The sequence below is a fragment of the Dasypus novemcinctus genome, chromosome 9 (genome assembly GCF_030445035.2).
Source record: "Dasypus novemcinctus isolate mDasNov1 chromosome 9, mDasNov1.1.hap2, whole genome shotgun sequence".
NCBI classification, from domain to species: Eukaryota; Metazoa; Chordata; class Mammalia; order Cingulata; family Dasypodidae; genus Dasypus; species Dasypus novemcinctus.
The window spans coordinates 121685830-121823553 of NC_080681.1; the positions used below are offsets into that span (position 1 = coordinate 121685830).

The 137724-nt window shown below is 53.1% G+C and overlaps 6 protein-coding genes and 1 non-coding gene across 15 annotated transcripts in view; 3 read left to right on the top strand and 4 right to left on the bottom strand.

The window, feature by feature from the left end:
* Positions 1–5305: 5305 nt before the first annotated feature.
* NPPA (natriuretic peptide A) lies at positions 5306–6648 on the top strand. Its single transcript, XM_004482525.5, has 3 exons — positions 5306–5542; positions 5658–5984; positions 6541–6648. Exons 1-3 carry the CDS (start codon positions 5420–5422, stop codon positions 6550–6552), a joined length of 462 nt encoding a protein of 153 aa, XP_004482582.3. The 5' UTR covers positions 5306–5419; the 3' UTR covers positions 6553–6648.
* A 2295-nt stretch (positions 6649–8943) lies between these two features.
* Positions 8944–46081, bottom strand: CLCN6 (chloride voltage-gated channel 6). 3 transcript variants are annotated; one of them, XR_009187321.2, is made up of 23 exons: positions 45030–45347; positions 44195–44254; positions 29947–30012; positions 29391–29456; positions 27420–27486; positions 25425–25531; positions 24792–24918; positions 24088–24155; positions 22924–22982; positions 21932–22064; positions 20966–21079; positions 20509–20675; positions 19849–19975; positions 19022–19148; positions 18577–18730; positions 18296–18455; positions 18102–18208; positions 17317–17503; positions 16373–16530; positions 15998–16120; positions 14759–14866; positions 14478–14603; positions 8944–12262 (listed from the first exon to the last, which is right to left on the bottom strand). XR_009187321.2 is itself a non-coding variant. In XM_058304393.1 (23 exons), exons 1-23 carry the CDS (start codon positions 45114–45116, stop codon positions 12182–12184), a joined length of 2613 nt encoding a protein of 870 aa, XP_058160376.1. In that variant the 5' UTR covers positions 45117–46081; the 3' UTR covers positions 8944–12181. The 3 variants fall into 3 exon arrangements, 2 of the variants coding, with proteins under 2 accessions (XP_058160376.1, XP_058160378.1); XM_058304393.1 differs by having other exon boundaries at positions 15998–16154; positions 45030–46081; XM_058304395.2 differs by lacking the exons at positions 44195–44254; positions 45030–45347 and adding an exon at positions 36005–36165 and having other exon boundaries at positions 15998–16154.
* On the top strand, positions 45368–62598 carry MTHFR (methylenetetrahydrofolate reductase). Of its 4 annotated transcripts, XM_071217786.1 has the most exons (13): positions 45415–45470; positions 45709–46021; positions 47872–48102; positions 49194–49432; positions 50118–50228; positions 53143–53336; positions 54031–54281; positions 54520–54654; positions 54863–55043; positions 55354–55536; positions 56449–56550; positions 57853–57972; positions 58366–62598. In XM_071217786.1, exons 3-13 carry the CDS (start codon positions 47885–47887, stop codon positions 58561–58563), a joined length of 1932 nt encoding a protein of 643 aa, XP_071073887.1. In that variant the 5' UTR covers positions 45415–45470; positions 45709–46021; positions 47872–47884; the 3' UTR covers positions 58564–62598. The 4 variants fall into 4 exon arrangements, with proteins under 4 accessions (XP_004482589.1, XP_071073887.1, XP_058160381.1 ...); XM_004482532.5 differs by lacking the exon at positions 45709–46021 and having other exon boundaries at positions 45368–45470; XM_058304398.2 differs by lacking the exon at positions 45415–45470 and having other exon boundaries at positions 45571–46021.
* Positions 52562–52663, top strand: LOC111761672 (U6 spliceosomal RNA). The gene has a single exon (XR_002794965.1). It is a non-coding gene; the product is annotated as a U6 spliceosomal RNA (small nuclear RNA).
* On the bottom strand, positions 59626–99750 carry C9H1orf167 (chromosome 9 C1orf167 homolog). Its single transcript, XM_071217175.1, has 21 exons — positions 99652–99750; positions 76916–78148; positions 76766–76809; positions 75743–75950; positions 75016–75152; positions 73942–74048; positions 72928–73114; positions 71337–71579; positions 70370–70585; positions 68943–69031; positions 68599–68863; positions 67559–67767; positions 66061–66280; positions 65749–65879; positions 64710–64804; positions 63885–64259; positions 61618–61852; positions 61072–61284; positions 60642–60889; positions 60298–60492; positions 59626–59925 (listed from the first exon to the last, which is right to left on the bottom strand). The coding sequence occupies exons 1-21, from the start codon at positions 99748–99750 to the stop codon at positions 59626–59628; spliced, it is 5049 nt and encodes a 1682-aa protein (XP_071073276.1).
* Positions 99751–100629: 879 nt separating this feature from the next.
* Positions 100630–113645, bottom strand: AGTRAP (angiotensin II receptor associated protein). Of its 2 annotated transcripts, none has more exons than XM_004482535.4 (5): positions 113550–113645; positions 106528–106562; positions 105289–105394; positions 104311–104506; positions 100630–101905 (listed from the first exon to the last, which is right to left on the bottom strand). In XM_004482535.4, exons 1-5 carry the CDS (start codon positions 113574–113576, stop codon positions 101790–101792), a joined length of 480 nt encoding a protein of 159 aa, XP_004482592.1. In that variant the 5' UTR covers positions 113577–113645; the 3' UTR covers positions 100630–101789. The 2 variants fall into 2 exon arrangements, with proteins under 2 accessions (XP_004482592.1, XP_004482593.1); XM_004482536.4 differs by having other exon boundaries at positions 104332–104506; positions 113550–113640.
* Positions 113646–123999: 10354 nt separating this feature from the next.
* Positions 124000–137724, bottom strand: part of DRAXIN (dorsal inhibitory axon guidance protein) — a 24480-nt gene continuing 10755 nt past the window's right edge. For 2 of the 3 annotated variants that reach the window (XM_023585777.3, XM_058304399.2), the window contains exons 2-7: positions 135065–135525; positions 133603–133793; positions 132311–132422; positions 131585–131674; positions 130162–130251; positions 124000–126359 (exon numbers count right to left, since the gene is read on the bottom strand). In XM_023585777.3, the coding sequence (XP_023441545.1) occupies positions 126247–126359; positions 130162–130251; positions 131585–131674; positions 132311–132422; positions 133603–133793; positions 135065–135515 (1047 nt within the window). In that variant the 5' untranslated portion in view covers positions 135516–135525 and the 3' untranslated portion in view covers positions 124000–126246. Of the gene's footprint in view, positions 126360–130161; positions 130252–131584; positions 131675–132310; positions 132423–133602; positions 133794–135064; positions 135526–136868; positions 136958–137724 lie in introns of those variants that run through there. The other variant, XM_004482537.3, reaches the window with a different exon arrangement.

Sequence of the window (137724 nt, forward strand, 5' to 3'; positions counted from 1 at the left end):
GTGTCACTTCCCCACTCTCCTGCCCATGTTTCCTGGGATTGTCTCCCAAATAAACTATTTATATTTGAACACTTGTCTTGGAGTCCGAAGAACCCAAACGAAGGCTCCCGAAGGAAACCTCCCAGCACCCGCCCTTGATGACCCACCCGAGCAGGCACCATGTCCACACCCCGCCCTTTCAGCAGCTCCAGCACAAGAGCCTTCCCTTCACTCCTGGTTTGGACCCACACCATTCATTGGCGCATCAGCTTCCCAACTGGCCTCTCCACTCCAGACTCCAGTCCTTTCTACGTCAGGGGAGAGGGCAGCATTGGGTGAGGGGAGCACAGGGAGATCAAGGTGTAGCGGTGAACCCTTGGGTATATGCCTGGGTGGAGAGAGGGTAGGAGAGTCACTGAAAGCAAATTCATTGATTCAGTCATTCAGGAAATATTCTCTAAAGTATGTGCCAGGCTCTGTGCTCAGCGAGAGGAAACAGTGACAGCCTGGAGCTGATTCAGGCGCTGCCTCATGTCCGCTCTGCCAGCCTATACTTCGGACTTCCCAGCAAATGCAGCCTTAGCAAAGACTGGCATGGTTCCCATGGCTGCTACCCAACTCCCACCCCCACCTCCACACACCAGACGCCCCAGATGCCCACATGAGCAGCGTAAACTGGCAAGGAGAGCTTGCCAGACCCAAGGAATCCAGCTTCCCCAGCCGCCTGGAGGGACTGGAGACGACAGTCCAGAGTGCAGGGGAGTTAAGAGCTGGGACAGGGGAGTGGGCTTTGGTCAGTGAGAGACAGGAGATGGGAAGGCGCTGCAGTTGAGATGCTCATCCCTGGTCCCCTCATAGATAGCTCCAATGTGCTGTGTTCCACGAACCTCTCAGGACTGATGTCCAGGAGGACCCACCCACCAACCGCTAAGACAGTTTTGCAAAGCTTTGGCCATTTTGTAACTCTGTCCTTCCCTGCCTGGGGTGGGCAGACTCCGTGATTGTCCCCAGTGATCCCTGGGCCTTGGTGTGATTCCCTCCCTTTGAGTGAGCTGAACCTTTGACTCACTTCTAATGAATGGAGCAGGAAAAAAGTGATAGAAGTCACTTCTGTGATTGTATAATGTTGCTAAGTTTGGGGGTAGTTTGTTATGCAGTAATAACTAACTGATACACTATTTACTTTCCTTTTTCCCTTCCTCTAGCTTCCCTTGGATTGGAACCCCTATAAAATTTTGCCAAGTGAGTTTTTGCTTCAGACTTTGTTCTCTGGGGAACCTGGTCTGATTCACGGCACTCATGGAGCTCACCATCCAGCTGAGGAAGCAGCTTTTCCTGTTTCCTTGTTCTGCTTTGAGCCCTGCCTCCAACTTCCAGTCTCCAGTGGCTTCCACATGGTACCAAAGAAACAGAGCATTGCTTTTAAAGTCAGAAACACCTATCTTTAAGTATGCAACAGGGTGCCCCCAATTTCTCCCCTATGAGGTATCTGCTTTAGACCATTTGGGTCTAACAGAATCATGTCATGAATGTGATGGTTTTTCCTTCCAGTTCTGCTCATATGTGACATTGCTGGGACCTCTTGGAGGGTGAGAAACCAAACCCTGAGCTAGAAATGGGAGATGCCCAAATCCTGGATTCTCCCACCCACATGCAACACTAACATATGACTAAGACGACTTCTTTCTGGAGATAAGGAAATAAAGGCTTCTGATTTTTCAGCTAGTAGGAGCCTTGGGGGCGGGAGGTGGGTCTGATTCTGTGTCTTTCGCTCTTCTTTCTCACTCCTACAGGCTTTTGAACACTCCACTAAATAGTAACTCCTCCATACGCACACCGAAGCTGAGCAGGGGGTGGAAATGGAGAGAATTTTACATCCAGTCATTTCCACTTCAGGCTTTCTGGGGTCTGTGATGGACTGTGCCTTGAGGGTTTTCTGTGTTTCACTCCGTCCTGTTAGAGCAGGGCGCGATGCTGGTTCTGCACAAAGCCTTCAGCGCAGCGAAACAAACCCCCTTTCTCTTGCCTGTGATAACAAATAGCAATAATAGAGGCCTGGCTAATAGAAGAAACTCGGCGAATGAAGCTCATGTCTCATTCCACTTCCACTCTGAAAGAGGAGAAGTGACTTTAAAAAAAGGAGGGGGGCAACTTCTGAAATTCTCTTTCTGGAACCGCGGGTGGGACTTCCGCTTCTCCTTGGGCCGCCCGCAGACTTCAGAAGTGGCTCAAGACAGAGATGCGGCAGCGGCTCTCGGAGCCGAGCCACTGCAGAGCCCACCTGCCACGATGCCGTCCCGGAAGTCTTTGCCTGCATCAAAGGCCCTTTGAAGGGCATCTCCAGGAGACGGGGAGTGTGATGCTGCAGGAGCGTCAGTTCCCCCAGTGGGCTGCTCGCTGGCTCCCCTTTGCTAATAATAGCCCTGCCGACTGAGCAATTATGCTGCGCGCGCATTCCAGGGACTCATCAGGACACAACCATTTATGCCCCCAGAGCTCCGACTGGGAATTGTACCCACTTCAGATTTCAAGTTGCGTTTGGCTGGCCCATGTTAGTTACCCAAACTCCAAGCATGCTGATGAGGCCCCCTTTTCCTTCAGTCTTAGAATAAAATCACCCTGCACACCTCTGGTGACTTTTTTTTTTTAAATTTCTCCCCCCTTCCCCCACCCACTCCCCTCCGCTCCACTTGTCTGTTCTCTGTGTCCATTTGCTGCATGTTCTTCTTTGTCCATTTCCGTTGTTGTCAGCTGCACGGGAATCTGTGTTTTTTGTTGTTGTTGTCGCATCATCTTGTTGTGTCAGCTCTCCGTGTGTGCAGTGTCATTCCTGGGCAGGCTGAACTTTCTTTTGCACTGGGCAACTCTCCTTACGGGGCACACTCCTTGCGCGTGGGGCTCCCCTACACGGGGACACCCCTGCGTGGCACAGCACTCCTTGCGTGCATCAGCACTGCGCATGGGCCAGCTCCACACGGGTCAAGGAGGCTCCGGGTTTGAACCACAGACCTCCCATGTGGTAGACGGACGCCCTAACCACTGGGCCAAGTCCGCTTCCCTCTGGTGACTTCTGATCACTCTCTGCCTTGCTTTCCCATCTCATCGTGGCAGAGCCACCTGTCCAACCTGCTCAGCCAGGGAGTGAGCACTGCTGGGGAGGGATTTGGCAAGGGCCGAGCTGGCTGTTAACACACATTTCCTGAGCTTCCAGACAGTAGATAAAAGCATGTTAGTTGTGTAAACAAGTCCTGGGATGGAGCCCTTTCCTTGAGACTAAAAACAGAGAGAACAGCCCAGCACATAGGCTCGTCAGACACAGAGCTACAGCCCCGGGGCACGGGGAAGGCAGAGCTGCTGCTCAGGGGTACTCAGAAATATTGAGTGGGTGTGTGTGTGTGTAATCAGAGTGTGCGCCTTGGTTCCCTAGAGCTGGCGTCACCAAGTCCCACAGACTGGGTGGCTTAAAGCAACAGGGATTTATTGTCTCATGGTCTGGAAGGTGTCGACAGGTTGTGCTTTCTCTGAAGGGTATAGGGCTCTGGTGGTGGCTTGCCCGCAATTCATGGCTTCACGACCTGTTTCCTCTCTTCTTGTGTCCAAATCTCCCGTTCCTGTAAGGACAGCAGTCAGAGTGGATTCGGGTCCACCCCGATCCAGTTTTGCCTCTTCCTAACTAGCCACATCTTCAAAGGCCCTGTTTCCAAATAGAGTTACATTCATAGGTCCAGGGCTTGGGACTTGAACGTGTCTTTTGAGAGGACAGGGTTCAATCTCTAAGAGCTTGTTCAGAAACAGGCGATCTACTTGAAATAGGTTAAGAATCTGGGTGTTAGTGTCAGAGCCGGGGTTCAAGTCCTGATTCTGCCCCTTGGGCAAGGATGTGCCCTCTTGAAGTCTCAGTTCTGTCCCTCAGTAAATGGCAACAACACTACCCACTTCCTGGGGGTGGTGATGAGAATGAAATAATCCACATGAAGCTCTCAGCCCATCGCCAGGTGCGGCATCACTCATCAGTGAGGGCCACCATCCCAACCACCTTGCAAGTGTGCAGCACTTCACCCTTCACAATGCCTTGGTGCGTGGTGAGCTCGTTTGAGCCTCACAAAAGTCCCTGCGGGGTGAGCAGAGCGGATTTCTGCATTTTCCTCATTTTATGAATGAGGAAACTAAGACTCCACAGACTTATGTGACTGCTTTGTTTTGGGCTACAGTTTACATTTCTCAGCCCATCCAATTTAGTGTTCCCCTGCCAACCAGACATTTTGTTGAACGGTGGACTAATGTTGAGGCAAGTGCTTAGCAAATGGGGCGGGGAACGTTCATTAAATGCAGACCATCTAGCTGTCCAGTATTTCTCTTTCAGGGATCAGGCAAATGGAGCTCTAGGTGGTTCGGTCACGTTCCTGCACTGTGAACCTGGCGTGGAGGACATTCAGGGAGCCTGTACGTCATGGTGACCTCCCATCTCATTCCACCAGCCAACTTGCCAACGAAGCTCTCCTGGGAAGGGTGCTGGGAGGCCGTGATACCTTCAAACTCAAAGAATCTCAGCTGCTATATGCAGCAAATGAAAACCCCGGAATCCTGTAAGCTCCCATCTCCCTTAACACTCAGGGAGGGACGGTTTGGAGGGGGTGTGAAGAAGAGAGAGTTTGGAGAGGAAGGACTGTGTTCCCAAAACTTTTCTTGGTGTTTATTTTGGGAGCTGAGTTCTTGGGACATTCATCACATTTGGTTCCCGGCTGATTTAATACTCTAAAAAAGAACTCCCTCTTCACCTGACTGCTGGGAGGAGCTGCCAGAGAGAGGGCAACCCCGTTAGAGGGGGAGGTCGCCCGCTCCCATTGATGAGTCAGGTGTGAAGTCAGCCTCAGCATCTGGACGAATTTATCCTGAGCTGCCGGCTGCCTGCCATTTCCTCCTCTCCCGCCCTTATTTGGAGGCCCTGACAGCTGAGCCACAATCAAACCGGGGGAGCTGGGCGCAGGCCAACCCCCACCCTCTGTTTTCCTGCATGGGTGCCATGGCCCAGGAGAAAGAATCCTGAGGCATCGCTGGGAGATAACCAAAGATTCTTTTTTGCTCTTCTCACACCTTTGAAGTGGGAGCCTCTTGAGGCAAATCAGCAAGAATGTGGCTCTTGCAGCCGAGGACCTGGGGGCTGGAGGGGCTGCTCAAGGCTGAGGGCCGTGACAAACTCTGCTGGGCTGATAACTTTAAAAGGGCATCTTCTGCTGGCTCCTCACTCAGCTGCTTTATCGCTGCAAGTGATGGAATGGGGAGGGTTCCATCCTCTTGCGTTCTCAGAGAGCTGGAAGGAGGGGCTATAAAAAGAGGAGGCACAGGGCAGCTGGGAGACAGAGACGGACAAAGGACGAACGAGGGAAGGAGAGAAGCCAGAGGAGAGGCGACGAGCTTCGGGCCACCGACCCACGCCAGCATGGGCCTCTTCTCCACCGTCACCGCAGGCGTCCTTCTCTTTCTGGCATTTCAGATCCCAGGTCAAAGCAGAGCTAACCCTGTGTACAACCCTGTGTCCACCGCAGACCTGATGGATTTCAAGGTAGGGCCAAGAAAGGGGTTTATTCTGGTACCAGGGGGGTTTCTGACATTGGGCCCATTCTTGTTGATTTTCCATAAGTCGGTGAGCTCTCTCCCTGTATTTTCCCTTTGTAAAGAATTTGCTGGACCATTTGGAGGAGAAGATGCCTTTGGAAGATGTGGTTATGCCCCCACAAGTACTAAGTGATCAGAATGATGACGCTGGGGCAGCTCTCAACCCCCTCCCCGAGGTGCCTCCCTGGACCGGGGAGCTCAACTCAGCCCAGAGAGAGGGGGGTGTCACTGGACGGGGCCCCTGGGACTCCTCCGAAAGATCTGCCCTTCTGAAAAACAAGCTGAGGGCACTGCTCACTGCCCCGCGGAGCCTGCGGAGGTCCAGCTGCTTCGGGGGCAGGATAGACAGAATTGGAGCTCAGAGTGGACTGGGGTGCAACAGCTTCCGGGTAAGTGGATGGAGAGGGCAACAGGATGGGGAAGGAAGACATTATGGGTTTTTTTGAGACTCAAGCATTGTCAAAGAACACTCTTGTCAAAGAAACTTCAGCAGGAAGGGAACCAGCATAGAAGCTTGTTCCCTTTGAATTTTCTGCCCCAACTTGGTGGATGGCCCATGAGCCTCAGGATGATGCCAGCTCCTCAGCTAGAGCATGCTGAGAAAATGCTAAAAAAGCAACACCTTCCACTAGCTCTGGGAAACTGAAATGTTCACAGAGCCACATCATCTTTGTACTGCTGGCTGGCAGTTCAGTACCTCCCCTAGAGTTCCAAGATCGTGAAAGAGCAATTGAAATTGACAAGGTCTGCTTTCATTAGCTTCTAGTGAGTAGGTTCTTTACCAATTTATGAAACACAGAGGGTCATCAGGCTGGGAGTTTGGGGTGGAGCTGGGAAGTAGTGGGTCAGGGGTCAAGTTAAGAGGTTTAACACTGTCATTCTAAACTGACTTCTCCAGGAGAGCCAGGTCACCAAGCCAAACTTGTTTCTGTGTTCTCTTTGTAGTACCAAAGATAACAGCGAGGGAGGAAAAGGTGGGCCAGGCCCTGGCAGCCTGCAAGAGACCTTCAGCCCTGGGGTCTCTCATGCAACCTTGTCCCATCTCATTCTCAACTTGAGTTGTGATGAACACCTTATTCAACCTGCAACTTCCTGTCAACATTTCTCACATTTTATGCTAGATGTAGATAAAATGGTTTAATTGTGGCATCCCCACCTCTCCCACCCCATGCATTAAATTTTGGGGTAAACTCTCACCTGTTACTGAAAGCAGTTTAAAAAATGAATAAACTTCAGCACCATGGACAGATGGCAAAGGCTTGGGTTGGTGTGATTCTTTCGTTTTCAGGGGAAGAGAAGTCAGTCCAATATTCCTTGTCATATTATCTCCTTTGTCAGAGAGAATGCCCCGTTTCCTCCTTCATCCCTCTGTTTCCCTTGCCCTCCCTTCTTTTTAAAATTATTATTTTCCTCAAACTACAGTTCTCAACCTGTACTGCTTGTCATTCAGCCTTAGTCAGGGGTCCTGGAAAAAAAGTATGACACCTAAAGAGCATTATTTTAATTAGGTTTGCTCACACCCAGGACACTTAATTGAAAAGCAAACTTGAGAACATCTGAGCTGACTCCCTGGTTACATCTAATGTAGCTTATATTCAAAAGATAACTTTTGCTCTCATAGTGCTTTGCAGTTATTTTTTAAAAGACATTTATAAAATTAACTAGATTTTCATATACATTTTGAGAGAGGAGCTGAGTGAGTTGCACTTTTAGTTCTGAAAACAAAAGTAGGCAGAGTGCTATGCAGAAAAGTTGAGCAGAGTAAAGAAAGAAATGTTTGCTATGCTTCCATTTATGTGCTGCTTTATGTGCCTTTTGGGTAGAACACATGTGTAAAAAGTAGCCAATTTTCCCTAATTCACACCAAAGGGCCTGGACTTGCAGATTTTAGTGAAAATAGAAGAGCTTCCAGAAAAGACATAACTCCTTTGTATCTGCTTCTGAAAGGGTGCTATCCTCAGCAGAAAATGCCGGGCAGTGAGTTCACCTAAAATGGGGAGTAGTATTCTATTTTCCCACCCATCATCCTCATACACCCCACTCTCCCCACCGGATCCTACCACAGTCCAGCACCCCTTAGGCCGACCCTTCTCTGTGCCTTTATGTACGCTGCTCCTTCCACCTGGAACACCCTTTATCCAGTCCTCTTGAGGACATGCTACTCATTCCTCAAGGCTTCTCAAATGCCACTTCTTCCCTGAAGCCTTCCCTGACTCCATGTACCCTGTAAAAAGTGATCCTCCCCTCTCCCTGGGCAGTGCTTTGTATGTAACTCTTATGACACAATTTGCTGTGGTATCCAGTTATGTGTCTGTAGCCCTGGATCGCAAGCTCCTTGGGGTGAAAGGCCCCTTGGCCCGTCCTGCTGCACATGGCAGTAGATGCTGCATAAATGTTGCTCAAATTGTCTTGGTCTTGCACAGAAATTGGGAAAAAAGAAAATAAAAACAATTTGCTCCTTGTAAAGGGGAAGGGAGGCTAGAGAATTGATTAGAGAGTGGGGTGGGAGGAAGAGCTCTAAATGAATCTAACCACTTCCAATTAAAAAAAATGTTCCTTATTTGCACTTAAATCACTGAAGGGCAGAAAACCAAGAAGCAGAAAATGACTAACAGGACAGAGAAAAGGGACAGAAAAAAGCTTGTCCAAATCTGGTCCCCGAGGTGTGGCCCTGCAGGGTGTGTTCCTATGAAGGGGATGGACTCGAAGATGTCACTGTAGCACAGTGGATTCTCACCGGAATCGACTTAAAGTGCTAAATTCAAACTGGAGAAAATGCCCCCGGGGACTTAGAGGCCACTTGGAGGTGGGGGAGCCGGAATTGACTGTTGCCACCGCTTGTGGATTGGCAATTTGAGGCAAATCAAATAGAGAACAAAGGCAGTCCCATTTCTTGCAAAACAAAAAGCAAGCTAACAGAAAGCAGTGACAGCTGGCACTGACAGAAGCCAGTCACCAGGTCCAAACATCTACAGACCTGGCGTCAATTTCATTTCTTCTGGCTGGATCTCAGGGGAATCTGTGGGGCAAATTCCTAAACACATCGCTCTCAGGAACCGGAAGGGCTTCTCCATCTATTGTATGGGAAGCAGCAGCTGGGGGGAATAGGTGGATTTTAGAGGAAAGAATCTGTGAGCAAGATGTCAAGGAAGAGAACAGAGGTAACCTGCTGATTTTTGCTGGGAGGCACAATGAGCTTGTCTTCTAGTAGAGATGAGTGAATCGAAGGCCCACAGAGAGAGCCATGTAAGGGGAGTACTGAGTAGGAGTGCACTTTCTAGTTTTGCAGTTTTGCACAGAAGAGGGAGGGAATAAATGAAAAATCAAGAACCACCCTAAAGAGCTCCATGGAGAAGGATGAAGGTATTTTATTCTGACATGTTACAGTTACGACGAGAACTTCCAAGTTGCGAAAATTCAAATAAAAATAGATTTTTACAAATTAAAAAATAATACAATTTATATACACAGCAAAGTTAGCTAACATGACCGTACAAACAGTGCAAACAGAAAACAGGAAGCTGTGACCATCCACAGGCGCCGTGGGGCCACACTGCCCGGGCCCCCGAGGGTGGCCCTTGCGGAGGCGTTCTTGTCAGCGAGGACCAAGTCCCTGCCCAATTTTGCCTCAAAATGTGATACGGTCGGCTGGGTCAAGCAAGTGACGGTCCATTCCGGCCGGGAACCGTGAGCTAAGCCAGGTCATGTCCATAAGTCACAGTGGGGAGCAGCCTCTTGGGCCCCTTCCCCAGTTGCCTGGGCGGGGGTGGGGCGAGACCTGAAACCATAAGCCGGGGAGGAAACACGGAAACCCACGCCTGCCGAAGCCCAGACCCCTCTCTTTTTGGCTTTTGGTTTATTGGGGGCAGCATCACTGGGGATGATGGAAATCCAGCTCTGGGGCTGGGCGACAAGGTGTTGAAAATGCTGGTTTTTAACTGACAGAAATCCAAGGAGCAGGGCTTGCAGTTCTTTAGCTGCAAGTGGAGAAACTGTTGTCTTTGGATGTATCTGGAAAGGGCAGTCGAGGACAGAGGAGGGAAGGAAACAGGAGGTGCTTTTCCAGAGGGTCCTGGGCCCCTGGGCCTGGCTCTCCGTGGCGGCCCTCCGCGGGGGCCAGGGGACCGGGTGCTGTACTCCACTGTGTGTTTCTGGGCTGAACTGACAGGAAGCGAGTATCTGGTGACTGAAATGGAACACGAGGCGCCCGAGGGATGAGTTCCCTCAACACTGGCCTGTGCAGGCCAGCGTCCTCCCGCGGGCCTCGATCCGCCAGTTCAGTAAGAGGAGGACTGAGCTTCTGGGACAGACTGCCTGCCACACCGTTCTCCTGACTCAGGCAAGTGGTCTCCTTCTTCAGAAAAGACAGAAACAATGTGGTAAAGCCTGGGACACCCCTGTAAAAGGGGCAGCTAGCCGAGCACAATCACCCTGTGATTTCCCAAACTATTTATTGGGAATATCATCCCTGTGTCACAGGGCATGTGCATCCAGGGAAGCTGAGAAATTGAGAAGTTATGTCATTTTTGCCAAAGACATTAAGAAAATGGGGGTGGGACGGAGGGGGTAACTGGCAGCTGGACAAGACCCTGAAGCAGCTTCCTCACTCCAGTGCAATTACTCCTTCGAGTGTGCTAAGCTGGAGCCCTGAAGTGGCAAAGCCTGGCACCCACCCCAGCCTGAAAGGTGGTGGAAGCCGGCACAGGGCCGACAGTGAGAGGCCCTGGCAACTTCTGTGGTTTTAAAACTAAATGCAAATGAATGCTGCTTTGAGTTCCAAAGCAATTCTGCCACAGGCTTCTTGATGGAATGAAGATGTGGAGGAAAGAGCAGAAGAAAGAAGGAAGTACAGGGAAACGGACTTTGGCCCAGTGGTTAGGGCGTCCGTCTACCACATGGGAGGTCTGCGGTTCAAGCCCCGGGCCTCCTTGACCCGTGTGGAGCTGGCCCATGCGCAGTGCTGATGCGCGCAAGGAGTGCCGTGCTACACAGGGGTGTCCCCCGCATAGGGGAGCCCCACGCGCAAGGAGTGCACCCATAAGGAGAGCCGCCCAGCGCGAAGGAGGGGGAGCAGCCTGCCGAGGAATGGCGCCGCCCACACTTCCCGTGCCACTGACACAACAGAAGCGGACAAAGAAACAAGACGCAGCAAATAGACACAGAGAACAGACAACGGGGGGGGGGGGATTAAATAAATAAAAATAAATCTTTGGAAAAAAAAAAAAAGAAAGAAGGAAGTACAAATGTCTGACACCTAAACGTTCACCTTGGGTGCCAAGTCAGAGGGAGCCAATTGTAAACAGCCTGGAGAGAAACTAAGTCACAGAAAGAAATGGGGGTGGGGGGAGGGGCTCCTATGCCTCCAGCTGACACCTCGGGGCATATCTACCCTGCAGACCTTCCTAAAGTACCCATTTCTGGGCCCCTAGGAAGTGGGGGATGGTGGCTACCAGCAGGGAAGGGAGAGACTCGTGAAAGGCTGACACCCTCTTCCTCAAATAAACCACGTGCCTTTTCGCAACACTCTGGCTTTAAAGGCACATCACATTCCTTTTAATAAGTCACTGGCTCAAGAGCTTACTCCTTTGCATTTCATTAACAACTGTATCAGCCTCCAAGCTAAGGGAAGCAATTTTACAGAGGGGTGCCCATCATGCTTTTCATTTGCTTTGGGGGGTGATGCCAACATCCTCTGGGCTCTGGCTGCTTCACCAGGAAAATACAGATCAAAGTTCAGGAAAGTTGAGGGATTCATGGAGGTGAAAAGGGCCAGGGATGGAGCAGGTAAAGATGTGTGAGTGGGAAGCCACAAGTAATTTGCAAAATGCAGAGAAAGCTGAAACGTTAAGGGGAGATGTACTCTGACCTTCCTCGAGAGATTTCTCATTCAGAGACGATTACTGGGATTTAATGTTTTGTGCTTCCAGAGGGAGCGAGTTCTAAGGAGATTCAAACCATAGGGGCAAGCAAGGGTTTGTCTGCTCCCACCCAGGAAGCAGAATATTCCCTAAAATGAACCAGAGAAGCTATTAAGAGTCTCAGTGAAGGAAGGCCTTCCTGAAACATGGATGGTTTGATGAGTGACCAGTTCCTAAATTTAGTAATTAGCTGAATTTTGCAGCTGGCGTCCCTCCAGTGTTTGCCTTGGCCAAAGGCCCTCCCATGGTTTAAGGCAACAGCTGGGTTCTCTAAGAAAGCAGCAAAGAGGGGGCAGAAAACACATCTGAATGTCACCTCCGTGGTTTAGGCCCAACAGCCACCTCTGGCCCTGGCACTGGCAGGGGGAGCTGGGGCAGGCCTGAGCCAACACTGGATGGTAGAAATATGGGCGCAGGAAATGGGCAGATGCTTGCTGAGAAAGTCAGAATAGTCCAAACTGATGTCCAAACTGATGGTTCAATACCATCTCCCAGATCTTGGACCAGCAAAGCATTCAATGATTCCAGGCTTTCCAAGTGAGTGGGTAACTGGGAGCCTTTCACGCCCTGCAACGGCCCCCGCCAGCTGTGCAGGCTGGGTGTGAGCCGCCTCTGCAGGGGCTCCGGCAGCGAGCGCTGGCCCAAGGAGCATGGGGCCAAGCAGGCCGTCAGATGGTCTGGTAGTGCTGCCTCAGTCGGGCCTGGAGAAATTCGTACGTCAGGTTGTGCCGGGTGATAATCCCAACGATCTAGGGCAAGAGGAAAAGACCCAGGTCAGCCGCCGGATCAAATGCGTTGGCAAGAACTTGAGCAAAGAGCTCGTCCAGATTGCCCTGATAAGCTGAGGGAGAATGATCCACTTGCAGCTCAATGCACACTTTTTAATGACGACAGAAGATTGGCACACTCATTTCAAAGGCTTCCTCATCTCTGATGAGAAAAGATGAACAGATACTAGGGTTTGGAAACTGGAGGCCGATGGGACAAATTTAGCTCCAGAAAAGGTTTTAGTTGGGCCAGCTAAAACCTGTACTTGAATGTCTTTTCAAACAGGGGACACACACAGGCTCTCTCCAGCTTTCTTGGTTTCCATCACACCCAGCCTCCTTCACATACGTGTGCAACAGCTGTGGCCCCTGAAGGCTTCTGGGAGGTTGTGACCCCTGCTGAACCTTGTAATCCCCACCTGTCAGAGCTACCTAACAGTCATTATAGTGGTTCATGTTTGTCACTGATGCAGGGAGACAGCAAAGCAACCTTATACACTGAGTCAGAACTGGTCGGTGTAACTGGCAGTTATCTTTCAAGGAAACAATTTGATCTACTACAAATAAGGCTGTGTAAAAACAATCTGTGCTATGCCAGGGTTCTGCTGACTGAGGCTATTTTATTTTAAAGAGGTATAATCTCCTGGGGGCAAGCTGGCAATGGCAATATCTACGAAAAGCCTCAAAAGGATGATCACTGCAGTGAAAAAAAAATTTTTTTTTTAGGTATCGGGGCCGGGGATTGAACGCAAGACCTCTTATGTGGGAAGTAGGCACTCAACCACTGAACTCCCCTGAGTGGGTTTTTTCGTTTGTTTTGCTTGTTTGTTTTTAGGAGGTACTGGGAATTGAACTCGGGACCTTGTAAAGGGGAAGCAGGCACTCAACCACTTGAGCAATGTCTACATCCTTGCAGTTAAATTTAATTATTTAAATATCCGACAATAGAGAATTAGTGAATAAGTGATTGCTATGGTGTGCTTGCTATATAGGAGATAAAATATTATCATAGGCAAATATTTTCTGCCATAGAAAGGCATTTTCTATATAATAAGTGAGCAATCAGGCTATTAAACAGGAGGAACAGTGATTCCATTTTCATTAAAGTCTGACATACAAAATCTCTTTCTAAATGCATAAAAAAGACGACTGAAATGACTTGAAATGTTAACATGGATTGGAAAGACAAGGGTTTGATTTTAGGTTTTTTTTTTGTGGGGGGTCTTTTTGGTTTTCTCCCTCATCTATATTTTCTTATTTTTCTACAAAGAAAAAACAGTATTTGGGCAATAGGAAAAAAGTTCTAAAAATAAGTAAAATATGGAAAAGTTTTCAGTAATAATTACTAGGTGTTATACCTTTTTAAACCCTCCAAGTATTTTGCTTTAAATTCTCTCATTTAATGTGACAAATTCCTCTAACAGGTGGGGAACTGGGGAACACCAAGAATAGGTACCCTGCTCCAGGAGGCAACAGGTCAAGGGTAAAGAAAGTTTCGAATAAAAAAGGAAAAAGAATAAAGAAGAGCACTGGTAAGCAGGGGGATGGTGGGCACTAGCGACACCTGCTGGTCAAGAGGAGTCAGGCTGCAACAAACAGGCAGGGCAGAGCCCAACCACAGGGCAGATATGCAGGGCAGAGCCCAACCACGAGAGAGAAAGGCAGGGCAGAGCCCAACCATAGAGAACAAGCAGGGGAAACTAAGCCGGCATAGCCTGGCCACACGGGAGACCTAGCAGGGCAGAGCCCAACCACCAGAGAGAAAGGCAGGACAGAGCCTAACGAGGGAGAACAAGCAGGGGAGATGAAGCAGGGCAGAGTCCAACCACATGGGAGACCTAGCAGGGCAGAGTCCAACCAGGGGAGACCAAGCAGCGCAGAGCCCAACCACCAGAGAGAAAGGCAGGGCAGAGGCCAACCACCTGGAAGGGTTTTCAAAAGGACCAAGGCCACCTGACCACTCCCCCTCCTGATGCACCCACTTCCTCCCTGGCTCTAAATGGGGGAGACCCAGCAGGGAACTAGTTTGAGAAAAGGCCCTGTGGGATCCTAATGTTTCCTCCTGGCTGAGAAGCCCCAACTCAAAAACAGAGCTATCATTGGAAGGACTCCTTTTAGAAGGCTGGTAGACAGGCAACCGAGGTGCAGAGCTGCAAATACAGAGGTCTTCCTTTCTGCACCCAGAACTAAGACCCACCTCTCCCACGGCGTTCACCACCGGCAAGTGCCGCAGGCCCATCGTCCTAAAGAGATTGAAGACCTGGGAGACGTGCGCATTGGGTGAAACGGTAAAGGGTGAAGGGTTCATGTATGGGGTGACATCCTGCAGAGAAGAGACAAACTCAAGTTATTCAAGGCTGATGTGACTGCCAGGATCAGACAAGGAGAGCTCAGAAGAGGCCTCAGTCACATCCCAGACAGGAAAGTGCTGCTGGCCTCCTTTCCTGGTGCCCTGGTCCCAGGGACAGCCCTTCTCACCACAATCATCCGGGGGTTCAGCAGCGTCAGATCCAGGTCATGGATATCAGGATACCGTGGGTAATCCTCGGCCATCTCAGCATAAGAAAGGCGTGGCTGGCTGGCACTCTGCAATTCCAACCAGGACACCGGCGTTGTACCTGGAGCATGACTGGGGGGGCCATATTTAGGCCCTTTCCCCTTTATGTCTGCATCCCCCCCAGTCCCAGCCCTGCTGAGGGAGGCATGGGTGGCAGATGCCAGCAGCAGGTGCTTTGGAGTCAAGACACCCTGACTGTGGGCCAATTCCCAGCTGTGGACTCTGGCCAAGTTTCCTAAGCTCACTCAACTTCCCTTTCTTCATCTGTTGAATGGAAATGGGTTATTTTCAAGTTTCAGGGAGGAAAGTGCCGGTCCACAGGAGCTTTGTTACTATTTCTCCATCCCAAGCCTTCTGCATCTCCCCCCGCTCTCCACTGCTGCTAACCCTCCCAGGGCTGTGGGCCAAGCATGGGGTCACAGGTGCTGGGCACTGCTCTCCCCACCCTCACCTTCCACCCCAACACCACTCTGCGCGCACTACCTGGAGCACGACGTTCTCTGTGTCACCTGTCTGCCACCTGCCGAGCAGCACCCAATGCCTGGCACTCTATCAGGCCAGGTGTAGCTGGTCCAGCCAGGCTGGTCCTCCCCACAGACCAGCCCTGGCCCGGCCAGCCCACCCTGGGCCCTTCCCGCTCCGCCTCCTGTTAACTGAGGGCCAGCCCCCAACCCGGGCCTCTGACAACTTTTCAGTCTCCTTTTTAAGAGCTGAGTGTGTGGGGTGAGTGGGTCTCAGGCGGCGAGGCCCCACTTTGAACAGCAGACCCCAGCCTCTCCTGCTTATTGCGACAACAACAAAAGGGAAAAAAGAAAACTACAATAGAATTCATGGAAAGAATTGGACTTCTTCCAATAACACATGTAAAGAAGTTCATTTATAGCAGAAGTTAAAATACAGAAATTGTATTAAAGTTTCAATACTGTAAGGCCACAGACAAGCAGGACGCTTGAGAACTGGTCCAGAGACTGAATGAAAACTGACCAGGAGACGCAGACTGCAGCAGAGGGAGCTGGGAGGCCTACACTGCTTACTCGACAGCCCCCCGTTTACATGTGAACACCCAGAAACCCCTCTGTTCTCTCCCTAGAGTACAGGGAGTTGTTCCTATCACCTCTGTACCTTCGACAATCCCAATGCTAACAAGAAGCAAGACTTACTGACTGGCTTTCAGAATAACAGACTCCTCGGACGAGCAGTGTGACAAGCTGTGACCGAAGGATCAGGCCGTGGAAGGTCAAAGGGCGGAAGCGCTCCTCCATGGTCCAGTCTTCACTCGGGGACTGGTCGGGGTAGAGGTTGGGGTAGGGAGTGTATCTGTTACACAAAAACCAGACACTGCCTAGTGTACCCTCAGCAGGATCACTCCTCGCCCACATCCCCAGCCTACTTTCCAATTCCCACGAACCCGGGAGACGGGCGATAACCTCTGAGCCCCTCTGAGCCAAGGGCTGACTCCTTCCAGAGCCTCAGAAGGCACTGGCGCCCCTCGCAGAGGAGCAGCTCGCCGGTCCCGCGGCAGCCTCCCCGCTCACCGTCTCTCCAGCATCTGCTGGAGGAGGTCCTCCTTCTCGGCCGGCTCTTCGGAGGCCATGTGGTCGTCGCACATGTTCCGCAGCTCACTTGAAGGGTAGGATTTCATCGACTGGCTCCGTTTGCGCTGCTCACCGGCTCGGGTGAGGATGCTGGATTTCTGTGGACGGGAGGCAGGAAGTGCTGCGCGCGGGCCTCCCAACACAGCAGCACCAACTGTGGCTGACAGTGAGGGTCAGAAGCACATCTCGACATAGGAATTGCAAGGCATCTTCTCGGGGGCTCAGGGACTTAGAGTTCAAAGAGGTTTCTTGGAGTCGCATGACTTGGGTGGAGACCCCCAGGTTTTGCCGGCCCAACCTCCCTGTCCTGGTGACCAGGATGGGTCAACCCAAGTGCCCCCCAACCCCAGCCACCAAAGCCAAGGGATGGGCACATGACCCAGAAGGCAATCAGACCCTCAGTTTCTCTGGAGTCTGAACCTAGAATAACCCAAGGGTGGAGAAGGGCTGGTGCCAATCCCTCCTGGGACCCTAGGGAGCACCATTAACCCCTGGCACTTGCACCCTGGCACCGCTCCAGTCTGGCTCTTCAGCTTTCCGGTCAGTCCTGGTGCTCCCAATGGATCTTTTTCTTGCTTAAATGGGTCAGAGTCCATGTCTGTTTTTGGCAACTCTAGAACCCTCATTCAACTTGCACTCGGTAAATAACGAATAACAAAGCCTGCAGGTTACGACCACATGCCTGCTAGCAAGAACGAACGCACGTTTTGCTAGCCTGTAAAGTCTGTAGGTGCTGTCCAGTCCGTGTTCACGGTCGTGGATCCTGAAATCAACATGCTGATTTTCCACAAGGGGAACCAAGTCCACCCCTTGACAGGTGCATGGCAAGCACTAGATCACTGCAAGTCTCCTTGCCCGCCTTTCCCCTGGAACCGTTCTCCTACCTTGAACTTGATGTTGTTACTGATAAGCTGGTTGCCCTTCATGAACTCCTTCTCGTTGCCCCGGTTCTCTGTGACCACCGGGAAGGCGTGATGGACCGTGGTGCGCAGGATGCTGACCAAACTCTGGATGCGGGTGTGCGGGTAGACGTAGGTCAGGTTGGGCTCCATGACGTCGCTGGCCCGCAGTCTGGGGAGGGAGGGGGAAGCCGTCCAGCCTCACAACAGAGCCCACGGCTCCCTGGGGGCAAGCCGCGAGGGGGCCATGCCTGAGCCCTTGGGGCCCCTGTCCTGGACCGTCTCCAGTGGGCCCTTAAACCCGATGCTTTCCTTTGCAGCTCCGCCCCACTCATACATGCTGCTCCCTCTGACTGGGATGCCCCTCCCCTTGTTGTCAAATGGGCTGGCCTTTCCGCATCCCTCAGCTCAATACAGATGCCCCCTTGCCACGTGCCCCCCACCAGCTCGCCCGGGAGTTGGCCACTTCTGCACTCCATGCATGTGCCACGTACTACCATCGAGCTACTCATTATACCACCAGAGTTTTAAAAAATACATGTGAAGACCCCTTCAGACCAGAGGCTGGCAGATTACAGCACAGAGGTCAAACCGAGTCATACTCATTTGGCGACATATACGTCTGTCACTGCTTGTTGAGCCTTCTTCTAACCCAGGAACAATTTGCTACTGTTCCAAAGCTGACTGTTTCCCATCCTGACACAAACATTCCTTAGGCCCTAGAGCATATACATTTGGAAACGAGGACAAGAAGGGGATCATGGCCTTACTTGTCCATTTCCACCTCTGTCTCCCACTCCAGAAGGGGCACTCCCCGTAGGCCCACATGGATATCATAAATGCCCTTGTTGAAAAAGTCCCCGGTCCATTTGGCCACCTGGAATGCAAAGCAAGGACTGAAAACATACACTTGTGTGTGAACTTCACCCTGAACCTCTAAGAGGCCTAGGAAGGAGGAGCTCACCATCAGGGTGATCATAATGGGAAGCCCATAGGTGATTTCGTTGGTGGACTCAATCAGGATGACTGTGAGGCTGATGGTCATCCGGACGACCCCACCCAAGAAAGCCGCAGCACCGATCAGGGCAAAGGTCCCCGAATAGATGTGGCTCAATCCAATATAGCTGTTGAAGAAGGAAACCGAGACTGAAGCTTAGAATCACAGTGGTAGATGGTGGGGGGAGCCTAAGGTTTGCACACCTGCGCACAGGTACACATGGGCCCGCGCTGGCACACGCATTATACCTTTTTAGGACATTGGCAACTAAACGTCCAAAAGCCGCCCCGCACAGCAGAGAAGGCACAAAAAGGCCACTTGGCACAGATATGCCATACGTCCAGCACGCAAGCAGGAAATAGAGGACAAAGAACAAGGCCAAGGTGATGGGGCTGAAAGTACCTGCAAGGCAAGAAGCGCCCTGAGTCCCACCACCAGGTGCCTGCCAAGGCTGACCAGACCCTCAGCTCCTACCAGGCCCTTCCACACCCCAATCAGCCCACCTCCCGACACTGGAGGCAGAAACCTCCACTTTTTTTGGAGTTGGTATTAAAAGGGAAAAGTCCTGTTCTTGCTCCAATGAAGGGTAAGCTGGGCTGTATCTGAGAGCCAACCAAGGGGCCGAGGAATAATAAATCGCTCCCTGCAGAAGAAACCAACCAGCCAGGACTGGGCTGAAGCAAAGACCCTCACCATCCTGGTGGAAGAGCTGCAGGATGGCAGACTCCTGCGGGTTGAAGAAGAGCGTGGCCATGTCGTTGTAGGTCTCATTGGGACAGAAAAAGGTCTTGATACTTGAGTTCACATCTTCTGATGTAACCTAAGAAGCAGAACTCAAAAATTCAGTACAAAGGCATGTGACCAGTCTTTAAGAAAGAACTTTTCAGCAAGGCTGAACCTCTGGCTTGAGATTACCCATACATTACACGGGTAGCAAAAAATGGGTCTAGATCTGATCGCAGCTGACCGTGACGAGAGTGTGCATTTCATAAAGGAAAGAACCAGGATGAGGGCCTTTGTCCATCCACACTGAGAACGAAAAAGGAACTACAACTGTGCCTCACCATAGGCCTGGCTGTGCTGATTTCCTACGGGGTAGTGCTGGTTGCCTGAGAGGCCCAGGGATTGAGGGAAGATGTGGCAGGTACGAGACAAAGGGCTAGGAGGTGATGGGTTCTGGAGAGGAGAGGCAGAAGGGTTAAACCGAGACTGGGAGAAGCAGCAGACGGTCAGCTTCTTGAGCTGCTGCTTCCAATTTCTGTTCAGCAGAGAGGAGTTCCCTCCTCTAACAGTCAGTGTTGTTTACAAAGGTGGGAAAAAGAGGGAATTTGGTGCTCATACTCTCTTAGGAGAAAAGACAACCATGGGTTCCTGTATCTTTAAAAATCTGATAGAGGTGTAGAACAATGAACCCGACGGCCGACGCACCTATGAGCGCTAAGCAGAAGCAAGCCAGACATTCCTGGCTCCTCCTCCTTTGAGTGTATAATATGATAAAGGTGTGGGCGTGCCGAGGTTACCTGGAGCTGGAACGAGTCGTTACTGATTTGACTGGAAGACGACATCTGTCGGCACTCCCCGAGCACCATCGAGGCCATGAACAGCACCACGGTGGTTACCAGAGACACCAAGAGGCTCTCCAGGACTCTAGGAAAGAGCACCCGTTACTGCATGAAAGAAAGGGCCCTGGTCTGGGGACTCAACAACACAACCCGGCCTACGCCCACCGTCAACCAGTACACGGGTCTTTTACATGTTCCAGCAATTTTCCCATGAAAAATGAGGTCAGTAAAGTGGGCTGCTGCAGCCACACCATCTCTCCCCAAGGAGCAGAAGGGCCTTCTGACCAAGTCCCAGGGACGAGCGAGTCTCTGTACATGAGAGAGCCCCCCAGCGGCCACACTGACCCTTCCAAATTTGTCACATGCCCTAGTGCATGTCAAGAGAGGCTCCGGTCCAACCAGGTGCCCTGACATAAATGAAGGGCAGCCATGGCCTTGCTGCCTGTCTGACCAAGAGTGGACTTAAGACCCTGGGTCCGTTCTCAGTCTTAGGCGGGACATCCAAGCTGGGCTGGGAAGCAGGGCCTGGTCCCATAATATCTTTCTCGGGGGAGACGGTCCAGCTCACACAAAGCTCAGGGAGCCACGGCAGGCTGGGGAAGGCGACTGCTCAGGTACCTGACAAGCTTAGGTTTCGGGTGCACGTTCCGCATACGGTACTTTGCGAGTCTCTTGTTCAGGCAGTTGAATGTGGCTCCTAGGAGGCCCCCAATGACCCCCATCACGATGAAGAAACCCAAATCCATAGCTGTCCAGAGATGACATTTTTTATCAGAGTCAGAGCACTGAGAGACAGGGAAGGGAGAGAGAGAAAAAACAGAGCCAGTGAGAACAGGAAGGGGCAGAAGAGGGAAGACAGAAATGAGCTGACGCTACCTTCCCTCTAAAGGGGCCCATCCCAGGCTGGAACTCTGCCCACACCGACAATGGGGCGTGCGCTGGAGAGAGACGCAAGGTGCAGAGATGCCCCCACTAGAAGCTGTACTTGCCCTCTGGTTACTCATCCCTGGTATTTTACTTAAGAGCAATTTTTATGGGTCAAATAAGAAATTCTGGGGGAAAGGACAAAACATACCTTAAACTCGCCAAAGTTCAGTAATCCAGGGAGCTGGAAGGAACCCCAACTTCCAAACTGAATCCCAGAACGGAAGAAGTTGAGGGTGAAGGTGGCCGACATGGAACAGAAAAGCTAGGGGACAGTAACAAAAACAACACGCAATAGTGACAAGCCTCTTTTTTCCTTGACACGTCTTCAAAAAAAAGAAAGCTCTACAGAGAAACCTGCAGCTGGAGGTTTAGAGACAGGGACCTGAAAACGACAAGAGCAAACACCACTCCTGAAAAAACTTAAGTTAGGCTACTGGAAGTTTTCTTTCCAATAGCCAACGTGTGTTTCTTGAGAGCCTATTGTGGACCAGACCTCGTATCAAAGAGGAACAGCACAGGAGCGGATGTAGCTCGAGTGGTTGAGCGCCTGCTTCCAATATGCAAGGTCCTGGGTTCAAACCCCGGTACCTAACAACACAAGCCAACGATCGAAAAAACCAACTCAGGGGAGCCAGTGTAGTTCAGTGGCTGAACACTCCACATATGAAGTCTGGGGGCCAGAACCTCCAAAAACACTCAAAAAATAAATAAAAGAGGAACCATAAACCCAAAAGGAAGAACCGTCTGCTCTGAGGGAGGAGGCTTGAGTTCAAATCCTGCCTCTGCCACTTCCTACATATGACTACAGCCAGTTTCACATTTCATTGTCCCATTTTCAACAAGGGAGGATAATAGATTAATTAGGGGGGTGTTGCTGGGTGATGGGGACAGTGCTAATGTGAAAAGGATCAAAAAGTACTTTTAAAACGCATCACTAATCCTCATGTCTATAGTCTGGAGGTTACGGGTGTCTGAAACAAAGAAATTCCCAATATAGTCAACCCTCCTGGTCTCATCAAAACCAGAGTTAACTGTAATGAGTACAAGACGCCCAGTGTAATTTTTGGGGTGTGGTTAAGGCTAGGGTAGGATTCCCACTGAAGTCTCTCCTCACCACTTTCCACGTCAGTCCTTGGTTCCAGAAGGACGAGCCCTCCTCCAAACTGAACAAGGTACCCCCAATTGGAGCCCCAAAAGCTGCAGCAACTCCAGCAGCCGCCCCTGCTGATACAAAGTCTCGCTTGTCTCTACAGAGAGGAGAGAGAGAGAGGGATTATGGGGGAAAGAACCTTCAGGCCACAAAAAGCCAGTTTTTCATTTCCCTATTCAGGAATGTTTCATCTCATGACCCAAGGGCAGTCAGGGGCTGGGAAAGGGCAGTTCTCTGGCGAGGCCACTCCAGAGCAAACAGAGCTGACAAGCCAAATGCTCTCTCCATCAGTTCCTCCAGGTGCTCCGACTCCTCTGCCTGGGGAGCAGGAGCGCCTAACGTCAGTCCACTATGCAAACATGGGCCCCAGAGCCTGTCTAGCCGCCCCCTCCAGGGGCAGGTCAAGGGACTTCCTGCAGTCACTGCTGAACCACGCTCCCTTCCTTCCAGAAAATCACAGCATCGGTGAAAATGTCAAAGGGCTGAGTACTCCTAGAGGAGTAACAGAGAGAACGACAAAGACCAGAGGGTGGGCTCGACCTCTGACCCTGGGCTGCAGAGTCCACGGTCCTTACAAGGTATGCAACTGATTACCACACACCAGTCTCACAGGCCTAACAAGTCTCCTGGGAACAGCTTCTTCCAACCTAGAAAGGCAGCTGACCAGTGTAATCATTTGAGAATACCAAACACATTCCACAACATGCCTGCAGACCGTGTCATGTTTCTGATGTTGGCATCGTTGCACAAGTGGTTTCTAGGCCTTCTGTCTTGAGGAAATAGGTAAGGCCAGCTTGGTCCTTTTGCTTCTTTTCAGAAGAGTAATACAAACCCTGCCTGCTTTTCTGACACACAGCCAGCCTAAGCTAGCCAGGCTAGAGCAGGTAGAAGGTCTGACAGGCAGTAAATGAACATTTTTGCTTTTTAAAGAGAAACAATTCCTCATCTTTCCTTACCTGTCACTTCGGAAATAGGGGAAGTTAAACTGGATCTTCTGTAAGGAGATGCTCTGAAACTAACACAAGAGAAAACAAAATCAGAGAGGTTGACAAGGACCAAAGCCACAGGAACCCACTGCCCCTGGGGGTCCCCTTTGCTTGAGCCCACCTGGGCAGATGTGCTGCAAGAAGGAAGAGCCCAGGAAGGTGAGACAGGATGAGGCTATCCCCTTTGGGAGGGAATTATCTTCCCTACGCCCTCATTTCTAGGATCTTCTGAAACTGTACTTACGTATCCTCAACAAGTCAGCAACAAAAGGGGAAACAACTGAGCAATGGGTTGGGAAGAACTGAAAGCAGCTGTAGAAGATAAAATTAGCTCTTCTCAGGGGATGTCAAGAAGCGAGGAGGCCGGAACAGCAATTTCAACGTGTTCAATAAATTCTCACGCTGATACCCAATCCCAGCCCGTGCTTGGCTTCCCTCTGCCTCTCGGCTCAGAGGCATCTGATGGAGAGGAGTTGAGGCAGTAGCGAGAAAATATCAGAAGATGGGCTCTGGAAGAACGAAATCTTCTCTGCTTTGCCTCAACAACTCACAGCCATAGGAACTTCCTCCCCTCAGAACTCAAGGGGTAAAAAGTCTAAAAATAGACTTTGAGGCTTCTCAAACCTGCAGCCTTAGAATATAGAAAAGCCCATAAAAATGGGGGGTTTGGAGTCCTGAGTCACTACCTTAACCTCTCTAAGCCTCAATGTCCTCATCTGAAAAATGGGGGTGATGGTAATGACTAAAGACCTGGGGTGGCTACAAAGGAAGGAAGTGGTATTTAGGGGCATAGCATGGTCTGTCAGAATCAGCACCAAACAAAAGAAGCTGCTTTTGTTACTGTGCTACTTTCAAGGGAATCAGCACAGAGCTGGGCCTAGAACCTTCTTGGTTGACACTTTCAGCCTCTTGAGATTTGATGGCCCTGGGATGACCGACCCGGCCACCCCAGGTGGAGGTGCTTGGCAATGACTGGTGGAGCACCCCGCTGGCTTGCCTTTCAACAGAGGTCTCACCAGGGCACTGCCAAAACTTTGCTGTGCAAAGTGGCAGACAACACATTCTTCATACCAACCCAAACTGCCATCAGAGTCCAAAGCCATGGGATGCGGGAGTGAGGACAGCAGCCCTTACCTGAGGGAGGCCGGCTCCCACCACCGCGCCGCTGTGGATCATGGGGCCTTCCTTCCCCACAAAGAGCCCTGGGAAGAAGTGAGGAAGGGAGCCCGTCAGCACGGAAAGGCTCCTTGGTCAGGAGACCTTTGCCATATGGGCCTTTTTCTTGAGATATACAGAATGGAAACAATTACATGAGGAAAAGAAAGAGCCAAATTCTTATCAAATAAACTGTGTTTAAAGTCTTGCTAAGGGACATACTCTTTAAACTCCGTATCAGGGGTCAGCAAACTATAGCCCATGGGTCAAAGTCTGACCAGATGCTTGTTTCTGGATGCCCAAGAGATCAGAACAGTCTTTACAATCATAAATGGACACATTTCAAATGCTTATGTAAAGTGCCTGTATCATCTCCTCAAGCTTGCCCTTTGGCCCACAAAGCCTGTAATATTTACTATCTGGCCATTTGAAGAAAAAGCTTGCTGCCCCTTCTCTAGGGGCTTGAAAATCCTTTTGCTAAAAGCAAACCCCAAAGACAGACTAGAAAGTTATTCTACTTCCACGTGGAATGGTATGCTGGGTCAAGACAGCTCTAGAAAATAACATGCTAGCAATGTCTGCTGGGGCAGGCCCTAAAGTCCAAACTGAATTAATTCACATATATCCTTCTTCCAGCCCTCTTTACCCCCTGAAAAGATACAAAGCTGAAGGACCCTCCTCACCTCCAGCCACACTGAACAGCACGCCAAACACTTTGCAGAGCAGGGTCCGGAGACGGACAATCCCCGGCACCTTCACACCGTTCAGGTAGCATTTGATCTCAGGAATACCAGAACCCGCTGCCACTGGCTGGTGGGGGAGAGGAGGCAGACCCATCAGCATGGCCTGGGGGGCTGGTGAGGACACAGATGCTGGGTCCCGCCCCCAGCCTTGCTGATTCTGTAGGTCGAGATGGACCCCAAGGCTCTGCATTTCCAACGAGTTCCCAGGAGATTCAGCATCACCTAGGGAGCCTGTCAACAACCAGTCCCGGGACTCAAAGATTCTGATCTAATTGGCTGTGTTGGACCCCAGCTATAAGTGTTTTTTCAAAAGTATCCATGGTGATGCCAATGTGTAGTCAAGGTGGAGAAGCACTGCCCCAATCTAGATTTTCCTTCTTAATCAATCTCAGCAGAGGCTGAAAACTTAACTTTTGGAAACATCTTCTCTAAATGAACAAGAGGTCACTTTTAGCAGAAATCTATATAAATATATTCTAAATCTAATTCAATCTTAGGCGTTCTGGAAACTAGAGATGCAGAGCAGGAATCGGAAACCTCATAAACCAAGAGGCCACTCCCAAACCACCTCACCTCAATGAGGACCAGAAGGCTTGCCAAAAAGACGAAGGTCAGGTTAAAACCCAAGAGTTCCAGAAGGGACAGGGCCAGGCAGCCTTTCTTGCTGCACTCCTCCACCGCTACAGAAAGCAAGTTAAGGAAAGTGTGTTCACCACCCAAGAGGCCTTCCTGCAAGCACCTGAAGGCATACGGTTTCTCCTCTCCTAAACCATGGTGGCTACTTACTACCCATCTTCCCGTTCTCCATTTATAGATTTAAAAAACAAAACAAACAAAAAAACCCTGCCTGAGATGTGTTTACATTAGGAATCATTCTTAAATTACAAAATAATTCAAAAATTACAAAAAGGAACAAACACCCATATTCCCACTAGCTTTAAGAAATCTCAGCATTCTGCCATACTTGCTTCAGAACTTTCAAAAAAATAAAATATCAGATACCATTAAAAACCCTTTGTATTTCTCCATCTCCTCCCCTGGGAGAAACCACTCATCTGAAATTATTGTGCATTCTTCCTGCCATACTTTTATGTGCATCCATATTGTTCTATATGTTTTTAAAATGAAAATAAACGGGGGGTATACGGACCTCATATTTTTTAATGTAACATTATAAAAAATAAAGACAAAGAAATTTTTTAAAAAAAGAAAAATGGTATTGTACTTTATGTACATTCTACCACTTACTTCTCTCTCTCAACATGAAGTTTTTGAGAATTAGTCACGTTGATACGTATTGCAGCTCTGGTTCATTCATTTTAACTTCTGGATAAAATTGTTGTTTCAACACACCCACAATTTTGCCATTCTCCCATTTATTTTGGTTCCAATTTTCTGCTGTCACAAAGCTACAATAATGAACACCTTTGTGTACACTGAAGGTACATATTTAAAGAAGTACAGATGCCTATTTGCTTTCATTTATATTTACTGAGCAGTGGTGAGGTGAGGTGTTAAGCCATTCCATTTTCCTCCCTGAAAATTGCCTGGTCATACCCTTTGCTCAGTTCTTTATTGGGCTGTTGTATTTTTATTTTTCTTCTGGATCTGAAGTAGTTCGTTCTATATTCTGGATACTAATCATCTCTTATATGTACAGTAGATAACCTCTCCTAGATTATGGGCTTGTTTTTCACTTTATTGTTTTATTGTTGTCTTCTTGCTGCTTGCAGTTTGGATTTTGTTTGTTTTTGTAAACAAAATATTTACTTTGGTATGGTTGAGTTTATCAGTCTTTTCCTTTACTGTCTGTGCCATTTGGGATTTTGTTTAAGAAGTTATTTCCTACTCTTAACATCACAGTCTTATATTTCAAAGTTTTGCTTTGCCCATTTATTTTGACAATCCATCTAGAATTTACCTTTATTTATAGTAGAAAGTAGAACTCTGATTTTGTATTTTTCCATACACATAAGGAAATGTCCCAGCATCTTTTACTGAATCATCATCCCTTCCTCACTGATTTGTAACATTAACTCTGTCATTCATCAAATTGATCTCTCTCTGTATGGCCAGTTGCTGCTTCCCTATTATTTTCTATTGGTCTAACTGGGTATTCCTGTACCAATACCACACAGTTTCAATGACTAGATCTTAAATGTTATAAGTCTTGACATCTAACAGGGCAGGTTCCTTTACTTGTACTTTAAAATTGTCCAGCCTACTTTGGGCCCTTTACTCTTCCACACATATTTAGAAAGAGAATTTTCAAGTTCCACAATAAATTCTATCGGGATTTTGACAGAAACTATGTTGGATTCATAGACTGAATAGGGAGAACAGGCATCTTTGGTGGCACTTGGGTCTCACCAACCATGAACAAGAGTCTTTCTATTTATGAAGGTCTTCCTTTCTTGTGACCTTCAAAAATAAGTAAAAACCATAAAGCTGAGTGGCTACGGAACAGCCATGCAGAGATCACGTTTACCGTTAAACCCCTTTCCTGACAAGAAGGCCACCTCAGTGCCCACTTGAGTCCGGGAACACCAGGGGCCGTGAAAAGGATACACGTCTGCACCACTCCAAACTTGAGCTGGGTGAAGAGTCGCACAAAAAAATCCACAAGGAGACCCACCTGCAGAGAGTAAGAGGTCTGTCAACAGCCCCGTTCCCAGCTGCATCGGAGGCACTTCTTTCGAGAGGATCTGACTCCCCCGAGTTTATGATGCTGGCCACGTCTCCCGGGCCATCAGGCAGCAATGAACTTTCCGTCAGTCACACTGGCTTTGAGGAGAACCTGCTCCAGCCCGGCTCTGCAAGCCCTCCCAGAGCCAAGGAAGGAGGGGGAGCTCAGGTGAGTGAAGCAAAGTAAAACAAAAAGAGGAAAGGAGAGGGAAAGGAAATGTGAGACCAAGGAAGGGCACCCTGGGATTACAGAGGAAGGGTACCGAGTTTTGTGAGTAACTGCTAGTTTCTTTTTGAGGGCAGTTCCAGAAGAATTCCAAAAATGCTTTCAGCGGGATGAGCACATAGTTTAGGAAATAACTTTGAGAGGAGCATTTATTTAGGTGCATACCGTTAATGGCTGTTTGTTAAAGCTAGTGCTGCTACCAGTATTTATAGTCAATGGGTCCCTGGCAGATGGGAAAACAGTGCTCCTCTATTCCACTCTCCTAAGCCCATGCTCAAGCCTTAAAGGAGAACGGGAAGACTTCCGATTCCGTGGACTCACTACCAAAGGCTTCATGCCTTTAACTATGGCCTTTCCACAAGTCAATGCCTGCATGCTTTTTAATAGTGGTGAGAGAGGCAGAAGGCAGAGGAGCTGGTTACTACACTAGAAAGGCAGGCCTGCTTTCCCATGGTATGAAGCTGTGAGATAAACTGCGTGTACTGATAAATGGCAGATCAAAGATATTTGATATGAAAAGAGCAGAACGACAGAATGCCAGTGACTATGCTTATTAGAGAAATCTGCAACCAGAAACATGACTAGCAAGATAGAAACCCTGAGATTTCAACAAAACAATTCAGTCAACCCAAGTCCCCCCTCCCATCTGCCAATAGCACCCCCGTCAGAATGTTACCAAAGAGCCTCCTAGCCTTACCTAGTAAGACATCCCTTCACATCTGGATCTGTTATAACAAAACTTGACAAGTGCTATGAAAATTAAAACTGTGGTTGGCCCTTGTGGCTACATTAAGTACATGCCTACACTTTATGGGTCTATCATATATAGCTAAGTCTGGGACTTGTGGTCACTTCGAGAGAAAGGTGATGAAGAGGCTGCTGCTGAGGAGCATGCACAGCTCCCCACTCTAAGCCGGTGTCGATGGAAAAACCCATTTTGACGTATATTCTTTTAACTGACTGCTGGTTTTTCCAGGTCCTCTTCTTCAGGTTTAACAATGTTAAGTCAGCAATTTTGTTTCCAGAATGTTTTCTACCATAATCTTCGGCAATGTTTCACAATCTTCCCCTTTTGTGTGATTATCTGTGAACTTGCTGAGCCCAGAAACCCCTGTTCATTAGGCATATTCCTCTACCCACAACTGCCAGGACCACCTTCTAGACAAAATTAGCAACAAGCGGGGAGGAAGCCCAGGACAGCGCAATAAAGTCACTGAGATCCCTGGCAACCCATCCTGCTTACTGGCTTGCTATGCTACAGGGCAGGACACACCAGGCAAAGTTTTGTCCCACTCCTTTGCTTTCTCCCTCCAGAGTGACTCAGCATCCATGACGTGCTCTATCTGACAGGACTAGGACCAGATCAGAGGAGGGAAGTCTTCACCAAACCTTTGACCACTCAAAGACCACCACAGTTAGATGGCTTGCATGCATTTCACAAAGCAGAAACAAAGCAAATGCACTGTTCATATGAAAAAAACCTCTGTTCGGGATTAACTAAACATATCTATATATGAAAAAAATAAAAGGTGTCTTTATCCTAGTGACAGAGGACTTACTTATAGGGCCAGTGTCCCTAGACCCCTGCTCCCTCCCGCCCACTATCTCCCCACTTCCCGTCTGCTCACCAGCCCGGTGCAAACTCCAATGGCAAACACCACCATCCACTTCACCGCCTCATACCTTCGACCTTTCTGTTCGTAAAGGAAAAGGATGATTGTTTGTTACAGGGTTATCTTGGCAGAAGGGAAGGGACACGTCTCGGCCAAACTGTGTCAGGCTAAATCCCACACGGACAGCAAGCCTGGGGAAGACCATCCAGGGGATCACGGGTGCTTTATGATGCACGGATGCTGAATACAGGCCTGGGCCATGCCCTGCCCACTGCCAGCTGGTGCTCTAGCGGGGAGGATGAAAGTCTAGCACAGGGGTTCTTAACCAGGGGTCCCTGAGATTGAATCAAAAATTAAAAAAAACATTATTCTTGCGGGGACATGTTGGAACGGGTGTGATATATAGTGGACTTAGCAACGGGTTCGTGGTTTTCACTGACTGGCAAGGGGGTCCACTGAACAAGACAGGTTCAGAACCTCTAGTGAGTAAATGCTGCTCTCTCATGAAAGGTCTTAAAAGGCCAAGGGTAAGGATAGTGACCAGAGCACTTAGGACAGAACAAGGACTTACCTTATTATCCATGGTCTCCAAAACTTCCAGGTAGGGGTCATTGATACAGCGATCATAATCCAAACTCTGAAAGAGGGACATGCAAGGGAAAACATCACAACCAGGCAGGGAGAATTACCAAAATCTAGGAAGGGACAAAACTTTAGGTTCCTGCCACCCAAAGTGTGCATGGGCAGAGCAGCAGCACCTGCAGGACCCAGGAGGAGCTTGTTAGAGACGCACAGTGTCAGACTGTACAAAACGTATAAAAGTATATTAAAGTTTGAGAAGCACTGCTGTAGGGTAATATTTCATACTTGTGGAATAGTTTTTTTTTAAGATTTATTTATTTATCTCTCTCCTCCCCACCCCCACTGTCTGCTCTCTGTATCCATTTGCTGTATATTCTTCTGTGTCTGCTTGTACTCTCATTAGGAAGCTCTGGGAACCAACCCTGGGACCTTCTGGAGTGGGAGAGAGGTGATCATTCTCTTGCACCACCTCAGGTCCCTGTCCTGCTACGTCTCTTATGATTTCTCCTCTGTGTCTCACTTTGAGTCATCTTGCTGTGCCAACTCTCCACATTGGCTGGCACTCTTGCACAGGGCGGCACTCCTGCACTGTCCAGCATTCCGCATGAGCTGGCACTCTGCGAGGGACAGCTCGCTGCACAGGTCAGCTTGCCTTCACCAGGAGTCCCCGGGCATTAAACCCTGGACCTCCTATATGGCAGACGGAAGCCCAACTGCTTGAGCCACATCCGTTTCCCAGGAACAGTTTTAAATGAGCATATTTTAAACATCCTGTTTCCTCAAAACATTTAAAGGATTTTAGCTATCACCAGTCTTACTTAAACTACTTCGTTAGACATGAAAAAAAGCTAATCAGAAACAAATTGTCTTAGTTTTATTTTTTAAACTTTATATATTGAAATGCTTTCAAATATACAGGGCAGTTAACAAAAAAAAAATGCAAACCCCATACCAAGAAGTCCAACATACTCTTATCTCCCCAACATACCTAGATCTAAATTTTAATATTTTGCTGCATTTGGTGTATTGTTCTATCTCGCCATCATTCTATCAATCCATCTATCTAATCTATCCATCTATTTGTGTATCTATCTGCCTACTTATCAATCCATTATACTTGAGTATAGGCTGCATATGTCATGCTCTTTGAACACTTAATACTGTCATATACATTTCTAAGAACAAGGACATTCACTTACGTATCCCACCTTAAGTACAGTTACCGTGTTCTAGAAATTTAACATTGATATAAAGCTTATGCTTACAATATAATTGAAATTATATTCCAATTTTTTTCATATGTCCCAATAATGTCCCTTTGCACCTTTTCTTCTCCCTTGCTAAATCCCATCCAGGATCATATATTGCATTTAATTTTCATGGTCTCTTTAATTGTTCATTCTTTTCTTTTTTTAATTGTGGGAACATATACATGACATAAATGTTCCCATCTCGACCATTTCCTAATACACCATTCAGTGGGATCACTCGTATTCATACTATTGCGGTCCCCTCACTACCCTCCATTATTAAAACTAGTCTGTTTATACCCATTTTGCATGAATTCCTCGTTTCACCTGCCCCCATAGCCTTGGCAAACTGTACTCTAATTTCTGTTTCTATGAGCTTCTGTATTCTCTAATATTTTCTTTGCAGTTACCATGGGGCTAAAACTAGAACACTCTCATTTGCTTAGATAACTTAACTTCAAAGGTACACACAAACTATGTTCCTGTAACCCATCCCCCTACCTTTATGTAGTTCTTGTCACAAACTGCACATTTATACATTACAAGTCTCAAACAACTGATTTTTCCTTACATTTTATGCATTTGCCTTTAGATCCCAGAGAAAGCAAAAAGTGGAGTTACAAACTAATTATAGAATAGTACCGGCCTTTATGTTTACCTTCATCATTACCCTTAACGGAGATCCATGTTTCTTCATGTAACTTCTAGCTATCATCTATTGCCCTTTCCTTTCAATCTGCAGAACTCTCTTTAGCATCTCTTGTAGGGTCAGTCTAGTGGTGACAAACTCCCTTAGCTTTTTTCTATCTGGGAATGTCTTAATCTCTCCCTTATTTCTCTCTCTCCCTTATTTTTTCAAAGATGGTTTTGCTGAATATAGAATTCTTGTTTGGCAACTTTTTGCTTTCGGCCCTTTGAATGTTATCCCACTACCCTCTTGCCTCCATGGTTTCCAATGAGAAACTGGTACTTAATCTTATTGAGATTCCCTTGTACAGGACATGTTTCTCTCTTGCAGCTTTCAGAACCTCTCTTTATCTTTAGCTTATGATAGTCTGATTATCATATGCTAGGGTGGGTCTATTTGGGACTATCCTGTTTGGAGTTTGTTGAGGGTGTTGGATGTATATATTCAATAAACTTTTTTAGCCATTATTTCTTTAAATATTCTCTCTACTCCCTTCTCTTTCTTCTCCTTCTGGGATCCCCACAATGCATAAATTGGTATGTCTGATGGGGTCCCACAAGTTCCTCCAGCTCTGTTCACTTTTCTTCATTCTTTCTGCTTCTTAGACTGGATGATTTCAATTTTCTTATCTTCTAACTCCCTGATTCTTTCTTCCGTCAGCTTCAATCTGCTGTTCAAACTTTTCGGGGAATTTTACATTTTTGTTACTGTGGTCTTCAGCTATTTGGCTCCTTTTCATAATTTCCATCTCTCTACTGATATTCTCTTTGAATTCATCTATCATTTTCCTAATTTACCTTAGTGCTTTGCCAACGTTTTTCTTTGAGCATATTTAGGACCATTTTTTAAAAGTCTTTGAATGGTATGTCCCAGGTCTGGTCTTCCTTATTTTATATTTTTTTAGAAGGTAAGGGGGATTGAACAGGGACCTCATACATGCGTAGCAGGCACTCAACCGCTGAACTATACCTGCTCTGCACTGAGCTACACCCGCACTGCAGGTCTTCATTGATGGTTTCTAATGCTTTCATCTTCTTTGTCTGGACCATTGCTTCCTATTTCTTTGTATGCTTTGTAATTCTTTTTTTTTTTTTAAAGATTTATTTATCTCGCCCCCCCCCCCACTGTTTGACGTCACTGTCTGTTCTCTGTGTCATTTGCTGCGTGTTCTCTGTGCTCATCTTCTCTTTCGGAGGCACTGGGAACTGAACCTGGGACCTCCCATGTGGAAGAGAGGCGCTCAATCACCTGAGCCACCTCAGCTCCCTGGTTTGTTGTGTTTCTCATTGTCTTTCCTCTGCGTCTCTTTTTGTTGCATAATCCTGTCATATCAGTTTGCTATGCCTGTCCACCATGCCAGCTCACCTTCTCCAAGAGGCATGAGGAACTGAACCTGGGACCTCCCATGTGGTAGGTGGAAGCCCAATTGCTTGAGCCACATCCACTTCCCTGTAATCTCCTGTTGACACCTGGACATTTTAATATATTAATGTGTTATCTCTGGCACTAAGACTCTGAGGCATCTGTTCCTTAAACGTGTATCCAGCTAGTGGTATGACAGGGCTTTCCTTGAGTGCCAGGAGCTAACAAAAAAAAAAAAAAAAAAAAAAAGGAGGAAGGGGAAGAGGGGGAGGGGGAGAAGAGGGAAAAAGAAAAGGCCTTTTCCAGTCTTTGCAGATTGACCTGTCCAAATGCTTTCCTTCAGGACTTATCCATAGAATGAGATGGCCAAAACATTGAGGTCACCCTGATTCTTTCTGTTTATGTGTCTTGTCTGAGGCATGCACGTGTGGCCCTAGCAACTCCTCTGTTTACATGGGTACATGTGTCCCCCTTCCTTGGGAAAGTTTCCTCAGGGTCCCGGGCACTGCGCTGTATCTACAGCCAACAGTCCCTTGCCCCTGGCCGCCACTTGACTGCTCTCCCACAGCGTTCTGTAGGACAGGCCTCGAAGCTGCCTTCCTCACAAAGGGCAAGTTCTGGAACAGCAAGTCCCTCAGGTTGCCACCAGACAGACAGGGCCAGGCATACAAGCTCCCAGCATGTGCACAAGGGTTACTCTGCTCCCTCCAGAACCAGGACCAGGGATCTGCACAGGGAGACCGGTGAGGGATGGGGGAGGGGCGAGTCAGGGCGCCACGAGGTCCTACTGCGCTTCCGTGGCCTTTTTCTTGATTCAGTGCTCTCCCTGTTACTGCGGTCCTTTAACTGTTTTCTGGAACTCTGTGAAAGGTGTTTTTCGCCAGTTCTTGCTAGTCGTTCAGAGCTTCTGTGGGGAGATGGAGCCCTGAAGCATCACAATCTGCCATCAACCCAAATTGGTTTTTAAGGTCAATTAATGATACTTTCCTTGTATGGGTTAGCTTCTACGAGAAAGATCCGTCACAAGACAAATTGGTCTGGAGACTACTTTAAAAAGCAACTTCCAGTTTGTTAGGCAGAAAACACAGCTTCAGCCCAGTTCCTTTAACTTCATCTAAAGCAGAGTTTCTTAAGCCACTCTTTACAGAACCCAGATACTTTCCAAACAATTTGCGGTTTGTGCCAAAGAAATTCAGAATAACAATTCAAATACAATAACTTTATTTCTCTGACTTGTAAGTGAAGCAGCAGTTTGACAACAAAGGAAAATGGTCTACCATTACGCTCTCTCCTTCTGTGACATACCCATAACCACACATCAGCTAAAGAACAAGTTGGACACTGGCCTGGTGGCAGTGCTTCCAGGCAAGAGTCTGAAATCAGCACAACACAGGTGTGGCATGTGCTGCTTTATGCAGCTGAGGCAGGTTAGTATGGGAAAGAGGGAAGGCAGCTGGTCAGAACAGCATAGCTGAGACCCTGCCGGGAAACCGCCTGAGGGAAGGCAGCTGTTCAAGAACAAAGCCAAACTGTCAGCTACAGCTGAAAAGCCCACCAAGAACCTGATCACCAGGTCCCCTTTGAAATTCCTGGGCTCAAAGGAAGTGCCAGAAAACTCCAAGCAGAAAGCCTCCCCAGTGTTTTGTCTTATAAGCGGGTCCCCCAGGACTCCCACCCTTGCCTGTGCTGGGTGGCTGGTCTCTTCCTCAGTTCCCAGGAGGCCCTGAGATCCCTGTTAATCCACCACCTCCAGGGCCCCCCAGGCTGTCTGCCTGCAAGCAGGAGAACAACCAGTCTCTGGCCCCTTATGTCTGGTGTCACTGCAAACCTCGGTCCCTGGCAGCGGGCATAAAATGAATTCTCTCCCATGGCTACTTCCTGAGACCCCCAGGATGCTGGGGCACAAGCAGCTCCCTTTGGTCAGGTCTAGGAGAGGGACACCGCTAAGACTGCCAAAAGCGTTTATCCTCCCCTAGGATAATGGGCGGCTCCTCCAGCATTCCCGCACACTTCCCATCAGGGTGTCTTCTCAGGAACTGGGACACCCAGCCTACTGAGAGTTTAAAAAGGAAGAGGCTTATTTTTTTCTGTAACACCATGGGCCGCAATACAAATTAAAGGACAGCCAAGAGTGGCCCCCGACTTTGTTAGACCTCCCGTGTAGAGGGAAGGAGGGGACAGGCAGATCTGAGGGCCAGAGACTGTGTGGTCACATGTCTCCTCAAAGGGGTAAGGACGTGTACAACCAAACCATCAGTTATAATAAGCTCAGGGAAATGGCGCAGAGGCAGGATTTGAAAACCCAGCCTTATTTCAAGGAAGGCTTGCAGAGGCAATAAAAAATATACTCTTAAAAATAAACAAACAAAAAATATCCATACTCTGGGAAGCTGATGTGGCTCAGTAGTTGAACGCCAGCTTCCCACATACAAGGTCCCGGCTTCAATCCCTGACACGGTACCTCAAAAAATTTTTTTAATATATTTATGTATAAATTCTTGTAGATTCTGACTCTAGGGAAGGACAGATCCTCCTAGGAACTCACTTCATTACTGAGTTCTGCCTCACTCACTTCACTAGTCTGCCTCAGATATCCACAGGAAGCTGCAAAAGCTTTCCATGCATGGGTCCCTAAACTTCCATGAACTCTTTTAGAAAAAGCCTTTTCAGTTTTCAACAATTGTGGTCGTGCCGCAGAGAAGGAACAGGTAAGGGGGGGCAGGCAAAGGGCTGGGGCACAGGCTCACCTTGTTGTCTCCAAGGACTGGGAGGTGGGGGAGCCTCCCATTCTAAGCACTGAGGATCCTGAAAGCAGCAAGTCATGAGAAAAACCAGTGTTCGCTGAGACTTCAGTGACCTCTGTGAGTGTATACCAGAACTGGTATTGCTAATCAGAGGTCTGTCAAAGCTGAAATGGGAAATAAGCAGAGCTCTGAAGTAAAGGAAAATGTAGATTGTATTGATAAACCAGTAACCAAAAAGAATGAATTTTTTCATGTAAAACTGCACGGTCACAGTACATTTTAGAAAAATCTGAAAGAGATTTCAAAGAGATCTTCTGAATATAATGTTCTTTTACAGTTAAACTTATTTTGTAGGAGAATGAAAAACTTAACATTAGTAAGTTGTATATTTTTATTTCTGTGTTTAACTCTGTATTTGTCTTTTTGTTCAGTGTATGTTTTCATACATAGGGATGGTAATATCAAATTAACTAATGAAAATTCTACAAGAGCCCTATTCAAATTATTAAAAATTAAGTAAGTGCTTATATATGTAAATGAATACTCCAGGAGCCCAAATTAGAGAAGCTAAGCAGGATGGAAAGGTGATACAGAAATCTGAATATAGAAAATCCTGGGAGAGGAAAAAAGTTTTTCCTAAGCTTCTTGACCTATGCTGCCCCTAAGGACCTTCTCTTTGAGAGAACTATGGGGGAAGCACTAGGTATGATAGGATAGGGTGATGTAAGTTTAGCTTAAAACTCTATTAGGCTAGGGAATTGAGAATCACAGTTTGTCCTGTAATTCCCCAATTTAAATCTTTTAACAGCCTTAAAAATAATGGTAATTAATAATCCAATTGCCAAATTTCAGTAAGGAAAAAGTCCTTAAAAGCTATGGAAAGATTTTTCTAGATTGATTAAAACAAATTAAACAATTATAATATATTCCAGAACCTGGCAGTAAGTATGGTTTCAAGGTTATTCACAATTTTAGAATATTATTATTAGAAAAAAAAGTGGGGAGCAGATGTAGCTCAAGTGTTTGTGCATCTGCTTCCCATGTATGAGGTCCCGGGTTCACTCCCTGGTATCTCTTAAAAACAAACAAAATAAATAAATGAAAAAACCAACTCTCACTGGGCAGTGGATGTAGTTCAGTAGTTAACACCTGCTTCCCATGTACAAGGTCCTGGGTTCAATTCCAGGTACCACCTAAAAAAATTAAAAATTTAAATTTAAATTTAAAAAAGAGAGGTTTTAGCCTCCTGTAGAGGAAAGAAAAAAGAACATTTCTTACATAAACTATAATTGTTCCAATTTTATTTGGTTTGGGTATAATCTCCCTAGGCTTATAGAATATTAATAAAATAAATTAGCACTATATTTATTAAATATTTAAAGTGATGAAAATTATAAGTTTGTATTTAATGAAATTAAGGTAAAGAAGATCTGTTCTAAAGTGAAATAACTAGTTTTCACAGAACTGAATGAGGGAGGTAACACAAGGCTTAAACGGATAGAAGTAAATTTCACTGGTTGCTAACTGTAATTTAATACGCTTATTTAAAGGTAAAGTAACTAGTCTGTGTGGTTATGGTTGGTTATAGGAAGTTTGTAAAAGTATCTTCTAAATGGAAGTATTTGAATGACTAATTCCAGGAAGCCATTATTAAATAGAAACCTGAGTTGATAATGGTAATAAAAAATAATGTTATAACAGAGACACCTGTCAGAGGCCACCTCAATCTGCATATTAAGGTGGTGGTATGGGAAAGATAATCCAGTTTCCACTGAGAATCTTAGGTTTTCATAAAACCATGGAGAAAGTAGTTTTTTCCTGTAGTGCTAAAGTAAAATATCTGTTAATTAGCATAATCATGGTAAAAGTGCAAAAGTACAAAATAAAATGGTAAAATAGTTAAGCTCATTTGATATGTTATAGATTGCATTGAGTATTTAGAAAGTGTATAAAAATTAAAAGGGATAGACTTCAGTATTGTCAAACTCTCTTGCACATTCAAACCAGGCCCCCAGTACCCTGCGTGGTGCCTCTCCATTTGAATTACTGGCTAGTTGGTCACCGTGACCACTAAAACAATAAAATTATCTACCATATTTCCTGGTCATGTTCCTGAAGTAGATGGAAATACACTGCTGGTTTGGACTCCTGTGGCAGCCGGTGATGGCTTGATATTACTAGATTACAAAGAACACTGTTTCCAGACTGGCTCTGTTTCATAGTGCCCTTTGGCACCAGACAGGTGAAACACTAGAGTTTCTCTCCAGGACCAACGGTGCTGCAGTGTGCTAGCTTTGTGAAGGATATACCAAATGGAGCAATTACCAGAGTAATGTGAGTAGAATCTAAACAAACACAGTTGGCATTATGGCCTGCACCCACAGGGAGAGAACATATATGGTATAAAAAACCTAGAGCGTAGATACATTAACTGCAGCTAAAGAGGAACTTGTGCATTGATTTTTACTAAGTACTGTACCTATATACCTGATGAATAATATCTTTTCTATTCTAGATCATATGCAAAGGGATACTGAACATGTTAAAAGTCTTAGAAAAAAATAGTCTTAGCAAACTTGATTCATTTTCTAAGTAATGAATGTTCTATAAAATAAAAGAATGGCTCTCTTAAGTACGGTCTTTATTTTGCTGGTCATATGCTTGTCTTGTTGCTTATATCATCTTTGTGAATTTCTATCTAGGGCATCCCCCAAAATTATCTAAAGGTTTTCCTCACCCATAATCAGCAGGAAGTAACTTCAAAAGATGAAACCTCTGTCCATTCTCACATTTGCTGCTACTTTAAACTATCGAAATGGAATTTTCTTTCCTTGCAGAAACAAGGCTTACCTCTTACCTCCCCTCTGGACAGGCCTATGCTCACTGGTGTACATTGCCCCCTCCACATCTTATGGACCAACCAACTTCCTAACCTTTCCTGGCTCATACTGCTTTCAGATCCACTCTCAACCTTTGTCTTTATTCTCCTAATAGGTCCTTGTGTTTTTAAAGCCCTAGCCAGGTTTCTCTCTTCCAAGTTGGATACTTTACAAAGCAAATTAATAGCCGTGTGGGAATGTCATCTAATTCCCAATCATGGTGCTGAACCCACCTTCCCTCAACCTAAATGGAATAGCCAGAAAGTTGCACACCCTGTCAGGCAGGGATGATTGCCTTTAATCAGCAAGAAGGAGCTACAGATAAATGACCATCACCCTTCAGCTGAAGAATAAGAATAAGGGTGTAAACTCTCTGACAGGGAAGTTAAGGCAGGTTAGTATAGGAAATCAGGGTAGGCAGCTGGTTAGAATAAAGCCATAACCATCACAGCTGAGTCCCAGCAAAGAACATGGCCATGAGACCCTGCCCAGAAACCCCAAGGGAAGACAGCTCTTCAAAAACAAAGCTGTAATTATTACAGCCGAAAAGCATGTTAAGAACCCGGTCACAAGGTCCCATTCTGAAACCCTTGGGCTCAAAAGAAGCCCCAGATAACTCCAAACAGAAAGACCTCCCTTTTGGTTCCCTGAAAACTAACAGGCACAACTGAGTGGTCCATAGTATAAACCAATAGGAAGGCAGAAAAGCAACCAATAAGGACAACAAATAGCTGAGATCCCTCCTTAATATGGGGAAGGAGAAGGAAAAACCAGCCTTAAAAAGGTCCAGCCCATGGGAAGCAGATTTGGCCCAATGGATAGGGCGTCCACCTATCACATAGGAGGTTCAAGGTTCAAACCCAGGGCCTCCTGACCCGTGTGATGAGCTGGCCCATGCACAGTGCTGATGCGTGCCAGGAGGGCCGTACCATGCAGGGGTGTCCCCCACATAGGGGAGCCCCATGCGCAAGGAGTGCGCCCCGTAAGGAGAGCCGTCCAGTGCAAAAAAAGTGCAGCCTGCCCAGGAATGGCGCCGCACACACGGAGAGCTGACGCAACAAGACAATGCAATAAAACGAGACAAACATTCTGGGTGCTGCTGACAAGAATACAAGCGGACACAGAAGAACACACAGCAAATGGACACAGAGAGCCGAAAACTTGGTGGGGAGAGGCAGGGAAGGGGAGAGAAATAAAGAAAATATAAATCTTAAAAAAAAAAATAGGTCTAGTCCCAGCACATCTCACCCTAGAGCACGCCCACACTCAAATCTTGAGTGTGTACTCTCACTTTTTCTCATTTCTCAATCAAACTCTTTACTTGTTTGCTTACCCCATGGCGTGTCCTTAAATTCCTTTATGCGATGTAGCCAAGAACCTAGAAACCCAGCCACCAGCAACACCAGAGAAAGTCAAAGATCTTTTTTAAAAAGGGTCCTAGTGTATCAACAGGAGACTGATTAAATAATATATTAAAAAGTGGAACATTGTGCAGCAATAAAATAATTATGGTATGCCTATATGGAACAGATTTGGAAAATGTCCCAAAATTATTAAATAAAAAAAGCAAGGTGTACAAAAAAATGTGTAATATGATCCCATTTTGATCAAACAAAATTATGTGTAAATCAGCATGCATAACGCAAAAACATCTGGGAAAACTAAACAGTGGCTATCTCTGAGCTGGTGTTTTAGGAGGTATTCACATCTGTTTTTGTTTGAAATGTGTGCTACCAGAAGGGGATGTGGTTCAAGTGACTGGGCTCCTATCTACCATATGGGGACTCCCAGATTCATTTTCCAGGGCCTCCTGGTGAAAGTGAGCTGGCCTGTGCAGAGAGCTGGCCCATGCAGACAGCTGGCACAACAGAAAGAGACAAAGAGGAGAGACAATGAGAGCTACAACAAACCAGGGAGCTGAGGTGGCTCAAGTGATTGAGTGCCTCTCTCCCACAGCGGAGGTCCCAGGATCGATTCCCAGTGCCTCTTAAAGATAAGATGAGAAGAGAAGACAAGCAGACACAGAGAGCACACAGTGAATGGACAGATAGAACAAGACAGCGAGAGCAAAAACAACAAGGAGGGGGGGCATAAATAAATAAAAATAAATCTTAAAAAAATGTGTGCAGCAAACATGGTGTACTTTTTTATATTTTAAGAATTATACATTTTTTTTCCCTCAGTGAAAAAAAAGACTCGCCCATGAGTCATATATATATATATATTTAATCAACAAAGTGATATCATGTTTTAGGAACAAATAGAAGAAAAATAAACTTTTGAAAGATAGGAATATCCTTCATATCAAATATGTATATTATTTGCTTTATGGTTTTACCTAATAATACTGTAGTTCCATAAACATTTAAAAGGTATTCAGATGTCCAGAAAATTCAAATCTATTTGGCAGAGAGTAGAGCAGTGGTTGCTTAGGGGAGAGGGGAAAAGGGAGTGACTGCTAATGGGTACAGGGTTTCTCTTTTAGGTGATGAAAATGTTCTCAAATGAATTGTGGTGATGGTTGCACAACTCTGAATGTTCTAAAAACCACTTACTTGAACACCTTAAATGGGTGAATTACATATATGAACTTCTACTTCAATAAAGCTGTTTTTAAAAAAGCATTTAAAAATAACTGCAATACCAGAACATGAATCTTTTTTCTTCTTTTTAGTTAATTACTTGAGAGTTTGACGCTTTGCAAATAAAATTTGTATAGGTGTCCTACAGGCCTGCTGTACATAGTTGCTAACAAAAAAATGTGCCTGGTCATGGAAGCCAGTGGGCTGAAAATGCAGCCCCAACTTAGTCTGGAAGGGACACCCCTGTCCTCACACAAAGAGCACCTTCAACTGGCCTTGAGCTGTGGGTGCTGCCTTGGCCCAGCGCAGGAGGCCTTTTACTCTAATCCCTTTGCTGGGAGGGGTGCCCTTTTCCAACCCGAAAGAGCAATACAGGCTTTGTGATCTGCATGAAAAACATTGGTGTTTGGTGTTTCAAGATCCCACAGACCCACAGGAACTATTATTCAAACCACCTACAATAAAAATGGATGTCAGGACAGGGATTCTGGCATCTTGTAAGACCTCAACTTACCAAAGAAAGAGTCGAGTATGGCAATGAACTCTTACTGAGGCAGGAAGGAGAACAGTTTAGACAGATTTTCAACAGAAGGGCTTCTGAGTTGACCCTTTATAAGTAAAATCTGAGTAGACTTTTCTGAGTGAGTGCCTAATTGAATTTGCTTTCACATAAAGCAAATGCTCTCCAGAAGCTCATGCTCAGAGATGGTTAACTGAGAAATATTAATGACTCACATAGAAGAACATTAAGCCATAAAAATTACATAAATCAGCTTATCAGTTGAAAGCAGGTGCATTTACAAAGTGTAGTTTAGTGGAAGGAGTGAGGGAGCCTTGGGAGCAGGAGGGCCAGTGGGGCAGAGAAGCCCGGGGTGAACTCCTGAGGAGGAGGATGAAGGAATCTCCATGGTGGTGACTGAGCCTTAGGATATCAGAGTTCAGAGAAGGGGCACAAGATGACAGCACAATTTCAAGTGCCTCTGAATTCTTGAAACCGCTCAACTATGTAAAAGGACCCCTCACACGAAAAGAAACACATATTTAAAGAAATATGAGAAAATGCACCAGGGGATACAGTGCTCTTTGATATATTAAAGGCAGCCCACCAGGGGAAGAAACTAAACTATACCATGGTGGTGTGCCTGGCAAAATCCTGACTATAAAAAATGTCAGAGTCCCTATTATTGCATCTCATAAATTGCAACGAAAAAAATAAAGATGAAAGGGGAATCTAAAGGTAAAAAGGGAATTAAAAGACATTTCAAACATATGCAATGGGGGATCCTTATTGGGAACTGATTCATACAACCTGCTAACAAATACATATAACCGGAAATTTATCATATAGCTAGATATTTGATGACATTAAGAAATTACTGTTAAGTTTTTAGGTGTGATAACAGTTTTGTGTTTGTTAAAAAAAAGTCCTTATCCTCGAGAGATGCATGCTGGGTTATATATGGGTGAAATGGTACAATATATAGAATTTCCTTTGGAATGATATGTGAAATGGGACATGCATGCCAACAGGGATCAAACAAGATCGGGCAAGTATTAAATAACTGTTGATGCTGATAAGTATTCATCATGGGGATTCAACATACAATTCTGTTTACTTTTTTACCTGTTTTAAATTCTCTGTAACAAAAGTTAAAGGAAAAAAAAACCCATACTGCACTACAAATCCTAAAGGTTATACTGAATTCTACAGCAAAAGAAAGATGAAAAATTTAAAGGAAATTTAGTCTCAGTAGGTATTGCCCAGCACACAAGAATTTTAAAGTCAACATGATTAAACAAATGCATGACTAATTCCACTTCTTGGAATTAATGCTAAGGAAACAAATAAGGATGAATAAGAAAGGATGCTCACCACAATATAGCCACAGAAAAGGAGGAAGCAACTAGAAATGGATCAAATAAATTGTGGTACAATAAAACACTATGCACCTAGTTTAAGGGTTAATGTAGAAAAGTATCTAGTGATACAAAAATGTTACCAGGTAGGGAAAAACAGGTTAAAAGAATATATTCAGAAAAATCTCACTTTTATTACTAAAAAAAGCAGCATGTTGGTAAACATAGGAAAGAGCCTAAAAGAACACGTAGTAAGGTCTTGGAGGTTTTTTTTAAAGTAAGGTTTTAACAATGGTCATCTTTTAATAAGTGGGAGCATGAGTTTTTTTCTAGCTTCTTTTTTGTATAAATAATTTAATAATTCTCTGTTATAACCATGGCTTGCTTTGTCATTTCAAAAATCACAGAAGCATTGGCCTTACTAAAAACACACACTCTTAAGAGTGCTTGAAACTGGGAACAACAGATAGAACACTTCAGAGAGAAGTTGCTTGGACAGAAAGAGTGATCTGAAAACTAAGTTCTCTCAGAGGAGAAGAAGGCTTCCTGGTCCCACACTGCTTATGAGCACACGCTGTTAATGGCTGTGACTCTGGTTACAAAAGGAAATAGTTTAATGGCAAATACTCTATCCACATTAAGGTGCCATAGATCTATGAAAGCATAAAGACACCCAGATCTTGTGTGGGGGTTAAGGTGAGAAAAAGGCTTGTTAAGCAGCACCCTCACCCAGAGGTAAGCCACCTCTTACCTACTCACTCCTTCTGGTCGAAGGTCATCAAAGAGCATCTCTGGTTGGAATCCTTGAGCTTTGGTCTGAAGCAACCAGGCCACTCATGACTTAAGATACTCAAGAGAGCATCTAAGGATCTCACCTCATAGTCTTTCCTTGGAAGGATCTCATCCTCTTCCTCCTGTGTTTCTCCAAGGATGGTCTAGAGAATCAGACCCACAGAGAGAAAACTCTTTTAATGGTTTAATATGGAAAGAAGCAGAAGCAGTTACAGAAACCAGTTGCTAGTTTTAAACCACCTGAAGCCATTATCAGATTGGAATAAGATCTTTTGTTTAAAAAAATGGGGGATGGGGGCAATGTGGGTGAGGATCTAGTCATCAGGGAAGCCCTTTATTTCTACTGATACATTCTCCAAATAAGTACTCCAGTCTAAAGGGAAGCTCAAAAATGTCCAATGTCAGCTTAAAGAAAAAGAAAAATGTTAGGTTTCATTCTGACAATGCACCGAATCTGAACTCAGAAGGGAGCTGTCAACTCTGGGGACAGAGCAACTCATGTTTTCCCAGTGTGCTTTGCAGAGGGGAAGTTGGATTGTCACTGACCCAGAAAGGATGAGGAATAGCTGGAGAAACTAAGCCAGCTGCGTGGTAAGCACTACGTCCTGTGAAGGGACTCATTCTGAAAACACTTGTTTTATGAAAAACTCTTTTCAGATGAACATAAGAGAAAATACGGGTGAGATTAACTGCACCCGGCTGGGATAGCGCCCTCAGATTCCAAGAAGGGACGAGGAAAGAAGACCCCAGACTTGGACACGCTAAGAGAGGCAGAGGCTTCCAGAGCCCAGGCTGCGGTCCCCAGGCCCCACCCGCTGCCACCTGCGGCCCAGCTCGGCCTGGCTCCACCCCCGGCAACGCCTCCCGCCGTCCCTTAGCAACCGCCCCCTCCCCAGCCCGGCCCGGTCGGCTCCGTACCAGCTCCTCCGGGGTGCGGGTCTCACGCTCACCGCAGCAGCAGCACCACCTGCAGCAGCAGCACAGGGACCCCCTGCATCCCGCCATCTTCCTCCTTTGCTGCCACTCCGGACCCCTCCGCCAGCCCCCTCCCCCACCTAGAGCCGCGCCTCACGTGACAGGCCCCGGGAGAATCACGTGGCCCTCTGGAGCTTGGGGAGGGCGTCAGGGAGTGGCTGCAGACGGGTGGGGCGAGGACTCGCGTCACAGGACGGCGGAGGGACGGCCTCCCCCGAGCCGCTCGGGCGCGGCCATCTTGGGGGCGGAGCTACCTCTCGCGTCCCGGGCGGCTTCCTCCCGCTAGCCCCGCCTCCCTTAGCAATCTGACCCCGGCGCCGCGCGTCCCCGCGGCGACCGCAGTGTTGCGGCGGGCGCGCGCTTCGCGTCACCTCCGACGCGGGGGTGAGTGGAGGGGTCGTCGGGGAGGGAGGCTCCGAACCGGGGAATGCCACCCGGGGGCGCGGTCGTGCTTCTGGGCGGGGAGCGTTGGGGGCCCGCTCGCCCCCGGGAACCTGAGGGGGCGCTCTCGCCGCCTCGGCGCGCGCCCGTCGCCAGACTTCTGTAGCTCTCTCCCGGGGGCTACGGCCCCTCAGGGGTCCCAGCTCAGAGGCCAAGGCTCACTCTCAGTCCCCGGCTTTAGAGGCCCGGAGTCGGTGGCCGGTGACCCAACCCCGCGCGACCGGCCTCGGGCCCGCGTCCCAGGCCCCGCTTGTGACCCAGTGATCCGGTGACACGATTCCCGGCCGTCTGGCCACTGGAGCCCAGAAGGCTGCTTCCGACCCCAACGTCTTCAACCTGCCTCCCCGCCCAGCACCTGGAGGGGACGAGGCGTGGGCCGCTGGCACTGCTATCCCTGGTGACCACCGCGTCCGGCGGCGCGCTGGTGCCCACTTGGGCCTCCTGGCAGTGGTGGGCTTCGAATCCCCCTGCTCCTGGGGCTTCGCACAGCCTGAGTAAGCGCCCAGTAAATGGCAGGGGGTGTTCTGGGAATGGAGGGCTGCTCCTGGCTCTCTGGCTCTGGGTGGTTGGTTGGCTGTTGTTACCAGATCTCTGGGGATATGCGGGGATGCAAACCTGTTAACCCACAGTCCCAGCACTGGGTGCTCTGGGAGCCCAGCTTAAAATAGATCAATAGTGGGTGTTGGTGGAAAAAGAGAATAATATGGCACGTGCTGGACATACTAGGAATGCAATAAATTTTTATCTTTATTGAGCAAATGAAAGAGAGAGTTTATAGGTGGGTTCAGGCTCCAACCTCCTCTCGGTTTTCTTCCTGCAGATAAGGAGGCTGATAATGAAGCCCATCCTTTGGATGTGGGAGACGGGCCAGTTAGGTTGATTTTATCACCCACCCCCTCACTCCCAACTGCCATCCCCACTGAGAATATGGTGCTTTATGTCAGAATCCAAACATTCAGCCCCAGCTGGAGAAAGCGATGGCACCAGGGTTCTTAGTCTGGTCTCAAGACACCTTGACTTTGGATGCATCTGTGTATGTTATGTGTACAGTGTATGCTTCTGGGGAGAGGAGCTATGGATTTCATCAGATTCTCAAAAGAGTCTGGGAATCCAAAATGGTTAAAGACACTGGCTTAGCAGATGACGTTCTCTAAAAGTCATGGACTTGGCCTGGCTGCTCCTTTGTTGCCCCATGCCACCATACACTGAATTTTCACTACTGTTTTCACACTGCTGTGCAAGAGCAAGTTTCTAAGCTTTTGTCCTAGTTTCCCAGCAGGCTGCCAAATGGCGCTGTGCCCACTCTTGGCCTGCCTGTTGTTGCCATGGTCCACAACTTTGTAGGTGGTGGGTGTGCAGTCACATGATTACTCTACCTGCTTTCACTGGTGTGTGTAAGGAGGCCAGCCTGGAAGGTGGGCACCCATGGGACCGCCTTGGTTCTAAACTGGACATAAATTGATGCCTTGGCTGAACTTGGGCCTGGCTCCTGTTGAAACATTGCCACATTTTAACCCACGGGCTCAGGAATAATCTGGTTGCACCGTCGAGGCCTCTGTCCCCTCCATCCACCCACAAACTGTTCCCAGTAACAGGAGATGTTCCTGGCGAGCCAGGCGGAGCATTTCCTGTTTTGGAGTGATCAGGTGACCTGAACTTCAGTTGGCCTCCCCTGTACCAAACCCTGCTGCCTCCGGCAGGCCTGACCTCCTCCCTCCCGTCCTCCTCCCGCCAGTCCCCTCTCCTTCCCTGACCCCGGCAGCCTCAGCCCTGCCTCCGCCCGGAAGCGTTGCCCCACCCCCACGGGCCCCAGCTGAAGCTCAGGCCCGGATCAGGGCTCCGCCCAGCCCGACCCACCCGCTGGGGAAGGTTGCTGCGCTGTCCCCTTCCCACGCACTCTGGTCTAAGCTGGCAGATATGGACCTTTCAAAAACCAGGGGCCTCCCAGCCTGGCCCCACTGCCCCTCCCTGGGGATGTGGGCCTCGGAGGCCCACAGCGGGCGGTTCTCGCTGCCGCCCTCCATCAGGTAGCTGTCACCGGATCCGTGGACTGAGGGCACGGGTTTCTGTGTCTGGGTGGGGGCTGTCATGGGGGGGGGGGCCTGTCTTGCTGGGAGCCCGCCCCAGGGCAGACCAAACTTTGCTGGAGGTGGCCTGTTGTGGTTGTGGAGCTGTGGGTGGGAGCTGCGGTGCCCTGTTGTGGCTGGAGTATGGAGCTGCTGCAGCGGCAGCCTTACCCTCCCCTGTGGAAGGGCCCCCCCTCCCCCCACCCAGCTCAGATGGCTGCTGGTGCGTGGCTTGGCCGCCGCCCGCCCTCTGATCCCCCTGTCCCCACCCTATGCAGCAGGCACCCCGCCATGGTAAACGGTGGCCCCCACCCCCGCTCTGAGGGCAGCAGCAGTGGCGGTGAGAGCTCCAAGGAGAGTTCGAGATGCTCCACACCCAGCCCGGACCGCGAGCGGCATGAGCGGCTCCGGGAGAAGATCAGGCGGAGGATAGAATCTGGTGACAAGTGGTTCTCCTTGGAATTCTTCCCTCCTCGGACTGCGGAGGGAGCTGCCAATCTCATTGCAATGTGAGTTGCTGTGAAGATGAGGAGTGGGGCCAGGATGGGGGTGGTGAGCTGTCAGCTGCGCTGCGGAGCAGCCCTCTAACCCGGCAGAGCAAGGCAGGATAGGGCGTTTCATCTTCAGCTTCTGAGTGTCCCTAAAAGTCCCTCTCCGACAGGAATTTTTAGACACACCCTTCTTAGGAGCCTGTGGGTTAAAAATGTTTATTCTCACAAGTGGCATTCTTTGGAGGATGAGGCTGGATCATGAGGAGAGTCTAGGAAATCACAGAGCAGCTCCCTGGAGAATGTTTTCAGCAAGTTAGGAATTTAGATTATGCCTCTTGAAGTCTGGAAATGCTGAATTACATTAGCACTTTATGAGCTGCAGTTTCTTCCAGATGCCTTTTGCCATTTGCACTTCTCAGGTGTCTCTAGAGCCCTGGATTTGAAGAGTAAAGGCACATGGGTGTTTAAATGCACCATTTTACGGCCAGCACCAAAACTCCCATGCACGGCTTCCCAGGCTAGCCTGGGAACTGTGCCTCAATCTGCAGCACCCTTGGCTCCTGCCCTGGGACTGGGGGAGGAAGGGCAGCAGGAGAGCAACTTGTGTCTGCTGCCCCTCTTTTCCACAGTTCCTCAAACAAGGTTCTACTTCCCACACTGGGGATTCCCCTAATCGTTGACTCGCTCTAGATGATAGACACGTAAGCACTTTGTAGAGTCTAAAGGGCTGCCCTTGCACAGAACGGCAGCCTTGCGGTGAATACCGTCTCCACGTAACAGTAACCGTCATGGTCATAGCTGCTCACATTCACTCATCGTCCACTGTATCCCAGGCACTGGTCTAAGTGCTGTGGAGCTGTTGATCATGATATTCTCAGTGCTCTGAAGCAGGGACTGTTGCACGCCACATTTTCTTGAGGAAACAGGCTCAGTGAGGTTAAGTACTCTACCCACAATCACATAGCTAGTAAGTAGCAAAGCCAAGATATGATCGCAGGTGGGTCTGACTCCTGAGTGCATGCTCTGGTTTCCCCACTCGCAGGCCCCACAGAAGGTGGTGAGGGGTGGGTTTCCCTAGGAAGCTCTCTTCAGAAAGAAATTCCCTACAGGTTTGACCGGATGGGGGCAGGCAGCCCCCTCTTCATAGACGTGACCTGGCACCCAGCAGGGGACCCTGGCTCCGACAAGGAGACTTCCTCCATGATGATTGCCAGCACGGCCTTAAACTACTGTGGTCTGGAAACCATCCTGCACATGACCTGCTGCCACCAGAACCAGGAGGAGATCACGGGCCACTTGCACAGGGCCAAGCGACTGGGCCTGAAGAACATCTTGGCACTGAGGGGAGGTGTGGCGCCAGCACTCCCCTGCTCTCTGGGGTTTTATTTCCTGTTGGCCTGTCCTGTCACCGGAAGGGTCCTCGAGTTCCCCCGGGTCCCCCACGGAGCGTGCTCAGGGTCCCACCTCTGCCAATAGATCCGTGGACCGCGTGGCACCGAGTGTGCTGTGGGCTCCACTCAGATGGAGCCGCCTCTTGACTTCAACGTGGTTCAGTCGGGAGTGCGGCTGGTGCCCAATAACCTCTGCCCTGGCTACACACGACTTCATCGATCTCTGGCTGCACCCAACTCTTGTCCCAATCTGAGAGTGCCATTTTGGCCTCGGTCCCAGAAGTGAGAGCAGCTGGTTCTTCTGGTGCCTGTTGTCATTCTGGGCCAAGACGTGGGAAGGGAAGCCTCATGCTGCCCACCACAAGGCCAGTTCTTCTCACTCGAGGTGAATAGAAAATTCTCCCGGGAGGCAGAGCTCCGAGAGAGTGAGACGGCCAGGGGAAGACTCTCACTTTCTCCTGGCTAATAGAAGAGCAGCTGCAGACACAGGGACGTCCCACCCCCACCCCCACTGTTGACCACGTGCTGGGCTGGAAAAGGGGACCCCTGACTTCAGTCCTATGAGGAGCTCACCACCCCTGGGTGTTGGTGCAGGGAGAAGGAACAAAAAGGTCCGGTGACCGTGCCCTTCACCCCCCACAGACCCCACAGGTGACCAGTGGGAAGAGAACAAAGGGGCCTTCAACTACGCTGCAGACCTGGTGAGGCATATCCGAAGCGAGTTCGGTGACTACTTTGACATCTGTGTGGCGGGTGAGTGACTAGAGCATCCCAGTGGGGGGTGGAGAGGGGAAGGAAGGGGCGCCCAGCCCTGGTTTGAGGCACAGAGACCCCATTGGGGTTCAGTTCAGGTCACGTCGTCAGGGCCGCCCTGGGCCTGGAGCCAGTGTTGGATAAGGGAGGTACGGGGTAAATTAAGCCATGTCTTGCCCTCGTTCTGTCATCCACTGCCTTCCCCTCCCACCCCACCCCTTAGGTTTTCGTTCCTCTGCCTTTTCATGTATGTAGACTGCTTCCCAGCCCTATTCGTCTTTATAGCAAAAAACGATATAGTAAGAGATTCCAAAGGACAGGGATCTTAGGACCCATGTCAGGAAATGACATCAGGCCTTACTGGGCACTGGAACCCCAAACCAGGAAGCAGTGCCATCTGTCCTGCTCTCTGGGAAGTTCCCACCTCTCCTTTGTGCTGCCTGTTTTTCCACACACAACCAGCCAACTGCTCCTGAGTGTACCTGGTGTAAGTTCCACCCACTCAGCCATTCCAGATTCCCAGGAGAGAGAATGTGATTGGCTCAACTCCAGTTCCATCGGTGTCTTAGTCCGCCAGGGCTGCTATGATAAATACCAGGGCTGCTATGACAAAAACCTGCTTAAACACCAGGAATTTATTGCCTCACAGTTTGGGAGGCTAGAAGTCCAAAACTAGAGTGCCAGCAAGGCTGTGCTTTCTCCCGGGATCTAGTGTTCTGCCGCTGGCTTTCTGGTGCCTCCGTCACATGGAGATGTCTCCTCCTGTCTCCTCCTGGGTCCTCACTTCTGTGTCCAGTTTCTTTGCTCATCAGGACTTCAGCCATGTTGGACTAAAGCCCACCCTTCCTCACTTTGTCTGCACCTTCACTAATCACATCTTCGAAGGTCCTGTCTACAGATGGGTTACACCACAGACCCCCAGGACTAGGATTAGGCTTGAGCACACCTTTATGGGAGGCATGACTCAATCCCCAGCAGTCAGTGATAGGCAGGGGGCCAAGTTCACCTGGCAGAAGTGCAGTGGGGTGGCTGCCTCTTACTGCGCTGGGGTGGGGCCTTCAGCTTCTCAAACGGGGCTCAGCTACAGAGTGAGGCACGGTGTGCCAGGGACACAGGAAGCCCCCAGGCGAATTTGGGACATCTTCCTGGAATGACAATTTTTCTCAACTATTTTGAGGGAAATCAAATCATTTTTATATGAAAACAAACATGACTATATTACGGAGTAGCACGTCTAAGTGATCTGAATTTAAAAAAAAAAAGTGTGGCTTCGGGGATGCTCCTTATTGTGGGTGACTGGGCTGTCTCTGCAGTGACCCCTGTACCTGTCCTGTGTTCAGGGACAGGGGCTTATATGGCTACATCTGAAAGCCCTGATAAGGATAAGGACTTAGGGACAAAAGGCACTTTCAACTGTTCAAGCCTCTGCTGCCCATTCCAGCCCAAATGCAGGCAGTTCATTGGGAACAGGCACCCGGGCACCAGGAGTGGGTACAGATGGATCATGACTGGCACCCGCAGAGCTGTGCGCTGTACTAGCTGAACAGCTTTGTGCTTTGCTTATCCCAGAGTGAGTAATAAGATCAGTGGGTAAGAAGCACCAGCTGGTGAGGGTAGAAAAGGAACATAGTAAATCAAGAAAAATCCAAATGTAATCAAATGCTACACTGGCTCCATTGAACTTAGGTTTTAGAGATATACAGTTTCAGCTATTCAAAAGCCTCTCTGTTTCTGAAATTCTTACTGGAAGAAATGGCTTGTTGTGAAACTGACACTTAATCTCCCTTACCCAGTGAAACAATTTGTTTTTACATCCATTTTTGATGACTTGGGGTTTCTTAAGAACGAAACTGCCTTTCATGGCGAAGCAGCCTGTGCTTGGCTTTTTTTTTTTTCTTTTTTTTTTTTTTCAGAAAACATAGATCACAGTGTGCTTGGCTTTCGACAGCCAAGATCATAGCTCTGCCTGCTTCCTGGCCAGCCTTCTCCCTGTAGTTTCCTTAAGGCCTAAAGCCTTCCCTGCCATCCTGTCCAGTAGAGCTGCCAGTTAGTTCAGCCATCTAGAGAAGGGGTCATAAGTTCACAAAGACCGTCTGATCCAACCTCCCAGGCAATTCTGGAATCCCCTCTCTGTCAGCTGCCCCAGTGTTCTCAGACTTAAAGAGCTCATTCTTTTGTGGGGCTGCTCGTCCCATTGTCCAGCAACTCTCTGAAACTGAACCTGGTTCTGCCATCAGGAGCTACACAGAGCATGGCTAATTAAGACTCAGATGAAGGTGAGTGCTTTTTCCTCATGACAGACCTTTAGACATTTGAAAGTATTAATAGTTACCGTGCTCTCTCTGGCAGCACATATACTAAAATCGGAATGATAGAGAGTAGCATGGCCCCTGTGAAAGGATGACATGCAAATTCATGAAGTGTTCCTATTTTAACATGCTGTCTGTTCTTCAAGCAACACACTTGCACATTCTTCAGTTCTTCATGTAACATGGCTTTAATTTTTCTCTATTTTGGATCTCTGAGTAATTTTGATGTTGAATTAAAAACAACTTTGTAATCCAGTGCCTAGAGTCAAACCCAGTACCCCAGGTACCATCTAACCAGTGCTGCGCAGGATGTCTTCTCACTTACTCGGCACAAAGTGCTGTCCTGGTTTGCCTGGTCAGTGGTCACAAGGGAGAAGTGGCAGGACTGACAGTGGGGGCAGTGACTTGAAGATGTGTCCACCAAGGGTGAAGGGGCGCGTCAGCTGAGAGCCCACCCCTCCTGGGTTTGGCGTGGTCTCTGCTGTGCTGTTGGAGGGGTGATTCCAGACCCCCAAGGCATAGGACTCTCGCTTTCTGGGCTCTCTGGTTTTTTCCTCACTCATCTTGAGCAGGTAGAGGCCAGCCTCTGTCATCCCTGTTGGCAGGTTACCCCAAAGGCCACCCTGAAGCAGGGAGCTTTGAGACCGACCTGAAGTACTTGAAGGAGAAGGTATCTGCAGGAGCTGACTTCGTCATCACCCAGCTTTTCTTTGAGGCTGACACATTCTTCCACTTTGTTAAGGCTTGCTCCAAGATAGGCATTACCTGCCCCATCCTCCCTGGAATCTTTCCTCTTCAGGTGAGGGTCCCAGGAGGGCCGAGGGCCTCCCTCCAACCCCCAGCCTAGCCCTCAGGTGAACTGCTGAGCTCACCCCAGGGTTCTTTTAGAGTTCCTGTTAGATGCTCTAGGCCTTGCAAAATGTTGTCACATCTAATTTCCCCCAGAAAACAGCAAGAGCATGTGTTGGACGTGCTGGTTGTACTTTGTCGCCCAACAAGTGCCATTAGCAGAGATTAGAACTCATGATTCATAATAAGTTTTGGTTAAATCAGTGATTCCCAAATTTGGCTGATCATCAAAACCATTTGATAAACTCTCTCAAAAGATGGGTGTCCCGGACCCACCCCTAGAAGTTCCGATTTAGTAGATCTGAGATGGGACCTAGGTACTTGTATTTTACTCCTTAAATTTTGCCAGTGATTCTGATCAGTGAGACTCGGGAGCCACTGGGTTAGAGGACCACCATGACACCAGTAAATACATCCGGGGGTAGAGGACTGGCTCAGACAGGTGGCGGGAATGCTTATAAGCAAAGGTGGAAAAAGCAGGCTAAGCCCAAGCATCCTCGCAGGATGTGAGCCGACTTCCTGAGTCACTGCATCGCACTGCCTTGGCGGGAGCCTTTGGTGGGGGGTGGAGGTGGGGGAGGTAAGTATTTAGGGGAAGAGACAGACTGGGAGGGGGTACCATGGCTCCCTCATGTCTTGGCCAGAGCTACCAGTCCCTCCGGCACCTTGTGAAGCTGTCCAAGCTGGAGGTGCCACAGAAGATCAAGGATGTGATTGAGCCCATCAAAGACAATGATGCTGCCATCCGCAACTATGGCATCGAGCTGGCCGTGAACCTGTGCCAGGAGCTTCTGGCAAGTGGCTTGGCGCCAGGCCTCCACTTCTACACCCTCAACCGCGAGACGGCCACCGTAGAGGTGCTGAAGCGCTTGGGCTTGTGGACCGTGGACCCCAGGTGAGGACAGGGGTGCTAACTTCAGGCCAGGGAGCCAAGGAGGGAAGCCGGCGAGATGTCACTGAGAAAGCTGTGCCCTGGCAGTGCTGGCCCCCACGGTGGCCCAGAGCGCTGGCCCAGCACACTGAGGCCCCCCGAGCTCAGTTTCCAAGTTGGCTTTGTGAGCCCGCGTGCACTGGCGCTCCCCTCCTTCCTGCTCCCTTGCAATGCCTTGCCCTTCTTCCTCCGTTCTCACCAGGCGTCGCCTACCCTGGGCTGTCAGTGCCCACCCCAAGCGCCGGGAGGAAGATGTGCGTCCCATCTTCTGGGCCTCCAGACCAAAGAGCTACATCTACCGCACCCAGGAGTGGGACGAGTTCCCAAATGGCCGCTGGTGAGTGCGGGCAGACGGTCCTTGGCCAGTGAATCCTGGCGGGGGGTGGGGAGGCAGAGAGAGGGGCCATGCCTGTGGTTGAGCCCAGGGAGAAGTGGGGACTGGAGTCATAGGCAGATAACTCCGTGGGCATGTGGGTGGCCACTGTCCTTCTGTCAGGAGCCCAAGGTCAGGGGTGGCCCTTGACCACCTCCCACCTCCTTCCCAGGGGCAATTCCTCCTCTCCGGCCTTTGGGGAGCTGAAGGACTACTACCTCTTCTACCTGAAAAGCAAGTCTCCGCGGGCAGAGTTGCTCAAGATGTGGGGGGAGGAGCTGACCAGCGAGGAAAGCGTCTTTGAGGTCTTTGCCCACTACCTCTCCGGAGAGCCGAACCAGAGCGGCGTTAGAGTGAGTGGTGCTGGGTGGGACCCTGTGACCTTCTCCACCCACTCCAGCCTTGGGCTAGGCCCCGGAGCGCTGAGGCTCCCATTGTGAGCCTCCTCCCCGCCAGGTCCTAGGCGAGGCCCCCCAGCGAAGGGACAGGGTGAGTGGGAAAATCCCCTGGAGATGCTGGGTCTCTGCCCTAGAAGTTGACAGGGACTCGGCCCAGCGGGCCAGGGAAGGAGGTGGGCTTTGAGGACTGACTGTGAGAGGGAGGGACCCAGCCGGGCAGAGCCGACCGTCACCCAGTCCCCGCTGGGCTTGCCCTGTCTCCCAGGTGACCTGCCTGCCCTGGAACGACGAGCCCCTGGCGGCCGAGACCAGCCTGATGAAGGAGGAGCTGCTGCGTGTGAACCGGCAGGGGATCCTCACCATCAACTCCCAGCCCAATGTCAACGGGAGGCCCTCCTCCGACCCCGTGGTGGGCTGGGGCCCCAGTGGGGGCTACGTCTTCCAGAAGGTGTGGCAGGGATACGTAGGGCTGCTTTGTCTTGACCAGCACCCAGGGGTTCCTCAGATAATGGGACAGAGAAGCTTCTCTCTCCTGTCTTCTTGGTTTGAACAGTATTGGATAAAGGTGGACAGGAACTCGCCCTTGACGTCAGAGTGACCGGGGTTAAAATCCAGACTGCCACTTACCAGCTTTGTGATGCTGGGTGGGACACCCTCTCTGAGCCTCAGATGACTCATCTGTAAAACAGGAATGTCCTGCATTTCATTTTTTGGAGATGAAATGCAACAAAGCATGAAGAGCGCACAATGGGAAGAACACAAAAAACATTCATTAAGTGGGCATGCTTTCTTGCTCTTCTGAGTGAACACCTCTGCTAGGACTGTAGGGTTAAAATTCTCTTCTGAACTGAAGCCCGTGGGCTCTGGATTTGAGAGTCGTGTTGCTGAACTGCCCTGAGCTTAGCTTCCTCGTCTGTAAAACGGGATGACGGCGCCCCCCCTGCAGGGTGGTGCACCTCGGCACAGGGGAACGTCAGTGTCACCAGCTTCCTCCCTGAAGGACAGCTGGGGCTCAAGGAGCTGTAGTGTCACTGTGGGCATCCAGTGCTGGGAGGATGGAACGTGTCATGCCGCCCTCACGCACCTTGGCTCAAAGTGCCCGCTCTGATGAGGCAGCCCTCCCCAACCAGCAGGTCTCCCTCAGTCCTGTCCAGGGGGGGACTCTCGTGTCCTTCGCCCTCCCTCTGCCCCTCTTTTGTCTTTGCCAACTCCAAGTTCCCGGTGCCTCTGGGGTCCTCCCGTGTGTCTGCACAGGTTCCCCCAGGGTGGCTGGGAGGATGGGTGCCTGGCTGGTACTGGGGAGCACACAGAGGGAATTTGGCAAGGCCTTGGGCCTGACGCGGGCGTCTGTCTCCCACAGGCTTACTTAGAGTTCTTCACTTCCCGTGAGACGGTAGAAGCACTTCTGCAAGTGCTGAAGAAATACGAGCTCCGAGTGAATTACCACATTGTCGACGTGAAGGTAGCCAGTTCCAGGGTCCCAGAACCACCGGGGCCCAAGGGCAGCCATGCTGACTGCTTCACTCCACACCTCTGAGACCAATCCCAGTCCAGGCGGCATGCTGGACAGAGCTCTGCGGCCAGTGCCAGGGCCCTGCCCTCAAAGCACGCCAGTCCAGTGAGGGGGACAAATAAGTGGATGGAGACGAGCCAGCTCGGTGGGGAAATAAAGTTCAGTATGGGCTGCCATGGGACCCCAGAGGAGGAGCGTCGTCTACCGGAGAGGCGAGCTTCTTGGAGGGGTCGCATGTGGCCTGAATCTTTAAGGCTGAAGGGAGTTGGCCAGAAGGGGAGGCAGGTGTTTCCGGGAGAGGGCAGAGGATGAGGAGCTGCACGGCCTGTTGGGGAAGCTGATGAACGGGGGTGGGCTGAGGCAGAGGCGTTAGGAGATGCCATGTCCTCGCGGGTCTGGATTGTCCTGCTTGGGATTTGGGTCTACCCGTGAAGGCAATGGGGAGCCTTTCTGCAGCAGTGAAGGGACTCAGTTCCGTGTTCATTTTAGGAAGATCACAGTGGGCAACTGTGTGGATGAGGGGGGCTGGAGAGGACTAGCGCCAGGGAGGCTAGCTGGGAGGCGCTGTGATAACCCCAGGCGGAAGGCAGAGGCCTGGGTGGGTGCGACAAGAGGAAGCAGAGCAGAAGCTCTGTAAGAGGGATCAGCACAGGGAGGTGAAAGGGCAGGCCCCGATGACCTTTAGGGATCAGGCGCGTGTGCAAAGTGCCGAACCAGAAGGCTGGGCAGGTTGGAGGTGAGCAGAGAAGGTCCTGAAGGGCCTCCTGTGTGCAGCTTTCCAGGCCTGCCCCTTTTTTTTTTTAAAGATTTATTTATTTATTTATTTTATTTATTTTCCCCCGCCCCAGTTGTCTGCTCTCTGTGTCCATTCACTGCATGTTCTTCTGTGACTGCTTCTATCCTTATCAGCGGCACCAGAAATCTGTGTTTGTTTTTGTTGAGTCATCTTGTGTCAGCTCTCCGTGTGTGTGGCGCCATTCCTGGGCAGGCTGCACTTGCTTTCGCACTGGGCGGCTTTCCTTACGGGGCGCACTCCTTGCGCGTGGGGCTCCCCTATGCGGGGGGCACCCCTGTGTGGCAGGACACTCCTTGCACGCATCAGCACTGCTCATGGCCAGCTCCACACGGGTCAAGGAGGCCCGGGGTTTGAACCTTGGGCCTCCCATGTGGTAGGCGGACGCCGTAACCACTGGGCCAAGTCTGCTTCCGGTCCAGAGCCTGCTCTTAATCCCCTCACCCTGCTCCGCCCAGGGTGAAAACATCACCAACGCCCCTGAGCTGCAGCCCAACGCCGTCACCTGGGGCATCTTCCCTGGGCGAGAGATCATCCAGCCCACTGTGGTGGACCCTGTCAGCTTCATGTTCTGGAAGGTAAAGGAGCTGGGGCAAGCCTGCCTTCCCCACTTGGAAGTCTTGGGGTGGCTGGATCGCTGGGGCCCGAGTCTGTGGCTGCAGGCCACACCCCCAGGGCTGGTGGACTCAGCCTCACATCGGTGGCAGCTCTGCCTCCCTGGGGTCCGTTTGTTTGGGCTGGTGGTGGAAAGTGGCACTGGCAGTGGAAGTGCTCTGTTGGGCAGCGGGCAGAAGCCCTGGGTGCTGAGCATGGAGCCTGGCTGTGGATATCCCCGCTGGCCTTGGCTTCTGCCTTGGCTTCCTCCCTGATGACCTTGGCTTCTGCCTGCCCACCTTGGCTTCCGCCTTGATGGCCTTGGCCTCTGCCCTGCCCACCTTGGCCTCTGCTCTGCCAATCTTGCCTGTGCACAGGATGAAGCCTTCGCCCTGTGGATCGAGCAGTGGGGCAAGCTGTATGAGGAGGAGTCCCCATCCCGCATGATCATCCAGTATATCCACGACAACTACTTCCTGGTCAACCTGGTGGACAATGAGTTTCCGCTGGACAACTGCCTGTGGCAGGTGGTGGAGGACACGTTTGATCTTCTCAGCAGGCCTACCCCAGAATGAGGCAGACAGCAGCTCTCCGATCCTGCATCCTGATGTCCTGAGCCTGGGGCCACTTGTGCCCCCTTCCTGCTCTCTAGTTCCTGTTCTCCAGGGAACCCTCTTCTCCATGTCCCTCCGGGCCGTGCCTCACTTACCACAAGGTGAAGGCAGCTAGCCGGGGATGAGGCTTCCAGACTCCAGCGGGACCTGAGTCAGCCCATCGGGAGCCTGGTGCTCCTGGCTCGACCCTGAGGCTTTGTCTTTGGGTGGGGAACCTCTCCGTCCTGCCCAGAACTACGGCCTAGGGTGGAGCACACCATCCTCCCCACGCCAGGCAGCCCCTATGAGCCAGGCCAAGAATCCACACGAACTTGCACTTGGGGCCTCTGAAGGACAGGCAAAGTGAATGTGGGCAACGGGCATTTGGGCCACCGCAAAAGAGACATGGCAAGGTGACAGGTGCTGCCCCCTTCCACCTACGCGCAATTGAAGGGGCAAACCCCTGCCCCCTGCCTACCTACCTGCCTGCCAAGGTGTGGCCCGCGGCTGAACCCCAGCCACGCAGGCATCTCTAGCTGCCTTCTGAGAGCTAAGCTGGTTTTCCCCCTTTCTACAATGTTTTTGAAGCAGTTGTCTGTATTTTGGCGGCCAGAAGAGAAAGCGTCCCTTGAGGGTTAAAGGCAGTCTGAACCCTTGTACTTGGTGGAGCCCTGGGCCTTCCTTTTTTTTCACTTTAGAGGGATACACCTGCACCTGTTACTGTCAAGGGCAAAATAGGCGAGGCTCGCCTGGGTGCCTGCAGGGGCTGTGTGGTGGCCACACTCCTAGGTTTTGTTTTTTAGGTGGACCCTCCTCCCACCACTGCACTGTTCGTCTGCTCACTCAGTCCATGTCCAAGGTTGTCTGCCTGGCAGTGTCCCCAGCCCCAGATTGCTGAGCTGCACTGGCTCAGCGGAAACGGGGCTGCTCTCAGGTGGGGGCAGGGGGCAGGAGCAGTCTGATGGTGGAGGTGGGGCAGAGGGGCCGCCTTTGGGAGACTGAGCAAAACAAGCAGCCAGGACTGAGGAGGCATTTTATTGTCCATTACAGCCGGACCGTTCCTCTCCCTCCAGGCCGGGTGAGTGCCTCACTGGCCGGATGGGTGGGGTGCAGTTCCTTTCCTGGAGAAGGCAGGGTACAACTCTGCTTTCTCCTTTTTGGGAACAGCAAGTCAACAGCTGCAGCTGGGCCCCAGGCCCGCCCCAGCCCCACCACAGCCAGGGCTCGTGTCTTCCCGCTGCTCCCGGGGCCCCTGGCACCCAGCTTGCTCAGGGGCTTTGGGCTACTGGCAGCGACTCTCTGCGGGCCCCTGGCTGCCAGGTGCTGGTGCCACTTCTCAAAGGCCTGGAATCCAGGAGGGAGGGAGGGAGAGAGGAAGGGAAGGAAGGAAGGCTGCTGGCCTCCATCTCAGTGCCGCAGGCCTGTGCTGGGCTGCGAGGTGAACACCTGCCCCAGCTCCTCAGTCTCTGAGGGGATGGGGGGAGCCCCCCCTCTGCCCCAGGCAGGCAGCCAGCCTGGCCCCAGGCAAGTGCATGGGCTCGAAATAGACCTGACCTGCAGTCTGGGGAGCTTTGGGTGGAGACTGGGCCGAGCATGTGACCACCAGCTAAATGGAGGGCTCCAAAATCACCGCGCCACCCCCTCCCTGAAAATGAAGGGACCCGGGTTCTGGGCTGAGGTGGGGTGGGGGCCACATCGGCCTGCACCTGGGAAAGCACACAGCCTTCTTGCTGCTGTACTCGCTGAGCCACCCGCAGCTGCAGGATGCGCCGACGCCACGTCCCCCAGGCCCATCCCAGGAGCCGCTGCCTGAGCTGTGGGGACAGTTGGCAGAGAAGGCACAGGGCTGGACCCACTGCAGTCTGACCTCCAGGCTCCCAGGCAGCTCCCACCTCTTCCCCTCCTGCCACTCTGGCACCAGGATGAAGGGGATGTGACAAGGGTGGGGGTTGTCATTTGAGGAGCATGTTAACAATGCAGATTCGTGGGCCTGCCCTGCACGGTTTCAGACCTACATCCGGCGACCATGCTTTAAGGAACATACTTTCTAGCCATTAAGATGAGCAGGGACGACTTGGAAGATGAGCCCCATGGCCTCTGGGGTCTCTTTCAGCCGTGGGGACAGGGAGGGGCTGCCCCCACTCACCAGTGTCCGTGCCAGCTGCTCTGCCCCTTGAGCATCCACCCAGTACTGCCAGGTCGCTGTCAGGAGCCGGGCCCGCCGGGCACCCTGGAGCCGGCCAAGCAGAGCCTCGAGGCGCCAGCGCTGCAGGCACTTCCTCCTGGAGGCAGAGGGCCTGGGGTGGGTCTGTGGTCAAGACAGCCACGTGGCCCAAGCATCGTGACACTCCATTCCCAGGAGGAAGAGCAGAGCCACCTGCGTGGGCCTACTTCTCCAGGGTCCCATAGAGCCCAGCCCTGGCCGCAGGGCCCAGCTTGGGCTCAGGCCAGCCCCTCCCCGCTCCGCTCCCCCCAGCCATGCCCATGCACCCAGCTGCTCTGACCCCAGCCGCCTCTGCTGGGCCTCGCCCTCGCCTTGGAGGGCTCGGGTCTCACAGCTGCAGTCCCCACCAGGTTCGGTCCAGAGGCGCTCGCCCTGGGCCCAGCTGTAGTGCATGGGCCACGGCAGCCAGAGCTGGAAGTCCTGGCGCAGGGGCAGCTGGGAAGGGGCAGGGTGCAGCCTGGAGTCCCGCTCTCCGTTGCCTGGGGAGGGAGTCAGTTGGAGGAGGTTAACATTGGTTTAGGATTGCAAAGTCTGGACAGTGTGCACCTAGAGGGGGAGAACAACCAAGAGGTGTGAAGACAAAAGGGCTTAATTTGATATGAAGTCCGGTGCCCACACCCTGTCGCATCTGCCCAAGCCTCCAGCAGCCCGCAGAAAAAAGACAGGAGCAGGGCAGGAAAAAACAGCGGTTTTCTTAAAGTGGCTGAAATGTTCCAGAGCTGGAAACCGGCTGGGAACTCAGTGAATGCACTAGACAGTCACCAGGGACAACAGGCTGCTCTCCAGGGCCTGGGGCCTGTGGCCAGCTCAGCCTTGGACTGCACACACTGTCCCCAGGGGCAGGGCTCCCTTACCCCGAGGCCAGAATGTTTCTCTCCACTTCCTCTGTCCACCGCAGCTGTGGAGCCATGCAGACGCGGGCGGCACCAGTCCTGTGGCCTGTGTCCAGCCGCTGCCTGTCTGGGAACAACCAGAGTGCAGCCTGAACGGGGTGGGTTCGGACTTACAGGGGCACAGGTGACCTGGCAGTTCCTTTCCTGCCCCTGGTCACTAGCAGGGCATCCCACTTGTTTGTGTGTGCACCAAGGGGAGGGTTGGCGTGGCATCATCTGCATCCTCCCGTGGGCTGAGGCGCCTCCAGGAGCCTGGGGCGCCCAGGAGCAGCACGTCTGCCTCTTCCTCCGCCGTCCCCCTGCGTGGACGAGCAATAGCTACTGCTTGAGCAGCGCTTGCTTTGTGATGGGCACCGCGCTGGCACTTCACATGCAACCCCGGGGGGTGGGGGTCACTCTTCCACTTTATGGAAAAGGAAACTAATTATACAAAGATAAATTCTCTACCCAAGGCCCCACAGCTCAGAAGTGGTCTGACTCCCGAGCCTGAGCCCCCAGCTACAAGCCAAGGGCCTTTGACTCGCGGGCTCCATGAGAAGGTGCAGTGCCTGTGCTTGGTGACGTAGGTGGGGCCAGGTGAGCATTTGTGATCACGTGGTAGGAAGGAGGGGCCCAGAATCAGGAACCCTAGTTACCATTCCCAGTGTTTTTACTTCTTATAAACCTCAGTTTCTCCATCAGTAAAATGGGAGCCCTGCCTTACTTTGCTTACAAGAATGGAATGAAAGTATTTATAAAATTACTCTGAAAATAAAATGCCTGGAAATACCTATCTAGAATAAAGTACCCTGAGATCCTAGAATCTGTTGTTGCTATAGCCTCACATGTAAATTCTGCAAATAGCCAATGCTAGTCTCTTTCAATGCCATAAAATGAAATAAAAAAACCAAAACAGTTTAATCTTTTTTTTTTTTTCAGGAGGTACCTGAGATTGAACCTGGGACCTTGTATGTGGGAAGCAGATGCTCCCCTAATCTTTTTCCTTAAAATCTTTGTACCATTATATACTCTTTGGCATTTTGAAACAGGATTTTTTTTAAGGAGGTCCTGGGGATTTAACCCAAGACATCTTACATGGGAAGCTGGCACTCAACCACTGCGCTGGGGAGCAGATGCGGCTCAAGCAGTTGAGCACCCACCTCTCACATGGGAGGTCCTGGGTTCAGTTCCCAGTGCCTCCTGAAAAAAACACAAGAAGTAAAACAATAAAACCAGCTCAGGGAACCCAATGTGGCTCAGTGGTTGAGTGCTGGCTTCCCAATACAAGGTCCTGGGTTCAATCCCTGGACCCTGGTACCTCAAACAAACAAACAAACACCACTAAGCTACATCTACTCCCTGATGAGTTGGGTTTTTTGTTTTTATTTTTTTATTTTAGGAGGTACCAGGAATTGAACCCAGGACCTGATACATGGGATGCAGACACTCAAACCACTGAGCTACACCTGCTCCCCTTGTTTGTTTGTTTTTAGGAGGTACCGGGGATCAAACCCAGGACCCCATACAGGGGATGGAAGCAGGCGCTCAACCACTTGAGCTACATCCACCCACGGAAACATGGCTCTTGATGCCAGCTCATCTTTAGGAACACTACTTGGCCTGCCAAAACTCTGGGTCTGTGTGTTCCTCAATGACATGTCCCCAGACTGCCAGGCCGTGTCCTTTCTTGTGCCTGGTTTTCATTATTGCCTCTTCCCTCCTGCTGGGCTGCCAAGCTCTTGTCACTATTTGCTGGCATCGGCACCAAATGCTTCTGATCTGGAAAGGGAGTGGCAGTTACCTTTGGGTAGACAGAGTTATGGGAGAAATTTGGGCTTTCATTATTTTCTGATTTTTCTGTAATGAAATATTTCAATTTTCCAATAAGAGAAAAGAAAATGACAAAAACTGCCACTGTGCCTGTCTTGAGCCCATCTCACACCATGACCTAGAGAGAGCTTAGGTGTCTCCCTCCCGAGAAGCGTGTGCAGGCGGGGCTGGCACCCGCAGCTGCTCAGTAAACGTTTGCTCATGGAAGGCTGCCCAATAGCCAGAGGTGGCCGTTTGACTGGAACCAGCTGGGGATGGTGTCCACAAGGCTGGCAGACCCCTGGCGAAGCCCCGATGGGCTGAAACAAGCGGGTTCTAGGGCTGGGGGAGGCCCAGGGTCTTTCTTGGCCCTCCCACCCCACCTGGGCCTCCCTCACCTGCCTCCCGGCGGCTGGGGCGTCCATCAGCAGCAGGAGGCGCCCTCCGGTGGCCGCCAGCAGGCAGTGCCCGAGACCAGCCTCAGGCTGGGGATAGACTGTGCAGCCCCCAGGGGTCTCCTCTGCCTCCTGGGCCCCCGCGGCTTCCTGGGCCTCTTCAGCGCGGGCTGGTGCTTCCAGCCGCACCCTGGGCAGGGCTGCTCGCCACCGGGCCCAGCGGGTCCGCAGGAGGCGCCTGCACCTGGCCTGCTGGAGCTGGGCAACGGCGGCTCGTTGCACACGGCCCTGGGCCGCTGCCTGCACCCAGGCCTCGAGGATCCTGGGGGGAGAGGGGGAGTCTGTACCCAAGGCCATCGGTGTCTGCAACACGCCCACCTACGGGAGCGCTCACCAGTGGGGGGTGGGGGCACGCGCCTGGGGCCCTCCTCCCCCATCCCTCTTCCAGAGAAAGCAGATTAAACTGGGCATGGAAGGGGCGCAGTAGCCCACGCCAGGGCCAAGCCTCCTGTCAGGGGGTAGGGAGCGGCCGTCCTGCCACCACACTTGGCCCCCGCCCCCTCTGGTTCTGGGCCGAGGGCTCCCCACCTTTCTCTGTAGACCCCTTGTCCCAGCCTGGCAGCTGTGTCCTCCTCGGACCTTGCCCGAGTCAAGGTCACCCGGCTAGAAAGCGGCAGAGTGCGCTCGGGCCCCAGGCCCAGTTGACCAGCGCCGCCTGCCCCTGTCCCCGTCCCTCCCCCACTGCGAACCAGCCTCAGAGCAGCCGAACCAAGTTCAAGGCCTGAGTGCACAGAACCCAGGGCTCTCGGAGGCAAGGGAGGGACTCACAGGGCCCCACTCCCTGTCCAGGGCCACCGGCCACGCCACAAAGGCCTGCTGAGCACAGCCCCTTCCCCGGGCCTCGGTCACACCGCACTGCAGGCCTGGACAGGACCGTCAAGCAGGAGCGAGAGGAGGCCACAGCTGGCCCTTGGCAGTGGCTGTGTCCCCACAAAGTACTGCAGGAGACAGCAAGTAAAACGTCCTGGCAGAGTGGTGGCCGGTGAAAGTGCTGCCTTTCGGTGCACAGGCTCCTTCTGAGAACCCCAGGGCAGGGGGCAGAGGCAGCCACTGTGAGGGGTCGTGGGTTCAAGTCCAGCCTCCCCTCACATGCCCGCCTTGGGGCAGGTGGTCAGCGACGGAAAGGGAAGGCAGAGCCCCATACCCGAGGGACAGAAATCTCTGCCTTCCAGGGCGAGGGCACAGACGCAGATGCCAGCCACCCCAGGGGTCCGTTCTGGACACTGCGCATTTGCAATGACCCCTGGGAGGGCAGCCCTGTCCTCTCCTAAAATAGGCATTAACGAACCACATTCAGGTTTTCTGGAACATCTCTACTTAAATTAGGATATTGCTCTTATCTTGACTCTGCCTCCTTAAGGGGCCACGATAACACGAGCTGTCTTGGGAACACTTGAGACTGAGTACTGGGGATTCGAGTCACCCCATCTGGAACCACAGGACTAACTCGGCCAGGAGCTGGAGTCCTGGGCTGGTCAGGGCCATATGCCAGGTTTGGGGGTCACCACCCACAAAAATAGAAGGCTAGTGGTCAAGACCCTATGTCTGTCTCCAGGTTGGGGGTACCCTTTCATGCCCTGTTACCGCCTCTCTCCACCCCTCCTCCCTTTTCAGCCCTCGCTATCTTTCCCGCCAGTCCCGCCCATATTGCCAACGTACAATCTGCCCTCTTCCCCGGTAACTGCTTACCTCGGGGCTGTCCATCAGCTTCAGCCTGTCCACTACTGCCCCGTAGCTAGCCCTCCCTCCATCTTACTCCTCCCTCTCAACCCTATATAACCTAGTGCACTTCCATAATAAAGCAGACCTGTTCCTGCGCTCAGGCGGTCTCCGTGGTTCTTTCTTAACCGCGCGTCCCCCACGCCTGGAGAACTCCGGCTCTCCTTGGAGTGCCCCCGCTGGCGGTTTCGCAGGAGTAAGCCCCCCCGATTCTTGGGCCTGAGCGAGGTCGCTACCCTCCAGCCCAGCGACAATGCCCCCCGTTTCCCAGGTCCCAGACCTCCAGCCTGGCCACCTCCAGACCCAGCTTCCATTCCTGGGCTCTGTCCCTGCCTTTCTGTGGGTGGGAGGCCCTCGCTGGCTTGCCCCTTCCCACCCTCACGGCCCCAGGCCCACCTACCTCTGCAGTAGGAGCCGCTCTCGCCCGGCTGCCCTGTGCGTCCGACGAGCTGCTGCCCGCTGCCAGCCCCAGAATGCGGCCTTCCGCAGGCCCTGGACACGGATCTGCACCCACCGCTGGTACTTTGCACGCAGGGACTGCTGCCCTGGGGCCAGAGAAGCCGAAGTGCTCCACCTGGGTGCTCCTCCTGGCCTCCCGAGCCCGGATCCCTGGGCCCCGACTCACCCAGCCCCTTTAGGGACGGAGGAGGCCACCCTAAATGTCCGTGTCAACATGCTTGGGGAGCGGGTGTCCTCCTGATGGCCAGGTCAATCCAGCACATAGCGGTTTTGATTTCTGTCTTGTTTTAAATTTCTCGCTGAGGTTTAGGGACCAGGGGAATTCACCTAAGAATCTAGATTTCTACACACCCATCCCTTCTGAGATGAGGTTCTAGAAAGGCTTGTGAGTTCTGGTTGGTGGCTCTCCCTCCCTTTCCCCCCCTCCCAGCACTCCCCTGGGAGAAACCCGCTGCCATGTCATGAGGTGGCCTGAGCTGCCAAGTAGCCTGGGCTTGGATATGGCTGTCCCTCCCAGCCCACGGGGCCTTCAGATGAGCCCACAGCCCCGGCCAAAATCTGTGCATCCCCGCAGGAGGCCCTGAGCCCAAAGCACCCATCTAAGCCAGACCTGGATTCCCTTCCACAGAAACTGAGGCCATGAAAAGTCGGTGGTTTTCAGTCATTATGTTTTGGGGTAATTTGTTACACAGCAATAGATAACTGATACAGGTGCCTAGAGAGGCCCCTCAGGGTGTGATTCAGCCTTAGCTGGGTTGAAATGGGGGTGCACAGAAGACAGCCCTTTTTGCCCAGAGACCGGGATGCCCAGAGCAAGCCTGACTTGGGACCAACCCTCCCCCTTGGCCGGCCTCGTCCTCAGGCCTGTCCAACATGTCACAGCCTCGGCCGACTCAGCAAACAGTCCCTCCTGCCTCCCCCCTTCATCTGTGCCATTCCCGCTGCCTCGGCTTCCCTCTCTGCTGCTCTTCTTGCCAAGCTGACACCCCACCTCCTGGGGACCCTCCCTGACCCGGTCCACTGGGCCCCACAGGCTCCTTGACTCTCCCAGCCCCTGCTCAGAGCTCAGACGAGTGACGCCCGAGGGCCAGGGATAAGGACGAAGAGGATGGTAACAGTCACACCCGCACGTCACGGGGCTCGTCTCCTGGAAGGCCCACCACCGCCCGCTCACCCCCCACGGGCCCCGTGTTACAGGTGAGTAAGCTGAGTGGTCAAGCTGCTCGTCTAAGGTCTACGCAGCCTGGAGCGGTTGGGTGGGAACGCAAACCCAACGCCGTCAGACCACAGAGCCTGCGTCCCCAGGCTGTGCTCTGCCACCCCGGGTTCCCTGAGGGGGTCCCGTCACCGGACCCCGTAATAGAGGACCCAGGCACCAGGCTCGGAAGGGCCCTGGCCCTCCCCTCACTGTGAAGCCCCCACCCCAGGGCCCGACTCACTCTGCCAGCAGGTGTGCCAGTGACGCAGGGCGTCTCGCGCCAGGGCCCGGCTCCGCTCCTGGGCCCACTGCTCTGCCTCCCGCCACTGTGCCAGCCGCTGTCGCCACAGGCCCAGCGCGGCCCTGTAGCTCCGACCCTGGGCCCAGCGGGCGGCCAGCTCTCTCCGGTCACCTTGGGCCGCTGCCCAGTGGCCCCAGCTGAGGAGGACACTGAGGACGGGAGGGTCCACCCTGAGGACGGGCCCCGACCCCACACCCTGCAGGCTCAGACTCCCCCTGGCCCGGCAGCAGGGCATGGCCGGGGCCGACCCTTCTCCCTGGTTCCACCCTGGGGGAGGGGAGGGTGGGGTTCCGGGGGCCAGAGGAGCCAAATGCCCCTCTGAGGGTCACAGTGACAGGAGGTGGGACAGGACAGGACCCCAGACCCCCTGATGCCCTGTCCTGTGCTCAGCCCCCGGCAATCAGAACTGCTAGGGACAGCACTTCACTCTGTGCTCTGCGAGGGGATGTCTGTGCCCCACCCTCGTTGGTGCCCCACTGGACTCAATGCAATCATTGTCCCATTTTACAGACGCAGCAATTGAAGCACAGAGAGGTTAGGCCACTTGCCAAGATCCCACAGCCACCAAGAAGCACAGCTGGGATGAGAACTCGGGCAGACTGACTGTTTTTTTTCTTTTTTGTTTTTAGGAGGCACCAGCGAGTGAACCCAGGACCTCGTACATGGGAAGCAGGCACTCAACTGCTGAGCTACAGGCGCTCCCCCTGACTCTTAAGCACTGTGCCACGACTGACTAAAGGAACAAAGCGCAGCCGTGAAATCCCCAAGACCACTGATGAGCCCCCAAGTGGCCCCCGCTCAGGAGGGTGGGGGGGTGGCGGGAGCAGTCGAGAGGCTCTGAATCTGGGGCCGAGCTGGCTGGGCGGGCCCCCGGGTGATGCTGCGGTGAAGGCCAAGGCGGAGGGGAGGGAGGGGCCAGGGGTCAGCACATCCACCAGGTGGGGCCCGGCCCAGCTCGCCACCCCAGGGAGGGGCCCTACCGCCTCTGGAGGGTGTGCTGGGACCACCTCGCTGCTCCCTGCGACTGCTGGGCCCGCGCCCTCCAGAGCAGGAGACATTGCCCCCGCCACCGCTGCCCAGCAGCCTGCAGGAAGCTCGCCCGGAGGGTCTCCAGGAGGCAGGGGTCCCGGGGTGCCTGGAGAAGGAGGGGGGAGACCTGGGTCCTGGCCCCTGCCCCGGCGGCCCCACCTCTCCCACCCATTGGCCCTCTAGCTGTCCCCCGCCACCCAGCCTGGCGACGCCCCCCTCACCCTCTCCAGCGGGCCCCGGGGGCTTTTCTGGACACTGCCCAGAGGCTGTGGGGCCGAGGTGATCCTGGCGCTGCCTGGCGGGCTGCACAGGGGCCACATCCTCCGGTGCCACTGCGTCAGGACACGCCGCAGGGTCCGCTGCCGCATGCCCTGCAAGAAGCGGCTACCAGGAAGGGGCGCGTGAGCCCCGGGGCCAGAAAGGCGCTGTCGAGAAAGCCGCACCCTTGGGCCTGTGGAGAGCCGAGCCCGACCCCAATGCTGGGCTAGAACTCAGCACCGCGGCTCCCCGAACCGGCCCCTCGCTGGAGTCACTGGGAGCTTTCAACAACACCGGCGCCTGCCGGGGCCCCCGCCCAGCACTGCGATTTCATGGGTCTGGGGGCCGCCTGGGCATCGGGATTTTTCTGAAGCTCCCCCAGGGCCCTAGTGGGTGGCCACAGTTGGAGTGTCTGCTCTGCGGGCCTGTCTCCTGGGGTGGGGGTGGGCCACACTGCTGATGGGGGGTGGGCCCCAGGGACCCCAGATTTGGGAGCCCACATGCACAAGCATGCCATTCGTTCTGCCTCCACTAAGCTATAAAGAGAGGGAAACTGAGGCCCAGGGGAGGGCCATTTCCTCAAATGCCCACAGGGACCCAGCAGCAGATCTGGGATTCAAACAGTCCCTGCAGGCAGCCCCAGGTACACTGCAGGGAGCTAGCGACTGGGCCCCTAAGCCTGAAGGCCAGAGCATGGACTGAAGGATCGTGATGGACTTTAAGAAAGACTGAGGGTCCAAGTGGACCAAGGGGGTATGGAGATGGTGGGCGCCAGGCATGTGGCTTTCAAGGATAGAATTCTTAACCCTGAACTGTTGGCTTACATTCCCCCTGACCTCCTGTCAGGGAAGCTGGACCCCCGCCCCCACTGCCCTGGCCCGCCTGCCCCCCCGCCACGCCTGGGGCTCGGGGTTCTGGCGACGACCATTCCTGTAAGGACAACACTGTGGTCTCGCTATGGGACCCGGCCTTCTTCCTGATTCAAGTGTGATTTAGAGCCAGCTGCTTGACTCCTCTGAGCCTCAGTTTCCCTAGCTGTGCGGGGCAAACGGGAGGGAATAAGAGCTCTGCCCCGTGGCTCCCTAGCGGATTCGTTTACAGCACTGATTCCATGCCGACAACACACCAAGCACCCTGGGGGCTGGGAGACGGTGGCCGGGAGGCAGCCTCGGCTCCTGCCCCCAGGGAGCTCACCCCTGGCTGGCCCGGGTTCTGGAGCCTTCCACCAGGATCCAGTCGCCTTGGCAGAGAGCCGGGCCTGTGCTCCACAGCCCTCGGTGGTCCTGAGGTTACTGCTCAGGCACCGTCAATGTCCCCAGGCCCACGCCGGGGCCCCGGGGAGGAGTGGGGCCCCGGGGAGGAGTGGGGTGTGGCCGCACCCCCCAGGGTGCTCCTCTCCATGGTGAGCTCTGCTCGGGGGCCCCCGTGCCCCCCCCACCAGGTCGCACGCTCCCGGACACCTACTCGGCCTGCTGGCGCTGGGACAGCCGCGTCCTCCAGAGCAGCAGCGCCCGGTGGAGGGCCAGTCGCCGGCAGGCATCCTGCAGGGAGCCCTGCGCTCTCCCCTGTGCCACCGGCCTCGGGCTGTGGGCTGTGGCTGTGCCAGGGGCTGCGCCGAGAAGGGCGGCAGCCCCTGAGAAGCATCGAGAGATGAGCCGGCCACATCCCCGCCGACTGCCCCCCAAAGCCACTCAGCTGCTGCCCCGGGCCCTTGGGAGCTCTCTCCTCAAAGACGCTGCCCCCTCCCACCACCTTGAAGCCTCCCTCCAGGACGCCTCAAAGATCCCCCATTCCCCCACCCGGTGCCTTCTTGGGGGTGGAGGGGGCAGCAGGTGCAGGGGCTGTGTCTCCTCCGTCAGGCGCTTCCTGAGAGCAGGACCAAATCCCTTCTGGATGGGATGTGGGAACCCAGCCGGCCTGCGCGGAGGCCAGGGCCCACGTCTCTCACCCGGAGGAGGTTGTGCTGGCAGAGGGGACGCCTCCCAGGAAAACTGCCACCTTCCTCACAAGAACCCTTAAATTCAACTGGGGGAAGCGGACTTGGCCCAATGGATAGGGCGTCCATCTACCACATGGGAGGTCCACCGGTCAAACCCCAGGCCTCCTTGACCCGTGTGGAGCTGGCCCATGCGCAGTGCTGATGCGCGCAAGGAGTGTCGTGCCACGCAGAGGTGTCCCCCACATAGGGGAGCCCCACGCGCAAGGAGTGAGCCCTGTAAGGAGAGCCACCTAGTACGAAAAAAGCACAGCCTGCGCAGGAGTGGCGCCGCACACACAGAGAGCTGACACAGCAAGATGACACAACAAAAAGAGACACAGATTCCTGGTGTCGCTGATAAGGATAGAAGCAGACACAGAAGAACACACAGCGAATGGATGCAGAGAGCAGACAATGTGGGGGGGGGTGGGAATAAATTTTTAAAAATTCAACTGGGGCCCCCTGAAGAAGGTGCTTAGCTGATGTCCCGGGCCGGGCCCTGGGTCCACCACTCGCTCACCCGCCTTCTGCAGGCACAGGTACAGCTGGGTCACCTTCGCCCCGTCCGAGGCCCGGAGCTGCTTCATCCGCACCCACTGCCGCAGGCATGTCCTCAAAGTCCCCAGCCGGCGGTCGGCCAGGTGGTCCCGGAACCGAGCCCCTCGCTGCTTGAACTGCTGCCAGGCCGCAAAGCACCTGGGACGGCGGAGGGAAAGCGCTGCTGCAGACCCTGACGCCCCAGCCCAGCAGCCCGCGGGGCGCCCGGGCCCCTTCACCTCGTTTTCTCATCTGTTAAAGGGGCTGCTGTCGGACGGAGTGGCGTGCCGCCTGCTCAGGCCGCGGCGCCCTCCTCTCGGGGTGCCTGGACCACCTCGCCACCTCCCACCTGGCCTCCCTGCACCCACTTTGCCCCCTTCCAGTCTCCACTCAGTAGCCAAAGTGGTTTTTATCCAAATCTCAAATCAGATCATCTTGCTCCCCTGCAAAAACCCTGCAGAGGCAGCCTCCTGGCTCCTATGGTAGACTTTCACTCTTCCCCACCGCCCAGAAGGTTCCACATGACCTCAGAGCAAAGCACTCCGTTTCTGCTAACGAGGCTCCCACGTGACTCTCTGCTGGTCCCTGCATTTCCTGTGCTCTTGCCACAGGCTGTACACGTGCTGTTCCCTCTACCAGCACACTCTTCCCTGCTCTCACTTCACCCGTCAACTCTTCCGACACCCACCGAACCCGTGCACTAGTCAACCTCCTTAGTTAAATGTCCCCATAGAGAACTGCAGCGGGGGGACGCGATCGGCAAACCACAGATGGTGGGAAACTCAGCCAGGCAAGCAACCTGGTTTCTCTGACAAATAAATTGCAAGGAAAAGAAAAAAGAAGGAACCCCGCGGTTTAAAAAGACTTCAACGATGTATCGACCAATTAGAATTAGGATTCAAACAAACTATAGCAAAATACATATTTGTGCAACAACTGGAAATTTGAATACTGAGAGATATTTGTTGGTTTTAAGGACTTACTGTTCGTGTTGGTAGATGTGATGGCTGTATTACAGTGTTGTTTTTAAGACGCCTTTCAGGGATGCATACAGAAATATTTGTGGATAGAATGATAAGATGTGTAGGATTTTGTCTCAAAATCATGTGGGAGGGGAGGAGCAGTTGGGACACAAGCAAGTTCTCAGAGGCGGAAGCGGGGGTTCATTATCCTATGTGTAATTTTATGTATAAGGTAAAATTCTTGTTAAAAGCTAACAAGAATTAACTGTTCCTTCCCTTCGCGACATAACGCCGGGGAATCCCTGCGCTCACCCGTGACGGCTGCTTGCTGCCTGCTCCTCCCAGCCGTCTATGGCTCGCGGCTGCCAGCCCTGGGGTCGCTCCAGGGCATCCTGGGCTCTCCTCGCTGACGTCCGCCCTTGACCCTCAATACTAGATGGAGTTGGGAGCTGACCGGAAGACACCTCCCGGATGTGTACCACCCTCTGCCTTAGGGAAGGGGAACCCCCAGATCCCACCCCTGCACAGCCTTCCCAGTCCCCTACCTGCGGAGCCAGGCTCTCTGGCCCCAGGTCCCCAGGTGGGCCACCCAGGCCACGTCTGCAGCCGGAGCGCGCCACGCCTGGGGGGGCCGCCCCGGCCTCTGAGTCCTCTGTGGGACCTGGGCAGCCTCCCCCAAGCACCCCTTCTTCTTCCCAGCCCCTCCCTTCTGATGACACCACAGGATAAAGACTGCGAGGGAGGGAGGAGAGAGAGAAAAAAGAGAGTGAGTGAGCGGAGGAGGGGATCAGACCAGGAGAGGCCCGAGACACCCCAGATGCCAGCTGCCCCCTGAGTGCGCGGCAGCTAAGGGACCTTCCAGGTCTAAGGCTCACGCTTCTGCCTGGATGTGCCTCAGGTCGACGGCCCCCAACTAGTTCCCGCACCTCTCCTTTTCTCCCCCTCGGTCTGGTCATGTCTCTGGCCTCAGCTGCCACCAATAAAATGGGCACAGCAGGAAGCGGACGTGGCTCAGCTGATAGGCTGTCCGTCTACCACATGGGAGGTCTGCGGTTCAAACCCCGGGCCTCCTTGACCCGTGTGCAGCTGGCCCATGCACAGTGCTGATGCGCGCAAGGAGTGCCCTGCCACGCAGGGGTGTCCCCCGCATAGGGGAGCCCCACGCGCGAGGAGTGCACCCTGCATTGAGCCGCCCAGCCCGAAAGAAAGTGCAGCCTGCCCAGGAATGGCGCCTCACACACAGAGAGCTGACACAGCAAGATGACGCAACAAAAAGGAACAGGTTCCCATGCCGCTGAGAATAAAAGTGGACACAGAAGAACATACAGCGAATGGACACAGCAGAAAACTTGGGTGGGGGGGGAGGAAGGGGAGAGAAATTTTTAAAAAAAAGGGCACAAAACTTCACTGAGGTCACCGTGAGGCTCAAATGAGCCTGTGTCCAGGGCAGTGGTGGAAACGCTCGTTCACTCAGCCCCCCCACCCGCCCCATGGGTGCTGCGGCCCTGCCCAGCCTGGCTCTGTCTGCACCCCCTCTCCCAGCACCCCCACCGCCTCACCTGCCAGTCGTTCCAAGGCCTGCAGGACCTGGCCTCTCACGCCTCCGTCATCGGGTCTGCCCCCAGGGGTCGGCCAGGCTCCTTCCTCCTCCCTCAGACTCCCTGGGCTGAGAATGAAGTTGCTTAGGGGGAAACTGAGGCCACAGCCGAGGGACACGGCCTAACCCCTCCTTCCCAACCCAAGGCTGCTGAGCCACCCCCCTGCTCTCTTCCAGACAGTTCCTTTTATCTCTGATTAGAAAAGTGAGGGGTGGAGGGGAGGTGGGGGAGGGGAGTTTCTCCTTTTGCTTTAATTTTCTCCAATACTATTAGCGTTTTTTACAAAAAACATGTATTAAAATAAACATCATGTAATTATTTTAAGTACATTTGTTTAATTTAAAAATAAGAACAAAAATAATACACAGGGTGGCACCATATCGTGAATATAATTATACTTCGCTGCAGTGGAAAATTGGGAAAATGAAGAAGAAAACAACAACCGGTTTTAATCTCGCTTTCATTCAATATGGGAATAATTTTCCTTCTGGATTTTTTCATATGTATTGGTTGCAAAAAATATTTTAGATACTATTTTTTGTTATCCTTATTTTAACTTTCTCATAACCATTTCACCAATTCAATGCAATACCCATCAACGTAATTTCAGGCAGAGGGACATGTGGAAGGATGAAATATTAAAGTTAATTTATAGACTTCCAAATGTTTTTTTAAAAAGTTGTACGTGGTGTATGCATTACTGTTGTGAATGGAAATAAAATCAATAAAGATGCTGAAAAGAGAAAAAGAGGATGGAGAGGGACCTTTAAAGTCTTCATAAACATTCATGTTGACATGCAGTAAAAGCATCATTTCCTTCCTCCCTGTTGGGCACTGATGCTGTCTCTACGTCTTTACAGTGATGAACAATGCCGCGATGGACATCTTTGTATGCAGAATTTGTCCACAGCTGCTCGTTGCATCCTCACTCTCATTGGGGAGGAGGGTTGGGGAACATGGAGGCAGGAAGCGGAGGCAGCGAGGCCCCCTGCACGGCCCAGGCCACGCTGGCAGGGCTGGGGTGCCCCAGCTCACCTGTTTTCCTGGACAGGGTCCACCGCTGCCTTCCTTCCCAGAGGGCCCTGGTCCGGGCCTCCCCCTGAGGCTGGGGGCCCTGGCCCGGCCTGGAGGTGGGGCTGCCCCTGCTTCCGCTGCGCAGCCAGGTCTTTCCACTGGGTCGGGAGAGAAGGGGGAGGGGGGTGTGGGCCGCAGCCGGAAGGGGCCTCTGGAGGATTCACAAGGAAGGGGCAGGGGCGGGAGCCGAGCCCCCACAGCCCGTGTTCTTAGCCGTGAGCTCTGCCTGCCTCCCAGGGAATGAGAGAAGGCATGGATGGATGGACGGACGGACGGACAGATGGATGGATGGATATGGAGCCCAGGAGCAGACACAGGGACTGGGACTGTCCAGAGGGGGAAGAACAGGGGAGGGCCCTTCCGGTCCTGGCTGGCAAACAGTGATGAGATAAAAAGGCAAACGCGTAACGTTAGAGTGCTTGCTATGTGCTTTTAGAGATAAGGAGACAGAGACACAGAGAAGTTATGTGACTTGCCCAAGGTCACACAGCTAGCAAGTGTCAGAGGCGGGATGTGAACTGGGGCAGAGCTAGTGCAGGCATCTGGGCTCAGAACCACCCGTGCTGTTCTGCTCATCATTCTCGAGGGGCAACCTGGGCCTCAGCCGGTGCCCTGGCAGTAGACGGAGCCTCCTCCCCAGCCCACCCCCTTCGTCACACACCCCCTGACCCAGCTGGAGGTCCCTCACCTCTCGGAAGCTCCGGGTCAGCAGGGCTTGCGTGTGCTGCCCCCGCACTGCCTCCAGCCAGGCCTCACAGAGCCATGGGGCCCCCCGCAGTCCCCGCAGCCCCTTGGGCAACAGATGCTGACGGTTTAGCGCCTCTGTCTCCGCCACCGCCCGCTGCCTCTGCGCCGAGCGCCACCAGGCTCTGAAACACCTGGACAGCAGCGGCCGGCTGGGGCCAGACAAGGGCCGATCAGGGTACGGGCCCGCCCCACCCACACCCCCATGCAGCTGCTTGAGGCTCAGCACCCCCCACGCTGCCTCTCCAGCAAGGGTGACGGCCCCTGCTGCGGCAGCCTGGAAGAACGTCCCCTCTTACCCATGGCCAGATTGGAAATCCCAGACAAGAAAGCCCCTGGGGAAGTGGATTTGGCTCAAAGGATAGAGCATCCACCTACCACATCGGAGGGCCAGGATTCAAACCCATGAGCTGGCCCACAGGCAGTACTGATGCACACAAGGAGTGCGTAGGGGAGCCCCGCACACAAGGAGTGCACCCCTCAAGGAGAGATGCCTAGCATGAAAAAAGCGCAGCCAGCCCGGAAGTGGAGCTGCACACACAGAGAGCTGACGCAGCAAGATGACACAACAAAAAGAGACACAGATGCCCGGTGCTGCTGACAAGAATGCAGGCGGGCACAGAAGAACACACAGCGAATGGACACAGAGAGCAGACAACTGGTGGGGGAGAGGCGGGGGCGGGCGGCGGGAGAGAAATAAAAAAATAAATCTAAAAAAAAAAGAAAGCCCCTGGAGGCAAGAATCCAGACAGCCTAAGGGTCCCACTCCCAGGAGCACAGCCCCCCACGTGCCTGTCCTGGGTGCCACCCCGGAGGTGCCCCTCACTTCGCAGCAGGGACTGTGTGAAGGAAGGAAGCCCCCTGCCTCCCCTTGAAATCCTGCCGTGCATATGCCAGCTCGGCTCAGGCCAAGGCGGGGAGCTGTCCTGGGGTGTGTCCCCCTCACCCCCGCAGCCCAGGGCCTCACCTGGCTGTTTCCGGCTCCAGGGTCACAGTGTTTTGGGCCTCATTCTGGGAAAGCAAGAGGACACACGCAGTTCTCAGGCGGGGGCGCAGGTAGGATAAGCTCCGAGAGGGGAGAATTCCTGGGAGCCCCTCCACACCCCCAGGCCTCTACCTGCAGGGCGCCCCTCACTGGGGCGGCATCCGGGGGACAGGAAGCCGTCTTCTCCTCCTCCCTGCTGGCCTGCTCCTCTGGGGACCCCTCCCCTGCTTCCTGCCCAGGCGGGACTCCCCGGGCTGGGGTGGCAGAGGCTGAGGCACAGAGACTGGCCTCCCTGCTACCTGCCCCTCCAGGGAGGCTGGGGCGCCCCTCTGGCTCCCCACCATCCATAGGCCCTGGGGAGCACTCCTGTCCTTGGCTTGGGGGGTGGGCAGGAAGAAGCCCCTGCTCAGGGTCCAGGGGCCCCCCAGGCAGGACCCCCACAGTGGTTTCCGCCAGCGCCGGCTCGCTGTTGGCCCCAGAGGCTGGGCACTCCTCCTGCACCCCTGGCACCTCTGGGAGGCCTGCCGAGGCCCTGAGACCTCTGGGTGGGCCCCTCGCCCCCCGGGAAGCAGGAAGTGACTGGCTGAGCTGGGGGCGGGCAGAGAGCGCCTGGCTACGGCTGCTCCGAGGGTCCTGCCGCGCAGGGCCTGGGGGCTTCTGGGAGGCCCGGCGCCCAAGACGGGCCACCTGGTGCTCCAGGCGCTGCACGGATGCCAGCAGCTGGTGGATGGCAGCTTGCGATGGGGAGCGGGCCCGGCTCCAGGCAGGGACGGCCAGGTCCTCCAGGGTGAGGGACTCAGCCCCGGACCCCAAGGGCCAGCTGCCCAGGTCACCCCAGGAGCTGGGGCCTGGCTGGGTGGGCTCCTCGAGGGAGCCGAGGCCCACCAGGGGCCTCCCGTCCGGGCAGGGGACATCGATAGCCGGCAGCCGCTGCAGGCTGGGGGCAAGGTGAGCCAGCGGCCGGCGCTGGAGGGGGCTGTCCTGGTAGCGCGCACGGGGTCCGAGGCTTTCCCCAGGCCCCAGCCGGAGCGGAGGGCCCGGCCCACTTCTGCTCAGGTTGCTCTGCTGGACGGCACAGGCGCGGGTCCTTCCCGGAGGCCTCCTGGCCCGGGGCTGCAGGTTGTTCTGCTGCCGGGAGCCGGGCCTGGCCGAGGAGCTGGTGGGGTCCTGCAGGCCGGGGCCGGCCACGTTGCTCTGGACTCGCGCGGCCCCCGGGGAGGCTGCGCGGGCAGGCCCTCCCCTCTCGGCCTGGCACAGGGATACCCACCGGCCACAGCCGCTGCCCAGGCCCAGGCTCTCCAGAAATCTCCATTGATCTAAAGAGAGGACAGGAAGTGGACTTGGCCCAATGGATAGGGCGTCCGCCTACCACACGGGAGGTCCAGGGTTCAAATCCTGGGCCTCCTGACCTGTGTGATGAGCTGGCCCACGCACAGTGCTGATGCGCGCAAGGAGTGCCGTGCCATGCAGGGGTGTCCCCCGCGTAGGGGAGCCCCATGAACAAGGAGTGCGCCCCGTAAGGAGAGCCGCCCAGTATGAAAAAAGTGCAGCCTGCCCAAGAATGGCGCCGCACACATGGAGAGCTGACACAGCAAGATGATGCAACAAAAAGAGACTCAGATTCCAGGTGCCACTGACAAGAATCCAAGTGGACACAGAAGAACACACAGTGAATGGACACAGAGAGCAGACAACTGGGGGGGGGGAGGGGCAGGGAAGGGGAGAGAAATTTAAAAAATAATAATAAATCTTTTAAAAAATAAAAATAAAAAAAAGTAGAGAGGAGCGCCCCCATCAGTGCCGGGGGAGGCAGGTGGGCCAGGGTTGGGGGGCCAGGACTGCTGGGCACCAGTCCCACTGGCAGCCCCTGGGGGGGTTCTTGGCAGGGAAGCCACATGGGCCAGGCGGGGGTGGCAGGGAAGCAGGGAGACACCCGGCAGGCTGCTGGGGGTCCCGGCCAGAGGTGGCGGAGGCTGCGCTGAGGGCGGCAGTGCAGGTGGGAGGGAAGGCAGGGGCAGACCGTGTGGGAGGGTGAGATGGTGTGAGGAAAGGCTTGAACAATGAGTGAGGGGGAGTTGGGGAGCAGCAGGCTGTGGGGAAAGCCAGACCCCAGCATCAGGCAGCCACCAGGGAGGTGTTCTGGGTAATCGCTGGTCCCCCACCCGGGGTCTCTCAGCACCCGGCCTGCCGGGCAGAGTGAGCTAGAGAAGCTGCTGCCTTTGTGGATAGGAACCGAGGCTCAGAGAGGTTAAGCACTCTGCCCCACGGTCACACAGCTAGAACTGGGATATGAATGAGAATTAGAATTTGCTCCTGGGCTGCTCCTACTCTGAGCAGGGAGGCCCCCAGCTCACCACCCCTGGACAGACCTGTGGGGCCCCAGCCAGGCCACTCCTGTCCCCCCACTCCCTGACCTCAATGGCCCCAGGCCAGGCGCTTGAGTCCTCTCCCTCCAGCCCCAGGCTGACCCTCAGCTCTGGAATTAGTGCCCCCCCTGGACTGGGCCTGCCTGGAAAGGGCTCCAGGCAGGGGTTCAGAGGCCACTGCTCCTGCGACGTCCCACTCCGGTCCTCTAAGCCTCTTGCCTGGCCTCAGGGGGGCCGCCCGCCCGGGGGGCACGTTCTCCTTGGGGCGGGCGTCCATCCTCAGCGCCACGGGCAGCTGCGTCCTTGCTCCACACCGCGGCCGGCGGTCTGGCCTGTGTGATGGCACAGGATGATCCGGCTCCCACCCAGCCCAGCCCCACCCCCACTCCCACCCTCCAGGCAGCCGTCCTGGGCCTGGACCCTCACTTGTCAGCCCCCCTTGGGGACTCCTCTCCCTGCCCCACGAGCGCCCCCTTCCAGTGTAATCCCTGGTGCCTCCCGGCACCTGCTCCTGCCAGCACTGGCTGCAGAGCCCGGGCTGTCCCCTGCGGAGCCTGCAGCCCGCCCAGGTGGGGCCTTTCCCTCCCATCCTAGGTCCACAGGGCCTGAGGAGGCTGGGGCCTGCTGCCACCCATTGCCACCGCCAGCCCACCCTCCATCTCTAAATCCCCAGCTGTAGGCTCCCGGCTGCCCACCTGGCCACCCACTACCCCTCCCTCCTTACTTACTTACGGCCGGGTCCGCCCCTCACCCGCCGTCCCCTGGACACTCCCTCCACATCTGGCCCCAGGGCTCCCGACCCTCTCCCTCTGTGAGCCCTTCTTGCATCCGACCTCAGCTACCTGCTCCCACGGCCTCCTACAGATGTCAGCCTGGATGCCTGCACCCCCTCCATCATTCCAGCTCCAGGGCCCCTCCGACCTCTCTAGCTCACTCCCGCTCACGTCCGGTTCCCACAATCCTTCCACACGCGAGACCCCACGCGCCGATTCTCTCCCCACTCCTTCCACAGCTCGATGATCGCACCAGGCTCCCGAGACCGTCTCCTTTCACACGTGATGGGCAAAACCACAACACTGCGCAGGTGAACGTGGCTACAGAGCTCGCGTGGGGCCCCAACGCTGCTGCAGAATCCACTCTAGAACCTTCTCTCCTAGTTCCCGCTCACTCCTGTTCTAACCTCCACCTCTTCCCCAAGCCCCCCGCAGCAGGCCTGGCTTCCCCTGCCTCTCACAGAGTAGGGCAGACTCCCCAAGCATCTTGCACGAGGCCTCCCCACTGTGGACAGGCCACCCAAGGTTCCATCCACTGCAGGACTGCCCACCTGCAGGTCCACCTCGCCTACCCTAGGACAGCACCCAGGGCCACCGCTGGCCTCCGCGGTGCTGCAATGGGGAAAAGAGCCCCACGGGGTCTGAACCCTGCACCAGGACATGCGGTGAGGTGGGCGACAGGGTGGGATCCAGGTGGTGACTATGGCCCCCAGTGGGCCTTCCACTGGGCAGGGGTCCTCAGATAGAGCATGACCACGGACACAGCAGCCTGTCACTGCTCCACCAGGGCCGTCTGCCCCACCTACACTTCTCCTTCTTTACTGAACCCTTCCCATCAGCACGTGCGCTGACCCCCAGAAATGGTTATTTCTCTGAGCTTAAAAGAAAAAACATACATAAAATAACACCCCTCTTGCTCCTCCAGGTCCCAGCCCGTTTCTTGCCTTCCCATTCCTTTCAAATTCCAGTTCGCCTCCTTGCCATCTCTGCCAGCCCACTCCATTTAGACATTCAGACACCCAGCCTCCTCCAAGCCCCCATCAAACTGCTCCCCCCAGGCAAACTCCAAACGGCCAAGCCTGGCGGTCCGCTCTCAGCCTTGGTTTTCTGCAGGCGGCAGGCGCCGGGCATGGGTGGCTGTGCCTCCTCCACGAGCCCCTGCTGCCCTGGTTCCAGCATGCGACTGCCCTGCCCCTGTCACCTCCTTCCCGGTCTCGTCTGCTGGTTCCTCCTCTTTCCCCCAAGCCCTGGTGTTGGGGTCCCTGGGACTCAGCCCTTGGGCCCTCTCTTCCCTGGTCCACTTGTCCCCAGGTGCACTTGGCCAGCTCCCCGGGCTGAGCCAGCAGCTGGGCCTCTCCCCTGACCTGCAGGGACAGTGCCGTGTGGAGTCTCACAGGCGTCTCAGCTGAACTTCTGCCCTCCCACCAGCTCCTCCTGTCTCCAGGACCCGCTTCTCCGTGGACGGCCATTTCATCCATCAGGAGAAAAACCAGGGGCCACCCCGACCTGTCGCTCCCACACCACATTCAATCCATGAGCCAACCCTGCTGGCTCCACCTTCCAAAGATACCCAGATCCGACTCCTTCTCATGGCCCCCGGTGCCACCTCCCCAGCTCAAGCGACCGCGACCGCTTGCCTCCTTCCCTGTCATCCGGCCTCTGGCCTGGCCGCCACGACTGCGGTCTGGGCTGCACACAGCAGCCAGGGTGCTCCTGCCAACACTTGGGCTGGCTCATGTCCCGCCTCAATTCAAACCCCCAAAGGCTCCCAGACCACTCAGTGCCATCAAGGCCCTTTCCCAGGGGTCAGCAAATGACAGCCCAGGCCAGCTGCCTGTTTTTGAAAATAAACTTCTATTGGTCCATAGCCATGCCCATTTGCTCGCCGGCCTCTTAGGCTGCCTTTGCACTACCATGGAGGAGCAACATCCTTGCAACAGACGTTGTATGGCCTGCAAAGCCTAAAACATTTACTCTTTGGCCTTCAAGAAAAGCTGTGTCCACCTCTACCCTATGTCATCTGTACCCCAGGTACCTCGCCGACCTCATCCCCTACACTTCTCCCCCTTGCTTGCCTGGCGTGAAACACAGCAGCCTTCTTGCTGTTCCTTGAAAACGGCAGGCATGCTCCCACCTCAGGGCCTTTGCACCTGCTGATTTCTCTGCCTGGAGCTCTCTCTCCCTCACCCCTGCAAGTCCTGTCTCAAACATCACAGCAAGCCCCTTCCTGACCACTCTCTCTCCAACTGCAGCAACCCCCCACCCCATTCTCTTTACCCTGCAATCCTTTTCTCCACAGCACTTACCACCAGCTCACATACTAAATAAATGTCTTTGTTTTTCTCCCTCTACTGGACTGTGAGCCACCTGCTGGCAGGCCCTTCTGTCTCTACAGCACACGGAGCAGCGCCTGGCAACTGTGGTGCTTACGAGTGTGTATTAATAAATGAATGACTCAACCATGCCAAGCCGGATGCAGCCTCTCGCATGCATCCTGCTTCCTAAACTGCAACGCAGACCTAAAAATTAGACAGGAGGAAAGTGGAGCTTAGAAGGGCTACCTGCCCAGCCCCTGGCCAGCGGCTGCCGAGTCCAAATGTGGGCTGCCTCCAGAAGCCCGCTCCCCACCAGGGCCACCCTTCCCCCGATCTTTCCAGCCGCCGGGGTTCTGTCAGCAACGTGCCCGCCACCCCCACCCTCCGATGCCCGGCTCTTCCGTCCAGCCGCCGGTGCTCACCAGCCGCCCTCCCTCTGCCCCCCAGCCCCATCCTTGTCCATTTGAGGACACTCGGAGCCTCCCTCCTCTGCGACCCCAAACACTCGCGGTCAGGTGCCCTGCTCTCGGCCCCGCCCTCACGTGCGCCTGTCTGCCTCCGTCCTCATTAAGCGTCTGCCTTTGAACCTGAGGACGGGTAACGACCCTGGCGGGTGAGCAGGGCGGGGAGGAGGGGCAGGGGGAGCGGCGATCGTCCCCCCTCCCGCCCGGTGTCCCGCCGCGGCCTCCAGGGTGCACGCGGCGCCGGCGTGGCGTCCGAGCGCGCGTGGGCCGCGGGCATTTGCGGCAGAGCGCGTGGTCGAGGCGGGTGGCTCCGAGCCAACTGCGTGCCCCTGCAAGGCGGCAAAGCCCCCTCACGGCCTTCAGGCTCACCCACTCCTCGGTGCTGGGCGCTTGGCCCAGGCACACCCTCTGGAGGCTCCAAGCGCCCTGCATTTTCCTCCCGCAAAGTCTTTGCTGTGCTTCCCAAATGTCGCCACCCCCGGGACACACCACCCTGTCCCACAACCAAGAGAGAAGGGAACTTTCTCCTTTCTAAACACTCCCAGGAAAGGAAGGAGCACTGGGCCAGGAGTCAGATCTGAGATCACTGTGTGAATTTAGGCAAGTCCCTAACCTCTCTGAACCTCAGGCTCCTCTCTGTACAAGCAGGGTGGTGACCCCAGCTCTCCACACCTCCTAGGTTTGATGCGAGGGTAAGATGCTTAACAAATAAATGCCAAAGGGCCTTTTAATCTAAAACAGTTCTTGAAGAAGGGGATGATGATTACTTTCTTCTAAATTCTATGTAATCTAATCTCTTTTGTTATTTAAGTTTTTGAGGGTTTTTTGTTGTTGTTTAGGCAAGAGAGTAAAGAGGTTATTAAGAAATAAGAAAATATGAAAAGTACACACTCCATGCTGAGGCATGGACCGCAAGCACACTGCAGGGCTACTTAGGTTTTGACCCTCTTTTATCCCTGCTACTTTTACTTTTTACTGTAAAATCAAGTTTGTCTGATATTAATTTGGCGACACCAGATCTGTTTTGGTCATTATTTGCCTGGTATAACCTTTTCTGTCCTTTCACTTTCAGTTTTCCTGGGTCCATATATTTTAGGTTTGTCTCTTGTAAACACAATATGACTAGGCTTTTTAAAAAACAAAGCAATTTTATTGATACATATTAGTAAAGCATACAATTCATCTAAGTATACAATTTTTGGTATAATCACATACTTGTGCATTCATTACTTCAAGCATTATTAGAGCATTTTCATTATTTCAATAACAATAATAAACAAAAAACAGACAAACAAGAAAATTCTTTACCTCTCAATCTCTGTTTCCCCTGCTATACATAGCTGCTATTTCTTGCTATTCTTGCACAATTATTTATTCATTTATAAAGCTGTTTTATTGAGATGTATTCACATACCATATGATCTATCCACTGTATATAATCAATGGCTTTTAGTATAATCACAGTGTTGTGCATTCATCACGACAAGAATATTTTGGAACTATTTCATTACTCCAAAAAAAAAACTCCACCCCTTAGCAGCCCTTGCCCAGCCCTACATAACCACTAATCTAATTTCATCTTTATAAATTGATTTATATTTACTTTTTATATAAATGGAAGCATAAAATATGAGGTACTTTGTGTCTGATTTCTTTCACTTAGCATAATGTGGGATTTTTTTGGTCTGATATTAACATTTTGTAGTATTCACATACATATGTTCAGCTTCAAAGAAAAACGATCTTATATATGCAAATTAACCCATATTCATATTTCACTTGAGGTTTTATTATGTTATACAGTCCCATGGTACATTTTTTAGTTTTCCTTTTAATAATGCACATGACCTTAGACTTTCCCTTTAAACCACTTCCATACCCACACAATAGTTCTGTTGGTTAACATCATTAGGTTGAGTTTTCACCTTTTCTATTCATTTCCAAAGATTAACACACATCTTTTTTACCAATTCTGCACAAGTTGGCCCTCAGCTTTCCATTCTCTAAACTCATTCTATTTTCTGGACCCATATTAAAGTTAGAAACTCCATGAGATTATACAACATATTTAGTTCATAGTAGCACAATCATACAGTATTTGTCCTTCTGTGTCTGGCTTGTTTCACTCAACATAATATCCTCCAGGTTCATCCATGTTGTCATCAGCTTTACGACTTCATCTCTTCTTGCAGCTGCACAATATTCCATCGTGTGAACACACCACAGTTTGTTTATCCATTCATTGCTTGATGGACACCTGGGTTGTTTCAAACTTTTAACAATTGTGAATAACGCAGCTATGAACCTCAGTGTGCAGATGTCTGTTCATGTCACTGCTCTCAATTCTTCTGGATATGTACCCAGCAGTGGTATTACAGGGTCACGTGGCAAATCTATATTCAACTTCCTTAGGAACTACCAAACAGTTCTCCACAGGGGCTGTACCATTCTGCATTCCCACCAACAGTGAGTAAGTGTTCCTATCTCTTCACATCCTCTCCAACACTTACAGTTCTCTGTCTTTTGAATAGTTGCCATTCTGATAGGTGTGCAATGATATCTTATTGTAGTTGGATTTGCATTTCTCTAATCATTAGTGGTGTCGAACACTTTTCATGTGTTTTTTGTGTGGTTTTTTTTTGCCATTTGTATTTCTTCTTTGGAAAAATGTCTATCAAGTCTTTTGCTCCTTTTATAATCGGGTCATTTGTCTTTTTATTGTTGAGTTGTAGTATCTCTTTATGTACCATGGATATTAAACCCTTATCAGACACGTGTTTTCCAAATATTTTCTCCCATTTAGTCGACTGCCTTTTCACCCTTTCTTTTTTTTTTTTTTTTTTTTTTTTTGAGGTCCTGGGGATTGAACCCAGGACTTTTTATGTGGGAAACCGGTGCTCAACCTCTAAGCCACATCGGCTACCCTGAGTTGGTGTTTTAGTTTGTTTGCTTGTTGGTTTGTTTCTCGGAGGCACAGGGACCAAACCTGAGACCGCCCTTGTGGGAAGAAGGTGCTCAACTGCTTGAGCAACATCCATTCCCTTCACCCTTTCTTTTAAGGTTTTTATTTCTTTCTTTCCCCTCCCCGTCCCCCTCCCCCAGTCCTGCTGTTTTTGTTGTCTGTGTCCGTTCACTGTGTGATCTTCTGTATCTATTTCTCTTTTTGCCTTCTTTTCTCATTTTTTTCTCCCCTAGGATTCACTGGGATTTGATCCTGTGGATCTATGATGTGGAGAGAGGTTCCCTGTCACCTGTACCACCTCAGTTCCTGGTTTTTGTTGCGCTTCACCTTGACTCTCCCCTTCATCTCTCTTTTGTTGCCTCATCATCTTGCTGTGTGACTCACTTGCACGGCCACTGGCTCGCAGTGCGGGCACTCACACGGTCACTCAGCTCACCACACGGGCACTTGGTTCACCATGCAGGCACTTGGCTCACTGTGCAGGTTTGCTACATGGGCACTCGGCTCGCCACGTGAGCACTTGTGCAGGAATGCGGCTCACTGCATGGGCGCCCATGCAGGCACTTGGCTCGCTGCGCGGACACTAGCTAGCTGCGCAGGCACGCTTTCTCTTTTTCTTTTTTCACCAGGAGGCCCCAGGGACTGAACCTGGGTCCTCTCATACAGTAGACAGAAGCCCTGTCACTTGAGCCACATCTGCTTCCCTCCCTTCACCCTTTTGACAAAGTCCTGTGAGGTGCAAAATTGTTTACTTTTGCAGAGGCACCACTTATCTATTTTTTCTTTTGTTGCGCATGCTTTAGTGTAAGGTACAAGAAACCACCACCTACCACAAGGTCTTTAAAGTATTTCCTGGCTTTTATATTTAGGTCTTTGATCCATTTTGAGTTGATTTTTGTATAGGGAGTGATATAGGAGCCCTCTTTCATTCTTTTGGATATAGATACCCAGTTCTTCCAGCAACACTTATTGAAGAGACAGTTTTGTCTGTCATCATGGACTTGGTAGGTTTGTCAAAACCAGTTGGCTGTAGAGGTGAGGGTTTATTTCTGGACCGTCAGTTCTATTCCACTGATTGATGTGTCTATGTTTATGCAAAACCATGCTGTTTTGACCACCATAGCTTTGTAATATCTTTCAAGGTCAGGCAGTGAAATTCCTCCTATGGCTCTTCTTTTTTAGAATGCTTTTGGCTATTCGGATGCACTTTCCCTTCCAAATGAATTTGGTAATTGCCCTTTCTATTTCTGTAAAGAAGGCTATTAGAATTTTTATTGGTATTGCATTGAATCTTTAAATAAGTTTGGGTAGGATTGACATCTTCACTATATTTAGTATTCCAGTCCATGGACATGGAATGTCTTTTCATTTGTTTAAGTCTTCATTGATTTCTTTTAGCATTGCTTTGTAGTTTTCTGCATATAGGTCCTGTACTTCTTTGGTTAAATTTATTCCTAGGTATTTGAGTCTTTTTGTTGCTATTGTCAATGGAATTTTCCCCCCTGATTTCCACCTTGGATTGTTTAACACTAGTGTACAGAAACATTACCAATTTTGGTGTGTTGATCTTTGTCCTGCCACTTTGACAAGCTCATTTATTAACTCATTTAGCTTTGTGGTAGACTTTTCAGAATTTTCAAACTATAGGGTCATGTCATCTGCAAATAGTGAGACTTTTATTTCCTCTTTTCCTATTTGGATGCCTTTTATTTCTTTATTTTTCTTATCTAATTGCTCTAGCTAGTACAATGTTGAATAATAATAGTGACAGTGATCGTCCTTGTCTTTTTCCTGATCCTAGAGGGAAAGGTTTTTAGCCTTTCCCCATTGAGTACAATGCTGGCTGTGGGGTTTTCATATATGCCTTTTATCATATTGAGGAATTTTCCTTCTATTCCTATCTTTTGAAATATTTTTATCAAGAAAGGATACTAGATTTTGTCAAATGCCTTTTCTGCATTGATTGAGATGATCATGAGTTTTCTCTTCTTCAATTTGTTAATGTGGTGTATTACATTGATTGATTTTCTTATGTTGAAACAGCCTTGCATACCAGGAATAAATCCTACTTGGTTATGATATAAGTCTTTTGATACACTGTTGGATTCTATTTTCAAGTATTTTGTTGAGAATTTTTGCTTCTGTGTTAATTAGAGAGATTGGTCTGTAAATTTCTTTTCTTGTAGTGTCTTCATCTGACTTTAGTAGTAGGGTAATGTAGGTTTCATAAAATGTGTTGGGTAGTTTTTCCTTCTCTTCAATTTTTTGGAAAAGTTTAAACAGGCTTGGTGTTCTTTTCAAAATGCTTGGCAGAATTCACCTGTGAAGCCATATGCTCCTGGACTTTTCTTTGTTAAGAGATTTTTTGATGACTGATTCAATCTCTTTAAATATGATTGGCTTGTTAAGTTCTTGCATTTTTTTTTGGTAGCACCAGTGTAGGTTGTTTGTGCATTTCTAGGAATTTGTCCATTTTGTCTAGCTTTGCCAGTTTGTTGGCGTACAGTTTCTCATAATATCCTCTTGTGATCCCTTTTATTTCTATAAGATCAGTGATGACTTTGCCTCTTATATTTCTGGTTGTATTTATTTGAATCTTCTCTCTCTTTTTTTTTTTTTTTTTTTAGTCTTGCTAGTGGTTTGTCAGTTTTATTGATCTTCTCAAAGAACCACATTTAGTTTTGTTGATTTTCTTTATTATTATTATCATTTTTTTGTTCTCAATTTCATTTATTTCTGCTCTAATCTTTATTTCTTTCTGACTGCTTACTTTGGGACTGGTTTGCTGTTCTTTTTCTAGTTTTTCCTGTTGTTCAGATAGATTTTTGGTTTTAGTTGTGCAACAGTTTGATATGGTTATGAATTCCAAAAATTGATACTGGATTATGTTTGTAATCTGGTCTATACCTGGGCATGATTAAGTTATGACTAGGGCTTTGATTTGGCCATGTTATTAGGGTGTTGAGTCCCCATCCCTTTGTGGGTGGGGACTCACAGATAAAAGGCATGGCAAAGGACAGAATTGAGGGTTTTTGATGTTGGACTTTGATGCTGAAGCCTTAAGCTGGAGCCCCGGGAAGTAAGCTCACAGAAGAAATAGAAATAAGCCCCAGGAAGAGAGGAACCCTGAACCCAGGAAGAAGCAAGCCCTGGGAAGAGAGGAACTCTGAACTCAGAAAGAAGCAAGACCCTGCAAGAGAGGAACCCAGGAAGCCTGAACCCTCGCAGCTGTTGGGAGCCATCTTGCTCCAATACATGAAAATAGACTTTGGTGAGGGAAGTAATTTATGCTTTATGGCCTGCTATCTCTAAGCTCCTACCACAAATAAATACCCTTTATGAAAACCAACCCATTTCTGGTATTTTGCATCAGCACCCCTTTGGCGGACTAATACAAGCTTTCTTCTTCTTAATATAGGTGTTAAGGGCTTTAAATTTCCCTCTTAGGATTAGCTTTGGTTTATCTCATAAGTTTTGATAAGTTGTGTTCTTGTTTTCATTTGTCTCAATATATTTACTGATTTCACTTGTAGTCTCTTCTTTGACCCACTGATTATTTAGAAGTGTGTTGTTTAGCCTCCATACATTTGTGAATTTACTTCTTTCTTGTCTATTATTGATTTCCAGTTTCCATTATGATCTGAGAAGGTGCTTTGTATAATTTCAATATTTTTATATTTATTGAGAGCTGCATTGTGACCTAATATGTGGTCTATCCTGGAGAAAGATCCATGGGCACTTGAGAAAAATGTATAACCCACAGAGTGTGGGTGTGACGTTCTGTATATGCCTGTTAGGTCTAGCTCATTTATCATATCATTTAAGTTCTCTGTTTCCTTGTTGATCTTCTGTCTAGTTGTTCTATCTAATGATGTGAGTGATGTGTTGAAGTTTCCAACTATTACTGCAGAGATGTCTATTTCTCCCTTCAGTTTTGCTGGAGTTTGTCTCATGTATTTTGGGGCACCCTGATTAGGTGCATAGATATTTACAACTGTTATTTCTTCCTGGTGAATTGGCCGTTTTATTAATATATGATGGCCATCTGTATCTCATAACTTTCTTGCATTTAAAGTCTGTTTTATCTGATATTAGTATAGATACACATGCTCTTTTTTGGTTACTATTTGCGTGGAGTATCTTTTTCCCACTTTTCACTTTCAGTTGTTTTGCATCCCTGGGTCTAAGATGAGTTTCTTGTGGATGGCTCGTGTTTTTTTAATCCATTTTGTCAACCTATATCTTTTGATTGGAAAGTTTAATCCATTCACATTCAATGATATTACTGAAAATGCATTATTTGCTTTCACCATTTTATTCTTTGGTTTTCATATGTCCTATCTTATTTTCACCTGTCTTTTTACTCTTTTGGTTATCCTTTCTGCTATTCTTTCTTCTATACTCTCCTCCAAACCTCTCTTTCCTGCCTTTCTCTTTTAGGCTGTAAGGCTTCCTGTAAAATCTCCTACAAATATGGATTCTTTTTTATAAACTCTTAGTTTCTGTTTGTTTGTGAATGCTTTAAACTCACCTTCATATCCGAAGGACAATTTTGCTGGATAAAAAATTCTCAGTTGGTAGTTTTTCTCTTTCAGTATCCCAATTGTATCATATCACTGTCTTCTCACCTCCATGGTTTCTGTTGAGAAATCCACACTGTCTTACTGGCATCCCTTGTATGTGGTAGTTTGCTTCTCCCTTGCTGCTCTCAGAATTTTATCTGAGTAGTGTGTGTTTTGGAGCAAGTCTATTCATATTTATTCTGATTGGGGTACAGTGCACTTCTTGGACACATGAGTCCATTTCTTTCATGAGAGTTGGGAAATTTTCAGCTATTATTTCCTCAAATACTCTTTCTGCCCCTTTTTCCTTCTCTTCTTCTTCTGAAACTCCCATGGCATGTATGTTGTTGTGTTTCATGTTATCATTCAACTCCCTGTGCCCTTGCTCTATTTTTTTCATTAATTTCTTTTTGTTCTTTTCTTTCTTCAATTTCAGCTATTGTGTCTTCTGTATCACTTATTCTTTCTTCTATCATTTCAAATCTGCTATTGTATGCCCTAATGTGTTTTTTTAAAGATTTATTTTTATATATTTCTCTCTCCTTACTCCCCTAGCCCCCCCACCCCCGGTTGTCTCCTCTCTGTGTCCATTTGCTGCGTGTTCTTCTTTGTCCACTTCTGTTGTTGTCAGTGGCACAGGAATCTGTGTTTCTTTTTGTTGCATCATCTTGTGTGTCAGCTCTCCGTGTGTGTGGCACCATTCCTGGGCAGGCTGAACTTTCTTTTGTGCTGGGTGGCTCTCCTTACAGAGCACACTCCTTGTGTCTGGGGCTCCCCTACACGGGGACATCCCTGTGTGGCAGGGCACTCCTTGCGCGCATCAGCACTGCATGTGGGCCAGCTCCACATGGGTCAAGGAGGCCTGGGGTTTGAACTGTGGACTTCCCATGTGGTAGATGGATGCCCTATCCACTGGGCCAAGTCCGCTTCCCCCTAATGTGTTTTTTATCTCACTTATTATATCTTTCATTCCCATAAGCTCTGTTACTTTTTTACTCAGGTTTTCAAATTCTTCTTTGTGCTTTCTTAATGTCTTCTTGATGTCCTTTATCTCTTTAGTCATATTGTCTTTCAACTCATTAATTTGGTAATTTGTTTGCATCTTGGTGATTAGTTGTCTCAAATCTTGAGTCTCTTCTTGGACTTTGATATATTCCTTTTCTTGGGCCATTTCTTCCATTTTCTCAGTATAGTTTGTTGGTTTTTTTTAGGTGGTACCAGGGATTGAACCCTGGACCTTGTACGTGGGAGGAGGCACTCAAACCCAAGCTACACCTGCTCCCCTGGCTTGTAATTTTTTCACGATGTCTAGGCATCCAATTAGAATGGTACGTTTACTCAGATGCTCTATTTCTCTCTTTCATAGGGTTTTAGTGACAGTTACTGCTGTTTTTTGATTCTTGGTTCAACTTGTTCTGGGTCTTTAGGATTCTCCCTGCTACTTGCTCAAATCTAGGCCATGGACCCAGTAACGGGTTGCAGACCTGCTTCTGAGGGCCTTGGGGAGGGAGACTGTAAAGGCCAGAAAAAGACTCTCTTATCTATTTTATTTTTTTTCAAATTCCATCTTTTTCATCAGCTCCATGAAGGACATCCTAAACACTATGAGACACAACAGAATATTTGAATATTTCTTTATTCCAGTATTAAAAAAGATGACATTCACAAACATTTTAAAGAAGCTCTTCTATATAATCAGGGTGGTGGTCTTATAACATAGAGTAAAAAACATCTTTTAGCAACCATGTTCTTGATGGAGATTTCTTGTAGGTATGTTCAGAAACTGCTTCCTAACTGTGTTAAGAAAACATTGTGTACAAATTTTTAAAATGTCCCTAGATGCACATTAATTAAAAAAAATATCTTCCTGACCAAACTTTTTTGCCAGAACCAATAATCCTGAGAGCCCAAAAGAAAAAACTAGCAAAAGAAAAATACCCAGACTTTACGATGTCCCAGAATTTGTCTTTAAATGGAAGGAAAAGCTTTTGAAACACATGGAGCTTTTCTTTGAAACACATGAAACTCAATTCAAAAATAAAAGTTGATGTACTAAAACAAAGACGTTTAGTGCAGCTCCAAGTATCTTTATAAATACAGCCATTTGGAAGGACGATGCTAGATCAGAAGAATTTTTATTCCTTGTGTATCTACATTATGTGTGCATGCCTCATCTCAGTTGTTGTAATTGTCTCTGTAATTTCCTCCAGAGTAATGGAGGCTAAGAGCCTTGTAATTCAAACTTGCTTAGAGACAGTTCTCCAACCTTTGCTGGCAGCCTCCCCCTGTTCCCTGGTAGGAAGTAATTCCATGCCCCTCTGCATCCTCAACAACCAGTCCCCGTCAGTAGAGAGGGAGATGGAGAGGGTTGGATCTCTTTAGTCCCTTGCTGGCTCCAAAGGCAAACAATGGTGCAGCCCCTTGCAGCCTGGAAGGGCTCTTGGGACCAGCTGGCTAAATTTGTGGAGTCAACCTTAGACTGTGTTTCTCTCTCCCCTTTCCTGGGAATGTGGATCCTTTGTCTATAACCACTGTCTTTAGCCCCGAGACCTGAGAATTCAGAAGTGTCTATAGCGTGGGGGAAGGTGCCAGCATTTGCATCTGTGGCTTTAACTCAGTTTTGCCTTTGACATTCTTTTCCTTTGCACCTTTCTCCTCTGGGCGGTGTCCAGCCTTCCCCTGGTGTCCTAAAGCCTAGAAGATTTTTTTTTCCAGGTCGTTTCTGCCTGTCCTCTAGCTATTTTTCTCAAGTAGAATTTTTTTAAAATCTGGTCTGACAATCCTATATCTTAACCAGAGAGTTTAATTCCTTTATTTTAACAATCTTATTGTGCTTCCTAATGGTCAAATATTGTTTCTTTTTTCTCCTTTCTTGCCTTTTTTAGAATTGATCAAGTTTTTCTTTTTCCTCAACTTTTCCCCACCACGAGGTTGAAAGATACACATTCTATTTATGTTCTTTCAGTGGTTCTCCATGAAATTTTACTATGCATATTTAATTTATCAAAGTCTAAAGTTAATACAGGGTGCAGGCGTAACTCAGTAGTTGAGTGCCTGTCTCCCATGTACAAGGTCCCAGGTTCAATCCCCAGTTCCTCCTAAAAATATATAAATAAATAAAGCTAATCCAATATTTGCCCTGCTTCCAGATAAAGAAAGAACTTTAGAACACTTTGTCTCTGGTCAGCTTCTCCTGACATATCTTATTGTCTCAAGACTAAATCACATGTTTACTTTTTCCTTCTTGCCTCTCAGATTTCCCTCCTGGAAAAATTTCCTTCTTCCTCGAAAAAAAATTCTTTAGCTGTTTTTGTGTTGAAGATCTGTTAGTGCTAGACTCTTGTTGTTTGTCTGAATGTGTCTATTTCACCCTCATTCCTGAAAAACAGATCACTGGATACATAATTCTAGTTGGCAGTTATTTTTCTCAGCACTTTGGGGAAATCATCCCACTCTATTCTTCTCTTGTTACTATTGAGATGTCAGCTACAAATCTAATTGTCATTTTCTTATAAGACTATATTTTTTCTACCTAGCTGCATTTTTAAAAAAGAAATAAATTTTTTTAAACTTGTATTTTCCATCTTTTTTTTTTTTAATTTATTTTATTATGTACCCCCCCCCCCCAATGGTTCTCTTGTCTGTCTGCTCATTGTTGCTCACCTTCTCCAGGAGGCACTGGGACCTCCCACATGGGAGGCAAGGGCCCAATGGCCTGGGCTACATCTGTTCCCCGTGGGCTGCAGCATCTCCTGGCTTGTAGCATCTGCTCATTCAGGCATCTGCTTGTTGCAGTGAGTGTGGCATCTAGCTCGCTGCGGTGGGTGTGGTGGCTAGCTCATTGTGGCAGGTGCAGCATCTGCTCATCTTCTTTAGGAGGCACCAGGACCTGCACCCAGGATCCTCCATGTGGTACGCAGGTGTCCAATTGATTGAGCCACATTTGCTTCCCTATGTGGCTACTTTTGAGATCTTAATTTTTGTCTTTGGTGTTCTGTAGTTTTCATTCATTTATCTATCCATTCATTCATTCTAAAAATTTTATAAAGCATTTACTAAGTGCCAGGACTGTTCTGGGTCCTGAATTTACAGCAGTGAACAAAGTTCCATTATAATGACTATAGACTTATTTCTTTCCCCCCGTCCCCTTGTTGTTTGCTTTTGCTATATCTGTTTGTTGTGTGCTGGTCTTCTTTTTAGGAGGAACCAGGAACTTAACCTGGGACCTCCATGTGGGAGGGAGGTGCCTAATCACTTGAACTACCTCTGTTCCCTATGATGACTATAAATGTGGATTTCTTTTTATTCTGTTTGGAAATTGCTGGGAATCCTGAATGTGAGTTTTGGGGTCTTCCCATTTTTTAAAGTGCTCTGCCATTATCTCTTTGAATGTTGCCTCTCTCATATTATCTCCTTCAGGAATATTTACGCCAGACCTTCTTCTCTTCTCACTCTATGATTTATGATTCTTAGCCTTTCATATTTTCCATTTCTTTTTTCTGCATTCTGAGTAATTTCTTCAAATCTATCTTCCAGGCTACTCATTCTCTCTCCAGCTGCATCTATTCTGTAAATTGACTTATCCATTGAGTTTCTAACTTCAGTTATTGTCTCTCATTTGTAGAGGTTCTTTTTTTTTTTTTAGATACCAAGGTCAGGGATCAAAACTGGGATCTTGTAAGTAGGAAGCCAGCACTCAACCACTAAGCCACATTGGCTACCTTTAGTTTTGTTTTTTTTCCCCTTTGCTTGTTTGTCTTTGTTTTTAGGAGGCACTGGAACTGAACCCAGGACCTTCCATGTGGGAAGCAGGCACTCCACTGCTTGAGCCACATCCACTCCCCAGTTATTTCCTTTTAAACTCAATCTGGTGCCACATTCCAGCTCCAAATCCTGAACTCGACTTGGGACCCTGTACAAGTCTTCTTCCTCTGGGCTGGTGTCCTCAGCTGTGAAATAAGGAGGAGCTCAGAGATCAGTTTTCACATTATGATCTGTGGAACCCTAGATTTCTTGGACCTGCCTTAGACTGATGGTGATCGAAGGATGCTCTGTCAGACTAGTTCTAATTATGAATAAGTTTTCTTTTGAACAGTTTGAAATAAAATAGATTTTTTAAACCACTGGGATAGGTGAACTCTAATCTCCTTTCATGCTCAAATTCTGTGGTTCTGAATTTAGATCTTACACACAATAATGTTTTATAACAACCTGTTGCCCCTGCTGTGTGCACACAGGCACCCGAAAACATGTGTGGCAGAGGTACACCTGAGGACTGGACTCTCAGAGTTCTGCTGGTGCCAGCGAGGAAAACCACAGCTCCCCTTCCTGACAATTTTTCAGTCTTTTGAAAACTTGCAGAAAGCACTCCGTGTCTGTCGGGTTGATAACGAGTAGATAGATGGATAGACAGTCAGTCAGATGCTCTTGGGATTTCTACGTGGCTCACTGGCTGCAAAGCTGGATTGGAGGAAGGCTGTGACAGTTGGAGTTTCACGGCCGTTTTGGAGACTCTGAGGACAGGCCTAAGGTAGGCACACCTGCAGGGACTGCTGGCTCTAGTCCAGTTTGTTTTTGTTTTTTAGAGAAGTTGTAGGTTTACAGAAAAATCATGCAGAGAGTACAGACTTCTCATATCCCTCCCTGATGCACACAGTTTTCCCTATTATTAACACTGCACAGTAAAATAAATCACTGCCTACATTGGTATTGCCAGGGCAACCCCTTTTCTGAGAAGTAACAGGGACCTTCTAAAGAGTTAAAAACAAAAGTAGGGGTTTTCTGAAAAAAAAAAAAAAAAGAACATAACCTGTAAAAGTTGCAATTTAAGTAACAATCAGAAATATGCTGGTTTCAGTCAAATAGAAATACTATCCGAAGTAGACAGATACACTGTAATAACCAATCTATGATCATCCCCTGCTTTGTAAGACCTTCTTTGATAAATAAGGAACTTAAATGTCAACCAATTATTGTAATTTTCCCTTTGGAAATACCCTCATCATCTTCATAAGCTGATGTTACTTGCTGACTATTTTTGAGATTCCTACTTCAGTTTGAGATCTTGCTGACCAGTTTCTCTATCAATAAACTCTTTATATTCATTATTATTGGTGACTCAGTTTGTTTAGACAATTTCTAGTGTTAAAGGTGGAATGTGGAGAAGACGCCACCCACCCGTCCCCGTGGCTAGCGAGTGACCAAGTGCCGGTGCCCACAATAATATCCTTTGCGTCTGCTGCTCTCCGCCTGCCCGCAGACCTCAAGGGGTAAGTTTCTCCTGGAGCTGAGCTCGGCTTTCTTTGGGTTGAGCTTCTCAGGTTTATTGTTAGACGTGGTTTGGGTTTGGCTTGGTCAGGCCCCGATGTCTCCTGGGTGAGTGCCTTGTTCTCTCTGCATGGGGAGGGTGTAGAGGCGCCGGGATACCTTCACATACCTGACTTTCTCTTTTTCGGCCTCTATATTATTTTCATTTCCAGAACTGTAGGGAAGGGTTAAGTTTAATTTTCACACAAAGGGGAAGCCAGAGCTTGGGAGGAGAGAGGGAAAGGGGTTCTAGCAGATTTGGCCACCAGGAATTTCAAAAGTGGTGCGAAAGTGAGGGGGGCCAATGGTGAGAGGTGAGGGCGGGGCCAAAGTGAGGGGCCAATGGTGAGAGGTGAGGGCGGGGCCAAAGTGAGGGGGCCAATGGTGAGAGGTGAGGGCGGGGCCAAAGTGAGGGGGCCAATGGTGAGAGGCGAGGGCAGGGCCAAAGTGAGGGGCCAATGGTGAGAGGTGAGGGCAGGGCCAAAGTGAGGGGGCCAATGGTGAGAGGTGAGGGAGGGGCCAAAGAGAGGGGCCAATGGTGCGAGGCGAGGGCAGGGCCAAAGTGAGGGGGCCAATGGTGAGAGGTGAGGGCAGGGCCAAAGTGAGGGGCCAATGGAGAGAGGTGAGGGCGGGGCCAAAGTGAGGGGCCAATGGTGAGAGGTGAGGGCAGGGCCAAAGTGAGGGGGGCCAATGGTGAGAGGTGAGGGCGGGGCCAAAGTGCGGGGACAATGGTGAGAGGTGAGGGTGGAGCCAAAGTGAGGGGGCCAATGGTGAGAGATGAGGGCGGGGCCAAAGTGAAGGGGCCAATGGTGAGAAGCGAGGGTGGGGCCAACAGTGAAAGTGGGGCCAAATTTGAAAAGCGGCAGGGAGTGAAAGGGCGGCCAGCCGCCCAGCCCTCAGGAGTGTAGGGAATACAGGAAGCGGGACTGAGAGCGGAACCTCAAAAGTTAAATCTTTCAGATAGGCTGTAACCCCTGAAGTACCCAATCAGTGGGGAACAGGGGAGGGACCTGTGTGTTAGGTTTAGGTTATAAATATTGTTTCTTGTTGTTTGGCGGGCTGGCCATTTTATCCAGGTCGCATGCCAGTTTTTACAAGATCGTTAATAAAATTATTTTCTCCTCCACTGTTGGATAAGCTTTTGTTCTCTTACAGGTGCAGTTTTCTTTCTAACAGAACCTTTGACTGAACATGAGCTTTCCTCAATTTAAACTTAAACCACTCTTTTTTGCAGCAAAGATGCCTGTTACTTATATTGTTTTTCTCACTATGGCCTTAGTTCACGGTTTTTCATTGAATAAATCGGTAAATTTCACCAAGGATGACTTGAGTTTGCAGTGGCCACTCTGGGGAACGCTTTAGTAATTTAAAATAGTACATTTGAGAGGTGTACTTGAAAAAAGGTTTCTGGAGTCCACGGAAGGAGTGAGGAGCATTTTTCAATTGGTATTCAGAAGTTAGTAAAAGACAGAATGACCCTAAAATAGCCTTTTTAAAAGATTCCTTAAAGAACACAGAAGAAAAGTGAAAAAATCTTGATACTAGTCATACTGACCCCCGTATAGTCCCAAAGACCCCTTTTGCCTATCCCCCTTTCCTCTTAATCCCACGGAACCTGTATGTCAGTTGCCCCTAAAAATTAGATCATCTGCTGAGCCCAATCAATGTACTGGACAAGGGCTGAACTTCGCCCCGTTATAAAGGACTACCTGGATCCCAAGAAAAAGCAGACTAATTACATAAGAAATTATATCAACTAATTTGATGTCCTTTTACCCACTACCCAAACTCTTATCACTAAATAGGGCCACTACTGATGAACATACTGTTACTTTGTGAGATGTCTCCTCACAACATAAAATTACATTCCAGGTCTCCTAGTATCTATACACATGGCAGAAGCCCAGTAAGACTTCCCTTCTAGGGACACATCAAAATACTGATCTGATGAAAATACAAACTGACCCTTCCAGGCTGTTGCCTAAAGTATTCCCAATTAAGGCATTTTAAAAATTTTTAGGAGATATCGGGGATTGAGCCCAGGACCTCGTACATGGGAAGCAGGCGCTCAACAATTTGAGCTACATCCACTCCCCTCGCAGCATTTTTGAGATGCGCTGGCTACTGTCGCCAGGGACTGTAACTTCTCTCAGTTGGTTATTCCTCTTTATAAACTAACTGAAACCTCAATTCCTGAGTCATTGCAGTGATCGGTCAACATAAAAGAAAGCTTTAATGTAGCCAGTCCTCAGGCTTAGCTAAGGACAGTTTACTCCTGAGTCTCACCCAAAAACTTGGCGGTCAGTAGAGCCCCGCCAGCAGCCACAGCACAGGCGAAAGCCAGCCCTTTTACATAATTTAATGAGTTTTGTTTCTCTGTTTTGTCTTTTCACGTTTTTAAGAGTCAAATTGTTTGAGTTGTTTTTAGCATGTTTGTCTAAATGTTTATATATGATTTTTTAAAAAGTCTCTGGATGGTATTGCCAAAATAACTTTTAAAACTCCTTAAAGGAACGCTGTTCAAATTGGCTTAGGGATGGGTGGGTTTTTTTGTTTGTTTGTTTTTTAATTTTTAAATATTTTTCCTTTTGTCTTTTTTTTTTTTAATGTTACATTAAAAAAATATGAGGTCCCCATATACCCCCACCCTACAGATGGGTGTTTATATAAATTAAATACTCCTAAAACCCGGGAGTTAAAGAAACACATTTTTAATGCTTCAAATAAAGCTAACCCAAATGTTTTTAAAAATCAAAGTTCACATCATCTCGGTAGATCTTCACAAAATGGGATCACACTGTTGGTTGAGTTTGAGTTATTAGTGCTATTAGTTACCAGTATTAGCCCAGCATCAGATCCTGCCACTCTGCCTTCGACACATTTCTTAGAGTTGAGCACTTGGTTCCCCTCCCCGCCCCCCTCCTGTCCAAGCCACCAGCTCGGTCCTTTCCTTAGCATGTACATCAGACCAGGCCCAGCTCAGCTCCAAGCCCGCCAGGGTGCTTCTCAGCAAGGCCGCAGCTCTCCAACGCCTGCTCTAGTCCCTGCACTGCGGGGCCTCATGTCCTCCCGCCACTCACTTGGCTCCAGCCACACCGGCCTAACTTGCCCCAAACCCGCCTGGCAGGCACGCTCCCGCCCCCGCAGGCTGTCCAGCAGCTGCTCCCCTGCCTGCAGCGCACCCACCCGGATTGCCAGCCCATCCTGCTTTTCCTTCATGGTCCTAAGTACTACTTATAAGTGAGGATATGAGCTTACGTATACACGCATGCACGCACATACGTAAACATATAACTTGCCTCCCACCCCAATGGGAACCCGCCGGGGCCAGGGGCCTTTCCCACTGGGGTACCCACAGGGCCTGGGATGCTGCCTTGCCCACGGTAGGCACTGCGTTTGCCGAGCGGACGTAGCAGCTCCCTGTGCAGCCTGCAGCCACTCTGCCCCTCACCGTCAGCGCCCCTCCTCGGACAGTCCTCAGGCTCCCGGAGCACTTGGCCTGCATGGTCAGGAAGCCAGGGCATCTGGGGGGTTCGAGCCACCCTCCCCCCAAAGCGGCCCTTGGCCAGTGGCCCCCTGCACACTCTGGGGTGACACTGACACTCCCAAGTGCCCCCGTGGGACCCGGTCGAGGTGACCACCTTTAAGAGGTCGCATCCCTGCTGGGCTCCTTCCTCTCTGCTGTCCTGCTTCCCCGCGGCCTTTCTAGTTTCTCCGGGGACTTCCTTAAGCAAGCCCCCCTTCCCAGCCCCTCCCCTAGAGCAGCCGGACTTGGGGTCTGGGACTGAGAGGGACGGAGCTCTGCACATGTTGACCCGCTGCTTGGAGCAGGCTGGCACCCATCTTCCCCCGCCCCGCGCCAAGCCCCTCCCCTTGCTCCTGCAGCCCTTCTGGACCCCCGGAGCGTCTGACATTGACACAACAGCGCACCCCCCGCCAGCCTCCCGTGTGCAGAGGGACAAAAGATGAGCTCTTGCCCCTTTCCCGGCCCCGGTCACCACATCGGGCCTTTGAATGTCCTTCTGGCCCGCGCTTCCCTGTTTTTCCTGCACGTATCCCCATGAGCGATAGATGGCAGTGCCTTGAGGTTCAGATGAATGCTTTCATTTCTCAGATTCATTTAATTCTGTCCCCCAGAAATGCAGACCCCTGGGTTCACCGCGGGCGCCCCAGCCTTCACCTGGCATACGCCAGGTATGCAGCCTCCGTTGATTGATGGTGGACAAAGGAGACTATGCACCTGCCCTTGACCGCTGCAGTGCTGGGCAGGAGCCAGGGTGGCCTGGGGAGGGGCCTCTGGGGAGAAGAGCGATTGTGAGTGCTCAGCCCCCCAAAGTGGGGTTGGGCATTGGCCATGGGCCCGTGGAGCTTCTGAACACGTCAGCCTGAGTCCACTTGGTGGCCAGGACACGGGCTCTGCCATGAAGGGCTGCCGTGGCCCCTCGTCTCCAGACATCTCCAGGTTCCCGGAGCAGCGCCACTGCTTGGCCGGGTCAGGCACTTTGCAATTAATTTGCATAATCACCCCATGGACAGCCATTAGACCTTTTCTAGAAGAGGACCCTGAGGTCAGAGACCTTATGTCGCCCAAGGTCACACACCGAGTGGGTGGCAGAGCAGAGCAGGATTCAAACCACAACCTGCGTCCTCTGATTAGAGACAGACAGATCCCCCCACCCAGCAGTGCCCTTCCAACCCGGCTCCCCCCTGGGTACTCGAACGCAGGTTCTACCCGGGGATTTGGAATGAGAAATCTCCCCGGGAATGGCAGGTCCCGGCCCTGGGCCAGCTGGGAGATTAAACATGGCTCAGAAGACAGCCCGGCCACAGAACCCCCAAACTTTAATGCTGCGGCTCCGAGCAGAGCAGCTGGAGGCTGGGACAGTGTCTCGGGTGCTATGGGCGCCCCCCGCCTCCAGCCGGGGGGCCCTGGACACCAGGTACCAGGCAGTGAGAAGCATGGGGACCTCACTCCCAGCTCCCAGCTCCCAGGGCTGAGTGTCACCCGAAACTCTCAGCTCCACAGACCAGGCGTGCGGGAAGGGGAGGGAGGCTGGCCCTGGTCGGCCTGGGGAGTTTGGGACAGGAGTGTGCAGGGGGCTGGGGGTGCACAGGGGCCCCTGGCCTCTCGGGGCCCTTGATCCGGGCAACTGCTAAGATGAGGATGTGCTCCATCCTGGGTCCGAGAGAGGCCGGCCAGGGACCTCTGGGGCCGGGACTCCCAGGCACGGGAAGGCGTGGCACCCGGGCGGGCGGGCTCAGTAGGTGCTGGGTGCTTGACCCCTGCCCTCTGGGCCTGCAAAGGGGTCGGTGGGCACCTCCGGCGAGTCAATCGTCTGGTAGGCGCTGTGCTCCTGTGATGGCCCGAAGAACCCTGGGGCCAGAGGGAGACAGAGAGGAAGAGACGGGCGAGGTGAGAGGCCAGGGAGTCCACTGAGTCCAAACCCAGAGCCCCCCCAGCCCCCCCCGCAAGGCTGGAGCAGGCGACTCGGCGCCCAGGGAGGTGACGGTGGTGGCTGCTCCCGGGCACCGAGCCTTCCCTCCGTTCTGCTGCCCCACGATGAAGCAGGCGTTTTCACTGTCCCAAATTCACAGATGAGGTGACGCTGGGATTCAGACCAAGGCAGCAGAACTCCCAGCCAGTGCTCTCGGCCGCCTCGGCCCGGCGCTTCCCCGGGCAGGCCCATGGAGCCCTTCAGGCTCCCCTCCCAGGCACGGTGGACACCAGCTGTCACTGCGTCCAGAAGGCCCCGGGGAGTGGTGGCCAAGGGTGCACAGCAGGGGAGCAGGCTCTCAGGGCCCCTCACCCCCCGCCCGGCTCCCAGCCCAGCTCGGCACATTTGAACAAGTCCCGAGGACCTGGGACTCAGTTTCCTCATCTGCCAATGGAGGCAGGTTACTGGCCCCCTGCTGTCCCCCACAAAGGTATTTCCAGGGGTAGGTGGGCTCGAGCAGTGGTGGGGGGCAACAGACCAGTTACTGCACACCTGGTCTGAAGGGAGAGGCGCCCGCGCCAGTAGAGGCACCCGGCCCCCTCCCTCGTCATCACACTTGTGGGTGGGGTTGAGCTCAGCCGCTTCCTTCCACTCAGGGAGCATTGGGGGCTGCCCGGGAGGCTCCTCCCCATGGGTGCTGCCCGTCACCACGGGAGGTGCCACCCCCTCCCAGGCCTTCAGGCCCCACCAAGCTTCAGGAGCCGCCCGGGGCTGCTCAGGAACCAGGGAAGGTTCCTGCCATGCCCCCTGGGAAGTCCCAGGAAACCTGGCACTTTGCGTGATGTGTGACATCCATGATGGGTTTTGGTAAAGGAGGGTAACTTCACTCAGGTTAAGAGTGGGGAAGCGGAAGTGGCTCAACTGATGAGTGTCCGCCTACCATACATGAGGTCCAGGGTTCAAACCCAGGGCCTCCTGGCCCATGTGGTGAGCTGGCCCATGCACACTGCTGCCATGCGCAAGGGGTGCCATGCCACACGGGGGTGCCCCAGTGTAGGGGAGTCCCACATGCAAGTCGTGTGCCCTGCAAGCACAGCCCACCCAGGAGTGGTGCTGCACACACGGAGAGCTGACGCAGCAAGATGACACAACAAAAAGACGCAGATTCCCAGTGTCTCCAAGAATGCAAGCAGACACAGCAGAACACACAGCAAATGGACACGGAGAGCACACAACAGGTGGGGAAGGGAAGAGAAATAAATAAAAATAAATAAATAAATCTAAAAAAAAAAAACGTAAGAGGGAGAGAAGCAGCGTTTCTGGACCAGCCTCGCTCTGCTGGTGAGTTGGCAGCAGCACCCACAGGGACCGGCCCAGGCCACCCTGTCTGCCCCAGCTGCTCCCTGGGGTCCCCCGGCCCCTCTGGGCCACTCAGGTTTAGAGGACAGAAGACCACACATGTCGCCCCCTCCACTTCCCTCTCAAAGACAGAAAGGAAATGAGCACGTCTGTCGGAGAGAGAAGGAAAATGGCTCCTCGAGAAGGACGCAGGAGCCCAGATGGTGTGGGGCCTTCACTCAGGCAGGATCTGCTGCAGAGGGGACACACACACACACACACACACACTGGCAGAGAGGGGCAGACACACACACACACACACACCGGCGGGGGGGCAGACACACACATACACACTGGCAGAGGGGGGCAGACACGCAGACACACACACACACACACACACTGGCAGAAGGGGGCAGACACACACACACTGGCAGAGGGGGGCAGACACACACACACACACACACTGGCAGAAGGGGGCAGACACACACACACACACACCGGCAGAGGGGGGCAGACACATACACACACACTGGCAGAGGGGGGCAGACACACACACACACACACTGGCAGAAGGGGGCAGATACATGCATGCGTGCACACACACACACTGGCAGAGGGGGGAAGACACACACACCGGCAGAGGGGAAGAGACACACACACGCCGGCAGGAGCGGGGCCTCCCGGAGGGGTGCGGGCGGGAGCCACCAGGAGAGGCTGGCCCTCAGATGCCCCGACCTCAGGCTGGCCCGGGCTCCGGCTCTGGGCTGCCCAGAGCTGCCCCGTGACTACTCAGACCCCCAGCTGCCCTGGGGCTCGGTGTGAGGGGCATCTGGAAGCTGCCCCCCACTCTGCAGGGAGCCCGGGGGCCCGTGCATCCGGGCCCGGGAGCGGCCACGCGCCCTGTGGGGCGAGGCTGGCTGCTGGGGCAGGGGCCGGGGAGCGGCTAGGGGTGGCGGTGCCAGCGCCTCGGCGGGCGAGAGGGGAGCCGGGGGCGGGGCGGGCTCACCGACACGGAGCTGCAGCTCACCCCCGCGCTCCCGGTACATGTGGTAGACGAAGTAGCAGGAGACGGGCTTGAGGATCAGGCTGAGGATGGCCATGCCGGCGCTGAAGCGGCCCGTGTCCGACAGGCCCGTCCGCGGGTAGAAGACCCCGATGATGATCATGTCCAGGAGGATGGTGGCCATCAAGCCCCCGAGGAACTGCAAGGCACGCGGGGCGCGGGGCCCAGGGGCCGGCCACGCGTCATGGCCGGTGGGTGGGCAAGGGCAGCCCTGCCGCGCCCGCCCCGCCCCACCTGTGCCAGACCCGAGGTGCAGGGTGGGGGACTGCCGGCTGCTTTCCTACGGGGTCCTCGGCAAGCGGTGGGCCCTGCCAGACTGGACTGTGGGGGGGGAGGCATTCACGCAGGGGTCTGCCTGCGACCCCCACCCAGAGTCCTCAGCCCCCACCTCCCCCGTCACTCTGCAGGACGAGTCCGGGCACAAGACTTGGTCCCAGAACTTCCTAGTTGCACCCAGTCTCGTCTCCACCCACAAAGGAAATCTCTTCTCAGACATCCTGAGAGCCCCCCAGCCTGGACTGGACAGGCTTCCTGGGTGCTGGGACCCCTGGGGGAGGCTGCAGCGAGGCTGGGTCAACTCACAGCTCCAGAGTGGGGGACTTCCTTCTTCGCCGGGTCTCCCAGCCACTTCCCTCCCCACTAAAGAAGAGCCCTAGATTCGGGCCACTGGGTGGGTCTCTGGGAGGGGCCGATCTGGGGCCACTGGTGGGGCCCCACCTGTGCCTTTCCCGGGGAAAACAACGAGCAGACTCGTGGCTCTGTGTCGGGCAAACAGAGACGCAGGCCCAGGAGCCTGGGGCGGCTTATTTGCAAGGCTCGAGAAGACGGAAAGTGGAGGGACAAGGAAGAGGGGGAGGCTCAGCCCGGGTGAGGGGAAGACCCCGCGGCCGGCTCCCGCTGCCCGCTGCCCCCGGGGCTCACCATGCTGATGGCGTCGATGGAGTCCCGCTGAGCCACGGCCCACACGCCCAAGGCCAGGATGCTGAAGTTGGCCCAGGCATAGGCGCCCGGGAGCAAGATGCAGCCCCTGGGGAAGAGGCGCCTTCAGCCCAGCCAGGCTGCGCCCACCCCCTCCCCGGCTCCCAGGACCCAGGGCCCCCTTTGGGTACAGGCCACGTTCTCTGAGGGCCCTGGCAGCCTGCTCTTCTCCACCCCAGCTGCGGGTCAGAGACGCCAGCAAATCCCATCGGCTTTGCCTCCTAAAGAGACCCGGAGGCTGGCCGCTTGCCTCCAGGCCCAGCCGCCGTCCCTTCCGGCCAGGTTGCTGCAGTCACCTCCCCGCTGGGCTCCCTCTCCCGCTCCCGCCCCCTACAGGCCGTTCTCTAAATAGCACCCAGTAATGGGCGCCAGGCACCCTCACTCCTGGGCCAAAAACCCTCCCACGACTTCCTGACCCACTTGGAACGAGACTCTTCCCCGTGGCCACGAGGCCCTGTGGCCCCAGTCCCCGACACTGCTCAGACCTGCAGGTCTCCACCAGCCTCTTCCCTGCCGCTGGGATGCCAGCCCCTGCCCGTGCCCTCCCCTCTGCCCTGCACACTCAGGCCCATTCTATCCCTCTCGTCTGGGCTGAGGGGTTCACCCCAGGACCCCTTCCCTGAGCGCCTGATCTTAAAATAATTTTCTAACACAGTGCCCACCCTAGTTTGAGACTAACAGTTAACACTCAGAGCGCATACTCCACAGTTTAAGTTGTTTATATTAATAATTCATTTATGTGCATGTGGGTTAACCACACCCGAGGAGGGAGGCACTGTTAATATCCTCATTTTACAGATGAGGAAACTGAGGCACAGAGAGGTTCAGAGGCTTGCCCAGGTCCACAGAGCCCCAGCTGCCTCAGGAATCCAGCACGGTGCTCACGACCAGCCCCCGGCTTGAGCATCACAGATTCCCTGGCCACAAAGACCTCTGGGAGGAGCAGGGTCCCGTTGAACCCGGGAGAGGCTCAGGCAGGGTCTGGAGGGGGACATGAGCTTGGGCGCCGCCTTGCCTGGCCCAGGATGAGGGCTGGAAGCTCCCGGAAGGCAGCGGTCACTGATGCCTCTGGGAAAGGCCTGCCCCCCGACATTCTTGGGGCCGTGGGGGCTCCTCGACAGCATGCCCCAGAAGGGTGCTGTTGGGCCTTGGAGCAGGGCAGGGCCCCATGGGGTCACTCACCAGCTCGTCAGCAGCCAGTGAACCAGGAGGATGGCCTGCGGGACAAAACCGGGGGAAACAGGTTTGTGAGCGTGGGCACCATGGCGGGGGGGGGGCTAGTTACAGTGGGGAGGGGCCGGGGGGCGAGCTGCCGCCTGCAGCCCCGCTGCCTGCCCAGGGCTGGCGGCTCCCCCAGGGTCTGCTCTGGATCAGGCCAGGGTGGGCCTGCTCCAGTGTGATTTCTTGGGACCCTGGAGCTGGGGTGCTGGGGGGGCGGGAAGCAAGTAAATCAAGGAAAGGGCCAGAGGCCCAGCACGGCAGAAGAGGAGCCTCAAGGGTTTTATTCTAAGCGCAAAGAGGGAAGCCACCACTGAAGGGCTTTTCTGCAGAGAATGACAGGAATGAGCATGTTGAGAAAAAATTCCCTCTGGCTGCTCTTTCTGGATTTCCTCAATATTCCACTCTTTTTTATCACTTCATATGTCCTCAAAATGACAGTCCCCTTTACTGAAACTGGTCCCTACTCTTGGTAATCAAAAGGCCCCCCTGGGAAGCAGATTTGGCTCAACAGATAGAGCATCCGCCTACCACATGGGAGGTCCGCGGTTCAAACCCCGGGCCTCCTTGACCCATGTGGAGCTGGCCCATGTGCAGTGCGGATGCACACAAGGAGTGTCCTGCCACACGGGGGAGCCCCACGCACAAGGAGTGCACCCTGCAAGGAGAGCTGCCCTGTGTGAAACACGCGCAGCTTGCCCAGGAGTGGTGCTGCACACATGGAGAGCTGACACAGCAAGATGATGCAACAAAAAGAGACGCAGATTTTGGGTGCCGCTAAACAAGAATACAAGCAGTCACAGAAGAACACACAGCGAATGGACACAGAGCAGACAATTGGGGAGTGGGGGGAAAGGGAGAGAAATAAATCTTGGAAAAAAACCACACAAAAGGCCCCAGTTGAAAGCAAACAAAGAAGGCGGAGACAATGGTGGGTGGTGGAGGGGTGGTGGCTGGCGACAGCTTCCAAGAGGGAGCTCCCAGCGGGGGGCTAAAGAGCAAGAATCGGCCGGGCATGGGGGAGGTGGGCACCCAGAAGCAAAGGCAGGCAGGCAGGCCCCGGGGGTGTGCAGAGCCACGAGGAGGCTCAGGACGTGGCCGTGGCCGGGGGAGGTGGGCAGCACTGAGACCGCAGAGGCCTGGAGCCCGGGGTTAGGAGCTGCGACAGGTCCCAGGGGCGAAGGCGGCCCTCGGAGGCGTTTCCGCGAAGGCGGCCCTCGGAGGCGTTTCCTCGAAGGCCAGAGGGTCCAGGCTGGGAGGGCAAGATCCAAGAGCCTGGGGAGTGCGGGCGGCACGAGCAGGCGTTCGCAGCCAGAGGCCCAGGTCTCCGGTCTGGGCGAAAGGACGGAAGGAGGAATAGCCACGGATGCTGCAAAGCCCTGGCTGAGGAGGGAGGTCCGTTTCTAGAAGAGTCGGCGACTACTGCACAGGTGCCAGGCCCCAGGCCGGCCACCTCCCGCAGCCCCATCTGGGCCTCCCGACAGCCTCTGGGACAGACGCCGTGTTCACTGCCATTCTACAGATGGAACCACTAGGCCCAGGGGCCAACGAGGTTGACCACAGTCCCACAGACACCGAGGGGCACACCACGAATCCAGCTGGCCTGACTCCCAGAGCAGCGTGCTCAGCCTGCACACGGGGGGCACGGGCCTTCGGCCGGCGGCCACAACTGGCTCGAGACAAATCTGAACCTCCTCCACGCTGGGGGTGCCGGGCAAGTCAGGGACACTCAGCGGCCAGCTCCCAGCCCTGCCTCTGGCCCTGCTTCTCCCTCGCACTAGCTTGCGAGCAGGCATCTGGGACGTTGCTATTTTGCAAGTGACCGCAGCAGCCCGGGAGCCGTTAGATCTTAATCGGCCAAGGCTGCTCACGGGCAGGACCCCGTCCCCCGGGAGTGTCTAAAAGCTCAGCTCTCAGGCACCGCAGGGGCCCCCCGTTTCCAACGCAGAGAGGCCTGCGGCGCTGCATCCACCGCCCCTCACCCCAGCAGTGGCCCTCCCTGGGGGACTGGCCGAGGGGGGAGCTTTCCCCCCTCCTCCTTTAGACCTTTGCGCTGGGCAAGCAGGAGAGTGCTCATTTGCTGGGAGCCCCTGACGTGCGCCCCAGAGCAGCTCGCGCCACACGGGGGAGGAGGGGGCCAGGGCAGACGGGGCCGGGGCACTTCACACTCACCTCGGGGTCCCAGAGCCAGAACAGACGACAGCCCAGAAGAGAGCCCACGTCCGACCACAGAAGACTAGGAAAATAGTTCTGTGCAGACCGACGTGCCTGACTTCACGGAGAAGTGACGCGGTTGCGTGGCTGAAAGGGCCAGGTCTGCACCTCGCAGAACAGCTCTAGAAGGGACCTGCGCCGTCGTCCACCTTCCCTTACGGCTGAGGGCACCCTCCTGAGTACTTCCCGGGTATAAACGCGTGTAATCCTTAAGGGCCACAGAGGCACGATTATCCCCATTTTACAGTGGAGAAAACTGAGGCTCAGAGGGACGTGACTTGCCTGAGGTCACCCAGCTGGCCAGGGGCAGGGACGGGGTGCCTCCTTGTGCCCAACTCAGAGAGAGACGCTGCTCTTTGCTTGCCAGAGTGGGCAGTGGGGACAGGCAAAGAGCCAGCTCGTGCCCTTCACACCCAGAGCAGCCCCTACCTGCGCCCCTTTTATCCCTGTTTTGAGGCAAGTCCTGAGCGGAAGGGACACTGAGACAAGCTCAGACAGGACTGGCCTCGGGTGCAGGGCCTGCGGGAAGAAGCTAAGAGTAACAGTGGCAGGGGAGGTGTCATTCAGGAAGGCTGCTCTGGCAGCATCATTTAAGGCGGGGAGCAGGGGGTCAGCCAGGGGCAGCGGGGAGAGGGTTTCAGGCAAAGGCCCTGTGGTGGAAGGGAGCGTGGAACATTCTGGGAACTGAAAGGAAGCCAGTGTAGAAGGTGAGGGGCGAGTAGAAGAGGGGGAGGTAGGCAGGGCTGGGCCTGGGGAGGGGCTGGGGGGGATTCTGATCTTTATCTCAAGCACTAAACACTGCCCACAGAGGAGGGGAAGGGACCTGCTGGACCAAGGCCATGTGAAGGCTTCCCAGCCCTTCACCCAGGAGGAGACACCATGGAAGGAGGGGTAGGGGCCCTGGTTTATTAGGGAGGAAAAAGGTGAAAGCTTGTAGCCCACGAGATACTGTGCCTAGCAGTGGACAGGCTGTAGACAGAACGCACGCCTGGCGAAGGTCCTAGCTGTGCCATCTGTCAGGGAAGCAAAAGGCCTAACGTGGAACTACCCCAGATCCTTAGAAGACAGATGATGCCCTCTGCAGGGCACCACTTCTGCCTTGTAAATGCTGAGGACACTTAGCAGCAGCTCATCACTTAAGTCCCCAGGAAAAGAAACCCCTAGAAGATGGGGCCTCCTCTGCCTCGGTTTCCCCTTCTTTATAATCGGGAGGACACAATCATGCAGCCCAGGGAGCCCTCCCAGGCCCGGAAAGCTCCGGAGAGAAGGCACCGAGCCCAGCTGGAGCCTTCCGGCGGCCCGGGGCTGTGCGCTGGCTCCGGGGAAGTTGCTGGTGATCAGGGGATGCTGGGATTCTCAGGTAGAAAAAGAAAAGTTGGAGGCAGGGGAGGGGTCCGGAGTGGGGGCCAGCACCTGGGCAGTGCCTTTCCCAGCTGGGCAAGAGAAGGGCCCGCGCCTCTGACCTCTCGCTGCACGTGCTGGCCCAGGGGAGGCCGGCTGGCTCTTCCCCAGGCAGCGTCCAGTGTGTCAGGGCGGGGGGGACGGTGGGCCGAGGCGGCAGGGGGCTGCGGGAGGCTGGCCTGGGAGCAGGGGCCCCGCATATAGGTCGTGAGCCTCGGCCTCCTTCGCGGTGAAACGAGGCCGTGCCCCTCACCTGCGTGTCCACGGGGATGCCGCGACCGCCAGGGACAAGGGGCATCTGGACGGGCGCCGTGTATCCATTTGATAAGCGTTAAGTACCCAGGTGGGACACGCACTGTGAACATGACCGGCAGCTCCTGCTCCTGACGGGGCCGGCTAGGTGTCGATCCTGCGCTGACCGCTCGGCCGGGTGGGTCATCTTACAAGTGTATGGGCAGAGTATTAGCCCTGATTGGCTTATGAAGAACCTCAGGCTTTGCGAGATTAAGCAAAGGCCCAGATCAGAAAGCCAACGAAAGAGCCCAGATGTGAACCTCAGAAGAGGTCTATCTCGCCTGGGTTTTGAACCCCAATGCTGTACTACTTCCTGGACCACCATAGATCCTCCTCCTACAATCAATCTCAAAGGTAGGCTCTGTTTTTAGCCTCTTTTTGGCAGTGAGGAAACTGATGCTCAGAGAGGTTAAGAAGTCTGCTCAAGGTCACACAGCAAATAAAAAGGAAAGCCTGGCCTTGGTGCAGGTCTGTCTGGGCCCAAGGCCTGTGCTCTCTCCACGGCACTCCACTGTCAGGACCCAGAAGTGCAAGGGGAGCGTCGGATGAAGAAGGGTGAATAGAAAGGAGGTTGTTAGCCTGGAGAACGGAAGGTCAAGGAGAAACCAAACGGTCATATGAACCAGGACGTAAGCTCTCTGTCTGCCCTGGGGGCTGGCGGCGAGCCTGAGGCAAGCAGCTGACAGATCGAAGATCAAGATCGACACACGGAATCTATTTCTAGCAGTCCTGGCCAAACACTCAACAGCCTGTGAGGTGAGCCAGTCAGATCCCCGAAGGTGGCTGAGGCTAGGGGACACGTGTCAGGCCTGCCACAGAGGGGGTCTCTGCTTGGGGAAGCAGGGTCATGGCGTGCTCAAATGCGTGGCACCGGGATCAAACATGTGGATTTGAATCCTGGCTCAGCGACCTAGAAGCTGTGGAGCAGAACTGTTTCCTAGGCTGTGCTGAGGACCTAGTGGCCCAGGGAGAGCGAAGGACTTGACCCAAAGCCCACCGGGTGGTCAGCCCATACCTGCCGTTACTCCTGGGCTTCTTCCCGCAAACTTCACGCGCCTGAGTCTAGTCCAGCCTAAGCTTGTCCCAGTGGCTCCTGCTCAGGACCTGCCTCAAGATGGGCATGGAAGGCGCGCAGGCAGGGGCTGCTCTGGGTGGAAGGGGCACAGGCTGGCTCTTCCTTCTCGCCTGGCCCCACTGCCCACGCTGCGAGCAAAGAGAAGCATCCCTCACTGAGCTGGGCACAAGGAGGCACTCGGCCAGCGCCGAAGGAATGTCTGACCCAAACGAGTATTTGTGCACCTCCCAAGGGACTCTGACCTCAGAGTGTCCCACTTCAGTGTCTGGGAGCAAGGAGTCAACAGCTGTCCTCCGCCGGCTGGCCAGACTTAGGATATAAAAATGCAAAACATCAGTTCCATGTCAGAGAAAAAATCTTATTTTAGTATGTCTCAACTATTGCCTGGGACATCCCTGAACTGCAGAGGGCATCTGTGTTGATCCGAAATGCCAGTCTAACTGGGCGGCCAGTATTTTACCTGGCTACCCGAGCTGCAGGGGGCTTCCCAGTCCCTGGCCAGATCCTTAAAACATGGGACTCGTTTCCCAAGTTGAGAGATGGACCGGTCTTTTCGTTCTAGGCATCACACGCCAGCACAGCTCACACCGGATGCAACACTTGCCTTGCCAGGCCCACAAGGTTGCTCAAAAACAAAAAAAAAAGGTCCGAACGGAAAAGTTTTCCTTTCTCTCCCCCAAGGGTCATAAACAGCCAGGGCAGAAAGTCAGCCCCAACTAACCTGCTGCCCAGGAAAGGACAGGGCTCTGGAGTCTGAAACTGTGGGTTTAAATCCTGACTCTAGTTCTGTGTGACCTTGGCAAGTTACTTATCCTCTCTGAGCTGAAGTTTGCTCATCTGCAAAAAAAAAAATGACCAGTTTCCTCAGAAGGTGGTAGTGATTCAATAAGGAGCCCTGGCACACCAGTCAGTCCATAAATGACAGTTCTCTTCCCCCACCTCAATCCCAGCAGCTCGGGGTCTCTAACCTGGTTCCCTCCAGGCACTCATGGTATGCAAAGTTCTAACCGGACAAAAGACCCCATGTAGGAGGGTAACTCCTGCCTTAACCCCACCTCCCAGAGCGGGTACTGACACAGAGAAGCCTCCCAGCTACAGGTCACACCGGACGCACTCGTTCCTGGAGCCACCTGGGAGCTTCAGGGGGACGTGCAGAAGGGAGTGTGATTAAGAGCGGAATGTGCCGGCAGGAAACCACCGCAGCCACAGCTAGGAATCCGCGTGGGTTACGGGCTCCGCAATCTTCCGGCCCCTGGGCTCCCTTGTCTGAGACCACAGGTGCTAAATGCTTTGTCACTCGCTAGGTCTCAAAGGCGGCTGCGCCGGGACCCCACACGGGCGCGCTGGGCGGCAGGGTCACACCTTCCAGGCCAGAGCTAACGGCCCCGGGTTAGAAACGTCCGAGACGCCAGCGGAGGTGCGGGGGTGCAGCCTGGCGGGGACGCAGCAGGGAAGTGAAGACACCCCAGGAGGCTCCGCGGGATTTTCCCAACTGCGCACGGTTGGGTTTTCTGCTTTTAAGAAACTTTTATTGGCGTTCCTGTTGCCTAATCCTGAAAGTTGGCAAAGCCGCTGGCCCGGAGACATCTGCTTTCCGGCGCCTGATTCAGTAAACAAAGCCGGCTCCCGGGACCGCATCCCGACCGGGGGCGACAGGTCTCGCCCCTCTCCCCTCGCCCCTCTCCCCGTCGCGGAGGGAGGCGTCCGCCTGCAAGCCCCGCCCCCAGGCCCTGGCCCCCTCCCCAGCAGCCTCCCCCCCCCACCCAGGGGATTCCGGGCGCGCAGGCCCCGGCCACGGCGGGCGCCCCCCGCTGGAGAGGGGCGGCTCTGGGAACGGGCGACCCGCCCCGGCCCGCCCCGCCGGCCTCCACCTCCCCTCCCGGCCGGCCCCCTCCTGCCCGCCGGGGCCTGCCTGCCCACCGCCCTCTCGCCTGGGGTCTGCAGCCCCTTCCGCCCGCCCCGGCTCACGGTCCAGCGCCCCGCCCGCCGCGCCCCTCGCCACCTTCAGGTTCACGGCCGGCAGCGCCATCCCGACGGCCGCCGAGGGCACCCGCGCCGCCGCCGCGGGGCCTCCTGGGCGCGGAACTCGGGCCCCCGCGGGCCTGGCCCCGCCCCGCCCGTTGCGGCGGCTCCAACCCCCGCCCGGCCCCGGGCCACGTGCGGCGCGGCGGGCGGGCCCCAGCCCAGGCCCGGTTGCTAGGAGACGGCGTCGGGCCGCCCGCGCCCGGCCGCACGCCCCCCGCCCCGCCGCTGGCCGGCCGGTTTCCGGGGCCTGGCCCGCAGAATCTCGGGATTTCTAACGTGAAAGGCTCGACACACTGGCTTGTGTCGCAGCAGGTGGTGACACGGGCTGGTGGGACCCCCTGCAGCCTGGAGACCCTGGGGAGCGTGCAGGTGCAAGCTGCGGGGGCGGCGACAGCTGGGTCTTATCCCCGGGGTCACGTCTCTCCTCCTTGCATTTGTTAAGGTGAGTCTTTCCATTACCAACCTCGTAGGATTCTTGCGAAGATGAATGAGTTAATTCACGGAAAATGCCCAGAACAGTGCCTGGCCCTGAGCAAACGGGCGCTGCCCAGCTGTGGCTAACATGGGTGCACAAGGGGCCCACTTAGGTCAGCATGCCAGGAGTTTTAGAATAATCTAGCTGGGAAGTCAACAGGAAACCCACAGGACATACACCGTCTCCAAAAGGAGGAAGACTTGGGGAGAAGAGGATTCCATGCAACCCAGTGCACCCCAGTGGTGCGGGAGAAGCAAGGAAAGGAAGGCCATCTCCTGCCGCGTTTCTCTCTAGGCTTGTGGACTGCTCCTAGGAAAACGGGAACAGGACATTTTCTGAATGGGTTGCAGGAGTCTTGTAGGGTTGCAAGGCTCAATTTAATGACCCATTTGGCCTCAGAGTCCTCTAACCCAGGGGCTGAGTCTCCCGGCATCTGCCATTATAATTGTCATCACAGGAGACTTTCCAGTCCAAACAAATGGCAGCATCCAGTTTGATTCATCGGGATTTAGTGCACAATGAGAAGAGCTCTCAACTGGGGCAACAGGAGCTTGAGTCCTGGCTTTGCCACTTTCTGACTGTGTGACCATGGGCAAATTGCTTTCCCTCTCTGTGCTTCAGTTTTCTCATATGTAAAATGAGAAATGTAGTATCTGCCTCAAAAGGTTGTAAGGATTTGTTAACACACGAAAAGATTTAGAACAGCGATGCTTTCACTGGTACACAGTAAGCTCTGAATCAGGATTGACTACTATTGCTATTATAATTAGCTGATGAATGTCAATTAATTGTTATCACCTAATTAGAAAAAAGGAATTCCTCTATAAATAGAGGATATAATTCTGTTTTTATTACTATTTATCAGTTTTCTTCCAAAGAGTATTTCCCACCCAACCCCAAAGTATAGAGGTGTTTAATGCATGCTGATACATGTATAGTTGGGTTTTTTAAAAAGATTTATTTATTTATTTTCCCCCCTCCCCTCCTCCAACCCTGCTGTTTTTGCTGTCTGTGTTGTCTTCTCTTCCCATTTTCTCTCTAGGATTCACTGGGATTTGACCCTGGAGGCTCCTGATGGGGAGAGAGGTTTACTGTCAATTGTGCTACCTCAGTTCCTGGTTTCTGTTGCACTTCGCCTTGACTCTCCCCTTGTCTCTATTTTGTTGCATCATCATCTTGGTTCGTGACTCACTTGCGTGGGCACTGGCTCACCACGCAAGCACTCGTGCTCACCAGCTCGCCACACTGGCATGCTTTCTCTTCTTCTTTTTCACCTGGAGGCCCCAGGGATTGAACCCAGGTCCTCCCATATGGTAGGCGGAAGCTCCATCACTTGAGCCACATCCACTTCCCTGGTAAGTGTATAATAAGACACCATGGCCACCTCACAAGGAGAGAAGGTGAGACAAGCAATTCAGGAGGCTAGGGCAGAGTTTTATTAAGTATTTACATTGTGGCAGAAGCTGTGAAAGCTCTTTGGGGTAAATGCTCAATAGCTACCTTGTGGTGTAGATACAGTTCTTCCCTTAAGATAAGTTACGTGGCTTTTGCAAAGTCACATCCCTCGTTGGTCCTGAAACTGACTTGGGAACCCAGGAGGTCTGGCCTGAGAACCCACAGGTTTAACCACCGAGCTGCTCCCACTGCACAGCAAGGAAGATAGGCCAGGCTGAGCCAGAAAGGCTGGAGCCAGGCAAGGAAGCTGGACAGGTTGGTGCTGCTGCCGCCCGAGGCCAGCTTGCACTGAGGCTGCATTCATTCCGACCAGCTGGTGCCAGAGGCGGGGGTTGGCACAGAGGCAAAAAGGAAAGTGGAGCTGTCCATTCTCAGAGGAGCCAGAGGCCCTGCCACTACCTCTTCCTGACTATGGAAGGCAAACGGACCCCAGAGTACATTCCACAAGGCTTTGGGGGCAGATTTTTAGTGACTCTACTTCTGGAATTCAAGTTTACAGTTTCCACGTCCCTCACCAACCCTGTCTGTCTCAGCTGAAAAATAAAGAAATAAATAAAAGTACTTTGTTTACCTTTGTACACTCAACAAAGAAGCTGACACCTAGAATACATTCATTCTTTCTTTCTTTTGTTCATTCATTTAGCAAACAGTTATAGCACATCTACTTGGAAGATACCAGGGAGAGCACAGATGGAAGAGCTGGGTCTTAAGCAGGTGTGCATTTAACTCCTCAAGAACCTGCCAAAATGTTTTCCAGGGTGGTTGGGCCCCCCTTCCCATTTTCTTTTCCTCGTAGCATTCAACCCTCTCTGAAGATACTACCCTATCAATATATTTTTGGAAAGTGGATGTGTCTCAGGCAGCTGGGTGCCTGCCTACCGCAGGGGAGGCCCCGGATTTGGTTCCAGATGCCTCCTAAAGAACACAAGCAAGATAGTGAGCTGGCGCAAGGTGCTGGTGCAACGAGATGACGCAATGACGAGACACAACAAGGAGACATAATGAGAGACACAATAAAGCAGGGAGCGGATATTGCTCAAGCAACTGGGTACCTTGCTCCCATATCGGAGGTCCTGGGTTCAGTTGTCAATGTCTCCTAAAAAAGGAAGATGAGCAGACATAGAGAGCACACAACAAATAGAGAGCAGACAGCAAGCACAAACAACAGGGGGAGAGAAATAAAGAAAAATCCTTAAAAATATATTTATGTTCGTGTATTGCCTGTTCCCCTCCCCAACCAGATTCTAAGCCCCACGTGGGCCGTGGGCCCAGCACATGGCAACTGCTCAGGAAATGAACAGAATATAAACAACCCTATTTCCTACCACTTCCCATTCAGTCAAAACCGTTGACCAACATGGCTCCAGCAGCCACAGCCGTTTCTTTCCCATGGTTTCCTGTGTCCTTTAGATAAAGCACTTTTTGGAGCCCTGCCGGGCCTGCTCCAGCAGAATGATCTTGGGCAAGTTCTTTCACCAGGCTGAGCCCCGGGGTGGGGTGGGGTCACGAGTGGTCATTTGCTTGGCACCCTAGCTCAGCTCCGGCCCCTCCCAAGCACCCAGCAGCAGCTGACCTGCTGCTGTAGAAATGCCGCAATGTCTTTATTAAGCAGTTTTTTTGAGATATATTCACATACCATCGAAAGTGTATAATCAATGGCTTTTAGTATAATTACAGTGTCGTGCATTCATCACCACAAAAAGTTTTAGAATTATTTCACTACTCCAAAAAGAAAAACTCCACACCCCTTAGCATGCCTTCCTGAGCCCCACGTAACCACTAATGAAATTTCATCTTTATCAACTGGATTTATATTTACATTTTATATAAATGAAATCATACAATATGTCACACTATATTTAGTTCATAGTCGCACAAGCACACACTATTTGTCCTGTTGTGTCTGGCTTGCTTCCCTCAACATAATTCCTCTGGGGTCATCCGTGGTGTCAGCTGCTTTATGACTTCATTTCTTCTCACAGCTGCATAATATGCCATCGTGTGAATACACTACACTTTGCTTATCCATGGACACCTGGGTTGTTTCGAACTTTTGGCAGTTGTGAATAATGCCGCTCTGAACATGTGTGTGCAGGTGTCTATTCATGTCACTGCTCTCGGTTCTTCTGGGTATATACCCAGCAGTGGTACTGTGGGGTCCCATGCCAAGTCTGTATTCAGCTTCCTGAGGAACTGCCAAACAGGCCTCCACAGTGGCTGCACCATTCTGCATTCCCACCAACAGCGATCCCTCCACATCCTCTCCAACACTTGCAGTTCTCTCTCACTCTTTTTTTAAAGATTTATGTTATTTATTTATTCCCCCCTTGTTGTTCATGCTTGCTGTCTGCTCTCTGTGTCTGTTCATTGTGTGCTCATTTCTTAGTTTTTTGGGGAGCTACCAGGAACGAAACCCAGAACTTCCCATGTGGTAGGCAGGTGCCCAACTGCTTGAGCCACATCTGCTTGCCTCTGTCTTTTTAATAGTGGCCATTCTCCCCCCTAGCTCTGCCCCTTTGTATCGGCGTGACCTTGGATTCATCACTTGATCTCTGGACTTTTTTCTTCATCTAGGAACGAGGGGCAGTGATATTAGCTCCCCACATGAGGCTTCAGGGAGCCTCCAAACCCGAAAAGGCTTTGAAATGACTTCACAGTGTCCTTTAGTCCATCATATAGTGGACCCCAACAATTCTGAGCTGGACTCCAGCCACTTTCCTGCCCAAGCAGGAAGGAAATGGAGCTGAGAAAAGCATCCTGATGCACACACACCTGGGAAGAGGCACAGCCACGCACCCGCAGCGTGTTGGAAAAGGGCCTGAAAGGCAAAGCCGTGACCCTGGCTGCCCCAGGGACTGCCGCTGGGGTTCAGCCCAGAAGCCCTTGCTCCGGTGTTTCCCTACGCCTGCTCTGGGCCAGAGGCCCCTGGGTGGGGCAGTCCTGGTTGATGGGATGGTCAGTGCGCCTTCCGGGGTCTGTGGCTGTGACTCTCCCCGTCTCTGTCGGGTCAGCTGCAGTGAGCCGGGGCAGGAGAAGGGGAAGGAACCGGGTGGAACCTTGTAGATCACAGTCTCTGTGAGCGGGATCCCCCCGCTTCATCTCTGGCTGATGCTCAGATTTGGAAAGTGTCCATCCCCGTTACGGCTGGGCCGTGAAATGGGCCGTGTCCACAGCACCGTTCGCGCCAAGCCAGGAAGGGGCCACGGTCCCGGGGAAGCGGGGTGCAGGGGGTGCTGTCAGGGTCGGCTCTTCTGCTTCCACCTTGCCGTGTTTCCTGGAGGAGTCTGGGCATGGCGAGGAGGTGTGCGGGCCCCTCCCGCCCTCCTCCAGGGGAGCTATTTATTTCTGCCATTAGTCAAAACTAAGAGAAGCTGCTTCTGAAATATTTGTCCCGTGGCGCAGGAGGCTGACTCACCACAGCCCCCACCGCTGACTTTTATGGGCCCAGCTGGGCTCCGCGAGCCTCCCTGAGCCTCAGAATGCAGCAGCGCTTCCTAACGCTCCTCCTGCTTCTCCCAGGCCTCTGAACACCCCTTCCGGGGAGCCCATCGAGGCAGGTCTCCCCGAGCCCCTCAGGACGCCCTGTGGGGCGCGTGGTGAGCATGGCAGAGGTGGGGGACGTGGCCTGCCGCTCAGCGTCTTCCAGGAACCCTGGTTGTGTTAGAAGCCAGCCCCAGCCGCCCCCTGCCTCTCTGCCTTGTGGCATTTGCTTCACGCCCCTGACCCGGCCTGCGGGGTACAGGTCCGTGGCGTGGGCCCGGGTGGATGTGCATGCGCGTGTTCTCTCCCCTCTGCCCAACTCTGAACCCGGGACCGGGCCAGGGTCCCGCTGAGCGGGTGGCCCCTGCCTCCTGCCTCTGCCCGTCTGTCTGGCCAAGTTCAGAGTGCTGCCTCCTTCCCCCGTGGGGCCCCCCACCTTCCCTCGTGGGCGGTGCTGGAATTTCAGGGAGGCATTTAGGGACTCTGGCTGCACCTGGGCGACGCTGGGTCTACAAACAAGGCCGGCGGCAGCCTCCAGGATCCTATCTGCCTCGGGCTTGATCTCGGGGTTTCTTTCATCGCTGTGTGGCATGCCTGCTGATAGCTTTCACTTCTGGCTCTGGGGCAGGCTCCGCGGGGTCTCACCGTCCCTGCTGCGAGGCAGGAGCCTGCGCTGCTTGGAACAGGAGAGATAAGAGAAGAATGTTGAAATGGGAGCAGCCACCAACTCCACCCGGCGGGAAACCCTGGGAAGAATTCCAACCCCTTTCTCCCCGAGGGCCCGCAGGAGGCAGCCCAAGCGGGGCGGCTGCCTGGGTGGTGGTGGGCGAGCTCCGCAGCTGGGCCCGCCCCTTCCTGGGTGCCTGGGGCTGGCGCCAGCTGGCTGAAGCCCTCTCTCCAACTCAGGGCCCAGCTCAGGAGACACTCAGCTTGAGAGGCAACATGGGGTCAGTGGCTTTGACCAGCTTTGGGAGCCAGGGGTGAGACCCCTGGCTCTGCCATTTACCAGCTGTCCCATGGGGGACAAGTGACTTTAGTTTCTCTGCGCCTTTGTTTTCCTTCTCTGCAAAAAGGAGTCTTAACAATTTCCACCCTCCAGTTGCCCAAGGGGATGAGCGCATCTTGCAGTGGTCGTGGCTCCATAAAGGTTGGCTGGGGTTCCTCCTTCTCTAAGACAGAATACCACTCCGTGTCAGGCACGCGTACAGAGGTCAAGGCTGGGGACACGGATGCCGCTCAGGACCACAATGTACAGAGCTGCCCGGCGTGCCCTTGGGTGCTGGCCAGTCACCGTGGGGAGCGGAGGACTCTAAACCTGATCCCCCAGGCACAAACGTGGGGGTTTCAGGAGACACGATTGTAGGGGGGCCACGGCGAGGGAAAGCGGCACCTCCTTTTAGCTACTGGCCTACCTGGTCACGTGCACACTCACATCACCATTCCCCCACCCCAAGCCAGGATTCCGTGTCCTGACACGGGGCAGATGCTCGTCCAGGCTCTGCAGGGCAGACGGTGGCCTCTGCTATCAGCTGAGGCTCAGGCAGCAAACGGAGCGAGGAAGCCCAGCTTCAGAGCACGCCAAAGACGGCCCTGCCCCAGCCCAGGGGCTGTGGGCTGGAGCTGGGGCGCCCCGCTCCAGAAGCTTCCCTGGCCGGGCCACCTGGCCCCTGAGCTCTGCAAATCCCTGGGCCGTGGGTTGGGCTGAGCTGGACCTTCCCTTTGGGCAGGTCTGACCCTCTTGAACAGAAGGGTTGGAGTCGATCTCCCAGCAGGAAACGGTTTTTTAGAAACCCAGCATGCCTTGCTGCAGCCATCAGGCCAGGGTCAGCAGTGCAGATGAAGGGTTGCAAATTCTGGCCTTGGACCAAATGGGCCTGCTGTCCTTTTGTGTAAATAAAGTTTTATTGGGCCACAGCCAGGCTCATTTGTTTGCATTCATTTGTTTCCCACTGTCTATTCCCCGCTGCCAGGATGTGACTCGCAAAGGCTCTAGGAGGGCGGCCCTCTGGGCTGGATTGCTCAGAACATCCCCAGTGGAAAGTTCTCCAGTTACTGGGCGTATGGGGAGGAAAAGGAGTTCTCTTGCTGGGTTGGCCCAGGAGTTCTCACACTTGAGTGTGCAGATGGATCTCCCGGGGGGCTTATCACACCTGCAGATTCCAAAGCCCACCCCAGGGATTTTAAGACCGAGGGCAGCTGGGGCTCAGAAGCCTATCTTCTTTTAAAGGCTCCCCAGGGGATTTGGAGGCTGAATTAGGGGGCAGCAGCCCATCCATCTATGGTGCCTGGGCAGGGAGATTGCCGCAGGGACACCAGCGTCTAGTTACCCCAGTCCCCCAGGAGACCTCCACTCTGCCTGGGCTTGGGGACGTGGCGCCGCTGGCCACCAGCAGGCTTGCTCCCACCAGCTGGGCCGGCGGGCCTGGCCGGTAGGTCTGGGCCATGCTGGCTAGAGCTGCCACCATACTAAGAGGCGTCCCTCTGGTGCCAAGCCAGGCCACCCCGCACAGTTCCTGCACTTTCCCAGACTGGCATCTGAGGCTGGCCAGGCCCAGCGTCTGGCCGCGGCTCTTTGTGCCACCTTGTTCTGCTGTGGTTGGCGTCACCTTTCTCCTCATTCAACGGCCGGCCTGTTGCAACCAGCCTTGTCATCTCTTTGGGACCTCAGCGGCCCCAACCCTAAAATGGGGAGGGAGACAAAAGGCGAGACTCCCACCCAGAGCGTCTGGCTAAAGAACCGTGGAGGCAAGCTCGGGCCCCTGACTGCCGGGTTTACTGCTTGGCTCAAAGCAACACTCAATGGAATGTGTGGAGGGAATGAATGGGAAGGGCGGGGGCCCTCCAATCGCCCTCCCAAGTCCTGGAGGAGCCGAGAGGCGGCCGGTCATCCACTCACCATCAGCTCTTTATTGTACAGCTCAGGGGGGCACACGCAACAAGACAGTGTGATCTACAAGGGCACAGCATCTCCCCCTCCCCTGCCACTCCCAGAGTTTACAGAGGACCCACCGCAGCCCCCATCCCAGCAAAGTTCTCAAGAGTCAGAACACCCAGAGACCGAGGGCCCCAAGTCCAGGAGCTCCACTGAATTTCCTCTTAAAATAAAGACTGAGTCCAGCCCAGGGGCAGGGCCCACAGTGCTGTGGGCCGAGGGCTGGGCCTCCGAGCCTGCGTTTGTCGTGGCCGGCCATCAGGCAGCCAACTGGATGGCGGAGATTTGCCACTCAGACCTGGCTGCCGTACTCCCATGCCATCCAAGGGTCCCCGATGGCCCAATGTTTCTGCTTCTCCCTGTTTCCTAGCCCGGCATTTCTCAAACTTGGTCACACACAAGAATTACCTGGGGAGCTTCGACCCAGAGATTCTGGTTCTGTAGGTCTGGGTAGGGTCCAAGAGTCTGCATTTTGGTCAAACTCCCAGGTGGTGCTGCCGCTGCTGTTTCTGCCTCTTGCGCCCAGAAACTGCAGCAGCTCCTCGGTCGGACCACCTGTCCTGAGCTAGGATCCCCAACACACTCTTCCCGCAGTGTAAGTCCCTGCTTCCGCAAACCCTTCATTCCTGGCACTGCACCTGCTCCACACACGCCTCGTTATCTCCTATCAGAGTGAAGATCATCGTGGAGTTCTGGCCCCTGGAAACCCCCAACTAGGAGCCTAAATGGTTGGCTTTTCCAGTCCTTTCCATGCTGTCTCCCGATACTCAGTTTTCCTCGCTGTTCTGTCATTTCATACGCGCGTTCCTTGTGCGTTCAATGTGCGCTTACAGTCTGCTCAGGGGCAAGTGAGCCCCATTCCAGGGAGCTGGCTGCTCACCATCTGAACATTAGATTTTATTGCAAATTGAAAGTGTTGCTTATGGCTTATGGCAAGGGGGTGCTGTGGCATGTCTGGTGATGGGGACCAGCAGCGTGGAAGGGGTGTGAGGCTGTGGGGTTTGACTCGTGGCGCGGTCATGCCTCGAGAAGCAGGTGAAGCCGCTGCTTTCCCAGGAGGCTCGGTCCTCACATCATCTGACCCTCAGCCTGCTCTCAGCAGGCATGGGAGCCACCCCTGGCGTCGCCTGATAAACCGGGGAACGTCAGCCCCGTGGGAGCGGAGGGCACTGCCAGCAGGAGGAGCGCAAGGCCTGGGCAGTGGTCCCGGCGGCTACTGGCTTCCAGGCGGCCCCACTGCTCAGCTCCCCGCTCCCCCCATCGTGTTTCCAGACTTGCGAATCTGGATCTCCAGCTCTGCCTCAGTGCCCAGAATCTGTACATGCTGCCTAGAGGGCTTGCCCAGAGCAGTTTCCCAAACCTCCTGGACCCCAGAACCCCGTTTCCTCTTTTCTAAGGGAGCATCCCACGGCCCCAGTGTTCTGTGGGACACACACAGGGGAAGAAGCCCGAACAGGGATTTAGAAATGATCTTTGAGTTTGTGATGGATCATTCTGGAAGAAGGGAACAGCTGCTGAAATTCTTCTAGAATAATAAATTAGCTAACCCTGGGGCTTATTACATGTTGGGTACTGTTCCAAACACATAGTGAGAATTATGTATTTACTCCTCACAATATCCCTATGGAGAAGGAGTTATTACTCCCATTTTACAGATGAAGAAATCATGGCACAGAGACCTTAAGTCCATTGCCAAGGTCACCAAGGTGATGCGAGATGGAGAAGGCTGTTTTCCCAGCAGCTGCTGCCTCAGACATAAGACAAAGGCAGCCGTTCTCAGTCTTGAGGGCACATTGTGTCCACTCAGGGGATCTGAAAATGCATGAGACCCAGGCCACCACCCAGACCGATTAAAGCAGAATCTTTGTGCCCTGCCCCCCCCCACACCCAACCTTTGAAAGTTCCCGGATTATTCTAATGTGCAGCTAAGGCTGAGAACCTGCCAACTAGAGCAGGGGTCTGTAAGCTATGGCCTGTGGGCCGAAGCTGGCTGTTGTGTTTTTTAATGGTCCACAAGCTGAGACTGGCTTTTACATTTCTAAATGGTTCTTACAAAATCAAAAGACTATTTTGTGACACACAAGATCATATGAAATTAAAATCTCCATTTTATAGGCGCACAGCCAGGCCTACGGTTGCTTCCAGCTATAGCAGAGTTGAGTGGCTGGGACAGAGATGGCCTGGTCCGCAAAGCCGAAAATATTTACCATTCGGCCCTTTACAGCAAAAGTTGGCCAAAACCTGGATTGGAGGAAACTGGCTTCCGTAACAGCAAAATAAATTTGAGAACTTCCCAGCAGAGAGGTTGATTAAACAAACACTGCAGGGGGCCTTGGGATCCCTAGCCCTGGAATTAAGAGGATGCTGACCCACCCCACTGCACCCCTTTGCAAATGCCAAACAAGGGCAGCTAGAGCAGAGATCAGCCCTGAATTTCCAACCATAGCATTCCCGGTGGGCAGCGACAGCTCAGTCCAGCTCTTCAGCGTTGTCCCAATCTCCTGGGCTCTCTGTGCTGATGTCCCTGCCACCCTAATCCTCCCCCCACCCCAGCCACAAGCAATGCCCAGCCTCTGCCTGCACAGATCCAGCATAAACCCAGATGAGCTGCTCCATCTCGGGCACACAGCATGGGGGTTGTCTGGCCTCAAGCAGGCAGAACAGCCAGTGGTTTTGCTTTCCAGCTAGCGGGCTTTGATCTCCAGTTCTCCTGCCCCCTCCTCCCCAAGAGTCGCCTGGCCGTCAGATTTGGATAGGGAGAGAAGACAAGCCGATCGGGTTTCTTCTAGATCAGGTTGCTTTCTGTGGTGCCTGGCCCTTGACCCCACTGATTTTCTCGATGCTGTAAACAGCTCTTGCACCGCAAGGGCTTGATCCAGGCTGGTGAGGAATGTGGATGGGGAAGGCTTTTTCAGCCTGAGACCTGCTTTGCTCTGGGCCTGGGGGTGATCTGGGGTGGGGGGTGGGGAGTTACAGGGTTGTCCTGAGGCAGCCCTTGGAGCTGTATCTGCTGGGACAGATGCTCTGGGTGGGCGTCATGGGCCTGGCCTTGGGGTGGGGGTGGGCAGTTAGCTTCAGGTGCTCCAACCCCTTCAGCCAGTTCTACTGCAGAAGAGGTGGTAGGACTCCAGGGATGGGCTCGGGGAGGCCTGGGAACCAGAAAAACAGGAGGCAAGATGGGCGTACATGGGTGATGTGTGTGTTTTTTTAGAGTCCCTGGTTGCTGCAGATTCTCAAAGGGCATGGACCACAAAAGCTGAAGAACCCCCAGGTTAGAAGCTCTCGGGGCAACTGCAAAATGCATTTCCCAGGGTTGGATGAGCAAGACCATGGTAACATTAGGAAGGGACAGCATTATTTTATCCCCAACACTTCGTAGCTCAGAATATCACCTCCCAAGGGGCAGGGGTCCATCTGCCCATATCAGTCCTACCTGCAAGAGGTGCTTCATGCGAGATGGTGCACCTTTGTCCAGGGAAGGAAGAGAACGGTCAAGTTATTCCAGCCTTTGCCACAGAGAATGGAGCAGCAGGGGACACATTGTTCTCCCTGAGAGCCGTGGATCTTGGACTAGTGCCTTGGTGCAGAGGGGTGGGGACGTGGGCTTCGGCCCGGGTACGGCTCCCAGCTCCAGTGTTTACTGTCTAGCACCTTGGCTGCCCCAGTGGGGTCCCCTGGAAACCCATTAGAAATGCAGAATTGAGTGGCTCAGAATAGGCATTTTAACCAGCTTGCCCAGGTGATTCTAATGCACATTAGATCTGGGGAGCACTGATATTGTGACCCTGGCCAAGTCTTAGGACTCAATTGTGCCTGGTTTCCTCCCTGTAAAACAGTGACGATGCCTGTTTTTACAGGTTGAACTAATTAAAGGAGATCACGTGAGCCAAGAGCTTAGCACAGTGCCGCATGTTAATCTCTGCCCACGAGACCCAAGGCCACCCATTTGCCACCAGGAGTCGACATTTCTTTCCACTCTCAAAAACCTCTTCATTTTGTTGGAAGCCGTGGCAGTGCTGCAGTCGGTCAGCAGAGGGCACCCTCGACACGGCCATCGCAGGGAACCCGGGTGCGCAGGCTGCGGTGGGTTTCGGGGGAGCCGGGTGGTGGGGGCCGGTGCGCAGGGTTTCGGCTGCGGGGAGAGGCAGCGGGTCCACGCGGAGTCCCCGCCCCCGCCGCCCCCTGCGGGGCCGTCTCCCGGGGCCCGAGCCTGCGGCCTCTGCCGTCTGGGCCCCTCTGATCTCCCGCTGCTAGTTACAGACACGTGGCCTGGCTTCTCCAAACTTCCCGGGCGCAGTCCCCAGGCCGGCGGGGGGCGCCGGCCCCGGGCCGCTAGACGTTGATGAAGGACCCCTGCTCGTCGTTGGCCGTCTCGGGCTCCACGCAGCGCCCCTTCCTCCGAGTGACCCTGCGGTTCCGGTGGAATTTGGCGTAGCAGCGCAGTCCTGAGCAAAGAGAGGCGGGGGGTCAGGGGTGCAACGAGCGATTCCCACTTCCTCCGCGCCTTCTGGGGCAGTCTCCTCCCACACCCACCCCTTCTTGATTCGGCCCTAGCACCCATCGGCGGCCTGAACGAGCTTCAGAAAGCGGGCTTGGTGCACGTGATCCTCAGCACTGAATTATGTATTGAATGGGGTTAAAAAGGGAAATTTTAGGTTGTATACAGGCAGGTTGCTAGAATAAAAATTTTAAAACAAATCATAGGACTGTACAACACAAACAGGAAACCCTGATGTAAACCACAGACTATAGTTAATAGAACTATAATAATATTCTTTCAATTGTAACAAATGTACCACAGAAATGCCAGGTGTTAATTCTATGGGTGGTATATGGGAACTCTGTATTTTCTACAACTTCTCTAATAATAGTCAAAAATAAAACAGAGAAGTAAACCAGATTCTGCCCTCCCCTATAAAACCTCCCATGACTCCGCCGCACCTAAAATGAAATCCAAACTCCTTGCCTTGGCTTACAAGGCCTTGGTGGATTTGGACCCTGCCCCTTTCTGGTGGCTCCACCTCCTCTTTTTTTCTCCCAGTCTCCGACTCGGGCCACACCCAGTCTCCTTGCTGTTTCTCATAATCCCAGCCATTTTCTGCCTCAGGGCCTTTGCACTTGCTATTCCCTCAGAGAGAAATCTCTCTCAAAGCTCTTTGCAAAACTGGCTGCTCCCTAATCACCCCAATTAAAGCAGGTGTGACCCTCCTGGACCTCCGTGGGAGGGTCTCATGCTGTGGTGCTCTGTCATGGCCACGGTCATCCCGAGAACGAGGGTAAGAGACACTTTTCATTTAAGGCAGAGAAGGCCACATCCCAGCCTCCTGATGAGGGGGAAAGATGTCAGTGTGGCCTGAGCCACTCCGACCTGCCAGGCTGGGGGCAGCCCAAGGAGAGGGGGCATCTCCACTCGGAGCCCCACTTAGGGCACCATCAAGAGAGGAAGGGGGTTGCTGTGACGTCTGAGCTTAGGGGTCTCAAGGGTAAACCTGGGCCACGGGCTTTCAGACCTCCGGCCACACAAAGGGCACTCAGGAGAGCAGCAGGAGATTCCCAAGGAACTGCAGAAGCCCTTCTAGAACCAAAGCTGGCCTTGACGGCTGCGTTTCAGCCCTGGGCCCTGTGTTCAACATTTCAGGATTTCTCAGGGGTCCTTCGAACTCCTGCTCCCCATCAGATACCCCGTGGTGAGGTATCTTGGTGACATGTCCCCTCCTGGGTCATCTGTAGCACTTGCCTGGGCTGTGATGTCATACCTTTTTCTTTTTCTGAAGCCTGAGTCTCCAGGGAAAAAGCAAGCGTTTTTGCTGAGACTGACAAATGGAGGAGGGGTCAGAGGAAATGAGCCCATGGGCTCTGGATGTGGATGTCTGGAAAGCAGCTTCGCTCCCTCCCTTCCTTGAGGCCCCGGGGAGGAGGGAAAGATGGACCTCATACAGAGGAGCCACCCAGCGAGCGTCCAGCCAGGCACCGGCCAGGCGTGTGTGGCTCGGTAGGGCCAGGTCCCCCTGCCCTGGACTGGGCTGCACCTGGAGGCCAAGGACAGACGATCCACTCCAGCGCTGGCCTGGAGTGCCTGGCTCGAGGGTACTCCACAGCACCCCAGTCTCCTCCCCTGTGAAATGGGGCTTTCATCTACACACAGGTACCCCAGGGGATGGCCAGCCGCTTGCCAGCTCCTCCCTCCTCTCCCACCTCCCAGCTGGTCCTCCCTGTCTCCACATCTTGCAGTCAGAGTGAGTTTGGTTGTTGTTTTTTGTTTGCTTGTTTTTTAGGATGGAGCAGGAAATGAACCCAGGACCTCATCCATGGGAGGCAGGTGCTCAACCACCATGCTACGGCCACTCCCCCACAGGGAGCTTTTTAACTCACAGAGCGGGCCATGCCACTACCCTGCTAAAAGCCTGCCAAGGACTTCCCATTACAAACAAAATCCACACGAGGCTGCCTGCCCCGCACGACCTCCCATCCTTCTCCCCGTTGGTCCCGCGGTCCCGCTGGGGCCTGCCAGGCTTGTTCCTGCCTCAAGGGCCTCGGCCCAGCTCTGCCTCCTCAGGAACCTTCTTGTCCATCTTCAGGGAGCTGGTTCCACCCGTCCACTCTTTAGAAAGTAACTCTGTCATCACCCGGGCTAGTTGTCCTTACAGCCCTTCTCACTTTCTTAAGACATCCCAGCGATTGGTCTGCCTATTGTCTGCTCTTCTCGTCGGAATGGACTCCATGGGCACAGAAGTTGTCCCCGCACAATCCCCAGTGTCCCAAACGGTGCCTGGCACGAAGCAGGCGCTCAATAAATGCTTCTTGACCGACTGACCAACTGGAGGAAAGAACGATGGGGCCTCCGTGGCTTCACCGCTTTTATAGCAGGTAACGTCAGAGGAGCCAAGACAGGCTGCCTCCGAGCAGGAACTGGGACAAACACTCCCACCCGGAGACGGGACCACTGACGAGAGCGGAGGGCGGTGGGTTTCGGTGTTATGTTTTTAAAAGAGTACTTCTCAGGAAACGGACTTGGCCCCGTGCTTAGGGCATCCGTCTACCTCACGGGAGGTCCACGGTTCAAACCCCGGGCCTCCTTGACCCGTGTGGAGCGGGCTCATGCGCAGTGCTGATGCGCACAAGGAGTGCCGTGCCACGCAGGGGTGTCCCCGCGTAGGGGAGCCCCACGCGCAAGGAGTGCACCCATAAGGAGAGCCGCCCAGCGCGAAAGCAAGTGCAGCCTGCAGAGGAATGGCGCCGCCCACATTTCCCGTGCCGCTGACGACAACAGAAGCCGACAAAGAAACAAGACGCAGCAAATAGACACAGAGAACAGACAACCAGGGTGGGGAGGGGAGGGAAGAGAAATAAATAAATAAAATCTTTAAAAAAAAAAAAGAGTACTTCTCTTTGAGAGAGGACTATTGAAACGCTTACCGGTGAAATATCTGTAAATGCCCACGAATTGCTTCAAAATCATATTGGAGTGGGGGACAGAAATGACACAGGTGGGCCACACATTGGTAACTATTGAAGCTGCGCGAGGGGAAATTCTGACGATGTACGTAGGTTTGAAATTTTTCAGAATAAAAAAATATTTAAATTCTAACCCCCCCCCCCCCCCCCCCCCCGCTTTCTCTCAGTAAATTGGGCAAGTTCCTTGACCTCTCTGGGTCTCAGTTCGCTCGTTTGTGACACGGGACTCATGACACTCCCCTTTTGGGGGTGGTTGTGAGAATGATAGGAGATAAGAAGAGTGAAGAGCTCGGTACAGAGCCGGGCACACCTGGGCACACCTGAGCAGGAGCCGCAGATGGCAGCAGGTGGAACGGGGGTGGCTTGAAGGAGTTAAGGAGGCAGTGGGCCTGGGGCCGTGCTGGGAAGTCCCCCCACCCTTGTTGTCCCCCTTGGAAGGCCTCCCCCTGGAGAGCACTGGTGTGCGAGCCGCAGCCCCCGCCTGGAGCTTATCTGCCGAGCTCCCCTCCTGCCTCCCCTTCTCCCGCCTCCAGCGCCCGCCAGCTGGTATTTTGAGAGGTGAGAAAGCGACGCCAAGAACCGGGGCCAGGAATCGGGACTAAATGAGTTCCCAGATTGCGAAGGCACCCGCAAAGCTGTTCTCGCACTCGCCTTGGGCTCCTAGGGGATTCTCCCGCCCCCTCCCCCGGCTTCCCACCGCCACTCCGCCGGGGCCCCCCCCCACCCGCCTCACGGCACCAGCTGGGGGGCACAGAGCGGGCCGCGTGGTCCCCGGAACGGAGCGGGGCTCACCTTCGGCACACATGCAGTCGTCAAAGCACTTGTTGTTGAGGCCTCGGTTGTGCGGCGTGCAGAGGCGCTCCCGCAGGTCGCAGCAGGTCCCTGCGGCACAGCAAGCGCCGCCATCAGCCAGCCGGCCCTCCCCGCCGCCCCGCCGCCCCGCGCTGCGCTGGCCGGAGATCCATCATCTCTGGCAGGACGGCGCCCCGGCGGGCCCAGCCATCTGCTGCGCCAGGCTCCCGGCCGGGACCCTGGGTGGATGTCACGGCCGAGGCCCCCGGCGGCGGGTGCCAGAGACCCCCGCTGCCCCAGATGGGCTATTGATTGAGCCGGGAGGAGCAGGGCAGGATCACCTCCCCGGGGGGCGAACAGCTGGCCGCGGGGCGGGGAGGGCCTGCAGGTGTCACTCTTCTGGCAGATGGGGAAACGGAAACCCCGGAAGCGGCGGGACCCCCGGGGGCCTGGCCTCACCCACCACGGGGCCAGTGCTCTGGGTGCACCTGCCCTGGGTGAGCCCGTGGGTTTGGAAAAGCAGCGGCCCGGCAGGGAGTCTGGCTCCCGCGGCACCAAACTGCTGGCCGCGGGCTGCGCTTGGAGACTGTCCCGGCCACTGAGTTAGCGAGAGTGACGGCCCGGCAGCCGGGCCACTCGGGTCTCCCCACGGGAGAGAAGGCGCCATCCAGCCACTGGGGAACACGCTCAGCCTATGGAGCCCCCGCCCTGGGGACCGGCAGGGGCACCCAGGCCCGGCCATCGCTGCCCACCCTGGAGCTCCCATCCGCATCTCAGTCTGACGGGTCCTGCTTCCTCCCCCTTTTGTTGTTCCTGGGCGTTACCCGCCACCCCCAAAATAAACCTCCTCGATTTCTAACTCCATCTGGGCATCTGCTAGTTAGAGCTCCCAACATGCCCAACAAGGCTCAGACTGGAAGGCACCGCTCGTGGCCTCAGGGCCCTTGTTTTTAGGGCATCTGGATGGGGAGGACAGCGACGTAGCCTGAAGCATCCTCAGCAAGCGGGGCAGTCGCGGGATGGGACCCCGGCAAGCGGGGCAGTCTCGGGACGGGACCTGGACAGGATTCAGCCCCGCCAGGCCTTCGGAGGCGGCGTGGGGCAGGGGCTGAGCGGCTTTGGGGCCAGGCGGACCCGGCTCGGAGCCACTTCCCAGCTGTGTAGACTGGGGCGAGCGCTCAGCATCTCAGGGGCTCCCGGTTCCTTGCCTGAAAAGTGGGGCTGGCAGTGTCTGCTTCTCTGGGCTGTCGTGCAGATTAAGTGAAGGCTGGAGCTACTCTCGGGGAGCAGCAGCAGTGGCAGCGGGTGTTAGGGTTGTTTATCCCCAGGAACGCGGCTCAGGCGCCCGGGGATGCCCACCCCCATCCCGCACGGGGACCCCCAGCACCCTGCGCGGAGCCGGAGGGCGGCCCCGGGGCGGTACCTGGCAGGCAGTCCTGGTGATGGTGGCACGGCTCCCCTTCAGCAGGGGCTGTCTCGTTCCCACCGCTGGAGGGCTTACTCCGGTGTCTCTCTGGGGACAAGAAGATCTGTCACAGGGAGCAGACATGGCTCAAGCGTTTGAGCTCCTGCTGCCCACGTGGGAGGCCCCGGGTTCCGTCCCCGGTGCCTCCTAAAAACAAATAAACAAACAACAGGCAAACAAACCAAAAAACCAACTCAGGGGAACCCATGTGGCTCAGTGGTTGAGCGCTGGCTTCCCACACACGAGGTCCTGGGTTCAATCCCTGGCCCCGGTACCTCAAAAAAAAAAAAAGAAAGAAAGAAACTGATGGCGCAGAGAGGTTAAGCGCCTGACGCAGGCCAGACTGCCTGGACGCCGCGCCCAGGTGAGGCTCAAGTAGGCACCGTACCTCTCTCGGCCCCGGTTTCCTCTTCTCTAAAATGGGATCACCAGTAGTGCCATCCTCACAGGTTTTCTTTTTCAGGATAAAACGCATGGCACGGTGCAGACTGTTTGGCCCCGATAAACACTTGCTGGCTTTTCCAGTTTGGGTGTCGGGGGGGACACCTGATCTGGACTCGACTCCTCTTCCCCAATTTGGACATCCGTAGGTCAGACTGGGCTCACTGGGACCCCCACCCCAACAGCCAGGGGCGGAGGGACGGCAGGGAGCCAGGACGGGGTTGGCAGGGTAAGGGGGCCTACCCTTCTTCTTTGCGGAGGGCCAGACCTCTGGTTTTAAGTCCTCATAGTCTGTCCAGTCAAACAAGGCCATGTCCAGCGTGGGCATCACCTCGCCGTCAGGCCGGGGCTGCACCTGCGGAAGAGGCCCGGACAACGGGGAACCTGGAACCTTCCAACCAGTGGAAGCAGGAATGTGGGGTCCCAGGGCCAAGGGGGGAAGGGAGGGGCCCTCCAGAGGCCTCGTCCTCTGGCTTGGCAGCCTGGGACCCCGGCCCAAGGGACATGGAGGCTGCCACCCGAGGCTCCTGCCGCCTCCAGCAGCCACCCTTGGCACCCACCCACCTGCTTGGTGCAGCCAAGGAGACTCCTCGTTAGGTCCTCTGAGGGAGGGGAGGGGACCCCAGCGGGCTGGGAAGGCAATCTGGCCGGCTCAGGGACGTGAAGGTCCTCGGACAAAGCCCGCTGCTCACCTCCCGCCCCGGCCTCTCTCCTGCAGAGGTTCTCAGCTCTGTGTGCACCCCTGAGGCCTCGTGCCGGCTCATTCCCACCCTGGCTTGGGAGCTGAGGGCCTGAGTGGGTGGCTCTGCACCGCGCTTCAGGGGCCAGGACCAGGGAGAGCCACCTCCTCCAGGGGAGCGGGTCCCTAGCTATCATCAGAATCTCAGAGGATTCAGGATCCAAAAAGAGGGTAAAGAGCTGCTGCTTTCAAAAAAAGGTGTTTCTTCTATGTATATGTATTTTTTCAATTGATCATTTTAAGTGATTTTACTCTGAAAACATTTCAAAGCCATAAAAATGGTGCCAGCGCAGTGCAATGAAGTCCTATATATTCCTCAGCTAGGCCCACCAGTGGTCTGCGTTTTCACCATAATTGCTCACTTGTTCTCTCGCCATCTATCTTTTTTAAAGATCTGAAGCAGGCGGATCAGGGTGGTAACTAATGCTTGTTAATTCCGGGCCACGGGGACATTGGCTTGTTAAATTCTTCTTCTCTGTTCTCTTCTGTGCAGATGAGAATCTTCCCCAAAGGCTCAGCTGCTCTCAGCGCAGAGGCCTTGCAAGACGGCTTGCTTCCTTGCTGTCCCTCGAGTGAACCCAGGACCGCTTTCTCCTGCCCCCCCAGCCCCAAGCCTGAGCTGGGCCGGGCGGTGTGCCAGGAGACCCGGCTGCCAGCCAGGCCCGCGGCCTCGGCCAGCTCTCCCCAGCTCCCGCCGGGCCTCCGTCTCCCGAAATGTACTCCGAGGAGGTTGGCACGACCCGGTCTCAAGGACCCTTCCAGCTGCGAAGCTGCGAAGCTGCTCTGGGCTCCTTACCTGGGGCCGCAGGGACGTGACGGGCAGGACCGGGGACTCTTCCGTGGCAGGTGCCACCTCCGAGGTGGCTAGGAAGAGCAGGGTGGGGGCCAGGCTGGTGGAGGACTCCTCCAGGGCGGCGTCGGGCGCCTGCTCTTCGGCGAGCTCTGCCTTCCTCATCAGCGAGCTGGGGCCTCGGACCAAAGCCTGGCCTGAGACAGGGAGCGAGAAACCCAGGAGTGGACCTGCCCCCCACCCGCGTCTGCCCGCAGCCGAGCACGAGTTTTCTCCTGCAGACCTGGGACAGCAGCGATGACCTAGGGGAGCCCTCGGCTCAGCCGACATCTGCACTGCCCACCCTTCTGGGGAGGTGGAAAGGGGGGACTTGGGGAGAAAACGGGCTGCAAGGAAGATGGCCCATGGGTTCTCCTTATAAAGCAACATTCCAGCAAGTACAAGTCTGCATTGGCTGGATGCAGCCAGGGCAGTGAGAGCCACAAGGGGGAACTAGCAGAATTAATCCGGGAAGGCTTCCTGGAGGAGGCAGTGTTGGAGTAGAGGAGCAACGTGATGAGGCCTGGGGTGGAGTTGCTGGGTGGGGCTGCTGGGGAAAGGTTTACTCTGAGCCCAAATGGGCCAAGGCAGAGCCCTGAGCCTATACATGCTCCCAGTGGCTCACAGAGGACATGGGCACAGGGGAGGAAGATTAAAGTGACAAGAGCTGCGGGGCACCCCATGAACCAGGGCAGAGGCAGGAGGGTAAGGGATGGGAGTGGCCCTCCTTGGGTCATCTGTCTCCAGGGACAACACTGACTCAGCTCCAAGAGAAAGCTGAGAATGAACTAACCGCAAGCCCTGTTCTGGGCCACTGCCCCTGCCTGGCCCCTTCTAAGTACTCCATGTATCAAGTCTCTGAATTTACCCTGGGGGTAGAATGAGCCATTATCCTCATTTCACAGAGGGGGGAAATCAAGGCACAAATAGCTGACGTGCTCAGGGCTAATAGCTAGCTAAGCAGTAGACCCAGGATCTGAACCCAGGTGTCCTGGCTTCAGAGTCTGGGCTCTTAACCACTGCTCTATACTTCAAAGTTGATTAAGTGATGGGCGTGAAGGGCACTAAAACATTCCATGTCTACTCAGGACTTACAGTAAGATGGATTTGGGTCAGACGCAAAGTGGAACTTCCTGACTTAGGAGGAGCATGTATAGATGACTGCCCCATGCCCAGGCCTCTTTTTGCCTCCTCTTCTTATCAGACACTTCTGTCTCTAGTGAGACTCCTCCCCTCCCCTCCTCCGCATGCCCACCCCCACTGGGCCTCTGGGTGTGCCCCCAGGGACCTCAGCCGCAGACACCTCCCTCCAGCCTCAACCCCCTCCTGCCTCTGGAATTCCCTGGCTACACTTGCGTCACCCTCCAGGCCCCTCATGCCTCCCCCACCCTGGTTGCAGGACCCCACCCCGCTGCAGATCTCCAGCTACCTCGGTGCAGTTTCAACCTGTCCCTGCGTCTCTTGTGCTCTCTGCCGGGCTTCTTCACCCGCTCTGGCCCTAGAGACAGGCTCTCCATTTCCGGGTAGGGCTGTGCCAGCCCCAGGAGCAGGTCCTTGTCCCTCAGCAGGCCTGCAGGACTCTGCACGGCTGGCAGACCTCCCGTTCCCGGCAGCCTGGAGGCCTGCCTGGTGGTGGCGACCACAGCCCCGTCCTGGGCCCAGCCGGGCACACCTGGGCCCCGCTCCTTCTTGCCCGGGCCCCGCCGGTGGTGGTAGATGGCCTGAGGCATCCACAGTGCTGGGCCTGAGAGAGCCATGTGATTCTCGGGGAGATTCCGGGCGGGGGTTCCAGGCACCAGGGAGCCGGCCTGGCCCAGTTCCAGGAGCCCCAGGAGGGCAAGCAGCAGCAGCGGGGCAGGGGGGGTGGCGAGCCCAGCCATGGCCTCCTCCCTGCAAGAAAAGCAGCACCAAGACCACAGCTCAGTGGCCCCCCGGCCCCTCCCTCATAATTACAGCCCTGAGAAATGAGTTTCTCGATGGGCATGGAGAGGCATTTTGCCCCCCGAGGATATTTGGAGATTGGAGACATTTTTGCTTGTCACAGCTGGGGGGCTGCTACTGGCACTTGGTGGATGAGGACAAGGGGCCCTGCTAACCTCTGTGCAATGCAAGGAAGGTCTATGGTGCCGGGGCTGCAACTGCCAGGTTCCAGATTAGTCTAGAAGTCCTTTCTCTGCACAAATCGCAGCTCTTTGCCAAGACCCCTGGGAAAGAGCTGACGCCCCGCTCAGAGCTCAGAAATACATCAAGAAATACTTGACTAGGAAGCGGACTTGGCCCAGTGGTTAGGGCGCCATCTACCACATGGGAGGTCTGTGGTTCAAACCCCGGGCCTCCTTGACCCGTGTGGAGCTGGCCTATGCGCAGTGCTGATCCGCGCAAGGAGTGCCCTGCCACGCAGGGGTGTCCCCGCGTAGGGGAGCCCCACGTGCAAGAAGTGCGCCCCATAATGAGAGCCGCCCAGTGCGAAAGAGAAGTGCAGCCTGCCCAGGAATGGGCTGCGCACACAGAGAGCTGACACAGCAAGATGACGCAGCAAAGAGAAACACAGATTCCCGTGCCGCTGACAACAACAGAAGCGGACAAAGAAGACGCAGCAAATGGACACAGAACAGACAACGGGGGCGGGGGATGGGGGCAAAGGGGAGAGAAATAAATAAATAAAATAAATCTTTAAAAAAAAAATACTTAACTGGGAGCCTAAATTCAAACAAGTGGAGTGAAAGCTTGTGACAGGCGCCCTCTGCGGTGAACGGGTACCCCTTTCCCTGCGACAGCTCTCTGAAGGGGCTCCCCAGCAGCCCCCTTTTCTGAAGAGGCTATTAAGACTCGGCGCGGTCACACCCAGATCTCTGCCATCCGCTGCCCCGCTCTGCCACGCACCCAGGGCAACCCAGTTCTGTCCTCCCCTTTTCTCTTCCCCCCAGGAGCAGCCCCGAGGTCATACGCTCCCCACCCCCCTGCAGGCTGAAGGGCTTGGGCCTCCGACCCGTAAAGAGTGGGGGGACTCAACCCTTGACCTGCCCTGGGGATGGCCATCCTCTCCCCACAGGAGGTGGAGCCTCCCGGGCCCGTGGCTCTGGCCCCTGCTGTGGAAGGAGGGAGCTGACGCCTGGCAGGTCCAGGCGCCTTCAGAGCTAAGGCGGGCGAGGCCTGCGGCTGCGGGGTGGGGCTGCTGCCTGCCAAATTCAAGAATCACCCCCAAACCCCCGTCTCCACCCCACCAGCCTCACCGTGCGTCCAGACGGGTCCCAGAGCAGCTCTGCCAGGCTGATTGAATTTTTATGGCCTCCGGGGCCCTCCCTCCATCCCATTAGGCTCTTGAAGGTGCTTACACAACCGTTTCTTGGTGATTTGTGGCCTTATAATTGCCCGGGGCGGAGACTTGGTGGGCGCCTCCCCCCCCCCCCCCGCAGCCCCCTGCCCTGCTGTCCCACCCCAGATGGGGGGAGAGGGAGCCCTGGCCTCCAGCCTGGCCCTCTGGGGGGGCAGTGAGGGGCTGGAGGAAGGGACGCGCCTCCTCTCGGCCTCGCGAGCTCTGGGGAGGACCCTCTGCAGGCCACCGGCCCCCTGGAGCCTGGCGAGGTGACCGTCCATCCCGCCCCCACCGTGGGGACCCCGCGGATCTGGGCGAGCACCGGCGGGCTGTGCGGGCCGCTGGACGGTGCTGCGACCACCCGGGCTCCGGCCACTTGGCCGGCAGGAGGACCCCGGCGTCCCGCCCTATAGCCTGTGCACACGGAGCGCTCCGAGTCGGCGCGCCAGCAGCTGGGCCCGCGCCGGCTCCCTGCGGGAGGGGGCCGTGTTCAAGGCCTGTCAGTCAAGCATTGTTCGGCCCAGAGGGACTCCGCGGGCTGGCGCTCGGCCACCCGCCCCTGCAGGGACACTGAGCGCCTGAGAGACGCCCGCAGAGTGCTCCCATCCACTGGGGCCCTGCAGGACGAGTGCTTGGGGGGGAGTGGGGGAGGAGCAGGGCAGGAGGCCCTGAAAACACAGGCCGGGAACCCCAAGAGGCATGACAGTATCACGCCAGCCAGTGGGTCCTTGGGGCCAGACCCAAGCCCGGCCGAGCCTCTGCCTCCCGGGTCT

Coding starts and splice junctions, on each gene's coding strand:
- NPPA (XM_004482525.5), top strand. CDS start 5,420: ATGGGCCTCTTCTCCACCGTCACCGCAGGCGTCCTTCTCTTTCTGGCA. Junction 5,543..5,657: donor CAGACCTGATGGATTTCAAG/GTAGGGCCAAGA, acceptor CCCTTTGTAAAG/AATTTGCTGGACCATTTGGA.
- CLCN6 (XM_058304393.1), bottom strand. CDS start 45,116: ATGGCGGGATGCAGGGGGTCCCTGTGCTGCTGCTGCAGGTGGTGCTGC. Junction 29,457..29,946: donor TGGAGACCATGGATAATAAG/GTAAGTCCTTGT, acceptor CTTTACGAACAG/AAAGGTCGAAGGTATGAGGC. Junction 21,080..21,931: donor AAGGACTGACGTGGAAAGTG/GTGAGGAGAGAC, acceptor ACTGTCCCCTAG/CTTTTCTGTTCCATGTCGGC.
- MTHFR (XM_004482529.4), top strand. CDS start 47,445: ATGGACCTTTCAAAAACCAGGGGCCTCCCAGCCTGGCCCCACTGCCCC. Junction 54,282..54,519: donor TTGTGGACCGTGGACCCCAG/GTGAGGACAGGG, acceptor CGTTCTCACCAG/GCGTCGCCTACCCTGGGCTG. Junction 56,551..57,852: donor ACCACATTGTCGACGTGAAG/GTAGCCAGTTCC, acceptor TGCTCCGCCCAG/GGTGAAAACATCACCAACGC.
- C9H1orf167 (XM_071217175.1), bottom strand. CDS start 99,750: ATGAAGGAAAAGCAGGATGGGCTGGCAATCCGGGTGGGTGCGCTGCAG. Junction 69,032..70,369: donor TCCCAGCGCCAGCAGGCCGA/GTAGGTGTCCGG, acceptor CCTTCCTGGTAG/CCGCTTCTTGCAGGGCATGC. Junction 66,281..67,558: donor CTGGCACACCTGCTGGCAGA/GTGAGTCGGGCC, acceptor GGGCTGGGTGAG/TCGGGGCCCAGGGATCCGGG.
- AGTRAP (XM_004482535.4), bottom strand. CDS start 113,576: ATGGCGCTGCCGGCCGTGAACCTGAAG. Junction 105,395..106,527: donor CACTGGCTGCTGACGAGCTG/GTGAGTGACCCC, acceptor CCTCTTCCCCAG/GGGCTGCATCTTGCTCCCGG. Junction 104,507..105,288: donor CCATCGACGCCATCAGCATG/GTGAGCCCCGGG, acceptor CGTGCCTTGCAG/TTCCTCGGGGGCTTGATGGC.